The sequence below is a fragment of the Argopecten irradians genome, chromosome 1 (genome assembly GCF_041381155.1).
Source record: "Argopecten irradians isolate NY chromosome 1, Ai_NY, whole genome shotgun sequence".
Lineage (NCBI taxonomy): Eukaryota > Metazoa > Mollusca > Bivalvia > Pectinida > Pectinidae > Argopecten > Argopecten irradians.
The window spans coordinates 827,129-949,024 of record NC_091134.1 but is presented as its reverse complement, the minus strand read 5'-3'; the positions used below and the strand labels follow the sequence as shown (position 1 = coordinate 949,024).

Genomic DNA, 121,896 nt, shown 5'->3' with positions numbered 1-121,896 from the left:
CCTAATCAGTTAGTTTATATCCCTTGTTTGAGATCGTTTGTAATGTTACGGATACCAATGTACCTATAAGTTAGTTCTTATATAACCTTGTTTGAGATTCGTTTGTTGATTGTTACGGATACCATGTACCCTATAAGTAGTTTATTATTACCTTTGTTTGAGATCGTTTGTAATGTTACGGATACATGTACCTATCAGTAGTTTATATCCTTGGTTTGAGTTCGTTTGTAATGTTACGGAAATACCATGTACCTATCAGTAGTTTATATCCCTTGTTTGAGATCGTTGTAAATGTTACGGATAACATATGTACCTATCAGTAGTTTATATCCCTTGTTTTGAGATCGTTGGTTGATGTTACGGTATAGCCATGTACACCTATCAGTAGTTTATATACCTTGTTTGAGATCGTTTTGATGTTACGGATACCATGTACCTATAAGTAGTTTATAATCCCTTGTTTGAGTTAGTTTGTAATGTTGACGGATATACCATGTGCCTGTAAGTTAGTTTTATATCCCTTGTTTGAGTTCGTTTGTGATGTTACCGGATACCATGTAACCTATCAGTAGTTTATATCCCTTGTTTGAGTTCGTTTGTGAACTTGTCACTGATGAAGGGACGATATTTTGACATGATATTTATGGATACAAAAAACAAATACAACTGCTCCGTCCTTCTCGGGAGTACGACTTTGTCAACGATGTAGGGCGATACGGCCACCTTTTTACAGATAGTTCCCTCCCTCAAACACTGGGTGGCACCGTCCTTGTCTTTACTCGGGACTATAGGTAATTTCCCCCTTAACTGTATTACTTAAAAATTCATGTTATAGTCTGAAATGACCAAGCTTGGTCCCATTTAGAAGTTTTGCATGGAAATAAGCACATTTACCTCGATTTATTTTTCTCGTACCCATCAAAAATGTGCACATCATCTAATCTGAAAATGTATAAACTAACGTTTATTTACAAATCGAAGTTATCACTTCTGCAATATATATAATGTACATAATAAGTTGTAACGAGTATTTTACAGTATAATGGCATATAATGATAAAATAAAAACCATTTTTTCTGATTCTTGTATTTTATTTCCGTACTAGTTACAAATAACAACACAAATCAAAACAATGTAACAAACTTCATGAACATGTCCTGGGTGATAAAAGCAAATGGGTATAAATAAACAGTTCAATGGTACATAACGCATCCTCAAGTAATAGTAGCAAATGTCCAGCTCACAATCAGGAAGCAAAAATATCATGTTGGGGTTAAAATACAATATAAAGCGTGGATCTTTGAGTCAATGTCACAACAAAGTCTTCGATAATATGGGGGAGATGAACACAAATGTCCACGTCAATACTATTCCCATCTTAGCTGCTCTGACCGTCTTTGTTGCAGGCGTGTATGCGGGACTGGTCCATAGTCCTATAAGGGTGACAGCATGACACACGTGTAGGGGACGCACCTACTCAAGTCAGTGGACGGGTAACGTATATTCCCAGGCCAGTATAGTTTGCTATCATCCCCAGTAACAATATCACTGAAAAGGTTGAATGAACCATCTGTATCGTATTGAAAGACTCTTTATGTCTCAGATGGGTTTAGTGCTATCCATATCTGTCTATTGCCGTCTAAATACATTGGACATTACATCAGGCAATATTTCTTCACGTTTTTTTTGCAAAATTCATATGAAGAAATATTACACTGTTTGTACGAGTTAATAACCATTGTTCATTTTTGCCTAAAACCCACAAATTACAATAAGAGATCCCAGACGGATCTTAGCGCCCACCAATATCAGAATTATTTACCATGTATATCTAACATGGAAAGATAGATCTTTTCTGCTTGCTCTTCAAATTATATTACTACATACTTAGCACCTTTCATTACTCTATCTGAGATATATAGCAGTAACAAACGATTATCAAAAATCCGAGATGTGTGGCCGATTAGTTCCAAAAATGCAATATACCACAACCATCGGGACCTAGGCGAAACTGCACATGCAATTTGAGACCGATCCTTCAGTACTTTCGGAGAAATAGCGGCAACTAACTTCAATAACCAAATCCAAGATGGCGTCCATGTCGGCCATCTTGTTCACGGATTGGCCCAAAAATGCAATATACTCACTTAAGAACCTTAGGCAACCTGCATGTACAATTTGAGACAGATACCTATTCAGTACTTTCCGAGGAATAGCGATAACAAACTTTAACTACCAAAATCCAAAAATGGATGCTGGCGGCCATCTCTTTGATCGATTGATCCAAATATGCAGCATGCATTAACAAAGGCCAACCAACCTGAACATACATATGAAATTTGAGAAAGATCTCTTAAGCACTTTCTGAGAAATAGCGTTAACAAAAATTGTTAACGGACGGAAGGACGGACGACGGACCATGGACAAAAAGCGATTTGAATAGCCAATCATCTGATGATGGTGGGACTAAAAATTGTAGACTAGATTTTGATATTAATTTAAAATTTACTATCGATTAGAGTAGGACATGTGCATTTTAAAAATCATTTTTGTTGGACATATAAATTTTCATGGAGCGATGTTTACTTCTCAAAAATATTTAGAAAATCATGTTACTTACCGTACCTACTGTTGGCAGAGAGGTGCTCCATTAGTAAATAGTGTCAAGTGTTACTGGACATACCACACATAGAACTGGTAATGCAAAGATCGACTAAAACACATTCCAATCAAATTGCACGTCGAACACATTGGCGAGTACTATCTGTGATACAGAGTTAAGGAGATGAGGGTCATAAGACTCGTTGAAATATTCAAATGAAATATGTCTTTCTCAAAAGGACACATTTCAATTTGTAATTGTTTTGTGTGAACACACGACCAAGTAAACTAAAATAACAATTTAAGTTTTATAAGGGATTTTGAATATATACCATAACTGATATAAAAAATATAAAACTTAAAGATTGCTACACCGCTGACAAATGGTATTTTTTCACTATCAAGAAAAACTATCAAACCTATACAAGCAGACGATTTAATTGTTTTTCTTCATTTACCAATAAGGTTACTTGACTCTGTACACCATTAACCTCCATTGACCAAAGTGGGCGGCTCTATCGAACTTGTTATTTTACGATTAAAACTCATGATGAAAAATAATTTAATCTGCCATGCCCGAAAAAAAAAAAAAAAATTCCGTTTGTTGGCACTAGTCATCCTATTATGGAATTGATAAGTTACTGATTGGAGCGCATGACACCCTAAGGCAACCAGCAGAAGAAGATCAAGCCAAAGATCAAGATAATTTATTTTATAATTAATATGTTTGTTTGTCAAATTAGGATCTTATTTATATATATAATAGGTTTACCACGATTAATTAACATCCAATTATTGTTCTTATGCGAGAATTGAATGAATGTCATGTATTGCTCTGTCGGCCGAGGGTGGAGGCTTGGATCTTTAATACCACCTTCCTCTTGTACTTTTACGCAGCATTTCATGATGGGCTCTTCAGGAATGTTTTTTTTCAAAGAAAATATATATATATATATATATATATATATCATTTTAAGTTAGAATAATATATCAATAAAAATTGAACTCTTAATGTATCTAATAAACGATGTGAACTATTATTTTGTGACTTATGTTAGTAGCACTTGAGATAAATGCAGCAACTGTGAGAATGGATGAGTTGATGTTTTTTTCTCTTCTATCTCTCTTTGCTTCAATAATCTCTGCTCTTCTTACAGAAATTCACATGTGTGGTGGGTTTGTTTTAATGCATACACATTTTGTACAATTTATTTGACTTTCTTTGTAATTTTTTGAATTTTTGTAACAGATATGGAGTAACCGAGTAACAGATGTGGAGAATAAAAGCAAAGAAATGGGAAACACCATCCAGTATATTGTTGCATAGATTAAATGCTCTGTTTTTTATAAACTTACTTAATATAAAATATTATAGAACTTTATTTATTTGATTATCTTTCAATAAAGTCACAGTGACCTACATGTATATATACATTACACTTTCTAATCATCAGAGCCTGCAAGTATTGGAACAGTTACATTATAAAATATAAATTTTATTAACTTACATCGATTGTGAAACAAGCTATGTCATTATTACAAATTACTTTCAATGAGCCAGATGAAAGCGAACGAGGGGTCTTAGAGTGGGAGGAAACCGGAGTGCCCAGACGAAAACCCACTTGATTAGGTAGGTGACCCCCGACCTTTTCACGTCCGTGCTAAGGATCGAACCCGGCCGGCTAGGTGAAAGGTGTGAAAATTTTGGGACTTCTGTAGGTATCATTTTTGTGCTTTACTTTCGCAAATTTCGCAAATCCACTTTTGTGAATTTTTATCTCTGATAATTGATAAATGCATAATTTCTATTGAAAAAAAAATCCATTAAGTCTTTAAACCCAAAAATATTAATCTTCACGAACTTGTTTTTAAACAGAAGTCGTGAAATTCAGAATCCTCAACAGTTTAAATGATATATCAAAATACATTGTGTGACATCAGATTCTCAAAGGATATGAGTTGGTGATAAAGCTGATTCTGATGGCTTCATCCACAACTGGAACTGGGTCTCCGGAAATAATCTGTAACACATAACAAATCTAATGATAATAACTTATGACAATGGTACAATTCTGGATCTACATCAACAAACAATTGTATGGTTGCTCTCAATTATATTACATGATGCTCCTCGACCATTGCAAAAACACACTTCATTCGCTTGCTTCATAATTTTGAATCTTATAAACAATTAACTGAGAATTATTATTGCATATATGTATATGTAAACACATTGGATGGAACCGCTTAATTTAATAACTATATATAGTTTTTTAAAATTCAAAAGTACACTAACAATATTTAATATAAGAAAAAAATGTATGGGGGATGTGGATGTGGCGCAGTGGTAGAAGGTGCAAGTATGTTTGGCTAGGCGATTGGGTGCCGTAGATAGTGAGTTCGAGGCCCGGATAAGGCACGAGTCAATAAATTGTCATGCTTTGTTAAATTGGGTTTTTTTTATACAAAATATTGTATTACTAACTCAAGTAAATTTATTATGATAACAAGTACTTCAACTCTAAGTTTTATAATAGTTGTTTCACGGAGGGCATTGTTATAATTTGATACCTACATTAAAGCAGTAGAAAATCAGATCAAATCTGTTATAGATTTACATTTTTAATTTGTCACTAAAGTCTTGTAAATAGTTATTAAAATGTGTTAGGTCAGTAAATTGTTTTTACCTTTTCCATTTGAACCAGAAGAAAAGTAAGAGAACCACGACATGTGTTACCAGAAGTAGAAGATGGAAATAACGACTGAGGAAAATCTCCTCAGATAAAAATCTCCAGTTGACTGTCCATATAAAGAAGAACTGTCGTCCTAAATTGAATGATCTCACTAAGTAACCTACAGGGTTTACAACAAGAAATGGCAGTCCCATCAGCACCTGTAATAGAGAAAGATATACAAAGATAGTACAAGGACATGGGAGGTAAGGAACAAAACTATCAGGAACATCTAGAAATGAGAAAAAAGATACTGTATATCTAGTTCCTCTATCTTCATGGGAGATTTCCTTTTCACGGAATACTAAAATAATATGTGATCCTTAAATTTTCCTTTCCATGAAATACTTTATGTGTAAATAATAAATGTGATCGACAAGATATCCTTTACACAGAACACTTTTTGTATAAATATGTGATACACAATTAAGTCCCTACACTGGAGCACCAATGTAATATCCGGTATAACAACATACTGAAACTGTGATCTTAAGATTACTAGTTTTAATTTAATACATAAAAAAATGGAGCTCAAACAGATTCTCCTAACTTCTAGAAATATTATACATTTGTAGTTTTATACATTGCCAATACCTGAGAAGCTGCACAAATTGTTAGATGTTTGATAGAACCAACTGTTCCATGTCTGACGATCAGCAGCATCAATAAAGCTGGGGCAAACAACAGGACATTCATCTTTACTCCAACACCGAAACTGTGGGAATACAAACATCAACTAATAAACAACAGGACATTCATCTTCACTCCAACACCGAAACTGTGGGAATACAGACATCAACCTAATAAACAACAGGACATTCATCTTCACTCCAACACCGAAACTGTGGGAATACAAACATCAACCTAATAAACAACAGGACATTCATCTTTACTCCAACACCGAAACTGTGGGAATACAGACATCAACCTAATAAACAACAGGACATTCATCTTCACTCCAACACCGAAACTGTGGGAATACAGACATCAACCTAATAAACAACAGGACATTCATCTTCACTCCAACACCGAAACTGTGGGAATACAGACATCAACCTAATAAACAACAGGACATTCATCTTCACTCCAACACCGAAACTGTGGGAATACAGACATCAACCTAATAAACAACAGGACATTCATCTTCACTCCAACACCGAAACTGTGGAATACAGACATCAACCTAATAAAACAGGACATTCATCTTCACTCCAACACCGAAACTGTGGGAATACAGACATCAACCTAATAAACAACAGGACATTCATCTTCACTCCAACACCGAAACTGTGGGAATACAGACATCAACCTAATAAACAACAGGACATTCATCTTCACTCCAACACCGAAACTGTGGAATACAGACATCAACCTAATAAACAACAGGACATTCATCTTCACTCCAACACCGAAACTGTGGGAATACAGACATCAACCTAATAAACAACAGGACATTCATCTTTACTCCAACACCGAAACTGTGGGAATACAGACATCAACCTAATAAACAACAGGACATTCATCTTCACTCCAACACCGAAACTGTGGGAATACAGACATCAACCTAATAAACAACAGGACATTCATCTTCACTCCAACACCGAAACTGTGGGAATACAGACATCAACCTAATAAACAACAGGACATTCATCTTCACTCCAACACCGAAACTGTGGGAATACAGACATCAACCTAATAAACAACAGGACATTCATCTTCACTCCAACACCGAAACTGTGGGAATACAGACATCAACCTAATAAACAACAGGACATTCATCTTCACTCCAACACCGAAACTGTGGGAATACAGACATCAACCTAATAAACAACAGGACATTCATCTTCACTCCAACACCGAAACTGTGGGAATACAGACATCAACCTAATAAACAACAGGACATTCATCTTCACTCCAACACCGAAACTGTGGGAATACAGACATCAACCTAATAAACAACAGGACATTCATCTTCACTCCAACACCGAAACTGTGGGAATACAGACATCAACCTAATAAACAACAGGACATTCATCTTTACTCCAACACCGAAACTGTGGGAATACAGACATCAATCTAATAAACAACAGGACATCCATCTTCACTCCAACACCGAAACTGTGGGAATACAAACACCAACCTAATAAACAACAGGACATCCATCTTTACTCCAACACCGAAACTGTGGGAATACAAACATCAACCTAATAAACAACAGGACATTCATCTTCACTCCAACACCGAAACTGTGGGAATACAGACATCAACCTAATAAACAACAGGACATTCATCTTTACTCCAACACCGAAACTGTGGGAATACAGACATCAACCTAATAAACAACAGGACATTCATCTTCACTCCAACACCGAAACTGTGGGAATACAGACATCAACCTAATAAACAACAGGACATTCATCTTCACTCCAACACCGAAACTGTGGGAATACAGACATCAACCTAATAAACAACAGGACATTCATCTTCACTCCAACACCGAAACTGTGGGAATACAAACATCAACCTAATAAACAACAGGACATTCATCTTCACTCCAACACCGAAACTGTGGGAATACAGACATCAACCTAATAAACAACAGGACATTCATCTTCACTCCAACACCGAAACTGTGGGAATACAGACATCAACCTAATAAACAACAGGACATTCATCTTCACTCCAACACCGAAACTGTGGGAATACAGACATCAACCTAATAAACAACAGGACATTCATCTTCACTCCAACACCGAAACTGTGGGAATACAGACATCAACCTAATAAACAACAGGACATTCATCTTCACTCCAACACCGAAACTGTGGGAATACAGACATCAACCTAATAAACAACAGGACATTCATCTTCACTCCAACACCGAAACTGTGGGAATACAGACATCAACCTAATAAACAACAGGACATTCATCTTCACTCCAACACCGAAACTGTGGGAATACAGACATCAACCTAATAAACAACAGGACATTCATCTTCACTCCAACACCGAAACTGTGGGAATACAGACATCAACCTAATAAACAACAGGACATTCATCTTCACTCCAACACCGAAACTGTGGGAATACAGACATCAACCTAATAAACAACAGGACATTCATCTTCACTCCAACACCGAAACTGTGGGAATACAGACATCAACCTAATAAACAACAGGACATTCATCTTCACTCCAACACCGAAACTGTGGGAATACAGACATCAACCTAATAAACAACAGGACATTCATCTTCACTCCAACACCGAAACTGTGGGAATACAGACATCAACCTAATAAACAACAGGACATTCATCTTCACTCCAACACCGAAACTGTGGGAATACAAACATCAACCTAATAAACAACAGGACATTCATCTTCACTCCAACACCGAAACTGTGGGAATACAGACATCAACCTAATAAACAACAGGACATTCATCTTCACTCCAACACCGAAACTGTGGGAATACAGACATCAACCTAATAAACAACAGGACATTCATCTTCACTCCAACACCGAAACTGTGGGAATACAGACATCAACCTAATAAACAACAGGACATTCATTTCATCTTCACTCCAACACCGAAACTGTGGGAATACAGACATCAACCTAATAAACAACAGGACATTCATCTTCACTCCAACACCGAAACTGTGGGAATACAGACATCAACCTAATAAACAACAGGACATTCATCTTCACTCCAACACCGAAACTGTGGGAATACAGACATCAACCTAATAAACCACAGGACATTCATCTTCACTCCAACACCGAAACTGTGGGAATACAGACATCAACCTAATAAACAACAGGACATTCATCTTCACTCCAACACCGAAACTGTGGGAATACAGACATCAACCTAATAAACAACAGGACATTCATCTTCACTCCAACACCGAAACTGTGGGAATACAGACATCAACCTAATAAACAACAGGACATTCATCTTCACTCCAACACCGAAACTGTGGGAATACAGACATCAACCTAATAAACAACAGGACATTCATCTTCACTCCAACACCGAAACTGTGGGAATACAGACATCAACCTAATAAACAACAGGACATTCATCTTTACTCCAACACCGAAACTGTGGGAATACAGACATCAACCTAATAAACAACAGGACATTCATCTTCACTCCAACACCGAAACTGTGGGAATACAGACATCAACCTAATAAACAACAGGACATTCATCTTCACTCCAACACCGAAACTGTGGGAATACAGACATCAACCTAATAAACAACAGGACATTCATCTTTACTCCAACACCGAAACTGTGGGAATACAGACATCAACCTAATAAACAACAGGACATTCATCTTCACTCCAACACCGAAACTGTGGGAATACAGACATCAACCTAATAAACAACAGGACATTCATCTTCACTCCAACACCGAAACTGTGGGAATACAGACATCAACCTAATAAACAACAGGACATTCATCTTCACTCCAACACCGAAACTGTGGGAATACAGACATCAACCTAATAAACAACAGGACATTCATCTTCACTCCAACACCGAAACTGTGGGAATACAGACATCAACCTAATAAACAACAGGACATTCATCTTTACTCCAACACCGAAACTGTGGGAATACAGACATCAACCTAATAAACAACAGGACATTCATCTTCACTCCAACACCGAAACTGTGGGAATACAGACATCAACCTAATAAACAACAGGGCATTCATCTTTACTCCAACACCGAAACTGTGGGAATACAGACATCAACCTAATAAACAACAGGACATTCATCTTCACTCCAACACCGAAACTGTGGGAATACAGACATCAACCTAATAAACAACAGGACATTCATCTTCACTCCAACACCGAAACTGTGGGAATACAACATCAACCTAATAAACAACAGGACATTCATCTTCACTCCAACACCGAAACTGTGGGAATACAGACATCAACCTAATAAACAACAGGACATTCATCTTACTCCAACACCGAAACTGTGGGAATACAGACATCAACCTAATAAACAACAGGACATTCATCTTCACTCCAACACCGAAACTGTGGGAATACAGACATCAACCTAATAAACAACAGGACATTCATCTTCACTCCAACACCGAAACTGTGGGAATACAGACATCAACCTAATAAACAACAGGACATTCATCTTCACTCCAACACCGAAACTGTGGGAATACAGACATCAACCTAATAAACAACAGGACATTCATCTTCACTCCAACACCGAAACTGTGGGAATACAGACATCAACCTAATAAACAACAGGACATTCATCTTCACTCCAACACCGAAACTGTGGGAATACAGACATCAACCTAATAAACAACAGGACATTCATCTTCACTCCAACACCGAAACTGTGGGAATACAAACATCAACCTAATAAACAACAGGACATTCATCTTCACTCCAACACCGAAACTGTGGGAATACAGACATCAACCTAATAAACAACAGGACATTCATCTTCACTCCAACACCGAAACTGTGGGAATACAGACATCAACCTAATAAACAACAGGACATTCATCTTCACTCCAACACCGAAACTGTGGGAATACAGACATCAACCTAATAAACAACAGGACATTCATCTTTACTCCAACACCGAAACTGTGGGAATACAGACATCAACCTAATAAACAACAGGACATTCATCTTCACTCCAACACCGAAACTGTGGGAATACAGACATCAACCTAATAAACAACAGGACATTCATCTTCACTCCAACACCGAAACTGTGGGAATACAAACATCAACCTAATAAACAACAGGACATTCATCTTCACTCCAACACCGAAACTGGTGGGAATACAGACATCAACCTAATAAACAACAGGACATTCATCTTACTCCAACACCGAAACTGTGGGAATACAGACATCAACCTAATAAACAACAGGACATTCATCTTCACTCCAACACCGAAACTGTGGGAATACAGACATCAACCTAATAAACAACAGGACATTCATCTTTCACTCCAACACCGAAACTGTGGGAATACAGACATCAACCTAATAAACAACAGGACATTCATCTTCACTCCAACACCGAAACTGTGGGAATACAGACATCAACCTAATAAACAACAGGACATTCATCTTCACTCCAACACCGAAACTGTGGGAATACAGACATCAACCTAATAAACAACAGGACATTCATCTTTACTCCAACACCGAAACTGTGGGAATACAGACATCAACCTAATAAACAACAGGACATTCATCTTCACTCCAACACCGAAACTGTGGGAATACAAACATCAACCTAATAAACAACAGGACATTCATCTTCACTCCAACACCGAAACTGTGGGAATACAAACATCAACCTAATAAACAACAGGACATTCATCTTCACTCCAACACCGAAACTGTGGGAATACAGACATCACAACCTAGTAAACAACAGGACATCATCTTCACTCCAACACCGAAACTGTGGGAATGCAAACATTTAACCTAGTAAACAACACTAACAATCACCACACTTTTAATAGTAAAACATAACAAACAATAGTTACACCTGTAGAACTACAAAGATTATTTAATAAACAACAAAGTTCAAAATAAATACACAGTTACCCAAAACTCTAAATCTTAAAGTATACTTACTAACTTATAAACAACAATAAAGGACGATCAGAACAATAAAGAACAACACAAATTTTTGTCAAAAATTAAGAAACTGCAGGAATACCAACATTTCATGATTAACAAGAAAGTCTGCAAGACAAGCTATCACAATAGATCATGAAGAAAGGGGAACAACTCTCTGTTACTAGACATCTAATTTCCAAGTATAAGAGATGAATAAAACAGGTGCGGAAATGCAATTAATGCTAAAATCATTTTGTTTTTCAAAAACATATTTCACTGATTTCTGGAATAAATTCAGGAATTAGTTTACATCAACATTCAATATAACCCAAATTGATAAAGGTTTTGACAGTTTACTTTCTCATAATATATAAAAGAGTAAAAGTTTTATGTTTCTGTTTTACCTGAATAAAAGACATCCCCAGCTCCACCTGTCCCTGAGAAATAAATCCACTGCTATATACAGAAATAGCATGGCCACCGGATCGTTGAACAGTCGCAGGATATAAATAGAATGGATACGGTAGGAAGCACAGCACATAAAGAAAAGTACATAGGGAGGCACCTGTAATATAAATGTCACCAATAGACAATACACTTCAAACTTATTACTTGTAGTTTGTTTTTAATAAATGTTATCAGATTTTTTTTACAATTTGCACTTAAATTAATATCTAGTATATAATAGCAAGCAATTTCAAATCATTTCGGAAAAAAATAGCAAAAAGCAAGACAAAAATCAAGAAAAATTCATATTTACTTTATCTATTTTACTGATTAAATCATTCATTAGGTAAATACTAATTTAATCATATACAAACTTGTTTGAGGTTAATTGTATGTCTTACCAAATTGCATTGTATATTACCACACTGACATAAAACTATGTACATAGATGTATTAAGTCAAAAGGGCCCCCTGTAGGCCAGTTGCCAAGAAACAGTCATCATAGAAAATTTCAGGTGATTAAATACTTATATATGTAGTCATACATATGATCATTAATTGATTTCTAGCTCTTTGCCCAGGATAGACATTGCATCTAGCTGACTTAAAAATTGTTCATTACGCGTAAAATTTAGAAATATATCGACAATGACTATGATATGTACACCCCGTTTGAATTTTAATAATTAGAGTATTGCTAGTATTGATCACATTGAATGTACATGTACATTACAGTATCAATTCAATTTTTCAACGATACCTGTTTCACCTGTCTGTATATGTCAAATATAACAACAAGTGAGATCACATAAAGGGCAGCAAAGATGTATTGGGCCAGTACAATGTTGATCCCCTTCTCTGTCATGTAGTATAGCGCCGTAAATATATAGACAAAACCTGCAGGGTACCTGTAAATAGAGTTATGGAGGCAAATCATGTACAGTAAATATTGATGTTCTGGGTCTGATGTTTTAGGCCAACATTTAAGCATCAGTCGTGCATCATAATTCATGGTATTATGTTGTTAGCAAACAAAAACTGAATTTATTTCATTTATGCAATTTTTATTTAAAAAATCACTTTTTCATAATTTTTCAATTTTTTAATTTTACATACATGTATATGTCCCAAACCAAATATATGATTCCATGATTCTCAAGACAATAACCAGCTTTGATTTCCACTACAGAATTATATTAAAGATGTCCCACCACTGAGGAATGGTATTTTTTCTCTATCAAAAACAGGAGCAGACAAATTTTTTTCCAGTTACATGTTACTTACTTTACCATAGGTACACTACCATCACTGAAAAGTTCGAACTTCTTATTTTACTTCAAGATAAAAATATTGAAAATAATTAATATTGTCTCGAAAAAAATCCACAGCACTAAGCACTATATGGCATGAAGTACTGATGGTGCAACAACCAAAATTAATCATTTCATTTGCATTTTTGTGTTGATAAGATAGGATTGAATATGAGTTTCTGTTCAAACGATAGGTATTGTTTATGTTCTATCAGTGGTGGATCATCTTTTTTACACGAAGGGTCCTGTGTCACCTTTAAGGGTAAACTTACACTAAGGGTCCTGTGTCACCTTTAAGGGTCAACTTACACTAAGGGTCCTGTGTCACCTTTAAGGTTCAACTTACACTAAGGGTCCTGTGTCACCTTTAAGGGTCAACTTACACTAAGGGTCCTGTGTCACCTTTAAGGGTCAACTTACACTAAGGGTCCTGTGTCACCTTTAAGGGTCAACTTACACTAAGGGTCCTGTGTCACCTTTAAGGTTCAACTTACACTAAGGGTCCTGTGTCACCTTTAAGGGTCAACTTACACTAAGGGTCCTGTGTCACCTTTAAGGTTCAACTTACACTAAGGGTCATGTGTCACCTTTAAGGGTCAACTTACACTAAGGGTCTTGTATCACCTTTAAGGGTCAACTTACACTAAGGGTCTTGTGTCGTCTAAAAGGATCAACTTTCACTAAGGGTCCTGTGTCACCTTTAAGGATCAACTTACACTAGGGTCCTGTGTCACCTTTAAGGGTCAACTTACACTAAGGGTCCTGTGTCCACCTTAAGACACTTAACTAGGTCCTGTGTCACCTTTAAGGGTCAACTTACACTAAGGGTCACCTGTGTCACCTTTAAGGTGTCAACTAACACTAGTGTCACCTTTAAGGGTCACTACTTTGTGTCAAAGGGTCAACTTACACTAAGGGTCCTGTGTCACCTTTAAGGGTCAACTTACACTAAGGGTCACCTTTAAGGATCAACTTACACTAAGGGTCCTGTGTCACCTTTAAGGGTCAACTTAGGGTCACTAAGGGTCCTGTGTCACCTTTAAGGGTCAACTTACTCTAAGGGTCCTGTGTCACCTTTAAGGGTCAACTTACACTAAGGGTCCTTGTGTCACCTTAAGGATCAACTTACACTAAGGGTCCTGTGGTCACCTTTAAGGGTCAACTTACTCTAAGGGTCCTGTGTCACCTTTAAGGGTCAACTTACACTAAGGGTCTTGTGTCACCTGTAAGGTCAACTTACACTAAGGGTCACTACTAAGGGTCCCTGTGTCACCTTTAAGGGTCAACTTACACTAAGGGTCCTGTGTCACCTTTAAGGGTCAACTTACACTAAGGGTCCTGTGTCACCTTTAGGGTCAACTTACACTAAGGGTCCTGTGTCACCTTTAAGGGTCAACTTACACTAAGGGTCTTGTGTCACCTTTAAGGGTCAACTTACACTAAGGGTCCTGTGTCACCTTTAAGGATCAACTTACACTAAGGGTCCTGTGTCACCTTTAAGGGTCAACTTACACTAAGGGTCCTGTGTCACCTTAAAGGGTGTCAACTACTCAAGGTACTCCTGTGTCACCTTTAAGGGTCAACTTGCACTTTAAGGGTCCTGTCACCTTTAACTACTAAGGGTCAACTTACACTAAGGGTCCTGTGTCACCTTTAAGGGTCAACTTACACTAAGGGTCCTGTGTCATCCTTTAAGGGTCAACTTACACTAAGGGTCTTGTGTCACCTTTAAGGATCAACTTACACTAAGGGTCTTGTGTCACCTTTAAGGGTCAACTTACACTAAGGGTCCTGTGTCATCTAAAAGGATCAACTTTCACTAAGGGTCTTGTGTCACCTTTAAGGGTCAACTTACACTGAGGGTCCTGTGTCATCTAAAAAGGATCAACTTACACTGAGGGTCCTGTGTCACCTTTAAGGGTCAACTTACAAAGGGTCTTTACACTAGGGTCCTGTGTCACCTTTAAGGATCAACTTACAAGGGTCCTGTGTCACCTTTATAACTTACACTAAAGGGTGTCACCATTAAGGGTCAACTTACACTAAGGGTCTTGTGTCACCTTTAAGACTCAACTTACACTAAAGGTCATGTGTCACATTTAAGGATCAACTTACACTAAAGGTCCTGTATCTCCTTTGAGGGTCATGTAGTCATATGATCCATTTACCACTCCACCCACTTCCTGCATGTAAGCAACCCAGTCAATTTCTGTATCTACATCAAACAAAAACAAACACAAAACAGTTATTGCAAGCATACATTAGATGGCCTTTTTATCATAACTTGAACTGTCAAATATTTTCACATCAAATTGTACTCCAGCAATCTTATATAATGTACCTCAATTTCGATATATTTGAGGCAATGATGGGAATTCATAGCATCATATAATTTTAGTTAAATTATACATACTGCATGTACACGAAACGAACAAGCCCACATGTACTTCAAGAAGCATTTCAAGATGAAGTGCAAGAAATTAAGATAAAAAATTTATTAAAAAAATGACATGTACATGATGCAGTTACTTGTATTTCTCAGGTCTAATAGTACTGTCAGCTACCAGGTATATACATGTTTATAGCTAGATTTCGTTATTTATAGCTAAATATGACAACACGTTTAGTGGACAAATTTATAGCTAAATATGACAACACGTTTAGTGGACAAATTTATAGCTAAATATGACAACACGTTTAGTGGACAAATTCAAACAAAAGTGCCAGCTTCTTGATTATCAAGGATGCATGGTCACAAAAAATCAGCCTAATTAGTAAAACGACAGGTTTTTGTCATCAAAGACATTTATTTATATATGTTATCATAATTTTGATTTTCTGGTACTTGCATCCTTTAATACTCTCATCCTCATGTTTGATAACAAAAACAGATATTTCCACTTTCTATAAACTGTAACCAGAGCTCACCTGTTTGTTTACTTTTTTCCACTATGCAAGTACATGTTGTCAGTTTTATCTATATATAATGTAGCCAGATTCAGCAGTGCTACCGAAACTGTCTATCCATCAAAAGTATTGTTTACATGTACAATGTACATATTATATACATGAGAGGTCACATTACTTGTACATTTACCATTTTTATCGGCCATTATTTTTCGCTGACAATTAGACACCACGTGATGTGTTAAAAGTGTATGTCGTCGTGATATTTATGTGGCCATTCATATGAATAGCCAGCAGCTGGTCATGCTCGGTAAAAGGGGGTACATGTATATGGTAACATTGTATTGATTACTTACATTTAATGCGTTGTATCACAAATAAATTGATCACCACTTCAGCAGCAAGTAAGCATATCATTGCAAGAAGTGAGTGACCTGGATCAAAAATGAATTTTGACCAATATTGCACGGAAAGCATATCCTTGTATCTTTTCCACGTCGATCGTCTGGGAGCTGCCATTTTGAGTGATCATGTGACCGGTACTTCCGGGTCCATCGGAACATCTTTAGACTTGTCATCCTTCTTAACTTAAAACCCAGACACGACCGCATGATATTGTTGCTGCTGCTGAGAAAACAGAAAAAGAAACATGGATGCAGCAAGATACTGGTGTTTAGTCTGTATTCTCGCCACAAGCTTATTTGTGGTTGTAGAAAATACAGTGGAATACCAGATAATCGAGCAGAGGGTGCCCTGTCCCTATTATGGACTTGGTAAGTTTACCTATAATGCCTTTTATATTCAGGTATTTTTTAGAACCAGAAGTATTGATTTTCCTGGATCCTTATATTAAATTCGATGTGTTTAAGAAAATGTAATACTGCATGCGTATATTTCTGAATTTACTTAAAATGTGTATTGCATGTATTTACCATCACCTTGCAGTAAACTATAAACAGTAACACCTAGTACAATGTTTAGTTTGTAATATGTTAAATATCCTCCATCCAAAAGGAACAGGTTGTAACACATCATGCCATTACTGTTGGGAAACGGAATGAGTTAGTAAAATCACACTTAATATTCATCGGTTAATTTGTGGATGTTTTGTCTGCATTCGGATCCCATAGTGTTGAATTTTCAAAAGTTTAATTATTATTATCATTATTATCTTAAAAGATATCATAAATGTTTAATGATCGACTCATGTTTATACATTTGCATTAGTTCAATTAAAATTATATACTTTCCGTTACTGTGGAGAGAATGCAGAACAGAGCAATTAACGCATAAACTGGAACAGCTATAGGTTAAACCAGAAGTAAGAAAAAAATGTGCTTATATACATATGTTATTATAATTATAGCGGAACAGATCTAGAATTTTGATTTGCTTCATTCGTCGAAAGAGCTTCATGCGTCTAAAAGAGCTTTGATGGCTCCTTTAATAAATCAATTTGTAATGTCAAAAAAATGAATTTACATGTTTTGAAAATTATAGCTGCAGGAAGGTGTTAGTTTATTGTTTATTTTATTGTAGGATATATATGTTAAAATGGACGTCTGCATTCACACTTTTAAAATGGTTTAAACATATTTCGTATAGATTCGGGACATATAGTGTATACATTGATCTCCCTTTCTTAATCAATTGCTAATACTAACATTTCATAATCAATATACAGTAGTCATTGAAATTAAATTACTTGTTATCAATATTGATTTCAAATATCATATAAAATTTAAAATTGGCTAAAATCTAACTCACATATATATATTTATTTGATATAATACAAGTATTTCTACATGTATTAAGTACAATGTACATCAAAATAAAAACTAGAAAGACAATATATATATGTGTACTGTATCTTAAATTACTATATTGAAATTCTTACTCATATAATGTAGGAATGAAAGGCCTCTTGTAATATTATAATTAGTTGCAGCTAATTCTCAGCAAATATTTAGAATTGGTATTCAAATGATTTTTAAAATATAATGCAAACATTTGCGTTAAATTTGCAGAAAACATTTGCCGTAACTAAAATGAACACCAAACATTTCTTGCTTTACACTAGTAATGTTTATAGATTTCCTATGCTAGGATTAGATACCAGAGATTTATGATATTTATATAAACAAAGAAGCAACAAAAAAAAAAAAAAAAAAATCAGAATAAGAGCTCATATTGATAAAAAAATAAGCCTTCAACATGTTTGATCGATAATTCAGTAAGCCTTAAAGAGAAATATCTAGTACATGTTTTTCACCTTTGTTTAAAAAAAATGTATTGCTTTTCTTTTTAAAAGTCATTATGGAAATATCACCCTAGCCGTTCCAACAAACGCACAGACAATCATTACCATTAATTAGTGTTGGGAATTGATTGCAATTTCATGATCGATCACCATTTTTGTGTAACCAATCGATGATCGATTAAAATCGATTATATTTGTCCTTTGTCGCGCACTGAAGACCGTGTACGTTTTCCAGAAAAATCATACAAACTTTCTTCTACACATATTGCCATGTTCTCAGGTGGTTTAATTATGTTTTCACAAATATAAGCATAATTTTCTGAACGTTTACATTACTACGTATGCGTATGTGCTCTTCAATTTGTTTAGATCTCGACGCTTATTGATATTTGAAATGAGCAACAACACAGACAAGCGATTGATTACGACAAGTGTTCTATGACATGTCTTGTGTGGTTTACTGATTGGCTAATTACACACTTTCGTTTATCATGATGTTGGACAATCCCGATGAAACTCGATTACACATTTCTTACATGATTAATTGGTCAAACAGCCCAAACCAAAAATACTCGATGATTTCGATCAATCGGAACACCACTACCATTATAATCAATTGTCATCATTTAATTTAGTTTATAATCCTGTTATTACCACTTCGTCCTATGTATATGAATGTATAACTTTATAACTTTACCAGCGACTAAATGAAAGCGTTATTTTATCAGCCAGTAAAATGATTTATCTATGTATTATTATTACATAAATATAATTATAAATGGACTGGAGATATACATTGTATATATATTTAGAGTTTTAACAATCTTGATATTGTACGCAAAGTCATGTTTTCAAAAAATGATATTATTTAAAAGTTAATTGCATATATTTATAGAAAGCAATCGCTTCACGACCAGGAATGATGGCCTTGTCAACTGTTCGTGGTATGCACAGAAGACCTGCTGTAAGCGAACTGAAGTCACATCAGTATTCTCCAACATGTTTTCCCTGTACGGAGCCACCAAACACTGCAAAAACCATATGAACTATCTCATGTGTTATTTCTGTGATCCCGAGCAGTATCGCTGGTATAAAAGGTAATTAGTCCAGTATAATTATATACGTGCCCCATTACGTACAGGTGTACGTGATTCACGCATCGAAAGTAATATGCACGTACACAAATTGGAAGCAGAGGGTACACTGCACGTACGATAAAATGGGAGTAAAAGCTAATAAAATGGGTGTAAAAACTGAAAACAGTTGTTATATATAATTTATATATTAAAACTGTCGGAAGAAATGAAGAGACAATATCGTCCTGGCCCCGATTTCTCGAAACAAACTTAAGTAAAAATCTGACTTAAGTCAAAAATAATCATATAAGTTATATAAGGTGAAAAAACTTAAGTTTTGACTTAAGTCTGAACTTTTGTTTCGAGAAATTGGAGCCTGATCTTTCTGTAAGCTGGTTGCTACTGGCGATTTCCCTGCATTTTGATTGGCTGATCATGACGACCCATCGAGCTAGGTTATTTCATAACCTGAATAATGTTTCGCTATTTGATTATGGGCGCTATCACACACTAAAGATCGTAAGGCGTAACACCAGTGGTGTTTACTTGTCCGATGTTGTAAACATGGAGCCGTCTAAAAAAGCGTACGATTATTGATTTCTTCTATCACCAAAAGAAAATCCCTGAATGAAACAACGTCTGAAAACGTAGATCAATGTAAGAAACGAGTAAAAAAGTTCCAACCCCAGTGTTCATGATGATTTGATTGGAAACAGTTAACACTATTTAAGTTCTTTAAAATCTACAGAACACTATTTAAGTTCTTTAAAATCTACAGCTTTGAGCCTTTCAGTGTCATTTTTTGCAGCACGATATCCGATGAATTGGAATTAGAAATGAAAGTAAAATTGCCCTTATGTCACCCAAGGAGTCGATAATTGAATATACTTAAATGTGTCATTGTCTTATGATCAAAGCTTGATGAAATGCTTAAATATTTGTTAAAATTTTGCTTGTACCCCAAGATTTATGCTTGTACCCCTCAAATTTTCTGAGGAGGGGTACACTTAACCCCTGATGAGAGAAAGTCAGGGGGCACGCTGCCAGTATAACTATACTATTTGTGTATATATATAACATAATCTATATCAAAGATTAACTGTAGATCTGTGATCTGTGAATGTGATCCCGAGCAGTAACGCTGGTATAAAAGGTTAGTAGGCCAGTATAACTATATATATATATATACTATTTGTGTTATCCATACCAAAGATTAACTGTAGATCTGTGATCCCGAGCAGTAACGCTGGTATAAAAGGTTAGTAGGCCAGTATAACTATATATATATATATACTATTTGTGTTATCTATACCAAAGATTAACTGTAGATCTGTGATCCTGAGCAGTATCCCTGGTATAAAAGTATAACTATACTATTTGTGTTATAAGGTCACCTGAACCAAAATCTCAAGTGACCTATTCTAATCACCTTTTGTCAGTCGTCATGCATGGTGTGTTCGTAAACAATTAAGATTTTTGACTTCTTCTCCAAAAGTGTTGAAACAAATTCAATGAATTTTGCATAAACCTTCTTAGGCATATATATGACCAATTAAAATTGTGAAATATATGCCCCCTTTCCCACAGGAGGCTGTGTGAGAGGGGCCAAAAAGGGTGAAATTGAATAAAATTTCAAAAATATTCTTCTCCGCTCGCAGATGTGGTAGAATCAAATACTCTTGATTTTCTTGCATGTATGTATTATAAGTATAAAATATGTAAAATATGCAAGTTGTAGCAGTTTTTTTTTTTTTTTTTTTTTGAAATCAGTTTTACTTCAATTAACTTCAAACTGTGACATAATGAAATAGCTCCCAGAGTTGTCTCCCTTTCGCAAGTCTCTTCATTTAATCTGCAACTCTCCTTCAGGTGTCGCCCCACTAGTAAACTTAACTTGTATGATTCACAACTGGATACATGTCCTATATAGTCACAAACAACTTGATCTTTAGAACTGTTATTTTCACTTGTATAACTATACATATGTATAATATATAATGTCTAACTTGACTTGTATACCTTGGCCTGCATGTAAAACTGATGCTTAAATTGATGAAATACAACCTGATATGTAATTTAAAACATAACTGAATTACTGTGGCCTTAATTGCCATGTACATCTCATATGTATACATAACTGGAGTATCGATGTCTCCATTTAATAGCAGAAATTCAAACTAATAGAATTACCCTTCAAATGACAGAGGATAAACATTTTATACAACTCACTAATTTCCTAAGTTTTATTTCAACAGAAAAGCCCATGTGTGTGCTGACTTCTGCAGAGCTGTGTTTGATCACTGCAAAGATGCAAAATATGACGGCAAAGCCATTGGTAGGTTTCTTAGAATCTTTCTCAATTTTCCCTATGGAATTGGTTATTCTATTGAATGCATTTGTTTGTTCTATAAAGGTATGATCTGTAGTGGTAATAATGTTCCCATTATGGAAGGTTACTGAGGTCTGTCCTAGCCAAATTATGGAAGGTTACCGAGGTCTGTCCTAGCCAAATTATGGAAGGTAATTACCGAGGTCTGTCCTAACCAAATTATGGAAGGTTACAGAAGTCTGTCCTAGCCAAATTATGGAAGGTTACTGAGGTCTGTCCTAGCCAAATTATGGAAGGTTACTGAGGTCTGTCCTAGCCAAATTATGGAAGGTTACCGAGGTCTGTCCTAGCCAAATTATGGAAGGTTACCGAGGTCTGTCCTAGCCAAATTATGGAAGGTTACTGAGGTCTGTCCTAGCCAAATTATGGAAGGTTACCGAGGTCTGTCCTAGCCAAATTATGGAAGGTTACCGAGGTCTGTCCTAGCCAAATTATGGAAGGTTACTGAGGTCTGTCCTAGCCAAATTATGGAAGGTTACCGAGGTCTGTCCTAGCCAAATTATGGAAGGTTACCGAGGTCTGTCCTAACCAAATTATGGAAGGTTACAGAGGTCTGTCCTAACCAAATTATGGAAGGTTACAGAGGTCTGTCCTAGCCAAATTATGGAAGGTTACTGAGGTCTGTCCTAGCCAAATTATGGAAGGTTACTGAGGTCTGTCCTAGCCAAATTATGGAAGGTTACCGAGGTCTGTCCTAGCCAAATTATGGAAGGTTACAGAGGTCTGTCCTAACCAAATTATGGAAGGTTACAGAGGTCTGTCCTAGCCAAATTATGGAAGGTTACTGAGGTCTGTCCTCTGTCCTAGCCAAATTATGGAAGGTTACCGAGGTCTGTCCTAGCCAAATTATGGAAGGTTACCGAGGTCTGTCCTAGCCAAATTATGGAAGGTTACAGAGGTCTGTCCTAGCCAAATTATGGAAGGTTACAGAGGTCTGTCCTAGCCAAATTATGGAAGGTTAACTGAGGTCTGTCCTAGTCCAAATTATGGAAGGTTACAGAGGTCTGTCCTAGCCAAATTATGGAAGGTTACCGAGGTCTGTCCTAGCCAAATTATGGAAGGTTACCGAGGTCTGTCCTAGCCAAATTATGGAAGGTTACCGAGGTCTGTCCTAGCCAAATTATGGAAGGTTACCGAGGTCTGTCCTAGCCAAATTATGGAAGGTTACTGAGGTCTGTCCTAGCCAAATTATGGAAGGTTACCGAGGTCTGTCCTAGCCAAATTATGGAAGGTTACTGAGGTCTGTCCTAGCCAAATTATGGAAGGTTACCGAGGTCTGTCCTAGCCAAATTATGGAAGGTTACAGAGGTCTGTCCTAGCCAAATTATGGAAGGTTACCGAGGTCTGTCCTAGCCAAATTATGGAAGGTTACCGAGGTCTGTCCTAGCCAAATTATGGAAGGTTACCGAGGTCTGTCCTAGCCAAATTATGGAAGGTTACTGAGGTCTGTCCTAGCCAAATTATGGAAGGTTACTGAGGTCTGTCCTAGCCAAATTATGGAAGGTTACCGAGGTCTGTCCTAGTCAAATTATGGAAGGTTACTGAGGTCTGTCCTAGCCAAATTATGGAAGGTTACCGAGGTCTGTCCTAGCCACTAACATTTATAGGCCTAGGTTAGGTCGCATGTATTGATGACGTCACTATCAGCATATTGTTTAATGTGTTTGACAATAGCCACAGATATTCTTTCCCTTACAACCATTCGATAAACTTGTGAAATAATTTGTTTTTGAAAACCTTGGTAATTTCTATTATATCATTTCAGGAGCAAACTATCGTAATGGGACTGATTTTTGTGAAGCCCAGAACTTCCATGTGGTAGAGGGAGATAACTGTTTCGACTTTGATCCTACCGTATTTGGACGTGCACAGATAACACAGAAGGACAGTGTGTTGTTACTAATGGTCATCCTGGTAGTGGCATTATTTATAGGTCAGAATGGTAATTAGCTTATAATGTGTCAGTATTTCTTGTTTACTCATATTTACATATTAAATCAAAATGATCACCAGCAGTCTTACAATGTTTCAGTCATGATCAGTCAATCAGTATTGGTTAATAGGATTAGATTATTTATATATTTCATGCAGTACCTGGTGGATTCTTACCAAATCTGATCTGATACATCCTTTGAGGAAATGGGGATAGATTTATATGCACAATAAATTTGACCCCATGAGGTGAGAGGGATGAGCCGAAAAGGTAATTTGAGGTACTTCATTTAATTTGCATCCAGTCATAAAGCACTGTGAGAATTTTAACCAAATTTGGTCACATATATCTTAAGGGAAGGCATTCTATTTTTCTTAAACTTAAAGTGTTTTTAATGAAATTATTATAGTGGAAGAATTTAAATAGAACCCAGAGTTGATTATCAATATTGTTTAATTTCGATGTAGTTCTTCTGGCCAAGTTAGTAATAATTGGTTGTGAAGTCAGCTACATAGCTTACAATGTTCTTTTTGGATATATACATTATATTCCCAGAACTAAATGAAGTACATTTATACGTATCTTATTAATGTCCATCATATATTTTCACCACTCATGCATGCTTTTCCCATTGAACATTGATTATAATACTTCATTACATATTGGACTCAAATAGGTGAAAAAGTATGACTGTTTTAGACTATTTTTTATATGTCAATATTAGTATACTCTTATCCAGGACTCTCGTTTATTGTGTCGCCTGCAAAGGAAGGGCGATACTTAGGTATTACTTTGTCGGCATCAGCGGCGTCCGGGAAAAGGTTTCCATGCGATAACTTAAGTAATTATAGTCTGATTTCAACCAACTTTGTTATATTGCTTGTAATCAATGAGGTCTCGTATGGCTTCGATAATGGCAATATCCGTCAATATATGCAAGAGTCATGGGACTTCAAAATCGTCAAAATACATAAATCCATGGTTTCTGCTCAATAGCTTTAGTATTTATTGTCCGATTTCAACAAAATTTGTTATTGCTTTAAATAAATGAGATTTACGATGGTTTGATCAAAATCCTTCAACATTTGCAAGAGTTACGGGACTTTAAAATTGTCAAAACAGAAAATGTCTTAGTTTCCGCTAATAACTTTTGTATTTATTAAAAATCTGATTTCAACCTTGATATATTGCTTTATATCAATGAGATCACAGATAGATACGTCAATATTTGCAGGAGTTATGGGACTTGATAACTTCAACTTCAACTTTAAATAACTTTTTTTGTGATGCTTTCAACTACTGTGCAGATGACACATCCACTTCCGTTGAATTCTTGTAGATTTAATGAAATTTTAGTATTTGTGATTTGCCATGCTAGTGTAATGATATACCTAAACATAGGCAAGTGAGGGTTATGTAATACCATAGAAAAAATTATGGAGAGGTTAGATAAAACTAAAACAGGTCGTTGTAGGCAGGTGGTTGTTATAGACCTTATAAGGCGCAGGAGCAGGTTCTACTGTATAGGTAAATAGTGGTAGATTCATTTGAGATGATATTCGTGACAAACATTGTTGGTTTATGATGTCTCGGGCATTATACGAAAGAAGCTTATGCAATTATTTCTGTCACATTTTCTCTTGATTTCTATTCGATTAAATTAAAAATTATATATCATATGTGAAATCACTGATTGCGTATGACTTTTAATATATCTACAAGATATACTAAACTATACTAAAATACAATGTAGGGCAATGTAGAGAGAGTACACCATTATAAGAGGCAGCACAAAATGTCAACGAGTTTATCAGAGTATTCAAAGTATTAAAACACATATCCAAATTTGACGTCTATTGCTATTGAAAAGCATTTGGTCGTTAAAAGATACTTGTTCACATTTCCATCAACCTACACCTGTTTCTATGTGTTCGCTTCAAGTGTTAACAAAATTAAAACTGTATACATATCTATGGCTTTTATGACAGTCCAACATTTTAACATAATTACAATGATATCCAATAGTAGAGAGCAACACGTGGACTATGCTATGATAAATATACTGGATGGTATAACCAAAATTTACGGAAAACATTTTGTAGAATCGGTAGATATAAGATTTTTAAAATTGGGTCAGAGTGACCTTGATGTGTTGTTACTGGGCTATTATTCAGTTTGCCGATACAAAGAGTTGAATTAGCTAGAAAGTCGAGAAACAGTTATAATTACTTGTATCTGTTGTTATTATTATATATAGAAAGAGTTACTCGCACGTGTGTAGTGAAATGTAAAGTGGGAAATACATTTATCTTCAATTTGTGTTTTTCCCCGTTAACTGTTATTACATGATGGAATAGAAATTATATGTATTGTTATCATGTAATAAAACTAGCACTTTTGCACCTGTACATATTGTAAATGTACATGTATATTTACATAGTCATTCATGTTTTTACACATCGATAGCTTTTATATGTAAACAATTCAACGATATACGATAGTAGTTATTTATGATATAAATGTATTGAAATTGATAGTTATAACTCAGGATTTTGACTCTATAGATATATTGACACTTCTTTATGTGTAATACACACCACATGTAGAGATGTATGTATATCTAGAGTCAAAACCCTGTGGCTATACCGGCATGTGGTGTGATTCCTGATTGCATTTGTTTTATTTTACTCTGTCAAGTAATTATATAAATTTGCTGTTTTACTCAATATCTCATTACTTTTAAAAGTTGCTTTATATTGGTTTTACTTAAAGTGACATTTTTACTCAATATTTCCTCAATACTCTGCGTCAAGTTTTTTTTGTATGTTCCATTTTGTTGGTATTATTTTTTTACATCAACATGTTTTGATATATGATGTGATATTGTTTTATAAACTGTTATTCTATTATTTAATTTTTCAATACGTATTTTATTATCATATTTTAAAGAAAGCTTTATTGATTGATTAATTATAAGAATGAATGGTTGATTAATTTTAACATTCCGTTAACCATTTTATGTGTAATACCGATCGAATTCCATGTACATTGACAATAGATGAATAAAATCCTTAAAAACTTACGGTATCTGTTCTTCAATTCATCAGGAGGTTACGAATTGTTCACGGATTTCTTGACTACTAAAGAAACGTACAATAATGATTATTAAAATAATTTTCCAAAACACCAGTCTGAGAAAAGTATTTATTATTTACATTTTATTTCGGTAGTGTTGCACAGTCTTCAGCCGATTTCTAAAATAGATAATGTTTACTTCTCCGAGTTATGGAAAATTCGAAATATTAATCTTGCAAGGTTCCAGAGAAAGTACATCTGTAGTAATTGTTTTAATATAACGAAGTCAACCGCAATAACTGTTATATCGAAAATACAGAAAAGCAACAGTTTCTAACGAAAATGTTGCTAAGGTAAGACAACGGTTAAAATAGGGCTGTTTGTTTTAGCAATGAGGCATACCAAAGATACAATGTACAATTTTGGCTTGTTTAACCTTTACAGTTATAATTTTGCAAAGGTATAAAAAATCAACAACCTACCTTAAATGATTAAAAGAATGGGTTCATTTAATATAAACATACAGAAAATATAAGCAACTAATTTGGTTCATACAACGCCGAGTATTTCTAGCTACGAAATACATGAACTTTGAACCCCAAAGCTCCTAACCATGAAAGTTGTTCCGTATTTGCATATTACAGAGTTATCTGCCCTTGCCGGGTAGGTATTGATTGTGGCGTCATGTGTTTTCTAGCGTAACCTCGCACTTTTTGGAGAAAATGACGTGAATTGCGCTCACAAAATAATGACGTAACAATTGATACCTACCCGCAAGGAAGTTAACTCTGTAATATGCAAAGACGGAATAAGTTTCATATTATACAGAACCAACAATTGTAAAGCGGAGGATTTGAAGATCCTAAAACCAAATGGTTGAACAAATTCATCATATCTGCAAGTACTTGTTTGCTGTCCTAAATAATAAATCATCAGAAATGTGGGGCTAAAATTTAATATGGAACTTCATCGATTATTTGCCGGGATTAAAGCATACTCTAAAACGGATATGACATATTGCGAGTTGGGTATGCAATGACTTCATAAGGAAGATAAACATTCATTACTTGGCGACTGAAGTGGCACTAAATAAGTGGGAGCCGAAATCAATGGGAATAGAGATGTAATGTAGGTCAAATACCTACATATATTGTCGTTATAGATACTACCAACGTTGAATCCCAAACCACAGAAGAATGTGAACAACAGATCTAAACGCAAATTTAATTTGGAACCCAATATATTATGATCATCAGCTTAATCAGTTTTTTTACTTGGATACTAATATGGCGAAAAGTCTAATGTAAACCTCATATATTGATCCACTGTAAAATTAATACCCAAAGCCAAAAAAAAAATAACATATATATATATATATATCTTTGGTAGACCTCTTTCGTATATACCCAGTTTGATAACGCCAGCAAGAGGCCACGATTGCATTTCTGGACGACCAGCATTCAACAACGAAGAATTAGAAGTTTCTTTGGACCTCAAAGGTATTGTTTGTTTTAGGTTTACGGCCATTCTATCATCTTTAAAATGTATATCGGTTTCATATTTAAGTTTGTTTCCATTCATATCCTATCTGTATCTATATCCTATCTATAATGTGTCCATTCGGTAGTTGTGTTTGATAGATAAACACATGTTCTACTAATAAGAACATATTACCATTCGTATGAAACTGATTCATCTGGAAATAGTTTAAATGGTCAAAGTTAGAAAGAGTAAAAAATAACCAATGAAAATGTACATTTAGGTATGTATGTGTCCAATAGACAATGAAAACGGATTTGTAGAAATGGTGCGTGTATCGAGGCCTATCACAGCAAAGTGGATAAAGATAATTGTTAGGATATAAATGGAAAGATGCAAACTAAAATAAATATTAATGCGTGGATGCTCTAACAGGCATCATAAATTGTCTGTGATCTATTAAGACATTCACGTTTTGCATTTTAATACATGTATAAGTTATTTTAAGTCAAATTAACCTGCAGTATCAACAATTTTTAATTACTACACTGTTATATAATTCCTTTTACAGCTATGGTGGCCTATCACCTTATTTTGCTTATACAAGCTGTGCTGGTTAAGAGCGCCGTAGGTAAGTTATCTATATAATTAAAATTCCAATTAATTAAATATAGATATTAAAGAAGAAATCAAAACATGTGTTCGAAATGAACTTATTTTGTGTTGGATGAGATCTTAATTAGAGATAATTTCTATCAGTTAAAGATGCTCCACCGCTGACAAATGGTATTTTTTTCTCTATAAAAAACAGGAGCAAACGTATTTAGTATTTTTCTTCAGTTGCAAAAGTTACTTTCTATGCACCATTACCACATTTGAAAAATTTGAGCTTCTAAGTTTATTTCGAGATATAAATATTAAAAATAATTAATTGTATCCGGAAAAATTTTCGTGTCACTATATCCTATATGGAATGAAGTACTGATTGCGCATGCACTAAAGGCAAAATAAATTATTTCATATTATGTTTTGTGTTAATTTGACATATATATATACACGATTAAACAGAAATTATTGCTCAAATGATGAACATCGTTTATGCTCTGTCGGCGGTGGAACATCTTTAAGCGATGAACCACTTAATATAACTTGCTACTTGGAGGAAGTCGTATTTGAGAGGCGGCCTTATTTCAGAAGGAGACTTGTTTCACAGGTCGTCTTGATGTAGATGTGGTCTTGCTAATGACAATTGTTGTTATTTGCATAAGAATTTTACTTTAGAGGTGTCCCTAGTTCTGTTATAATGGTAGTTCCATTTTAGAAGGCTTCATATAAATATGCCCTATTAAGATAATATCTTTTTTTCTAAGACAATATTTTAGCATCGAACTGAAATCATTTGACGCTAATCAGAACTAAAGCATACTATTTTTACACAGGCAAAATTTCCTTACCTGACATTGACCAAAGTTTCTAAGGAATTTCAGGTGAATTTCAGGTCGAGATTTCTTGACCTGAAATTCACGTTAGGAAATTTTGCCCGTATACTGCAAGCAGTGGACACAAACAACACCAGCTACATTGTTAGTATAGTACCACATAATCATTCTGACATGATCTCGGAAATGTTTGAGGAATTAAAGGGACAGATGATTTCTGATGGTCATCATTCACATTTATGACGTACACTTGATTTTGTGTTAAAGTAGTGCTCAATGTGTCCTTACAGATAAGTATGTCGGGATCTGTGGCAGGGACAGTGTACACAAGGACTGCTTTGTAAGATTTGCATTGTCAAAAATGATCTGCGTCGTTGACAGGAACAATTCCATCCCACTGTGCCCAAGTGGAATTGAAATTGCTGAATCATTTGAGTATAGTAATGGCTTCAACTTATATCCATTTAGTTTCGACTACCGAAAGGCCAACCTATCGATTTTCTTTCCCCAAGACAGCAATGCCTTAACCTATGACCTTCAACCGTTCCACAAAAACTCCGGTACCACGTTCATACTTCTAACAGAATGCTTTCTGAAGTCGTGCACCTGTGTTGTTATCAACATTAAGCCGACCACAGTAGAAATAACCAATAAAGGTGGTACCGGGTTATCATTGATTGAAACAGTGCCACGAAACATGCAAGCAGACCACACCATTTACACCATGACAAACGCATTAGAAATGATTGTTCTGACGGGGACGAGAGAGCAGTTATCTGACACTTACTTATCTAGTAACGATTCCATCGCGGTGTTCTGTGTGGGGAACAGTATATCAGGAACACGCGGTCTACTACAGTTGAGTCCTTTACCCTCGACCACGCCCCAGACTGCCCCATCGCCATACCGTACCCTGCCGACCAGAAGTGTTTCTAGCCAATCCTCAGATCGGTACCTGGCTATGGTCGGGGTGACTGCCATGGACGAGTTACCACCAGACTGGAGACAGTATATACTGGACTTTAACCAGACGCTAAACTACAACCTGATGGTAGTGCAGTGGAGTAATGTGTCAGGCTTAGTGCTTACCTCTCAGACAATATATGAAAACTACACTTTTCACAAGGCAGAATTTACCTACCGCAGGCTTGGAATGGTGAGTCGTTAGGCATCAAATACATAAAGTAGATATTTCAAGGGAATTGAAGTTTGAATCAAACAAACTAGCATGATATCTTTTTTACCACAATGCATATACCGATACATGTACGTATCCTGCCTATTTGTATTATTATAGAAATAATAGCATAGAGAACAATGTAACTGCATTGTGCATTGTATGAAACGGAGTAAGACTAGGTTTTCGTTGACATATAACCAGCTCAATTCCATTCTGATAAAATTCCTAAACATATTTGACAAGTATGATCAAGCTTGTTAACAAGTCCCCAACTATACGCAAAACCAATGCAAACGGATACAGTTTGTTGAACACAACCGTAGGTCTATTGTTTGGCCTGGTCAAGATCTGAACATTTTTTTTATTTTATTTTTTTTTTATAAAAAAATATCCAAATAACAAAACATGTCCTGTAAATTATAAAATAAATGATGTTATAATGATAACTTTATTAATGTTTTAAAACAGATTTAAACTTAAACTCATCATTCATTCATTAATACAGTTGGACACCACTATTGGAATTTCGCGATTCACATCAGCAGCTCCTCCAAAGTCCTCCAATGGTCCTGACAACTCACAGTTTTCCTCCGTACATAGTAAGTATAAACATGTGTGAATGATACCCGTAACAGATGTACTAGTGTTAGTATGTATAATTATGTGTGAATGATATCCGTAACCAATATACAAAGTGTAAATCACCTAAGAACAAAACATTATTCAGCTTAATTCTTGAGTCATTTGGATTGCAGAAAGAAATTGGGTTCAAGACAGCAAACTTTCTTTCTTTTTGTTACCCGGTTGCAACTGTGGAATGGTGTTCCCGAAGATATTTTCTACTTGGAAACTTGAGTTCCATTAGATTTTACATTTTCATACAGGTTATCCTTACTTAAAGTTCTTGCTTTAGTTCACTGTCCAGACAGTTTAGACTACACATCCACTTTCGCATCCTCGGTACTCCAGTGGTTTCTATCCACCGAGTCATATTCATCCCTGGACTATCTCATAGTAAAACTGGAGGCAGTTCAGGGGAAAAACTGACCAATCACAGGTCTGCAAAGACTTCGTTCGAACATTACAGAGAAAGAACGACACCCAACTTTAAAACAACACAGTCAACCACAGTGCACCGTTATACAATTCCTTTGATACACATCAAAGGACCATATCACCAGTGTCTCCTGAACTGCAATTCAGGTTTGCCGTGGAATAGCCCAGGGATGGATATAACTTCAGCAATAGTAACCTCTAAAATATCGAGGATGTCACATTTGGGAATTTTTCTTAATCCCATTTAATAGGCGTCTTGTTGCCTCTTTCCAAATTTAAGGCGATAAAACACTGTTATAATCGCATTGAGGAATCTCTAATTGTAACATTAAAAACTTCATTCCTACATAGCATAAACCCTAGTCACTGTTCATTTTCCGTTCGTACATTATATATATTATAAAATTATTGTATGTAGTTAAAACTGTCTTTCTGTAGAAAGATTTGTGATAATTTTAGAAACCGACACCTTATACGGAGGACGTAGATGAGACCCATTTACATCCTTGATTGTAGGTATGTAAACTATGTACTTATATTCCATAACCGTACGTGTGTGTAGTAAATGTGTGTACGTGTATCTATCATTTGGTATTTCAGAACCGTACACGTATGTAGTAGGCATGTGTACTTACATGTGTGACTCTGAGGTGCTACCCGTCAATACTAGCGACCCCGTCCAGAGACAGATGTTGGAGAGACAGCTACACGAACTGAGGACACAGCTTACTGTCAATAAAACACAGCTATCGTCCACCAGGAGACGGAAGGAGAGCGCCTTTGATCACCGTGTTTCGGCTAAGGCGTTCGGTTTTGTTGGTACTGCTATACTCTGCATCTGTTTTGGCATTGTTATCTTGGCAGATCTTTCCAAATTGTCGAAAGCTCTTCTTGACTTTAGGGCACAAGTGTGTGAACCGGACGTGGTCCAAGTGAAACCAGCAAAGATACGTAGACCTAGCAGAGTCCGAAAACAGAGCCACGATAAACTTGTGCCATTTATTAGTCGACGCAATAGAGTCTCGAGTGAAACCTCAATTTGACTGGACCATTACTCTCTTTTGTTAACGATTTTTTATAGTTGAGACATATTTCCATACTATAGTTATTTATTCGGTTATGATTCATAATATATGCATTTGGCATCTGCCCATTTATCTACTTTTCTTTTCAAGATATCTTTGGTCTAACCACGCTCCTCGTCTTGACAACATGGTCATGTATTTTTTTGTAGTTTCTCGTGTTTTCTTGCACCAGACCCTAGCCAAGACTATCTTGATTCAGTTACACAAGATGTACAAAACAATGTGAACATTCAGAAGGTCGTAAACCATTTGGTGCCATCCAGGACAACCATTATTAACACTTCCTGACAAGTCTCGTGAACAGGGAGTGTCAGTTTCATCCTGTAAAGTGTTGGGGGTAACATCACCACTGGTGGTCAAAATCTTTAGACCACTGTTTAAATGTATACAGTCCAATTCCTGATCAGTGACTGGTTTTCAATTACTGCATCATCAAAAGTCATTATCTGCAATTTCCGTTTTTCCATTCTCACTTTACATAATGAATCTAAGCGGACTAGTCTGCTGAAGATGATCACATGAAGAGGCAGATATTGGAAGGAAATATCCTTGAGTCAAGTTGGGAGGTTCCATTTCATGTGTATACATGTATATTGCATGTTTTAGTAACAGTAGCAAACTATCGCTTTACAAGGGACTTTAAAGCTATAGTTTGGAATGCTATCAGTTTTCACTTTTTACGATCTGGTTTTCATGGCATGCGTGATTCAATCATTTCTTAATGATTTGCGGATACAGTTTTCGCGATCAAAACAAAAATAAAATGCTAAAAGTTTTCACTTTTTACGATATGGTTTTCAAGGCATGCATGATTCAATCATTTCTTAATAATTAGCGGATACATTTTTTGCAACAATGCCCCGCGAAATCCCAACAATATACGGTATAATGTTATAGCCACGTCTGTCCTATCCAGTCACGCCGCGGCTCGTCTTGCTTTGATATGAACGCGGGGCTTTCATGTCCAGTGGCGTAGCGCCCGTGCATGCTTGCATGCTCAAGCATGCAAAAATTAATCTGACTTACATTTTTGAACAGTCAGAAAAAACACAACATTTGAATACACGTGACGCTGCAGAATATAAATTATGTATAAATACATATGATATGCCCAACTGAATGCCTAACATAACTTTGTGCACATTTGAAGACTTGAAGATTGCCATTCTGGAAATTTATTAGAATAGTCTATATATTTCCGGTTAACAAGTTGTTAAATATGTTTGAATTTTGTCGAAGACAATATTAGACTTAAACTAAAGAAGAAGACTTCTTCACCAAAATCCTTCAAGCAATTGTGGATTTTGAATCGGGAAACACTTACGAATACCAAAATAAACAACATCGCATGAAAAGAAATATTCTAAAAACATATAGTTATCTTAAAAATGATAGCAAAACAACTTAATTAAAGCAATTGCAACATGTTCTTGACCTTAGTAACGAAAAAGTGAATTGATCAAATTTGGTTCACTTCCCGCCCCGTTAAAACGCGTGTTAATCCGTGATTTCTGGTGTCACGAAATAGTTGACTTTTATTTTGTCGAATATGAACAGATATTTGATTTAGAAAAGAATTTTTGTTGTTGTAATTGTTAGAAATAGAACAGAATAAGTAGAAAAATAGGTCAATAATACATTTTTTTTTATTGAGTTGGTCGAGGATTGGTCTCTTCTTACGCAATTTCCACCATTTTGACAGTGGTCTTTGACTCGATGTCATAAACAAACCAACACGTAAACTTAATTATAATTTTGTTTAAAATAGTCTCCACAAGTTTTTCACCAGTTAAAATAACTCAAAATTCTTCCATTACTTACTAATTTAATATTTACACCCAAATCCGTGTTTTTCGTTCGAGCACTTGTCACGTCTAGTATGTATACAATGTATATAGTTTTGCATGGTTATCACCTAAATATTGTGACTTCCATTTAACCATTGGTATATACGTTAAAAGTTACCAAAGAAGTAAAATGGTTACTACATTGAAACAAAACAATTTCCCGTCAGCTTCTGGGGGGCTTCGCCCCCCATACCCCCTACCGGGGCTTCGCCCCTGGACCCTGAGCAGGGGCGAAAGCCCCCTGCACCCCAAGGCATGCAGGCCTATACAGACCTAGCTACGCCGCTGATGTCCTCCATTCATTTCTAGATCTGGAAAATGTACTGTATAAAAGTTTATGAACCAACTTGTCTTCTTTCTGTTCCATTTTACGTATATGACGTTGCCATATGTGGTATAATATATAGTGTACTATTGTTATCTGAGCTAGGTCACGGACCTCTCTCTCTCTGACTCAATCACACTCCTCACCATGGTAAGTACTCCTGTTTTATACAACACCGCTTAGTTTGACAGGTGACAATGTTCTGTATGACTAACTACTATATATAGAGACATAGATCGCAGACCTTATCTATGAGAGTCTATAAGAGTCAATAACACGTCTTCAGTCTTCACCATGGGAACTAGTTGTCTGTTTTATGTAATCCATCCTACAGCAAAGGTTAGGATATACTAATAGGATTTAGCAATAACGTACCTGCTCAGGTCACAAACCTTATCTGTATGTCAATCACAAGTCTTTCATTGAGTTCACCATGGTAAGTACCGAAATCTTTATGATCCGAGCTAATTTATATACTTTAGGTATAGAATACATCTTCAATACTGCCTTAATCTTACGCTAAAGTAAAATAATATTACTATTGCTTCACAAGTTAAAACAATTAAAAAAAATCAATAAAATCAATTTTATGTTACTTCCTATTATGTTTGATCATATCTGAAACTTTTATATTATGTTAAATTTAATTTTTTGTTTCCAACTTTTATCGTCTTAATTCAATTAATTTCTTCGTCCATTCTCAAATCGGTATATTTCTTAAAAAGAAAGAATCTTATAAACATGAAAGATAGATAATTTTTCAGTGTAATAATATTTTACTTAAAATTTGTTCAAATATAATATACATGTATACAATATCAAAGATATTGTGACTGATCAAAATGCGGGATTCTCTCTTGCGGTATGATAGACTAAAAGCAATCATTTCATTTAAATTTTATCTACAATTTGACAATATATATGTTAAAATACCAGTAGATGTTTGCATGAAATATGAGAAAAGGATGACCATAAAATAGGATTCAATTGATATCACCTAAAATCATCGTCCTTATTTTTGTTTTTTGCCGTGCTGCAAATTGCCGTTGGTATGGCGTGAAGTTAAACACAAATGTAGCATTTGAAATTACATTGACAAAAAATACCCATTTAGTGTGTTTTCAGTAATAAAAAGGTTTATTTCTTTACACTTTTTTATATTGTATGCAACCGACCTTCTAAATCGAATCTGTAAATTAAATACATATTGTTTTTTGCTGTGCTGCAAGTTGCCGTTAGTATGGCGTGAAGTTAAACACAATGTAGCATTTGAAATTGCATTGAAAAAAATACCCATTTTGTGTGTTTCCAGTAATCAAAAGGTCTATTTCTTTACACCGTTTTTCTTTGTATGTAACCGACCTTCTAAATCGAATCTTTGAATTAAATACATATTGTAAGTTGATTTTTTTAGAATATATACCTGTGTAAGTAGTCCAAATAATCCCGCCATTCTCTCGGTTTGTATATTGTAATCTTGAACTCATGAGCTAAAATATAAATAATAAACAATTATAATGACAATTTCATTCGGACTAAGATGCCTAGTACCGAGTGGTCAACGAAAGTGGTCTACAATTCACCGAACTAAAGAAACACAATATTTGATACATGACTGTATATTAAAATAATCATATCAAATAACCATACTGTGCTGTGTTTGTAAAGTTACCCGTCAACAATAACTTCAAACCGATGCATAGTTCTGCAATGTAATAAATAATGTGTTCTTGTCATATTCGCACATTTATCAGAAGGAAATTCATCAACAGAAACACAGTTGTAAGCAAATTCACGTTTGAGGTTTTTCTCCGCTTTTGGTTAGTTATACATATACGTTGACAGAATAGATGATTTTGTTACCATGGACACTTTAAGTTAAGGCTATGATAGCCATACTAGGATAAGAGAATACTACATAGAACACTCTTTATCAACTATGCTTCAGTAAATCACTATAGCAGATGATGCCGTATCATTAGCCATGATTTAACTTTATAAAACATCAATAATGACTCCACTTTATCTTAAAATACTAATGGCAACTGTTTATTACATAACGTACTCAATGATATTGTTACAATCAAGAATAACAGAAATGAGAAACCAGCAGCTAAATTCAAAACACAGTTTAATTATATATACAATATTATACAGAGATAGTTTACAATATCTAAAGTAATTGGTGGTGACACAAGAGTAATACGATGATTTAAAGTGTTACTTATCTGTGTGCAAATGTCTTGGTATAATCCTTGGTCCTTCCAGGTTTCAAATTAACAATAATCACAACTCCACGAGGAAAATGAATGTCTACAGATAATTTGTAAAGTTCTAGGCAATATGAATAAATCCACAAAAAGCGTTGTAACTAAAAACAGTAAACAATAAACACACAGAACTTTCTGGAAATAGATCATTCTAGATATCTACTTATAATCAACATTTTTACAAACATATTTGTTTATACATGATAATATTCTAGAAAGTTCTATGACCTAAATTAATGATATGACCTTTATAGGATGTATTGATAATAAAGCTATAGGAGTTATCTCCCTTATCGAATAACTACATGTATTTAGTGTCATACATAACAATATGTTTTATCTTATTTGAGATCGTGATTTTCTGCCTGCTCCTTCTGCACGTGCGGACCGTGTGTACTGCCAGTCTGGACAGGACAAATACCGCACTGGTACATTACGAGAGAGGATCAAACCAATGCATGTTATGTCCACATGCCTTCCGCTTCAGTACCCCGGGCACACATCAGCACCACCATGGCGACCAGTGGAATATGTGTGTCCACATATCCTGGGATCGTGATCCCTGTAATTATAATGTTCCTAAGTGTATTCCCTACCTAGATGAGGTGTATCCCATCTTCGGTAAAACGTACCTCCGGGTGGAATACAAAAACTCACGGGTAAGTCTTTAAAACTATATAAAGCTGACAATGCATGCAGTTAAATATGCATTTAAGACTAAAATATAAAAAATGTTATATTTCAAAAGGCATATAATCTGTGACACCTCTCTTATCCGTAAATGCGGGTGGGCAGTTTTGCTAACCTGCTTGGTTTCTAATTCTAAATATTTTCAATCAACGTCAAGTAATAAAACATTGTAGTTCACTACGATGTTGATGGTTTTAGTCACCTTGACTACTTCCAGATTTGCATTTTTTCCCAAAAATTTTATCAATATCATTCCAAACATGGAAAGGGTAAACTATATATGTAGTTGCACAATCGTACACATTTTATACACGCTTTATCAATTTATATTTACGTAGTGACACACCAAACTACTTCTTTTACACTGCGATGCATTTAGGACGTTTGAAATGTACTCATTGTCCTATTATATATGTATTAAATTGCATGATAATGAAAGGCGACTAAATTTGAGATCTTATCGCTCCATTTCTCTCTGATCCATCTTTTACCAAGTATCTGCATTATTTTTGACCACTGGGTTAAGAGTTCGCCCTTCCGTGGAAGGCTGTGGCTTCTGTCCCCCGTCATAGTGTTACAGGACGGTGTATCCTGTCCGGTGTGTGCCTGTAGCTTCTGTCCCCCGTTATAGTGTTACAGGGCGGTGTATCCTGTCCGGTGTGTGTCTGTAGCTTCTGTTCCCCGTTATAGTGTTACAGGACGGTGTATCCTATCCGGTGCGTGCCTGTAGCTTCTGTTCCCCGTTATAGTGTTACAGGACGGTGTATCCTATCCGGTGCGTGCCTGTAGCTTCTGTCCCCCGTTATAGTGTTACAGGACGGTGTATCCTGTCCGGTGTGTGCCTGTAGCTTCTGTCCCCCGTTATAGTGTTACAGGACGGTGTATCCTATCCGATGTGTGCGTCCTGTAGCAGCTGTCCCCCGTTATAGTGTTTACTGGGGAAAACATACACATACCTATATATTGGGATCTTATGTACTCCACTGCCCCCATGTTACATCCCATTTATGAAATTAAACAACTCTGCACAATGAAATACTTCCGAGACCCTTCTATTTCACACATTTTTGTAATGGCCGCCGTATACACATTTAGTAGAGCAAACGGCAGCCAATCATTTTCGCTTCCGGTTTTATTTTTAAAAAATCACGTGTAGTTGAAAGATAAACAAAATTCAACTGTGTATATGCTACATGTATATGCAACGTGAATATCGCGAAAGTGATGCGGTACCAGCAATAGTCGTGTTCAATTTGAATATTTGACAACATGTCGTGTATGTCGACCATAATTTCACTATGAAAACTCTAACTGGCTAGCATTTTGTTTATCTTTCAACTACACGTGGTTTTTTAAAAATAAAACCGGAAGCGAAGTTGATTGGCTACCGTCCATGCAATGATACCAATAAAGCATGCTCTCAAAATATTAAAGTGAAATGCAAAATATAAAACACAGTTTCATCAATTGTGTATTGTGATATTACATATTAACACAAAAATGAGTTTTTTATAAAGTGTTATTACAGTATGTTCAAATGGAATAATGTCTTCTATATATGTACATACAGGAAATGTGGGCTTTGCTTGACAGTGTAATATGCGAAAACAACTGTTGTCCAGGTGAGTACATAACTGCTATAACAAACAGTCAGATTCCTGTAGTATATTCGTATCAACCCGTCAATGAAATGTATTGAATCAGCATGATTATGCCAAGCATTTATTTAAAGATGCTCCACCGCCGACAGAGCATAAACGATATTCATCATTTGAACAATAATGGGTGTTTAATCGTGTATACGTATGTCAAAGTAGCACAAAAAATAACATGTAATAATTTATTTTGCCTTCGGTTCATGTGCAATCAGTACTTCATTCCAAATAGGATATAGTGCCACAGAATTTTTTCGGGATGCAATTAATTATTTTTTTTATATTTTTAACTTTAAGTTAAATTAGAAACCCAAACTTTTCAATGGTGCTAATGATGTAAAATAAGTAACTATTGTAACTGAAAATGAATACTAAATCGTCTGCTCCTGTTTTTAATAGTGAAAACATACCATTTGTCAGAGGTGGAGCATCATGTATCAGCTGTTGTTATTAAGGAATGATATTGTTTCTCGAGGTTCATATTTACTTGAATATTCGCCGCAAGACTAAGTTCACGAGTTTCGTGAAAAACATTCTAGATAAAAATACAAATGAATATGTAATGTCTCTGTGTTGTAACACAATCGCATTCCTTTAGTATATGCATGCGGTTCCGAAATAAAGGTTTCATGACGTCACAATCAATACCTACCCCCAAGAGCAGATAACTCTGTAATATGCAAATACAGATTGCTTGAATTTAACACTTTTAAAACTTTCTTTTGCAGAAATTTCACATTTATTCCCAGCAGTCTCAATACCACCACAGACTACGGCTGTGTTGACTTCTACAGCAGCCCCAGGTTAGACAATCGTTTTATATGGATACCGGGTATTGCGCTCTCCGGAGACGGGTGATAATTTCTCGGTATATTTCGAAATGTGTGTTCGTTTCTGTTCACGCCAAATTCACAGCCATTGTTATTTTAGAAGGTACCATACAATCAAAGTGCGCCTGGAATAGAAATATAAAGCACCGATCTACAGTCAGTGCCTGACAACAGCCCACTAAGGATTCGAACTCGAAACACAGTTGTGGGGGCTAGTAGTAATCTATCGAGCATAAATGTATTAAGCCATCAGGCCATTGTGAGCCTATTTGTGGACAACGAAGATAACCTAAAAATGCAGTCATGCGTGATAACAAGTCTATGTCGGAATATCATCAACACTACAATAACGTCTATCGTGTTCGGTTCATTATAATATCAAGCGAAGTGTTTCAATAATTTAAAAATGGTTGACTGAGCATTATATATTGTTTATCTCATTTAGTGAAGGATACACTGAGAGACGAACATCTACATGTAACGCAATTGAAATTGATTTTAATTCATTTTTAAAAAGAAAACGTTCAACTTTCGGCATAACATACGGATGTACGAATATCAAATTGCAGGTGTTTGATTTTAACACAATAATCTTTCAACAAAAGATTAACATGATATCGAGATCAATCATTTTAAAGGCATTATCAGTTTCTTATTCAAAATCCATGTTCTGTATATATCATCCAATCCTCGAATATGAAATGTCGATTATATTAGGATATGAGAGTATCGTCAGAAATAATTGCACTTCTTAAAAGATCGTGGTTATAGTCTGCATTTAGGACATGATTTATACTAAATAAAACTGTTCTGTGCTTGTTATGCAGAAAATCTGAAAGTGCGGCTGATGGACGGCCCGAGTGCCTTAGAGGGCCGTGTAGAGGTGTTCCACGACGGTAGATGGGGTACAGTTTGTGACGATGACTGGGACGATGATGACGCGAGAGTTGTTTGTCGTATGCTAGGATACTCAGGGTGAGACTGCTTAAATCTAAACCAAAGAGAAACGTTAGAAGTAATTTCTTTGTGAAGTTTTTTTAATCGAAGACAATATTAGAGTTTAAGCCTAGACTCACGAGTCCCTATGGAACGTTTTCTCCTATATTTATTAGATTGCACAATATGGATTATCTACTTATCTTTTCCATTATTAAGACGATGAGGACCTAGTTTTTTAGAATTGATGATTTCTAACCTCTTACAACGAGATAGCGTTGGTTGTTTTTCATCATACTTAGGTTGTAATAAGGTAAATATAACAGATAGGATCGAAGCTAAACTGTGCATACATCAGCAGGTACGGAATGATATCGTTATTGTAATGTTATTCCCATCGGCAATTCAGTAAATATTGCTACTATATTGTATGCAGCCTCCTTCTCCTTTCAGTATCCAGGCTACTCATACGTCAAAGGCGAGGTATGGCAGCGGTCAAGGCCCTATCTGGCTGGACGAGACACAGTGTAGTGGACAGGAAACTAACCTTGGTCAGTGTAGCTTTGTCCCGTTTGGTCATGGGGACTGTGACCACACCGAGGACGCAGGGGTCATATGTCAAGGTGAAATCTCAACTATATGTCATAACTAACAAATATACATATGTCAAGGTGAAATCTCAACTATATGTCATAACTAACAAATATACATATGTCAAGGTGAAATCTCAACTATATGTCATAACTAACAAATATACATATGTCAAGGTGAAATCTCAACTATATGTCATAACTAACAAGTATACATATGTCAAGGTGAGATATCAACTATATGTCATAAGTAATAAGTATACATATGTCAAGGTGAGATATCAACTATATGTCATAAGTAATAAGTATAAATATGTCAAGGTGAGATATCAACTATATGTCATAAGTAATAAGTATACATATGTCAAGGTGAAATCTCAATTTTTATGTCATAACTAACAAGTATATATTTGTCAAGGTAAGATATCAACTAAATGTCATAACTAACAAGTATACATTTGTACAGGTGAGATATCAACTATATGTCATAACTAACAAATATATATATGTCAAGGTGAGATATCAACTATATGCCACAACTGACAAATATACATATGTCAAGGTGAAATCTCAACAAAATGTCAAAACTAACACGTATACATATGCGAAAGTGAATAAACAATATTTGTAATCAAAAGCAAACCCTCTATGGTTTTATGTCCATAAACAATATTTGTAATCAAAAGCAAACCCTCTATGGTTTTAGCTGCAGCGTAACCCAACATCCCCTTAATATATATTATTTATATAATATTTAATCTCTTTTATTTTGCATTCGCAATTGAAGTCTTCATTACAGCAATTAACCAAAAAACGAAAATAAGAGCTTAAATATTAAATGAACAATGATCATGATATGAAGATTAATTAATGTTTTATCTTTTTAATACTTTTACAACTTTTTGGTATAGCACTGTCGTCTTCTGCCGCGATAACGACAACAGCTGTACCTCGAGGTGGGTTTTATGTAGTTACTTTTTGTAAGTGGTATATGTACTCCATGAAAAGGTATCCGAAGAACATCTGTAAGTCAATCTAATTAAAATACATATCATTATGACCATTCCGATCAATAGAAGATCTGACAACATTCTGTACGGGACCATGTTCGGAGGACCTTTATACCACCTGTACTTCAGATCAAATGCATCTTCTATACCTTGCTACATCAATTGAACCGTTTAGTACAGTACCATAGACAATAACTTTGTTGTGCTTTTGAGGAGATAACTACACAAAAGAAAAACATTCTGACATTTTCAAATTATTTCGTTTCCTGAAATTCACTTTCAAGATTCTGAAGGCAACGATATGATTGGTAATTTATTTCAAAAGGTCACTATGACGTGACTACCTAATAGGATGTTGCCAGATCCTCTTATCAAACGTGTTGATAATAACGGTATACATTTTGATCAGATTTATCTGATCTGAAGTGCAACATTCGTATTATAATATACCAGTCATATTCACCTGCTTAAGAATAGAAGTCTATATATATACTTAATGAAACCGTATTTTGTAAAAACAATATTTATCTCATGTTGGTGTCGTTATGTATTCTGTTTAATTGTCATTTTGATGAGTGTCATCTCCTGACTTTTCTCCATTTATTGCCACACTGGTAAATACCGTCAAACATGAGCATATTGTGTACCTGCAATATTACCCTGTTACAAGTATAAATGAGTAAGAAGATAATGATCCATGAAGACCGGATATCAGTTTTAAATTTGTATAAAAACGTTGCTTAGATATATCAGAGTTACATATTGTATTGCCCTCACGCATGTGTTCATTATCGATATCATAACCTCTTTTTTTATGTTTACGATGAAAACCTTTTTGGTTGATACCTTTCGTTTTTAATTTCTTGATATACGAAAACTGCCTGTTTTATATATAAATATAATTCTCTTTCGAGATAGAAGGTCAAGGTTATCGGTTAGTAGTCATATAGATGACTTAAGTATAAGTGATGTTGTCTAAAAATAATCTGATGATGTTAAGATCAAATAGTAATGATGTTACCTAGACTTACCTTGTTATATCTGATGTATATATGCTCTAAACATTTTGAATATGTTATTTTGTAATTTTTGCTAATGCATCCGCAATGTTCATATAAGATTTTAGAATATTTTGATAATAACTTTCAAAATTTATTCTTAAAGAAGGTTGCATAAAATTCTACTAAAAACACCAAGTGTTAGTCACAATAACACTCGCATGCCTTCCATTGATTCAGTTGGAACATAACCCTAGGCACATTGCTCGTTGACTCGTTGTTGGTTTGTTATCTTAGAAATGTTGAAAATTCGTCTTGTGAACGGACCTAGTGCACATAAAGGGCGCGTGGAGGTATTCCACAATGGCGTTTGGGGAACTGTTTGCGATGACAACTGGGATGATGATGATGCAAGAGTAGTTTGCAGAATGCTCGGCTATAACACGTGAGTTTCTGATAAGATATCACCCTTTTAATGAACGTGTTTCTGTGTATGTTCAATCGACCTAAAGAATTGTTAACAAAAATCACAAGAATTTGTAATTTTTGCTGATAATATACTTATCCGACATCCATATTGATTTTAGTGTTCAGGCTACTCATACGTCAAAGGCGAGGTATGGCAGCGGTCAAGGCCCTATCTGGCTGGACGAGACACAGTGTAGTGGACAGGAAACTAACCTTGGTCAGTGTAGCTTTGTCCCGTTTGGTCATGGGGACTGTGACCACACCGAGGACGCAGGGGTCATATGTCAAGGTGAAATCTCAACTATATGTCATAGCTAACAAATATACATATGTCAAGGTGAAATCTCAAAATATATGCCATAATTTACAAATATACATATTTCAAGGTGAAATCTCAACTATATGTCATAACTAACAAATATACATATGTCAAGGTGAAATCTCAACTATATGCCATAACTAACAAATATACATATGTCAAGGTGAAATCTCAACTATATGTCATAACTAACAAGTATACATATGTCAAGGTGAAATCTCAACTATATGTCATAACTAACAAGTACAAGTACAAGTACACATGTGTCAAGGTGAAATCTCAACTATATGTCATAAAACTAAAAGTATACAATGTCAAGGTGAAATCTAACTATATGTCATAACTACATATGTCAAGGTGAAATCTCAACTATATGTCATAACTAAAAAATATACATATGTCAAGGTGAAATCTCAACTAAATATCATAACTAACAAATATACATATGTCAAGGTGAAATCTCAACTTAACAATATACATATGTCAAGGTAAATAACAAGTATACATATGTCAAGGTGAAATCTCATCTATATGTCATAACTAACAAGTATACACATGTCAAGGTAAAATATATACTAATATTATAACTAACAAGTATACATATGTCAAGGTGAAATATCAACTAATATTATAACTAACAAGTATACATATGTCAAGGTGAAATCTCAACTATATGCCATAACTAACAAGTACAAATGTGTCAAGGTGAAATCTCAAATGTCATAGCTAACAAGTATAAATATAAATGGATATATTATAAAAAATCATTTGCGCCTATACATTAATTCCCGTTGGTTGGTGTTCCGTGTTTTACAATATGTTGTCTTTCATACTAATAACTTGAAAACTTGCCAAATAAGTAAGTTTAATCTCCATTTCCAAACATTCGGTGTGTGTAAGAAACGATTACACTATAGCAAACCGAGAGTAATACGTTTCACTACTTTAGTCCGTAATATTATTTTCACCTTTTCTCTGTAAACTTTCTCGTTTATATAATTTCTTAAATCGAAAAAAAAAAAAAAAAAAAAAAAAAAAAACACAGCATCTTCAACAGCGGTATCAATACCAACAACTACAACCTCAACAGCAATCCCAACGCCCTCTACGACAACAACAGCAATCCCAACGCCCTCTACGACAACAACGTCTACGACAACAACGGCCTCTACGACATCAACGCCCTCTACGACATCAACGGCCTTTACGACATCAACGCCCTCTACGACAACAACGCCCTCTACGACATCAACGGCCTCTACGAGCACAACGCCCTCTACGACAACAACGCCCTCTACGACAACAACGCTCTCTACGACAACGAAAACCTCAGTGGCAGGATCATTAGGAACATCAAAGAAACCAACAACGTGTAAGTGTACAATAGGATTAACTTGTGATACAATAAGGCGAAGCTTTTTATATACGTGGTACGACACAAATAGAATTAGTTAAATTGATATAGAAGAAGTGGATATAAAATACACCACCCACTGTTTTATCATTATTTATGTGCTTTAAATTGATACATACAAATGTATATTACTATATTTTATCGGTATACATTTTATAGCTGGACAATGGTTCGTTTTTGGCGGAGGAAGTAGTAAGTACATATATCTATATTTATTACAAGTTTAGCTAAATCATAAAATGTTTTTTTTCCTGTCAAATAATAGCTAAGATTTATGGTTACCATGAAAATTGTAATCATTCTATTAAGTGGCTTAATTTTTTTGAGCTAAAGGAATTTATGTAATACAAAAAGTTTACAACAAAAACATTTATGTAGTAACCATTAGTGATAAAAATAATATGACTGGATTTTGTGAATAACTTCAAAGGGAGCATATACTGTATATACTGTATATGATGTATTTTGTATTGTTTACAGTCATAGGCTAATAAACTGACCGATACAGGAATGAAGATCACACCATCCAAATCGCATTACGAGGAAAGGTGGTTGATTAAATTTGCGTAATTTAAAGTAAATTAATTGGACATAAGGTTTACATTTGACAAAATACTACCTCAAGCAGTAAGGAACAAATTCGTCAACATGGTTGTAACACTTGTTGCTAACTAGCAAGCGGAATTTCAATATCGTATTAAAGGTTTAAGTTAGTGAAAATTTTGTGTTATCTTTATGTCTATGAAGTACACATGAAATGGTGAAATACCGACTAATGAAACATCGAATGATGAAATGTGAAATACAGAATAATGAAATACGAAGTGGTGGAATATGAAATGATGAGAAACGGAATGATGAGGTACGAAATGATGAAATACGAAATAGTGAAATACGGCATTGTGAAATATGTAATGGTAAAATATGGAATAATTAATCATGGAATCCATCAGAATGTGAAGAATCATCACAAGCTAAAAGTAATAGTATGGTCTATATAATTATATAGTTTACCGATTTCAATTGTACAGTCAAACTTGAAAGAAAATTGTCTTAACACAAAGGGAACTGGTAAGCTACAATTGACGGATCGCCAGCTGTCAATCAAGACGCACATGACTTTGCATTTTGTATTGTTTGTGCTAGGATGTTTGCTCCGACATGGAATAGAAACACGTGCGATTGCGAGCACGAGGCGTGGCTATATTACACCTGGCGATCGGTCAATTCAGTACTAGTGTTGTCCTCGACAGGTGGTTATTCGACATGAGATCATAACAGTAAAAGAAGAACCCTATATTACTAAGTAGTTACAGCTGTGGTCTAATGAGTCCAGCTCATTATCATTATCTTATCAGTACATCATTGTTATTAGACTTTGATAACTACTTACGGTCAGGTAGCAAATCTAGATAAAATGTTATACATATGGTGCTGAGTTTTCTCATGTGTTTTAACCAAACTATTTTATCCCATGCAAATCAAATTTATTCTATACCCATTTGTAATGATATTTATTTATTATTTTAAATAAAATCCGGGATAATAGTATTTCATGGGTTGAATGTAGCAAGGAGAATTTTCTAATTAAAATCAATATTTGACGTAGATGACTGTAATTGATCATAGACATCATAATAAAACAACATTTTGTGATAGAATTTTGTAAATTAACATGTATACTACAAAATCAGTGAATTATTATTCTTGCATTTACGATAACAGTACAAAAAAGCCTTACAAGTATATATGCTTTTTGATGAAACACATACATTGTATTTTCTTTTTTGATATCGGGAATCAAAATATTATGTGAAAGAAACTAAATAAATAAATAAAAATATTTTCGTGAGCAACTCAAAATAAAAAGATACAAATTAAGATTTCTAATCCCTCTTCTCTAGACAAAAACTATTTTAAATTTAATTAAACGATTATTAAAGAGAAAAACAGAGTTACAATTGACTTCCAAATAAAATATGTTTAATCTAAAGATAATATCGGCACCACAAAGGCTACAATCTTAATTTTTACCAGTCAGTATGCATTTATTTCGTTAAAATGACAACAGTTTATTTAGAACTCATACTATCTCATTCGGCATACCCTATAACCGACATGTACCAATTTTCACTTATATCTAATAATATCTAAATTTCAACCAATCAGAGGCCTCCATTTTGTTTCCATGGCAACTAATCTTTTTGAAAGTGATGACATGTTATTTAGCATACCACATAACCTCTATATACCATTCTTCACCTGTTTCTGACATCATTAAAATTTCAGCCAATCAGAGACCTGTATTTTATTATCATGGCAACCAATTTTTTCAAAGGTGTTACCATATATTATATTTATCATCTAAAATTACTACTGTACACTAATTTTTACTTACATCATACTCTGAAATCATCAACTGGAAATGTATAGCTGGGCATACTAACAAAGAAGTAGTTCATTGCTACCTACAATCTCTATTTTCAAGTCACTCAAAAACTGTTTCCCCGGATTTTAATTTCGAAACCAATTTACACATAGAAAATGTCATGGGAATATTTTGAATTTGGGGCAGGGGGTTAAAATTGTAGACAAAACCGTTAACAGGGTAATGTGAGATGCAAAAGAGCAATGTTTCGTTTTCGTTTTTTCCCAAAAGTATTATTTTTTTCGAAAACATTCCGTTCAAAATCTAAAAGAAATGACTTAATGCAGATTGATGACAAAATAAATCAAAATTATATATTGTAATTTACACTTCAGATAACACGTATGATAAACGATTGGTCTTTTCGTCTTTAATAAGTGTTATGGAAAGCCTCGGTCATTTTCTAAAACATGTAGTATATAAGCTAGCCTAGATAGTTGGGTGTCTTAGTAACCATATGCTTCAGTAAACAGACGGAACCCTATCGACATAGTTATGTCAGTATTATATAAATGTAACCGTTACATATATACGACTTGTGGTCTGTAGGCAGTTAGTGGGAAAACCTTCTTACATCCCACAAACAGGATGGACGACAAAAAGGAAATAGACGGTAAGAGAAAGATAAAACGTCTTATGTTTGATAACATCCACAAAAGATGGCGGGCAACAAAAAGGAAACAGACGGTAAGAGATAGATAAAACGTCTTATGTTTGAAAACATCCCACAAAGATGGCGGACAACAAAAAGGAAACAGACGGTAAGAGAAAGATAAAACGTCTTATGTTTGATAACATCCCACAAAGATGCGGGCAACAAAAAGGAAACAGACGGTAAGAGAAAGATAAAACGTTTGATTCATGTTTATGCGCCCACAAAGATGGCGGGCAACAAAAAGGAAACAGACGGTAAGAGAAAGATAAAACGTCTTATGTTTGATAACATCCCACAAAGATGGCGGGCAACAAAAAGGAAACAGACGGTAAGAGAAAGATAAAACGTCTTATGTTTGATAACATCCCACAAAGATGGCGGACAACAAAAAGGAAACAGACGGTAAGAGAAAGATAAAACGTCTTATGTTTGATAACATCCCACAAAGATGGCGGGCAACAAAAAGGAAACAGACGGTAAGAGAAAGATAAAACGTCTTATGTTTGATAACATCCCACAAAGATGGCGGGCAACAAAAAGGAAACAGACGGTAAAAGAAAGATAAAACGTCTTTTTTGATAACATCCCACAAAGATGGCGGGCAACAAAAAGGAAACAGACGGTAAGAGAAAGATAAAACGTCTTATGTTTGATAACATCCCACAAAGATGGCGGGCAACAAAAAGGAAACAGACGGTAAGAGAAAGATAAAACGTCTTATGTTTGATAACATCCCACAAAGATGGCGGGCAACAAAAAGGAAACAGACGGTAAGAGAAAGATAAAACGTCTTATGTTTGATAACATCCCACAAAGATGGCGGGCAACAAAAAGGAAACAGACGGTAAGAGATAGATAAAACGTCTTATGTTTGATAACATCCCACAAAGATGGCGGGCAACAAAAAGGAAACAGACGGTAAGAGATAGATAAAACGTCTTATGTTTGATAACATCCCACAAAGATGGCGGGCAACAAAAAGGAAACAGACGGTAAGAGAAAGATAAAACGTCTTATGCTTGATAACATCCCACAAAGATGGGGGCGACAAAAAGAAAACAGACGGTAAGAGATAGATAAAACGTCTTATTTTGGATTACATCCCAATAACATGTCGGACGAAAAAAATAAACGGTTAGAAAAAGATAAAAATATGTTTAAACGTATGGTTAGGTGTTCTAATGAAGTGCACATATGTTTAATATTAGTGGAGTTTTGTGAAATAGCTTATAGTTCATAAATCATTTTTCTCCTGACCTTAAGTTGTCAATTTTGACTTTCAATACTGTACAATATATGCATCGCCTTATGTGTCTTTGATAGGTGGTGTTTTATTATCTAAGTTAATGTAGGGACTGACGAAACATTGAATTACACATCATTAAGTAATATTATAAACTTTATTTATTTAACATCGATTGAGAAACAAGTTACACAACTTATATAAATCACTCTCGATGGCCCGGATGTAAGCGCGCGAGGGGTCTTAGTGTGGGAGGAAACCGGAGTGCCCGGAGAAAACCCACGTGATCGGCAGGTGACCCCTGACCTTTTCACGTCCATGCCGGGGATCGAACCCCGGCAGGCTAGGTGAAAGGCGAGCGGCTTAATCACTACACCACCCGATCATCCAGTTTCTTTTCTCCAGTTGATAAAGGTATATGGTTACAATAGTTACCATGGTGATATTACTTTAAGTTACTAAAGCTATCACTTACATTTTCCCCCGCCATTCACTGATTTTATACCGGCCGTGGAAGATTTCTCTCAATACCTAGGGTATGACTGATTGCGCGCGCTTACCTTTTGAACCTGAAGACAATAAAGTGACGTCATAAATTGCAATGTCGATGACGTCATTAAAATTAACGTGCAGACGACGGAACCATGTTCATGTCACACCGTGTAGATAGGGAAAAGTTATATAAGTCTGTCGTACACTTATGTATTTCTCTAGTCATTATGTCCTTATACATAAGAAAGATGGATCCAATATAGAGAAAACAACACGCCCAATATCAACCAACTGGATGTCCTCTCACCTTGCTTGTGGCTAACTTCTACCGAGTGCATCTTATCGTTTTATTACGTATTTGAAATGACATTAGCAGGGGGTCGAACGTGTCTTTGTATGCGAAGGTGTAATTTGGTAGGCGAACCAAATATGGCGTCGACAGCTCCACTTCGAAAATCAACTGTCATTTGAAAATCACTCTTGTCTCGTCTATGCTTCATACAACACTCTTATATATATTGCTTTTCGGTGACCAAATGATTACAGTTTCAAAAAATGCATGAGATAAGTACAATCCTCATTTACTTAAAAATCTATTGCAGAAAAACCAAGCGATTTTCACGCAAAAAACAGCACCTGGTTAACTAAACCAAAAATTAATCTGAACTATAGGTATCTACTCTCATTTTGTAACGAGAACAGGATAACACCTCGTCATAGATATTGTTTTGGTTGCCAAATCAATGACTTAACTATGAATCAGGCAGATAAATTATGACTGAATCACAATATGCATCGCTACAAAAGGAATTTCGTATCTGAAGTCTTTTCGTCAATTGATGTCGAAGAATGACAGGACTAAAAGCTGTTTTGACTAAATCTAGACAGCCTGAGAGAGAGCGACAGAGAGAGAGAGAGAGAGTACACATAGGGGACACAAACAAGTTGTTTAGGCTGTTGACCACTTGACTTTAAAATTCAATTATTATTTATTGTATATATGTATCTAGTCTATAGTGGAATGAAGTTCAATTTCGAAAGTAAAAGCATTTAAGAGAAATTTTAATGACATCACCAAAACAATGATATACTGTTTTCTATCCAGGTGATTTCGATCACAAACATTTACATTACGGTGGTAAATTTCATTACTTCAAAGACGAACCTGCGGGTACGCTGTGACTTTAGTATCTACTGTCATTTTACCTACATCTGATCTCCACATATAGTGGGTACGCTGTCATTTTACCTACATCTGATCTCCACATATAGTGGGTACGCTGTGACTTTAGTAACTACTGTCATTTTACCTACATCTGATCTCCACATATAGTGGGTACGCTGTGACTTTAGTAACTACTGTCATTTTACCTACATCTGATCTCCACATATAGTGGGTACGCTGTGACTTTAGTAACTTTAGTAACTACTGTCATTTTACCTACATCAGATCTCCACATATAGTGGGTACGCTGTGACTTTAGTAACTACTGTCATTTTACCTACATCAGATCTCCACATATAGTGGGTACGCTGTGACTTTAGTAACTACTGTCATTTTACCTACATCTGATCTCCACATATAGTGGGTACGCTGTGACTTTAGTAACTATTGTCATTTTACCTACATCGATTTCCACATATAGTACACGCTCTTAGATACTGTCCCTACATCTGATCTCCACATAGTAGGGTACGCTGTGACTTTAGTAACTTGTAACTACATTGTCTCCACATTTTACCTACTACTGTCATCTGATCTCCACATATAGTGGGTACGCTGTGACTTAGTAACTACTGTCATTTTACCTACATCTGATCTCCACATATAGTGGGTACGCTGTGACTTTAGTAACTACTGTCATTTTACCTACATCTGATCTCCACATATAGTGGTACGCTGTGACTTAGTAACTACTGTCATTTTACCTACATCTGATCTCCACATATAGTGGGTACGCTGTGACTTTAGTAACTACTGTCATTTTACCTACATCTGATCTCCACATATAGTAGGTACGCTGTGACTTTAGTAACTACTGTCATTTTACCTACATCTGATCTCCACATATAGTGGGTACGCTGTGACTGTAGTAACTACTGTCACCTACATCGATCTCCACATATGTAACGCTGTGAACTTTAGTAACTACTGTCATTTTACCTACATCTGATCTCCACATATAGTAGGTACGCTGTGACGTTTAGTAACTACTGTCATTTTACCTACATCTGATCTCCACATATAGTGGGTACGCTGTGACTTTAGTAACTATTGTCATTTTACCTACATCTGATCTCCACATATAGTGGGTACGCTGTGACTTTAGTAACTATTGTCATTTTACCTACATCTGATCTCCACATATAGTAGGTACGCTGTGACGTTAGTAACTACTGTCATTTTACCTACATCAGATCTCCACATATAGTGGGTACGTGACTAGTGACTTTAGTAACTACTTGTCATTTTACCTACATCTGATCTCCACATATAGTGGGTACGCTGTGACGTTAGTAACTACTGTCATTTTACCTACATCTGATCTCCACATATGTCGAGTACGCTGTGACTTTAGTAACTACTGTCATTTTACCTACATCTGATCTCCACATATAGTTGGGTACGCTGTGACGTTAGTAACTACTGTCATTTTACCTACATCAGATCTCCATCATATAGTGGGTACGCTGTGACGTTAGTAACTACAGTCATTTTACCTACATCTGATCTCCTCATATAGTGGGTACGCTGTGACTTTAGTAACTATTGTCATTTTACCTACATCAGATCTCCACATATAGTGGGTACGCTGTGACTTTAGTAACTACAGTCATTTTACCTACATCTGATCTCCACATATAGTGGGTACGCTGTGACGTTAGTAACTATTGTCATTTTACCTACATCTGATCTCCACATATAGTGGGTACGCTGTGACGTTAGTAACTACAGTCATTTTACCTACATCTGATCTCCACATATGTCGAGTACGCTGTGACTTTAGTAACTACTGTCATTTTACCTACCTACATCAGATCTCCACATATAGTGGTACGCTGTGACTTAGTAACTACTGTCATTTTACCTACATCTGATCTCCTCATATAGTGGGTACGCTGTGACTTTAGTAACTATTGTCATTTTACCTACATCTGATCTCCACATATAGTGGGTACGCTGTGACGTTAGTAACTACAGTCATTTTACCTACATCTGATCTACCACATATAGTGGGTACGCTGTGACGTTAGTAACTACAGTCATTTTACCTACATCTGATCTCCACATATAGTGGGTACGCTGTGACGTTAGTAACTTATTGTCATTTTACCTACATACATCAGATCTCCATCATATAGTGGGTACGCTGTGACGTTAGTAACTACTGTCATTTTACCTACATCTGATCTCCTCATATAGTGGGTACGCTGTGACTTTAGTAACTACTGTCATTTTACCTACATCTGATCTCCTCATATAGTGGGTACGGTGACGTAATACTGATTTTACTACATCGATCTCCTTACCTAATCAGATTCCCCATATGTGGGTACGTGACGTTAGTAACTACTGTCATTTTACCTACATCTGATCTCCACATATAGTGGGTACGCTGTGACTTTAGTAACTACTGTCATTTTACCTACATCTGATCTCCACATATAGTGGGTACGCTGTGACTTTAGTAACTACTGTCATTTTACCTACATCTGATCTCCACATATAGTGGGTACGCTGTGACTTTAGTAACTACTGTCATTTTACCTACATCTGATCTCCACATATAGTGGGTACGCTGTGACTTTAGTAACTACTGTCATTTTACCTACATCTGATCTCCACATATAGTGGGTACGCTGTGACTTTAGTATCTACTGTCATTTTACCTACATCTGATCTCCACATCTATTGGGTACGCTGTGACTTTAGTATCTACTGTCATTTTACCTACATCTGATCTCCACATATGTCGAGTACGCTGTGAATTAAGTAACTACTGTCATTTTACCTACATCTGATCTCCACATATAGTGGGTACGCTGTGACTTTAGTAACTATTGTCATTTTACCTACATCTGATCTCCACATATAGTGGGTACGCTGTGACTTTAGTAACTACTGTCATTTTACCTACATCTGATCTCCACATATAGTGGGTACGCTGTGACGTTAGTAACTACAGTCATTTTACCTACATCTGATCTCCACATATAGTGGGTACGCTGTGACTTTAGTAACTACTGTCATTTTACCTACATCAGATCTCCACATATGTCGAGTACGCTGTGAATTAAGTAACTACTGTCATTTTATCTACATCAGATCTCCACATATGTTGAGTACGCTGTGAATTAAGTAACTACTGTCATTTAATCTAAATGAACCTAGATGAGCGGGCTGCCAACAACAATTATATTTTGTACGCACTGTTCTGATGTACATGTATTATAGATTATTTCTCATAAATGAAAAAAAAAATACAAAAAACAAGGATGTCAAATTAAAATTTTCATAACACCATCCTTATAAAACATTATTCTGTTCATCTACAACCTCCAACTTGCACTTCTATGTCAAATCATGGTTTATTCATAAACTTAAAGGATAATCGTCAACTGATCAAAATTAATTATAAATATCTAACGCTGTTGTATGTCCCTATGATAATTGAATAACTAGTGTCAATATATAGAATCAAATATGCAAATGTATATATACTTATGAAAATGTTGCCTTCCCTAACAGTAAATGTATGCGCACACACTGCTGAGAGTATGTAACAAAACTCTATAAAGGGACATGCTCCACAATGGGTTACAGCATAACCTCCTCATTACAATCGTGAATACACATATCCGGATGAATTTAAACTCGAATCATTATACCGTAAAATACCATAAAGGTTAAGATCGACAAAGAAATGGACGATATTGAAGAGCGTGAATGTTTCCTTTTACCAACAGAGCGAAATGAAAGTCGATCAAAACACACAACTGAAGGTAGGCTGTACATATGCTAAAAACTACCATTATAACTATTTTACCCTTGTTAGCTTTTCTACAGTTTAAATATCAAAAATAATTCTCCATTTAGTCCAAGAAATTTAAGTGAAAACTCTAGTGTCATTCAGTAGTTTCTTGAGCAACGGCAGGTAGATAATACTTTACAATCTTAAAACAAGTGATATCAAGTGTAGTCCTAATGATAACCAGAAACCTATGTAGATCATACTGACAGATATCCATCGGATAGTCATAGAGATAGTTATTATAAATATCCCTAACGACAGTGAATTGCAAACCGTCTTACATCTATGAACTAGAGGTGTTATGTTATTTTTCAGGAAAGCGGAAATATTTTGTTGGGTATCGAGACGATTATAATAGAATAAATTATCTGTCTTAGAAGAACTATGAGTTTCTTTAAAAGCATAGCAGAATGAAAGCATATATCACGAAAGAAAACAATTTGCTATAAAATAAAAGAAACATTTTGATTCAGCTGACATATAAAAGTATTGGTAACAAAAACTTAAATCAATGATGTAAATATATGGAAACAAAGATTTATATCTTCTATCATATTGTTATATATTTTTATTTAAAATCGACAAAAATTACAATCAAACTCTGAACATACGATCAAACGTTTGTAACATTGTAATGGGGAGTTTAAATTTGGTCCGTTGTTGATGTATTAACCAGAATGAGTACTTTTATAGTAACAATTGCTTACATTACTCCTATACTACTGTGTGTCAACATAGTGATTTATTGTCATTGCATGAACCTACAATGAGCGTAAAAGTCATCACTAAGTCATTTGTTGCTAAGTGCTGTGAGTTCCTTGTATCCATCAGCACGCTCTTGTTTTCTGCTGATATTGAATCCAACTTTGTCATATGGAGAATTATTCCAGAAACAAAATGAAAATATACACCCTTTACTTTTAACATTTTAACTTTTTATCAGAATCGAAGATCTGATATTTTGCCATCATGCAATGCCTACCATAAGCATTTGTCTCTCTCGTTCTTTTAGGGGGCTTCCCGTGGGTGTGTTCCTTTGGATGGTTTTCCACCAACATCGTGTCGATTGAAGAACTTATGATCCATGATTTATCGATGTCTAACATAAAATAACTTTGATTTTTTTTACAGAGAATGTACCTTGTTTCTGCTCCCAGCGATGGCTTCTCTCCTATACCTCATTCCTGGGCTTCTGTTGTGTGTATGCGGTCCGTGTCAACTTTAGCGTTGCTATTGTTTGCATGGTGAAACCGTCAGGCGCTCTCTATAATGGATCCAGCCAATCAAATCTGTCCGACATTGGCACGTGCGTTGCTGAGGCAGAAAACACCAGGAGCTATGATGTAAGAAACGACAGTATTAGTCATGCTTGTTTGACTAGAGACCTGTGTTTCATTCCAACCCTATAACAGACGTTGCTGAATTAAGTCATAAACTATATGGTGCCAAAACAAAGTATCAACTCCTTGCTTAAAACTTCACTTAATTATCGTATAACCGATTTTTTCAAATGGAATCACATTTTTTTAATCACGAAGTCTTGATGTGTGATTAAAAAAAATGTGATTCCATTTGAAAAAGTCGGTTATACGATAATTAAGTGAAGTTTTAAGATTTTTTTTTAAGTTTGTTTTTGTTTCACAAAATAATTTTTAGCGACCATGTTTATGTTACGCATTACCTCCTTACTCATGTTTCATAATAATTTTACTCATCATACAGCACGCAGAGTTTGAATGGGATAAAAATACACGTTCGACAATGCTGGCCTCGTTTTTCTACGGGTACATTTGTACTCAGATCATCGGTGGATGGCTTTCCGACCGGTTTGGCGGGAGGCGCGTGTTGGGGTACACCACATTGCTCGCCTCTATTTGTACCCTTGTCACCCCAGTGTGTGCCCGAGCCTCCATTGTTATGGTCTACGTTCTGAGAGTGATTCTTGGTCTATCAACAGTAGGTGCATCATTCTGTATATACCTTTAACTCCAAATGATACTAGTCTTCCTCCGGAAGCAGCAATACCGCATCATATATTTGTATGTGCTTTAAAGTTTTTTAATGGATCTTAAAGTAATCGAGATACGTGTAAAGAACGTATACATAAACGCATTCAAGATGATGTACGCTTAAGAAAACAATAGTTGACTTTGAATATATGGATTATACCCGGTAGTTGGTTTGCTGTGGAGAAATAAGCACATTCAAAATATGAATATCCAACGAGGGAAACTTATTGGCTTTCATCACAAGTACAAAAACATGACAGTGTTTATTATCATAATAAATTGGCAGTCATAAATAATGTATGTATTTCAACGTAATATTGTATTTAATATAATTATAGACTTAAAACTATAGTGATGTAAAATTCTAATTTAGGGAGTTTCCTTTCCCGCCATGCAGTCGATCTGGGGTCGTTGGGCGCCGCCATTAGAGCGCACTAAATTGGTCTCGGTGTCGTATCTTGGTAAGAGGCAACATATCAAATGTGTTCAGACATTTAGCATGGTTCGTTGACAATGGAGTTCGTTTAGACATGTCATTTTTATTGCTTTTTAATAATATGTAATTGATAAAAACAAAACCTTTCACTACAATACTTACTCTTTAAAATACAATACTGCTGAAATATATACAATAGTTTTACAATTTTATCGTTATTATTATTCAATTTGTATCAGATCTATGATAAACTAACGTGAATCTTTATTTGATGTGTAATTAAAGAATATCATGATTTGATTTTGGACTTTATTTACGAGAATTCATTTGAGGCTAATTCAAATACCAGATATTTAATATATCAAACGTAATTGAATAAAAGATGTGTGAAAAAATGCTTTCTATTTGACAGGAACTATGTTCGGCAATGTCGCTACGTTCGCTACCTCTGGTCTGCTTTGTGATTACGGATTCGACAATGGCTGGGGGTCAATATTCTACATCACCGGTAGGTACGACCGACAATATTCTACATCACCGACAGGTACACAACAACAACATTCTACATCACCGATAGGTACACAACAAAAACATTCTACATCACCGGTAGGTACACAACAAAAACATTCTACATCACCGGTAGGTACACAACAACAACATTCTACATCACCGACAGGTACACAACAACAACATTCTACATCACCGGTAGGTACACAACAAAAACATTCTACATCACCGGTAGGTACACAACAACAACATTCTACATCACCAGTGGGTACACAACAACAACATTCTACATCACCGGTAGGTACACAACAACAATATTCTACATCACCGGTAGGTACACAACAACAACATTCTACATCACCGGTAGGTACACAACAAAAACATTCTACATCACCAGAAGGTACACAATAACAATATTCTACATCACCGATAGGTACACAACGACAACATTCTACATCACCGACAGGTACACAACAACAACATTCTACATCACCGGTAGGTACACAACAACAACATTCTACATCACCGGTAGGTACACAACAACAACATTCTACATCACCGGTAGGTACACAACAACAACATTCTACATCACTGGTAGGTACACAATAACAGCATTCTACATTACCGGTAGGTACACAATAACATTATTCTACATTACCGGTAGGTACACAACAACAACGTTCTATATTACCGGTAGGTACACAACAACAATATTCTACATCAACAGTAGGTACACAACAACAACAGCATTCTACATCACTGGTTGGTACACAACAACAGCATTCTACATTATTGGTCATTCTACATCACCGGTAAGTACACAATAACATTATTCTACAATACCGGTAGGTACACAACAACAACAATATTCTACATCACCGGTAGGTACACAACAACAGCATTCTACATCACCGGTAGGTACACAACAACAACATTCTACATCACTGGTTGGTACACAACAACAGCATTCTACATCACCGGTAGGTACACAACAACAACATTCTACATCACCGGTAGGTACACAACAACAGCATTCTACATCACCGGTAGGTACACAACAACAGCATTCTACATCACCGGTTAGTACACAACAACAGCATTCTACATCACCGGTAGGTACACAACAACAGCATTCTACATCACCGGTAGGTACACAACAACAGCATTCTACATCACTGGTTGGTACACAACAACAGCATTCTACATCACCGGTAGGTACACAACAACAGCATTCTACATCACTGGTTAGTACACAACAATAGCATTCTACATCACCGGTAGGTACACAACAACAGCATTCTACATTACCGGTAGGTACACAACAACAACATTCTACATCACCGGTAGGTACACAATAACATTATTCTACATTACCGGTAGGTACACAACAACAACATTCTACATCACCGGTAGGTACACAACAACAGCATTCTACATCACCGGTTGGTAGACGACAACAACATTCTACATCACCGGTTGTTACACAATAACATTATTCTACATCACCAGTAGGTACACAATAACATTATTCTACATTACCGGTAGGTACAAAACAACAACATTCTACATTACCGGTAGGTACACAATAACATTATTCTACATCACCAGTAGGTACACAATAACATTATTCTACATTACCGGTAGGTACACAACAACAACATTCTACATCACCGGTAGGTACACAATAACATTATTCTACATCACCAGTATGTACACAATAACATTATACTACATTACCGGTAGGTACACAACAACAACATTCTACTTCACTGGTAGGTACACAACAACAACATTTACTTCACCGGTAGGTACACAACAACAACATTCTACATCACCGGTAGGTACACAACAACAACGTTCTACATTACCGGTAGGTACACAACAATATTCTACATCACCAGAAGGTACACAACAACAACATTCTACATTACCGGTAGGTACACAACAACATTCTACATCACCGGTAGGTACACAACAACAACGTTCTACATTACCGGTTGGTAGACGACACCAACATTCTACATCACCAGAAGGTACACAACAACAACATTCTACATCACCGGTAGGTACACAACGACAATATTCTACATCACCAGTAGGTACACAACAAAAACATTCTACATCACCAGAAGGTACACAACGACAATATTCTACATCACCGGTAGGTACACAACAAAAACATTCTACATCACCGGTAGGTACACAACAACAACATTCTACATCACCGATAGGTACACAACAACAACTTTCTACATCACCGGTAGGTACACAACAACAACATTCTACATCACCGGTAGGTACACAACAACAACATTCTACATCACCGTTAGGTACACAACAAAAACATTCTACATCACCAGAAGGTACACAACGACAATATTCTACATCACCGGTAGGTACACAACAAAAACATTCTACATCACCGGTAGGTACACAACAACAACATTCTACATCACCGATAGGTACACAACAACAACGTTCTACATCACCGGTAGGTACACAACAACAACATTCCCGGTAGGTACACAACAGCAACATTCTACATCACCAGTAGGTACACAACAACAACATTCTACATTACCGGTAGGTACACAACAGCAACATTTTACATCACCAGTAGGTACACAACAACAACATTCTACATCACCAGTAGGTACACAACAGCAACATTCTACATCACCGGTAGGTACACAACAACAACATTCTACATCACCGGTACGTATGAACTATACTATATCACCAGTATTTACGCAATTTCAACATTCTACATTACCGGTAGGTACACAACAACAACATTCTACATCACCAGTAGGTACACAACAACAACATTCTACATCACCGGTAGGTACACAACAACAACATTCTACATCACCGGTAGGTATGAACTATATTATATGACCAGTATGTGCGCAATTTCAACATTCTACATTACCGGTAGGTACATAACAACAACATTCTACATCACCGGTAGGTACACAACAACAACATTCTAAATCACCGGTAGGTACACAACAACAACATTCTAAATCACCGGTAGGTACACAACAACAATATTCTAAATTACCGGTAGGTACACAACAACAACATTCTAAATCACCGGTAGGTACACAACAACAACATTCTACATCACCGGTAGGTACACAACAACAACATTCTAAATCACCGGTAGGTACACAACAGCAACATTCTAAATTACCGGTAGGTACACAACAACAACATTCTAAATCACCGGTAGGTACACAACAACAACATTCTACATCACCGGTAGGTACACAACAACAACATTCTAAATCACCGGTAGGTACACAACAGCAACATTCTAAATTACCGGTAGGTACACAACAACAACATTCTAAATCACCGGTAGGTACACAACAGCAATATTCTACATCACCGGTAGGTACACAACAGCAACATTCCCGGTAGGTACACAACAGCAATATTCTACATCACCGGTAGGTACACAACAGCAACATTCCCGGTAGGTACACAACAGCAACATTCTACATCACCGGTAGGTACACAACAGCAACATTCTACATTACCGGTAGGTACACAACAGCAACATTCTACATCACCGGTATGTACACAACAACAACATTCTAAATCACCGGTAGGTACACAACAGCAACATTCTAAATTACCGGTAGGTACACAACAACAACATTCTAAATCACCGGTAGGTACACAACAGCAATATTCTAAATCACCGGTAGGTACACAACAGCAATATTCTACATCACCGGTAGGTACACAACAGCAACATTCCCGGTAGGTACACAACAGCAACATTCTACATCACCGGTAGGTACACAACAGCAACATTCTACATTACCGGTAGGTACACAACAGCAACATTCTACATTACCGGTAGGTACACAACAGCAACATTCTACATCACCGGTAGGTACACAACAACATTCTACATCATCGGTACGTATGAACTATACTATATCACCAGTATGTACGCAATTTCAATATTCTACATCACCTTTAGGTCTACAACATATCTCCATTGCTTTAATCTAGATGATCTGTCATTCGGTTGTTGTTTTACAGGTGGTCTGACGTTCCTCTGGGTCTTGATGTGGTTTTATGTTGCGTCCGACTCGCCAGAGGACCATAAACGAATTACTGATGTGGAACGGGAGTACATCACTTCTAACATAGAGTACAACACAACGTCACGGGTATCTCGACATTTGTGTGTTTTATGTTGTATTCCATTTGCAATACAAAAGACTAAAGGATACGGCAATAGTTAAAAAACAACATATAAAACCCATTTCATCAAAGTATTACAAATACATAGTGAACAGGTTTTTTTAAACTGTAGCATAAAACGTTTCAAAGCAATTCAAGAGTAAAGTAACACAGGGCTATGAACTACGCAATCTCAAACTGCCCTGAGTGGACCTGTCCACGCAAATGTCCTAAAATGTTACTTATACAAAGTCATAATATTCATACATTCCAACAGAAACCTTGATAATTTCGATATTATGATTGCATTGGTATTATATCATTCAAATTGGTATAGCAGCGTAAAAAATGACTTCATAATGTTTATAAAGGGAATCTTATTTTTGACTTACTGTATTAATTGTTTTCAAAGACGGCTCGAGTGCCTTGGAAGGAGCTAGTCAAGTCACGTGCATTATGGGCGGTCCTTACAGCTCACGTGTGTAACAACTGGACCAACTATACCCTACTCACAAGTCTGCCCGCGTTCATGAAGGCGGTCTTACATTTTGACATCAAACAAGTAGGTCTTTAAGTAAACGTATTCACAAAATACAGATTGGATTATTGGCCAAGGTTGCAATACTAATATGATAGCACCATGTCATCCTCAAGGCACAACATTACAACAAAACTAGGAAGCATGTTATCTGCCGTGTATGTTGTATCTATTTACAACATTCCTTCATCGTCACAAAATTGATAATGGTAATTGTTGATGCTCCACCGCCGACAGAGCATAAACGATACTCGTCATATAAACAAGAACTGATATTTAATTGTGTAAATATGCAAAACCATAGTGATGAAGGTGTAAAGAAAGTCATTTTTGCAACTGAAGAAAAATACTTCTGCTCCTGTTTTTGATAGAGAAAAAATACAACTCAACAGCGGTGTTGCATCTTTAAAAGGGTGAAAAAGGTTAACTATAACTAAAAACAAATCTTTCTCTTTTGAATTATTACAAATAGCGCCTAGCGTGAACTACGGATAATCATGCATATTTTGATGTATATTTACCAACAGAATGGCGTTTTGTCAGCAGTTCCTTACTTGTGTCAGGCTCTGTCCGGTTTCCTTGCCGGACAGTCCGCCGATTTTCTCAGATCTAGGAAAATCTTATCAACGACAGCCACAAGGAGAGTGTATCAGGTGCTAGGTAAAAAGATTTAATAACATGTACCCCAAACCGATCACTATATTTTCCCTGTACCCGGTGTGTAGCAATAGTGTGTTCTGTAAAAATAGCTAGATTTCCGTCAAACACTCAATTTTATTCTTAAAATTCAAATTTGTTTCACATAATGTAACATTTTGTAGTGGTTATATGCCCAAAAGGCGATTTCTTTACTGAGAGGTTTTATGCAAACTGCAGTTGCCATCTTCATTTTAATCAAAGTCATTTCCATTAGCTCATCAATTTTTTCTGACCAATTATACATATAGCTAGCCATCTCGATGATTTAAACTGATATGGACCTAAAGTTGCATAGTCTATCACTTTCCCTGTTTTTGTCGTAAGTTAATAAGTGTTATACATATTTTTCTCCGTCTTTCTGAGTTTTAAACTTTCTGATTTTGCCAATTTTTATAAGGTTGCAGCACTGGAAGTATTTTTTAATTATAAAAGTAAAAAACATTTTAACGTGTACACGTGAAGATAGGCTCGAAAGATGCCGAATCATTCCGAACTTTTCCGAAAACCGTTGCGACAATCTCGAAGTAACGCGAGAGTTGTGAAACCGAAAAAAAATGTCGACAATTCACAAAAGATGTGGTCGACCTCAGCAGACTGGATCTATAAATAAAACAATGCTCGCATATTGCAATATTTGACACACAATTTTTTACGGCAATATATGAATTGGTTGTTTCAAATACTCCTTCTGTGGACATCTACCAGCATGATTTGCTAATATTAGCCAGAAGGAAAACGTAAACAAACACATGTGTGCCTACGCTCGTTACCTGGCTCACCACGTGCAGATCGTGTCAAACGTCAGTCACGTGATACGATTCGGAATCCGACAAAACCTGAAGTCACTGAACATGGCGGTGATTGAATGCGCTTTATTCAAAACTAGGTATATATGATCCCTAGAATTTGGATCTCTTATAGACCTACGTATGCTTTTGTGGAGCTAAATCATTGAGTTACATGTCAATGTTCAAATATCAAACGTCTAAGTGACAAATCGTTACAGTATAATTTGCATGCAATATAACTTTAAAGAAATCGTCAGATACTATAGTATATGACAGTTGATGTTCTCTAATAATCCCCATGTTATATTACAGCGTTTGTTGGAGCCGGCGTGTTTTCTGTTATAACTGGTTTCTCCACATGTGAGAAACGGGACCTGGCTGTCGTTTACCTCTCCCTCGCCGTCATGTTTACTGGCATCTCAAGGGCAGCATATGTCGTCAACCATGTCGACTTCGCTCCTAAGTAAGCTTCTGAACATTTCTTTATAAATTTCTAATATTTATTTTCATTAGTTATTGTAATAGCATGGTAACATGATTATTTAAATGTTTCATAATCTAACGTGTTTGCCGTTTATGCATTATGAGCTTAGGACACTCAAGGAAATCCCATTAACATCACTCAGATTGATAATACTTAACATAGAGACACATCTCGTTTCCAGGTATGCCGGTGTTCTATACGGAATAACAAACACAGCGGCCACTGTTCCGGGGATGGTAGCACCGATAGTAGCCGGGGCACTCACACCAAATGTAAGCATGACCTTAGTATCTTCTAAATGTTTCAACAACGTCTTTCTTTTCCAAAGAAACTTGTTGTTACCCCTGCCGCTTGTTTATTTTCTCCCTGAAGATTTTTCTTTGATTTTTTATGTTGTTTTTTTGCTTAATCGGTAAAATGATAAGATTATGACATTAGCTTTGCTTTTTCCCTTTAAGGAACCTACAAGAGAAATTGCTATACCCCTATAAATTAGTTTCTGTATAAACTCTATTGACAAAAATGCAAATAAATGAACTGTTCCGTCGAGCGGTCCAAAGAACTGTTAAAATCGACTGTTAAAGTAACGCCACACCTACAATTCGTGTTGTCAGTTCATTTGTCATCATAAAAAACAATAGTATACAGTTGTTGACTGGGTTTCTGGCATCAGAGGATTTGTTGGACCCTCAACGCCAGTCTCCGGGTCCAACAAATCCTCTGTTGCCCTCAACCCCAGTCAACAACTGTATACTATTGTTTTTTATGATGACGAATGCATTGACAACACGAATTTTTTATGATGACGGGTTGAAGGTTATAACAGAAAATATCGTATCGGGTATGGTAATTTAAGAGGAGTTGCCAAGGTACTTTTATGTGTTACAGGACACGCCAGAGGAATGGCGGAATGTGTTCTATGTGTGTGCAGCGTTTGACCTGTTCGGGGCGCTGGTGTTTGGAATGTTTGGGTCTGGGGAACTAGAACCTTGGGCGCGGGATGAGGACTACGATAAACAGGTGGATGTTGTTGTCAACTTAAATATCGAAGTTGGCAAGACCGATGACATGACCAACAAAGTCGAAGATGGTAATATTAAAGTTGGGAAGACTGATGGCTTGGTCAACAAAATGCAGAATGATAATATTGAAGTTGAGAATTCTGATGGCTTGGCTAACAAAGATGCGGCTGGTCATAGTGAAGAGGACCTTGGACGACGTGGTGAGGTTTTAGATGATAAACATATCTACTCTGTGGTTGACAGACGAGGTGAGGAAGTGTCTACCAGTGTTATGACATACGGACCAGGTGTACATCAAGATGTCGGCACAGAAGTCGACCCTAAGCATGGTGACACTTCTCTAAGCGATGTCTTACAAACAGAGACAATAACCACTGGCAACCAGACATTACCTGATATAATACTTTGTGGCGTGAAAGTGTCATTAGATATTCTTATTACTGAACACAAACGAACAGTATAATGAAATCACAGGATACATTTTCTGATAACCTTTTTATTGTTCTAATTATTTGGTAAGTAGGTTTTAATTTGCGACAAATAAACAGGGAAAACAATATTATGCTTTTTTTCGATTTGCGGTCAAAAATTTCAAAGATTGATATCTTAAACTGTTCAGACAAACTTGAATAACCTTGATACTGGGTTTATTGGCACAAATGATCGGACGACGTTACAGATGAGGTTGTCGTGATAATTAAGTCGTTAACAAGAGATGTCAAGATACAGAAAGTCGTCAAAATGACATTTAACACAACCAGTAGAGGCCCATAAACGTTTCCGTATATAAAGCATACAACAGTTTGTCTTTAGATTTATCTATTGTTCTTGTCATTTTTTCATTATCCTACATTTAGTCGCCTTTTGTAATGTCAGCAGGTAAAAAGTTCATATACCCTACCTGCTGGCCCAATTTTCTGACGTAATTCATGACTAACTGTGGATTCCGGCCTTGAATGTACACTTAACCAATACATCATCCAATATATAATATAGCTCAATGTTTTCGGTACGTGAAAGTGTGAGTTCTTCGGCCCGTCGACAGTCAAGGTCATTTAGGGCCAAACTACAAGTCAAAGCATTGGATAAAAGATCTAAATAAAAGATAGGCAATTTCAATGTAAAAACTAAAACACAGATTGTGAATTTTTATTCTCATATTTTTTTTTTTTTTTTTTTTTTGGGGGGGGGGGGGGGTAAATAGTTTTGTCCAACACACAAGAGAAAAATCATGTACAATGTTGATAAAACGACAAAATGTTGCGTTGACATGTGAAAAGATGATAAGGGGAAAACGTTCATATTTTGTTTAAAAAATGTCGATTTCTATAAATGACTGAAAATACGATTATGTCTCACGACATGTAACAAAATGTATATGTCGGATAAAATATAATAATTATGTTCTTCTCTGTTGTATGGCTGGATGAAGCTTTGTTGGTCCCATGTCTCCTCAGGTACATGTAGTTGTTGTGTTGAAATGAAGAAGGACTCCAATATTGTGTCGACGTTTATTTTCTTAGTTTATATACAAAGTAACAATTGTGCATATTTACATATGCATATAATATACATTATATGACGTGCCTGACATTGTGATCCCAAAAGGGGCCACACACCAGTGTGTGTCCCAGAGTGTGTCTGACCCCCAGAATGGAGCGGTCAGACTGTTTATATACCCTATTAGAATTTGTGCCTACGTGTTAATGTCAGGTAATACATATTAAGGTGATTACATATTACATATGTATGTCAAAACTGACCAGACATAGACATGTAAGACTGAAAAATGTCATTTTTTTGTTCTGTTACATATATTATGGCCTTGGGAACATATACACGACTTAGTCATTTACGAGATAATCGAAATGTTCGGATTCAGAAATTTCGAACTTCAAAACAGTTTAAGTGGCTTACTTGTCTGTTATATTACATATCTAATTACTATCTTACTACTATAATTATCACTCAGTCTATTGCTGAATTATCTCCCTTGTACAATTATATTATATATAAAAATATAAATTTGAAATTCATTCCCAAACTTATATATATATAAGAGTATAAAATTTGGCATATTAAGAGTATTAATAATATTCTTTTGTCACATACCAAATTTGTTTAATTAAGATGTTGTTTAATCAAATTAATACATGTGTAAAATTTAATTTGATTGTAATTTCTGGCTAGGAAAGGGCTTATATAGGCCTAGCCTGTTGCCCAGTTCTTTTGATTGATTCAATAAAATTGGATGAAATGAAATATGTGAGATAAGAATATTGTACGTTTATGGTAAAAAGTCGGATATCCTGCTGATATGTTATGTTTGCGGAGTAAAATTGCCATTTGTGGTTCATTACGAAACTAGTGGCACCAGAAACCAATCTATCCAGCGGTCCTATTCGCCTGATCCAGACACCAATCTATCCAGCGGTCCTATTCGCCTGATCCAGACACCAATCTATCCAGCGGTCCTATTCGCCTGATCCAGACACCAAATTATCCAGCGGTCCTATTCGCCTGATCCAGACATTAAACAAAACAGCGGCCTATCTGCCTGCTGACAACAAGGAGGGAATACCGACCTTCATTTACCTGTAGCCTTATTTCTGTTTCGTCTCCTTTTCGGCACTGCGATGTGTCGGCAGTCAGCTAGGAAATTGTCAGAAAGAAAATGAAATTTCACTTTACGTTTCTGTGCAGAGAGGTTTTCTTTCTTGTTTTTCATTTTTTTATTCAATAGGCATATAGAAAACAAAGTATTCCTTTTACAGAAGGACTCTCGCACCAATTTCCATATTTTAATTGATTAACCACAACCTTTCGTCACTTTCACATTCATTTCAGATATATTCATCATTTACTCGTTATTACTTCTCATCCCTTCATATCTTTCAAAATAAATTTATATGCAATTACTTTAAATAATGTATAAGGAGGTTTTTCTTATTGATATCAAGGTGCATGTTGTAGAATTTTTGCCCAGTGATTGCACATAAAACTTTTAACTTCAAAAACGAAATATTTCAAAAACATAAATTAGAAAAAGCAAGGTACCATGACAAGTTATTTCTTAAGATTGCTGTCCTTGTTCCTTTCAAATAGAGCGTTAGAATTGTTCCTGATATCTTATCCTTTCTCTTCTTCCTAAACTGAATTTATTCTTCCTAATGTTTCCCTTGGTACCGTCTCAGGTTTGACCCTATGAGACAGACTTTGGGTTCTGTCCCCTGGCCAAGTCACACCATAGTCTACATAAGTGGTAGTTGATGCTGCTCCTGCTTCGCGTTCAGTGTAACGGGTTGGGCGAACAAACACTCTCTTGTCCTGACTGAAACTTATATATACCAACAAAATACGAATATATACGCGAATAAAATAAGAATGAACCTTGGATATCATTTGAAATTATTAGCTACAACACAGAATTTATGCTCTGTATAATTCTAGTTTTTATAAAGATAACATTTCTTAGCGTTTGAATTCCTTTTAAGAAGATAAGAATCATTATTTGATTTAAAAAATTCATTGAAATATTCATTATTCATAAAATGACTAATATAATACAAAAAAGACGGCTATTGCTTAGAAGTCATCCCCATCGGATTCAATATCACCTGGTCATCATGAATTTTTATGGATTCTTTGTATCATTAACTGGTCACGCCTTGTTACCACCATACTTCATAACTGGGCTATGAACGACTCAAACAAAGGTTAAAGACAAAACGTCCGCGATACGGACCATTGGTTCCTTTTATGATGATAAGTTGCCAGGTATTTGTAGGACAATGGTTGATTAACATTGTGTTAGAAAAGTTGTGTTAATTAGTGTACATCGCTAATTATACACGCAACACACTCTAAAATGACACACGGATTCATGCATAACCACTTGCACTAGACTATTCATAACGCTTGGAACAAGCAAAACGGTGTTTGATAAACTGATGAATATAATGCAGTGTGATAATATATGAACAATAAGAAATCAACATATTTTTATTCCCTATATATCGGTTCTGTAGTTTTGTGGAATATAGACTTTTAAATATTTTATCTAACAGTTCGATCCCCGTAAGCCTACTTTTAATCTTTGAATAGGAGACGTAATTGTTTTCGCTGCTAATGACATCTTGGTAATGACCTTGACGTGTTAGGTAGTGAATACCGACAGCCTCCACCGACATTCACGTTACCACAGTTCTACAACCTGATTAATTGACATCTAGATTAGTCTGGGAGGTATACATGGAACACGTGCTTAGTTGCGTGCATAAATTAAGAGTACACATGTGTCAAATCCTGAAATAAAAGATTTTTTCAAGCTGAGACTAAAATGACGAAAGCAGAAATGTGTCCTTACTTCGTATTATTTTAGAATCAATAAAACTAAATATAAGATAAAACCATGATCGAAAACTTTGTATCGGTAACCTATGTCTATTATTAATTAAATTTCGGTTGTAATGTGAATATTCATTGGCTTGAAAATGATGTTATCTCATAGTGTCACATGGTGACGTCAGAGTTTGTAACGTTACCCCTGAGTGGCTGATACAGAAGGAGAAATGATTTCATTGAAAAAACTAAATTTTGAATTTAACAGGCTACATGGGATTTAAAGGTATAAATATTTTATATCTCTATAATATAAACGCCCAGGGACCATAACGGTCACCTAATACACTGGTATATTATCAGAAGTGTTTTGTGTACAAGTTACTGATAAATCATTTCCATTTTCAAACTTTTCCAACATGTTATAGATGTTAGGAAGCATACAGACTCATTGAGCATCATTGACAATGTCAAACAAATTCATCATTACAAAAGTTAATGACTCTGTAGGTTACAGTAAGACAATTCCCATATTAAAACTATTCAAAGATGTTAGACTGTCAATAAAATCTCAATTCATTAAGTTCGGTGGATATTTACTCAAGTTACAGTTTTCATAATGTCCAATAGCGTTATTTCAAAGGACAATAACTCCGAAAATTATTTAAACTCTTCGTCATATCACAAACACAAGACTGTATACAAAGTTTACAAAAATTAACTTGAGTTATTGTGTTCACAATGTATATTTATTATTATTACAAGTACCTTTTGTCGATTTCTAAATATACAACTACTTAAGAGTAAATTGCCAGTATACTTTGTCAATTTATAAATGTGCAACTTAATCAATCAGGTAGTTGTGATTTGACAGACTAAAACAGGCCATCGTACATTAGAAATCTTTCCGATATTAGTTTAGATACAAATTTCATTAAGCTCGGTGCATATATTTCAAGTGAACAAGGAACGACGACGGACAAAAGACAAAGGTCACATTCAACTTTTAAATGAAATTATATTGTCTTTTAATTTGGAAGTGAATATCGACATTGAAGCGTGTTTAAAAGTAACGGATGTCAGGTTATACATTAAAGTAACCCTAAAATAAACAGTATTTATAACAGGGTCAAAATAAGTTGTCAACATATAAATATATACAGCGTATATATAATGAGCGGCTGTAGTTCATCGACTGTATGAATGCGAAGTGTGCTTGGTAAGATTACATTGTAGGACTGTAGTAAAAATGTAAATAGTTCGTTTAGCATTAAAAGTAATAATAATAATGACTACGTGATTCATCATTGGGAACCTCTCAAGGCAATGCCAAACAATCCGTGTACGAGGTGTACGCTGAAACATAGTGAATGTGGTTTAACTACCCGTTTCGGGAAATTACGTAATTGATGTCAACAAAGAAACTAGTGAGTTATCGATCAAATCATTAGAAATACATCGGTATATCAACATACAACTATACATAACCCCTTTTTCCATATCACATAAATGATTGCCCATGTTGAACTTCTATAAAACAGGAAGCTCCTCCTTTAGTTTGAACTTTTAGATAATGATCTAACGCAATTGTGAAACTGACTATTGGTAGACAAAAAGAGCGAAAAACTTAATAATTCTAATCTGTTTCTTTTATTTACAGATTTCACTATGACGATTTTGGCGACCGTATTGTTATTCCTACAAAAGGCTCATGCCATCATGTACTTGTGACGTTGCTCACGTAAGTACTTCCGTAATTTGAGTGACAGATACATATTGATGAAAAATATTTGAAGCTTTGAATCGCTTTCCGTTGGTAGTTTTGAGATGAAGCATGTCAAAATTAACAAAGGCAAATTGAAGTGAGCTTGTACTTAAATATCTATATTTACATTTGATAACGATTATTTGAATGAATACAAAGAAATTTTGCTTCTAATATGTATAAACATGTCGTCATCGTAAAAAACGGAACAGCAATTTCTTATACGTTTGCTAGGGAGAAATAACTATGTTGATACCGGGGTAGCTCCCACGGTCCAGGCAATGGCATGACGTTATCATTTACAAGAATATCATAACACGATTATACTGCAGACTCAACAAATACAATTACATTACAAGCAAGAAATGTCCTTTTTAAATGGCATTAATTTATAACAATAGGTCGTTACGTACAAACAACCAAACAGCATAAGAACGCCAATAAATGGCAAAATCATAAAAAAACATTGACGCATTCATTGAAACGTGGGGTATGAACATTTGTTTTCGTTGATTGATTGACACGAAAGGTTTACGTTAAATAGAGCTAAATAATTATTCTAGTCAATTGATTTTAGAATATATATATGATGATACTAAATTTTTAAAATCATGATTAAATGTTCGAGTGCATACGAAATATGTTTATATATGAAATACCGAAATATACACTGTCCTCCAGAAGTTGTGTTACGTGTGCAATTTTACAAATGTGCATAAATTACAGAAATATGTAAATCTTGTTAATACAGGCATCAGTATATATTATTTATCAACTTATTTATCTTCTCTAGCTCAATAATTGTTTTTCCGAGAGTGTTCCGAGAGATAAAATGCCAGCAAACTTTTACATATGTAACATAACTTTCTGGGGGCAGTGTTTTACTCGCAATGTTTGGCTATGGTGGAACAATTAACATTAACGTATATTCACCGTCAGCATCACCAAAAGTACGCATAATAATTAAGGTTACGTCAAGTTACACTAAACATCATCCCCGTAGTAAATAATCTATGGATACGGTCAGAGGTATAATGGACACCGACTCCCTGATATCTGTGAATGTGAACAAATTCAGAACGGTATGTTGGCCCATTGCCTGAGTCATGACCTTGATGAGGAGAATCGGCTGGAGACAATAGGATCAGTCTCCTTAATTAAAAGCACTTCAGAATATTGGTCTACTATCACAAAGAAACAACAGAATAGGTGAGATCATAACCGTGACAGTTGCCTAACTGTATCGTTACTACGCTGGTGTTATTGTTATACGTTGTTGGAGTGTATCGTGAATAATACACGATGATGAATGTAAAAACTAGAATCAGCATGATTTCCCTTGATAGGATAATTACCATTAACAGAAAGAAGACACGACACTGCCATTCCTAGTAGATAAACAACGTTGTTTAAACGAGAAAGTGATAATTTGTTATGCTTTTCAATGTAAGTTTATCTAAACACACACGAAGCATATATATTGTACTTGTCATAATGATTATGTGTTTAGAACGCACAAACGTAAATACAGATTTCATGAATTCGGCAGAACAAAAATCAATTCATCAAAACTTTTAAAAGAATTCAAAATCAAATTCGGTCATATTTGTAGTTCTAGTCAATATCGCACTGATGTTGTAAGTACGTTATAATTGATGGTAAAGTATTGATGGATGTTTCTCAACTCTAAATATAGCATCCTCATAGAAGATCTTTTAATTAAAGATTTCCGGGATATGGCTGTTTCCATCCCAAGGTACACAACGATATAAAACAAAACACATGGTAGATGGCCATGATATCAAGATCTGCAATACCATTCTATACTATAATAAGTGATAGTATATATATAGTTTCGAACCTTAATTACCACATGCATATATGTATATAAACTGTGATCACTGTTCACCGTATATATTGGGTTTTTTTTGTCTGAAAGAATAGAAGGTGATAAAAATAGTGTTCAATACATAATAATATGGGTCAGTGAACAAAGTAAATATCCCTATGTATCATACATTATGGTACTTAATATATTAGTTGATATTAAAATATTGTTAAATGGTACTGCGGGCTGGAGGCCTTTTGTGCTAATAAACCATTGTTATTGTTACTAAAAAAAAGCTTTGTTCAATGTTGTTTGTTATTACAATGGACAGTTGAAATATGGAGTAAGGGAAGGCTATTCCATTACGTCGTTTGTCCTGCAGGTAAGACGTGGAGCAAGGGAAGGCTATTCCATTACGTCGTTTGTCCTGCAGGTAGGGCGTGGAGCAAGGGAAGACTATTCCATTACGTCGTTTGTCCTGCAGGTAGGGCGTGGAGCAAGGGAAGGCTATTACATTACGTCGTTTGTCCTGCAGGTAGGGCGTGGAGCAAGGGAAGGCTATTACATTACGTCGTTTGTCCTGCAGGTAGGGCGTGGAGCAAGGGAAGGGTATTCCATTACGTCGTTTGTCCTGCAGGTAGGGCGTGTAGCAAGGGAAATGTATTCCATTACGTCGTTTGTCCTGCAGGTAGGACGTGGAGCAAGGGAAGACTATTCCATTACGTCGTTTGTCCTGCAGGTAGGGCGTAGAGCAAGGGAAGGCTATTCCATAACGTCGTTTGTCCTGCAGGTAGGGCGTGGAGCAAGGGAAGACTATTCCATTACGTCGTTTGTCCTGCAGGTAGGGCGTAGAGCAAGGGAAGGCTATTACATTACGTCGTTTGTCCTGCAGGTAGGGCGTGGAGCAAGGGAAGGCTATTCCATTACGTCGTTTGTCCTGCAGGTAGGGCGTGGAGCAAGAGAATGCTATTACATTACGTCGTTTGTCCTGCAGGTAGGGCGTGGAGCAAGGGAAGGCTATTCCATTACGTCGTTTGTCCTGCAGGTAGGGGTGGCAAGGGAAGGTATTCCATTACGTCGTTTGTCCTGCAGGTAGGGAAGCAAGGAAGGTATTCCATTACGTCGTTTGTCCTGCAGGTAGGACGTGAAGCAAGAAAAGGCTATTCCATTACATCGTTTTTCCTGCAAGTAGGGCGTGGAGCTAGGGAAGGCTATTCCATTACGTTGTTTGTCCTGCAGGTAGGGCGTGGAGAAAGGGAAGGCTATTCCATTACGTCGTTTGTCCTGCAAGTAGGGCGTGGAGCAATGGAAGGGTATTCCATTACGTCGTTTGCCCAGCAGGTAGGGCGTGCAGCAAGGGAAGGCTTTAGAATTGTCGGCGGTGGAGCATCTTTAACAATTTCTCAACATAAAATTATCATGTTGTTAGTATTCAACCACTATAAAGCATTCTACTCCGGAAAATAAATCATCTCGATATAGAAAGAAATAAAAGTTTAAAAATATATTGAACTGTTACAATTTCGTATGATTACTTTTATTTTTAAGACTTTTTATTTCTTAAATTTTTATTTTATGAAACGTTTGAAACCAAGAAAATGTACGATTAAATATGAAAAGTATTAATAAGTGAAAACTAAAAGCTAGAGGTATGCTGAAAGCTGAGAGAGATCGCCTAGGTCTATGTCAAGTTGAGCAGCAACACTGCCTACTCTGACTGCCAATGGTGACTGTCTTGTGTATGAAAGCCCACTCTGTATGGTAAATCAATATAGGGAATAAAACCTATTGATATACACTGTCAACTGGTAGAGTGCATTGTGGCAACATGGAGGCGGCCAATTCCAGGTAAGTTTTTTTTAACATTAGAGTTAATACATAAATAAGCAAATCACTTTCTTTTTTTCAATGAAATTGTCAACACATTTTTTCCGTAGTGCTTTTTCGTAAGTTTTAATACAAATTTGCGATTTGCATTATGGTATAGGGGCATGTAAAGTAACCGGGATGGTTTAACACTGTTGTTATCAGAACCATGCAGGGCTGATACTGTAGAACTTGTCTTTGTGGTTGAGAGTTATTTCGTGGGTACTTGTCTTTGTGGTTGGAAGCTATTTCGTGGGTACTTGCTATCGTTGTTGGGAGTTATTTCGTGGGTACTTGTCTTCGTGGTTTGGGAGTTATTTCGTGGGTACTTGTCTTCGTGGTTTGAGAGTTTTTTCGTAGGTACTTGTCTTCGCGTTTGGAAGTTATTTCGTGGGTACTTGTCCTCGTGGTTTGGGAATTATTTCGTAGGTACTTGTCTTCGTGGTTTGGAGAAATTCTGTGGTAAAATATTTGTGGTTCGCCGATAGAACAATGTTAACAATATGAAAGTTACATGCCGTAACTTAGCAAACTTTTGGTTCTTCAGTAATCTATTGACAATCTTAACGGTTGATGTATTTATCTATGGAAAAGCATTAAAAGCCACATAATAAAAAATGATGCCTTTTAAACAGTGTTTCAACATATTAGTTCTTGTTTTTTTTATACTTTACGTTGGTGTAGATAAAAATATATCTGCAGAAGTCACTTTAAAATTGCCAATAGCACTGTTAAAATGTGAATTGAAATTGTAGACTACAACTTCATTTTCAGACCATATGCACTTGATTTTAAAAATGTTGGTTATCTTTGATAGTGAATTACATATGAAAAGATTTTCTTGAATTGGCAGTATGAAAGTTGAGGCACATATAACTTTACATAAACTATAATTCGATGTTTTTATCTTTTTTCTTCCATAGCAACCACAGAAATAATGAAAATGTCATTTTATACACTATGCTACAGCACCCATAAAAATATATTGTCAAATTAGTTTTTAGGAATCAAATACACATGTATGTCACTTTCTGATAACAACAATGATATATAAGCAATTGAGTTAAGATTTATATATTGACGGTCGTCATTGCGATCGGCATACATCACATGGCCAGAATATAACAAAATTATACGGGTGGTTCCCGGCTGAAGTACTGTGAAATCATTTATTTTCGTTGGGCTCAACCTTCGTGGATTATAAAATTTTACAATTTCGTTGACACTTAATTTCGTGGAGAAGGCCTTACACATTACTGTTAAAAATACACAGTTGACACTGTCACCTGTAAATTATCTTTTACCATCAGATAGAATTGAAGTTAACATCATTGAATGAAATACACTTCAAACTCGTCTTTATGCCATCTTTAAGAGAAATGCTAATATATCTTATAGAGAAGAAAACAGATTGGTTTGCTTGTCGATGATATTATTAAATATGATTACATGTGAATATGACATTTTCTTTGTAAACGTTTTTGTCGGAGAGGAAATACCTAGCTACTGCACAAATATATTTGAATAACGGAAAGGACATTAATTCATATAGGTTTTAAACTTGTTCCCAAATCACATTTCTTTTTATCTATACTTGACACTACTTTTGTAAATCATTGTATACAAAAATAAATGAAATGAAATTCTGTTAGTTTAAACAGTATCTTATTCTTATAAAACAGTACATAATCACATTTCAGAATCGGAAAACAAGCTTAAAGCTTATATAAATTCCTTTCCCTGAAATATGAAGCCAGAGGAAAGTTCGGCACTGGAAACACCTTTTAATTTTTTTTAATTCTATTGTTTTCTTAATAGTTTTTTATCCTTTAATTGTTTTTCCAATTATTTTGGAATGGATGGTTATTTGATTAGTCTTATGGATACACAAATGGTAAAAAGCTAAAGCAATTAATAACTTATAATTACTAGGTTTTTTATTTACCTATCTACGAGCTTTCAGCGCTTAAAACCATTAAATGATGAACGGTAGATTTCTAAATTTGCTATCTCATTGTTTCACCTGTATTTCCTGTTCATACAGGTTAGTACATACAATTAGCACTGAGAACTATCTCGGGGGTTTACGTGGCGATAAAATATGTAAACGATGGGTTTATTAATAGGTGTTAGTGACTAGAAAATTAACACACCATTTTATTGCGCACTTTTATTTGAGACTGCATTTGCTATAATATTAATGATATTGTTTCCAATTAGCACAAAACATCACATAAAACCTTACTAAAACTTTAGATGTAGGCTTAGGAAAAAACCCACTTTATCTCTATATACATTATGATTTATATGGATTGCGTTATTTTTTGAGCGCAATCTTTCTCATTTATTCGTTATTCATTCCTGTCCTTTTCAATTTCTATAATGTCCGATACTTTACTTACATGACTATTGGCGTAACATTGATTATGACCTAGCAATGAGGAAACAACGACGTTAGATATTTACTGTACCTGTAATGGACGAACAATAGTAATGAACAGCTTACCAAGCCAAAGAATACCATCTTCAGCTATCAAATATCAGTCAAGATGAAATAAATATTTATTCTATTTTCGCATTATTGACAGCCTTACTTGTGTGTTTGTTAGGAATACGATATATCTGTCTCTTACACAATAAGGTCCACCTTTATACCTGGTTATTAGAGTTAATTTAGCCCTTGTAAAGGTTTTGATCAGTCGATAACAGGCCTGTCTTGTGCTTCTTTTTTTTTTTCAGTTCATGTATCTTTAATGATGTAAGGGAATAACGTATGATCATTAATTCATTTGTCATTACCACGACGCCATTCATGGATAACGTCAACAACTTGATACATAACAACGATGACAGTGCAGTGAAATCGCTGTGTTTACGTTTTAGAGAAAAATATTCATTATTAATCCCGGTAGACATAATCGTTGAATCGGAGCTACATCTATTTGTTATTATCGATGCAACTCTTCTTGCATTACCATGCTTACTGATGCATGCTGATTAATGTTCTGTATCCCCTCTTAGATCTAAAACACCGTATTTATTACTTGTGTGCACCTATCGTACTTTGCCATCCCAAAACAAGACTAGGAACATAGTGCCCTCAAAAGAAGGTAATAAGGTTTTTAGTACATAACGGATTGAAGAAAAAAAATTAAATGATTTGGCAAACAATTATGTATGATCAACAATAACAATTTCTTTAAATGAGAGCGGCCAGCCACGTCTATGGTCTTCGTCGAAGGCATCTATACATTTTAGCAGGAAACATTTTTGAAAATATTCGATGCATATCTCGTTGATTGCTGTTTCTTTTTTCCCGGTGTAAATTCGCCGGCATTTAAATTTCAAAACCGTAACCTTTACGTCGCCCGCATACAGCTTGTTTGCCCATGAACAGCGCAAATAGCGACAGTAACGTCATTTCTGTCAATGTGACGCAAAACGCACGCTAAGCCATAGTCCCGTGGGTATGGCTTAATAGTGCCTGGAGACTGAAAAAATAACAACGCGAGAAAAAGTCATGTTATGTACTAATAAGTAAATGTAGTTGATTTCCTTTATGGAAGTTTGTTTATGTTGCAATTACAAATTCACGTAGTTCCGGGACAAGTTCTAAGGCTAATAATAGTTTGGCGATAATATTTAAATCAAGACAAAATGATTTCTTCTATAACTATAGAATAGATAGAGGATAAGCATTGTTTCTTGATAAATGCCTGTTATATCTAATCGAATGAGGTGGACACTTTGACATTTTCACGCTTCCATTTACAGAAGACCATCACTAATAGTTCCGCCAAAGGTTATTCCGCCATTGTATTGTACAGAGTTATTTAACCTTTCGATTATTACGTCGTATTTTTGTGAGCATAAAGTCATATTTCTACACAAAAATAAGACGTCATTTTTGTGCACAATCTAATGACGTAACAAACAAAATGATATTTTACTATTAATGCTGAATTCCAATAGGTCACAAGCGAAGGAAAATATCAAAATTGATATTTTCACTGGAGTGAAGTATATCGCTTTTATGTTCACTGTTAAACTTTATATTTATTATATTGTGAAAAATGTAATAAAGTATTATACCTGAGGCTATCATAAACTTATACAGTATTTTCTGTCATACCTACACGTGTAATACTGACTGGTCTTTGGCAATACACTCATATCGCCTGAAGCTGTATTACATGGCTACCCATACAATAAAGTCTCGTGACGTCACAGCGTGAACAATTTATTATTTCCTCGGTACAATTTTAACATTTTTTAAGAAACTAAGCAAGATGTACTTTAAAAGATACACACAACGGGATGTGCGTTGAAAACATCACGCAAGTTTCATGTATGGAGATTTTATTTGCAGTCGGGTTTTTTTCGAATTTTTTTTTTCAAAATGTCTGATATTAAAAATACTAAAATTGCAATAAAACGTCGATGTATAAGAGACAAATACTCTTACAGGAAAATTCTACCCTCGAGATCATAAATTGTTTACAACATTTTGTGACCCTCGGGTAGAAGATCCCTATCCTTCATATCCACATACGAAAGAGTCTTATATATATTGTAACACATAAAAACTTTCACTAATCATGTGATTAAGCCACTTAAATTTTTAACAACTGCCTCTATTCTTTCAATTTAGGCCTTTAATGATATTTTCGACCGTTGAAGCGTACGCTATGGTCTCATTTTATTTCATTTGAAAAATGGGCCGATAAAGGTATTCACTCTCATGCAAAATAATGATATAATTTACAAATTGTATATATCATCATATTTTCTATAATGCCTTAATCCCTCAAAGTTGTATGCTTGTCATAGAAAAAAATATTTAAAGTGTTCTACATATTTTTCTTTGCCTCTCAATAAGATTTAAACTTTTCATTTGTCGGCTTTCGTAAAGTAACAAAATAATTGAATTTAGTATATATAACACATCTATGTACTTTTTCTCATGTAAACCTTTAAAATAGCTTGGACGTCTTCGAGATGTTCTGATATATTCCTTACTTTCCCCCTTTTCTATACGGATATCACTAATGTCGATCACGTAATGCAACATGGCTTTCCGATATTTCTCGACATTTTGAAACATGGCGTTGATCTGTGGCTGCTTTTCAAATGCATGCGATTTCTTCTCTCTATCTGAATGATATTACTTGGTTGTTTTTTTTTTTTATTAAATCTATTCACAGCCAGGGTCATGAAAAGACGGCCTCCCATGTATGTGGTGTGTTGCGTGTATGAAGTGCAGGTGTGTGTTTTGGGAGACTGCGGTATATTCGTGTTGTGTCTTGTATAAAGGAAATACTGCCCTTTTTAAAGTGCTGTATCACTGCAGCATGCCGCCGAAGACACCAAGCACCCGGCCACATTATACTGACAACGGGCAAACCAGTCATCATTTTGTTGACTGCTAAGCAGGAGTAGAAACTACGACTTTTAAAGACTATGGTGTGTCCCGACCAGGGGACAGAACCCAGAGCCTTACTTAAAGGGGTGTCAAGGGAGGCGTTAGGCAGAAGAAAGTAATGTAGAAAGAAAGAAGATATTATCCTAAATTTAGTCGCCTTTAGCGGTCATGCAATAGGGGCAGCAGGTTGGTGCTTTTATGAATTTCAAGTATCATATACAGGTATAAATGCATCCATATTCACACATTGTATGTTTTACACTAGTTTGTAGGAGTGGAAATTACATCAGCCTTATAATGCACCTGGTCATGTCATACAATACCGATTTTAATGTTACATGAAAAGCTGCTTATATCCCGCGTGAAAAGCGTCCGTCATAAAACCCTTTGAATGATGACAACAGTTTTCTACATTTCTTTTAGTAACTTTCAGCAAATTAATAGTTAACACTGAGTTATGTTTTTAGAGATCTTAACAATCACAAATTAAGCAACCGTGGGTTGGTAATCAAGGAATAATATATTACCATCACATCAAACGTTGTTTTCAAAGAGCCTTTAGTATTTCCAGTTACAGAAAATAAAGTGTATTAAGTTCGTCCTTTCATACTCAAATATTAATTAGTTGTGTAAACTATATAACGAAGGTATTCTCGTACCTAGTTTGCCTAGTTTGGAAATATGACTGTCTAAATACCTGTTTCTAAACTGCAAATAAAGGTCTCTAAAAGTCAATGAACCTTTGAAATACAAGGTACAAAAGCACATGTATATGATATATTAACATTGGTGATTAGGTATAGTTCATTATTTTATGGAACGCCATAGTTGTGTTAGTAACAGTATGGTTCAAATGTACTGTATGGATTTGTGTTTTTATTTTTTATATATAGGATCTTTCAAGAGTGTTCATTTCATATGAGATTTTATGAAACAAGTCTAAGAATTTTTTTATTTTTGCGAGCCTTGGACTTACATTTTTCCGACATCATTTTATTGTTTCTGTCTGACGTCACAATGAAAGTTTAGCCAATGGAAATCGCTCCAGGACATATTAAACTAGTGACATACGCAAAAATATTACAGATTAAGGTAAATCCAATATAATGTAAGATAATAAAATATCAATTCATGTAGTACTGTATATTTATCAAATGAACCATACGTGAGATTTATGACATTGTATAACATTTCGCTGCAATGTTAGGAATGTACAGAATAGGAGTTGTACTTAACGACTGTCGATTTGTACCTTTTATTTGATTTTTTGAAATAAAATTTAGGGAGGGGAACGGGAATCTAAATTTATGCTATTGATAACGTAAATACAATTCACTCATATTTCTATGACAACTGTACACCTTTTTTGCATTTGTGTATATGTATGCTGTTCGATAAAGATGACAGTGTACACTTCGTCAACGAAGCGTCATACAAGAAACATTCACCGATTGTATAACAGATATTGCATAAAATACACTTTTAGTAGTTTGCACATGAATAAAAATAAAGTCAGTAAAATGAGAATTGCTGTTTCAAGCACGCAGGTAATTAATATAATACAATGGGTTTTATTATTATGAAGTTGCATAGAAAATATTAATCGTAAGAATAAGGCTTTTATTGTGATTGTCTATACTTTACATGTAATTCTATTGTATGAGTACTGGAAGAATCGACGACTGACAACAGTTCAAGGTAATGATCGTGTTGATTACATCACCGGATACATGTCCTTATTAGCTGGTATAAAAGGTCAATGGAGAAAACAAAATACGGAAAAACCTTAATTACATTCTCTGAATGTTGCCAAACAACACTAGTAAATACATCTTTTATGTACATTTTTGATAGGAGGCTGAAACAGATTGACAAACACACATTAAACTGTTTATACTATCAAGCTATGTGGTTATACATATTACTTGTTACAATGCATTTAATTTAGTGCATTAGTTCTACTAAAGTTATCATACGGTTCACCGCCATTACGAAACTTATTTCGCCAACTGTTTCTTATAACTTGATGCTGAATGTTATATGATTATAATTCAGTTATACTCATAGCACTCATAGCATGAATTACCTGGCTGTTTATAGGACGTTATCAAATATAATCAAACAAACAAACATACGACAAACGTACTTATTTGCATGGCGTTGTCTCTCTATTAAGTGGCGACCTATTACTACGCGGGCTGACACAGTGTTCGAATTCCCATAAGTTCGACCCTTTAATTGATTATCCTTAAAAGTTGCGCTAAATAGAACAGCTGCAATACCTCTGTTGTAATTATTAGCAAAACGGGATTCCATCGTGGCATTCAAGAGGGATACATATTTGTTTAATGAAGCATACAAGGTTAGCTTTTCACAGAATGATTTTGTTAATAATAATGTTCAAAGTATATTTTATGTTTATTTTGATGCCAAATATAAAATGTTTTGTTCGTCCGGTGTCAGTATGATATAACGGCGTGGGGTGTGTTGCTCGGTGTCTTCGGTGGCATGCTCAGTCATAAAGAACTATATAGCCTTCTGTTCAGGACTCGCCCATGCGAGGTAGACTTTGGGCTCTTTCCCTTGGAGGAGACACCACAAAGGTTTTAAACTGGTAGGTTTCTGCTCCTACTTAGCTGCCGCGAAACTCCTACTTAGCGCCAAACATGCAGTGAGTAGGACACGACTAGTTCAGTATAATGTGACCAGGTGGAGTGTGTTACTTGGTGTCTTCGGCGGCATGCTTCAGTGATATAGCACTATAAAAAGGGAAACAGTAACACTATACAAGAAGACATAACATGAATATACCACAGTGTCTCAAAACCCGTACACTACATTCGCGCTACACACTGCATGCATGGGAGACAGTTATCTCTTTCATGACCCTGGCTGTTAATAAGACGTTAATTAATTTAACTAGCAAACAAAATCTTCTCGGAGACATTACGAGTCTTTAACATTTGTCGACAACACGTGTTGCTGTCCGAGTTCTCGTTTTCATGTTCCGCAGCCTAATCCAAAAGAGAAAGCAACGTTTCGTTTGACGGAACACCGTCCTCTTCATTTGTCCTATGACGTTATACACTGGTCGCATCAGTGAACTGGGAGAAGGAACTTTAGTCTTTCCTCAGCAAATCACATTCCTCTCCAGTGTCGTCCTTATTGTTTTTAAATGGTTGTGTTTTTTCGATATATAAATAACATGTTGGCACAACGCTTAAAGGCTTAAGGAATGCCATGAAACTGAAATTAAATCCATGAAATATCAACAGTCGTTACTAGGCCCTACCGGTAACTGAAATATTTGAGTACACGTCATGTGATAAAACTGGAAGTTTCGACATATCAATCGTTCTAACAGTAAATGTATGCACTGTCATAACAAAACCAATGCAAGATATCAAAATACAAAGTATGCACATTTGCAAAGCAGATATATGTTATAAACGTGTTGTAATGTAGATATTATAATTCGGCAGCCAGAGTTGATGATTGTCAGCCGAGTTTGCTTTTGAAGGCAGCATCCAACAGCCAATGACATTTCAGTCAATCAATAGGCAGTATTGTTTTCTGCGAGTTGTTATTCGAACCTTTAACTGAATCACTACTCGTACATATAGGATACGGTCTTCAGATGAACCCATCTTACTATATTTCCATTCCCGTTTTGTCTTTACTATACAACTTTACGAACTGGGAATACATGCACCGGAACACTGTCTCCGCAAGTAATGTTCATGCGCATCAGATTTAACCTGTATTGTTTCTGTATTTCTAATTCCATCATTAAAAAAATATGAATGTATGGAATATCTTAAATTATAATTCGAAAAATAAAATAGTTGAGAAATATTGCATCAATGGATTGAAAAAGATAGAATTATTGTGGAACTATATGTTTAGTACTTTCTGAACTTGATAACATTTACCGCCAAATTGGAGACAGTGTTCCGGAATTCCATCAATTAACCGGCTGTTACACCGATCGTATGAAGTTTTATTTTATCGGAACATTAAATTTAAAAGAAATAGTCGGTTGAAACTTAGATATAAGGAATTATTTTTATTTTTTTCTGATGTGTAAACTGCAATTGTTGGACAGATGTTTCTACATGACGCGCGTCATTTAAAGCATTGCTGTCCAACAAATGCAGTTTACACACCAGTAAACAACAAAACATAAAAATAATTCCTTAAATATACATACACTCTAAAGTTGTAGGAATATTGATTATGCTACATCCACCAAGCCTCCGAGCAAATCTTACTATGTAAATTGAATGTGCGTGACGTATTTCTGCTCCAACACATGACCTAAACGTCAAACCGAAAATAAAATAAACTAAAATTTCATGCTGAACGACTGATACTTTATTAATTATATTTATTGTTTTACAGGCTCCTATGTCTTTTTTGGTGGTGGCTGGGTTTAGAAATTTGTAAGTACATAATGTTTATTGTGTTGTCAAGACCAAGGCCAAAATCAATCTCAGAGGACATCTCAATGATGTATATTCTATATCAAGTATATACACGAGACATTGTCAAACGATAATGCAGAAAAATACACGATATATCATTGTTCATTAATATCTAATTCTATGCTGGAATATAACACTTTATTCAATAAGTGTTCGTGCAAGTAATAAATGACGTCGAATAATTCATTAATGACCTCGGTCTCGTTAAAGCCATTTCGTCATCACATTGTAACCGATTACCTCTCGACCTTGTAATCAACATATCTAACTTAAATAACGTTGATTACCATACCCAGTAGAATAATGCTTCTTCCGTTTGTGTTTTTTTTCAATGAATTAGCAAAATATATCATTTTCAGCTCAGTATTGATATGTAGAAATTAGCTTTGGTACCAACTGTATAACGCTGAAACAAACACCTGATGACTGACACATTTCCTTTTAAACGTTCCGATTATTTCTTACCAGGTTTTGCCATATCTGCTAAAACAAGATTTACGTTACTGAAAACTCCGATGTCGTGGAATGCCGCCAAGTTGACTTGCGAGGGCCTTGGTATGCATCTCGCTAAGTTGGACACCTCATTGAAACAGACATATGTACAGAAGTACATCAATGATGATTGGAGCGCCGACGTGTGAGTGGACCTTTCTATTCTTGATTCGTTTGTGCAACTAAACTAGCGCATACAGTTTAACGTTGTAAGAGGCATATTGGTCAAAGTTTGATAAAACACGTATCGCATCTATAACTATAATTTACTCTTGATGATAAAACCAGTTCCTACTTGTTTTTGTTTTTTTTCCTTTGAAATTGGAAATCTAACGTCGATTCTGACATATTACGAAACTATAACAAACACCATTGTAATCTCATTATAAAAAGACTGACATTCTATTCAGGGGATATTCTGAAATGTATGCAAATGTCCATAAAAGCAAAGTCATATCCAGTTCACTTAAATGATATATTACTAAGAAAAAGTTAAGGTTGTTCACGTGTGATCAGGCTTATAATAGTTTTCGAAAGCAACCTTTCTTAACTTAGCAGAAAAATTATACCTCTCTTCTATAACACTGGTGAGATTTTACCAAATATGTGTTCAATAATCCTATACATGTTTTTAATGGTATTCTTACATTGACGGCGTATGAGAAAATATAGAATGGGGTCAAAAGGTCAACTACAAAGGTCACTGTTACTAGTAACTAAGTAATAAATTGTTTCACAAGTTTCTGTACGATAACCTCAGAAAAAATCAACGGAATTTGTTCAAACTTCACACAATGATAGCATAACTACCAACAATAACTGACCAAAGATTAGAAAATGTTACTGACGGAAGGCGACATGTGTTGCTTGCACCACTTACTGTAAGTTTTTTTAATGTACACTGCTGTTTACAGGACCGGGGAACTCTGGATCGGCCTCCATAAGTTTAATATAGCGACACCAGAATTAACAAGGTGGTATGATTGTACCATTGTTGGAGGACCGGATAGTTTTGATAATGGAGAACCCAGCACAAACACTGACGATTTGTGTTTCACGTTATCGGGAGGGACGAGCTGGAGATCGTCTCTGTGTAATGACACGCTACAGGCGGTCTGTGAATCCTCCCCAGGTACTTAGCGATTAACTGCACTGAAAATTTAAAAAAGGGGACATTGACATGGCTCTTCATTTCAACGCCAATGCTAGGTGATGGAGAAGGATTCAGGTTTGGGCGTACAGTTACACACTTAACTTTTAATTTATGTATTGGCTTGTATTAAATCCAAGCGCAATGTTGTAGGGACGTTGTAATTGTGAAAGCACATCCTTTTTAGAACAAAATGAAGGTACTATGGAAAATCATTGATGACTTTCGCTTCTAAAAAGAAAAAAAACATAAATCTGTCCCTCAAATTCTGTATTTCGGTCTTTATTTGTGATTATCATCCCACCAGGTGACTGTACGTTTGATACTTACCCTCAAAACGGATGCAGTCATAATCTGAAGGCGAGCGCAGAGTTACCATGGGCGGAATGTATCGCTGACTGTCTGACTGATACCTTGGCAACAGGAGAGCAATGTTGGGGTGTGGGACACCTGGATGGATTCTCGGGGGATGACTGCTGGAAGTTTTTTGCAGCTGACGACCCCGATATCTGCATCGCTGGCATGTACCCATCCGCATCCATTGATGTAGGAATAAAGATCTGCTTTGAATGTAAGCAATGTGATCAACAACGGTGATATTATACAAAGTTCATAACCGTCTTTTTTTCTTTCTCCAATAATTAGTAATACTAGTAATAATATCCATCGCGGTGGTTGTTGGGCATTTCCAAACATAAACATATTAAACATATTACATATTAACACTCATCGTAATATAGTGGTTTGAACTTTCAAAACATTTGATTTCATACAAGTAAATCAGCAGTTATTGGATAAAGATATTGAAGTAATTTTCTTAACAAAAATGAATTTACTTATTCACCTGACACATTACATACGCTTGTAAAGTATAAATTATAAATATTGATAAGCTGACCATGTAGCCTCAGACACGAACTTTAAGGAATTTGTGTTGTTTGTCTTTATTTTAAAGCTTCTGTGGAAATCCCTGTTGTTCCTGATGTGTCTAGCGTCAATCCAGATACGCCATGCTTTGTGATATACACAACACCAGACACTGAAACAACACTTGGTCTTACCACAACAATAGCGGAAACAACAACAACTACAGAACCGACCACAGCGGTACAAACAACACAAACAATAAATGTAACGTCACCAACGATAGACGCCGCAACAGAACCCACGGCCTTGACATTTACCACGGAACAGATCACCACAACTACCGCTGTAACAACACCAACAAATGGTAAGAATCAGTCGGATTCTTAATCCTGTCATGAAGAATTGTGAAATTAAGTAACACTTTTCATGTTTACGGCAGTTTGGGAAATTGTATTTTGCCTTTTTATATTTGATTGTGGTGATATAAAATGTAAGTATACGGTGCTATCCTGGATGATAATTTCTATGATATCTAAACCTTAGTGTAAAATTCCCCGTAAGATCTCTTTATCTCGTGTACATTTGGCGGTCTATTTCAAAGTTACCCAACGCGTGCCGCTTTGGAACTCTGATATTACTATAATTCGGGATAGTTAAAATACATTTACTTTCTAACCCCGATATATTTAGGTGTCAGACACTCACTCAGGTATTAATATTGTTTTGTTACAGTTACGTCACTTCCGAATCTAGGCGTATGTCGCTGCACGTGCACCATATTCAACACATCTTTACTCAATTTACAGGAGGAAATAGAAAAACTCAGAGTTCTATTGACTGTAAAGAAATCTTCCACTTCGTTATACAAACGTAAGTTTATCAGCGTTCAGGACGAGAGGATATCCGCCACGTCCATTGGTTATGTGGGCGCCACACTGCTCATGTTGACTTTCGGTACCATTGTCTTCCTCGACTTCCCGGCCCTTATACAGCACGTAAAACGGCTATGTCTGGGTAACACAAAACATCGTGTTACATCTGTATAGACAGTGGACCACCAATATTGCCGTTACACCTAGTTCATTGGAAGGTCATGGGGCAGTTGTGATTGGTGTTCGAATATAAACTGGTGTCAGAGTTAGATACCAATTATCAGTCCGACAAAGTTTTCAAATTGCGACTTCAAGACTGACCTGGTCATTGATTGCCGCTCGGGTATAGCCCAGGGAAAGCAAAACAAGGCATTTTGTATGATTTTGTTAAAGGAATTCCGGACACCACATATTGGCAGATATCCATCATTATAAACTTGGAAGTGCAAATAAAGTGTGCACAAATAATGATGTGTCAGACTATTATGGTGTAGCACTTTCATTTGAAAAATGATACAGGTGTATGTTTAGCGTGGGTTTTTTGTGCTTGGGGTCTTTGGCAGCATGTTTCAGTGATGAATATACCACAGTCTCTCAAAACTCACACTGTGCACTACATACGCGCTACACACCGCATTCATGGGAGGCCGTCCTTACATGACCCTGACTGTTCATAGGGCGTCTTATGATGTAACATCGTATAGCCCGCAGACAATACGCAGATGAACGTGTATAATTGACCATATATGTCAATTTAGCTGCAATATTGTTGCTCAAAAGACTTCTAGATAGATGAAGGTGTCGTCTTTAGAGCTACAATTGGTGCCTACTAATGCTAATGGAGTAAATTTATGATTATTGAAAACTATCATTATGACGTTTTTATGCATTTCATCGCACTTGTGTTATGTCTGCTACCTACTAGCCAATTAAACTGAACCGTAAGCGGTACGGTAGATATTAAAAATGGTCGTTATGTTTATTTTGGACAAAAATAATATATAAATACAAAATACAAAAATACGCATGAAATTATTGGAAAACTACAAAAAAAGTACACAAAATTGTGCCCGAGTGATTCTGTGTGGTAGTGCTCCACTGGTATAGTAGACCGTGTACGTATATTCGTTATAATGTCAATGAAATCTATCCTGTATTCCGTATAACACATATGTATCAGTTATAACAGTTAATGTTTCCTTGGATCGCCCTTGTGAAGAAGGCTCAGGGTTCTGCCCCGGCCGTGACACGTCATAGTCTATTAAAGTGGTCGTTTTTGCCATTGCTTTGCCCGTTGTAAGTAAATTGTGAACGAGTGTGTTTGTTTGTTTTTTGTCTTCGGCAGCACGCTTCAATCGGATATAGCTTTACAAATAACAACACGAATATACCACAGCCTTCCAAAACAAACACCACACACTATACAAATAACAACAGTTCCTCAATTACAAAAACACGAATATACCACAGCCTCCCAAAACAAACACCACACACTATACAAATAACAACAGTTTCTCAACTACAAGAACACGAATATACCGCAGCTTCCCAAAACAAACACCACACACTAAAAATGACAACAGTTCCTCAATTACAAGAACACGAATATACCACAGCCTCACAAAACAAACACCACACACTATACAAATGACAACAGTTCCTCAAATACAAGAACACGAATATACCACAGCCTCACAAAACAAACACCACACACTATAAAAATGACAACATTTCCTCAATTACAAGAATACGAATATACCACAGCCTCCCAAACCAAACACCACACACTATACAAATGACAACAGTTCCTCAATAACAAGAACACGAATATACCACAGCCTCCCAAAACAAACACCACACACTATACAAATGACAACAGTTCCTCAATAACAAGAACACGAATATACCACAGCCTCACAAAACAAACACCACACACTTCACAAATAATAACATTTCCTCAACTACAAGAACACGAATATACCACAGCCTCACAAAACAAACACCACACACTATAAAAATGACAACATTTCCTCAATTACAAGAATACGAATATACCACAGCCTCCCAAACCAAACACCACACACTTTACAAATAACAACAGTTCCTCAATTACAAAAACACGAATCTACCACAGCCTCTCAAAACAAACACCTCACACTTTACAAATAACAACAGTTCCTCAATTACAAGAACACGAATATACCACAGCCTCACAAAACAAACACCACACACTATAAAAATGACAACAGTTCCTCAATAACAAGGATACGAATATACCACAGCCTCACAAAACAAACACCACACACTATACAAATAACAACAGTTCCTCAATTACAAAAACACGAATATACCACAGCCTCCCAAAACAAACACCACACACTATACAAATAACAACAGTTTCTCAACTACAAGAACACGAATATACCGCAGCTTCCCAAAACAAACACCACACACTATAAAATGACAACAGTTCCTCAATTACAAGAACACGAATATACCACAGCCTCACAAAACAAACACCACACACTATACAAATGACAACAGTTCCTCAATTACAAGAATACGAATATACCACAGCCTCCCAAACCAAACACCACACACTATACAAATGACAACAGTTCCTCAATTACAAGAACACGAATATACCACAGCCTCACAAAACAAACACCACACACTATACAAATGACAACAGTTCCTCAATTACAAGAACACGAATATACCACAGCCTCACAAAACAAACACCACACACTATAAAAATGACAACATTTCCTCAATTACAAGAATACGAATATACCACAGCCTCCCAAACCAAACACCACACACTTTACAAATAACAACAGTTCCTCAATTACAAAAACACGAATCTACCACAGCCTCTCAAAACAAACACCTCACACTTTACAAATGACAACAGTTCCTCAATTACAAGAACACGAATATACCACAGCCTCACAAAACAAACACCACACACTATACAAATGACAACAGTTCCTCAATAACAAGGATACGAATATACCACAGCCTCACAAAACAAACACCACAAACTATACAAATAACAACAGTTCCTCAATTACAAGAACACGAATATACCACAGCCTCACAAAACAAATATCACAAACTATAAAAAGACAACATTTCCTCAATTACAAGAATACGAATATACCACAGCCTCCCAAACCAAACACCACACACTTTACAAATAACAACAGTCCATCAATTACAAAAACACGAATCTACCACAGCCTCTCAAAACAAACACCTCACACTTTACAAATGACAACAGTTCCTCAATTACAAGAACACGAATATACCACAGCCTCACAAAACAAACACCACACACTATACAAATGACATCAGTTCCTCAATAACAAGGATACGAATATACCACAGCCTCACAAAACAAACACCACAAACTATACAAATAACAACAGTTCCTCAATTACAAGAACACGAATATACCACAGCCTCACAAAACAAATATCACAAACTATACAAATAACAACAGTTCCTCAATTACAAGAACACGAATATACCACAGCCTCACAAAACAAACACCACACACCACACACTTTAAAAATGACAACAGTCCCTCAATTACAAGAACACAATTTTACCACAGCCTCACAACACAAACACCACACACTATACGAATAACAACAGTTCCTCAATTACAAGAATATGAATATACCACATACTTCCAAAACAAACACCACACACTATACAAATGGCAACAGTTCCTCAATTACAAGAACACGAATATACCACAGCCTCACAAAACAAACACCACACACTATACAAATAACAACAGTTCCTCAATTACAAGAATACGAATATACCACAAACTTCCAAAACAAACACCACACACTATACAAATGGCAACAGTTCCTCAATTACAAGAACACGAATATACCACAGCCTCACAAAACAAACACCACACACTATACAAATAACAACAGTTCCTCAATTACAAAATACGAATATACCACAGACTTCCAAAACAAACACCACACACCATACAAATGGCAACAGTTCCTCAGTTACAAGTAACACGAATATACCACAGCCTCTGAAAACAAACACCTCACATTTTCTGTTCTGATTCCAAATGAACAGAAGACGTGTTTTATTAGAATTTTTTTATTTACATGTGTACTTCAGAGTTTGGTGATATGGCATATGTTTTTATCGACCTAGCAATTGTTCAATGACATAAGTATTTCGACCTCTATGTTATATTAGGTGTATTTGGTGCGACTCGATCGCTGCAACACCGCACCAATGACCGCCATTGATCGGTTGTAAAGAGAAACACAGGTCTGTAATACAGTTCCGTTTTATCTCACAAGATGTTTTCTTCTTACTCTGAAAAAAACATCTAATCATTTGACAAATTAATGAAATTTACATTTTACAGAACTGCTGTTTTTGTTTTTTTGTTTTTTGTTTTCGAAAGACCCTAGGGCTATTTCTATAAGTAAAAAAAAGATTAAATCAAATCTAATAAAATATAATGGTATGCAACACTGATTCTTGTGAACAATATCTGATTCAAAATAATAGCCATACCTCACATAGAACAAGGCAATAGGACCTTTCTATTTAATTGATAAATCCTACACAACGCCGTCTTGGCTTTGGCTTTATGTATTGTAGGTCGTGGAGAAAGGCTAATGACCGTTAAGAAAAAAACAACTGTATTGAATGTGAGAAAAAGTGCACTGTATATATGTCGGAGGGCAGAACACATCAAATAGTAGACGAGTCTATGTATGTTTTGTAATCAACATATACACAAAATTAAACAATGCAACGTAAGTAAGTAAATAAACAAGGTATATTTGAATATGGTTTTAATTAAAAACACAAAAAACCCATGAATTTTGGTCGTTCCTTTGGTCACGATATCCATAGAAAGCGTGTGGATATAAATCTATAGTCACGGACTATACATCTTGGATATGTCATGCATTCTTAATCTATCACCATGGAATATTACTTAAAGGTCACCATGATCTGATGCTATTACCGAATAATCTTTTGACTTTTATTAAGAAAATGTTTTCCTAAAATCCGCTATGCATCTAAGCAATATGGGAATATCATAAAAGTCACTGATTAAGTATTCGAGGCCATAGGTTATTAATTTAAAGACATTGTTTATCAATCTAGGTAGCAGTAATCTTTGGACATGGATTAAAACAAAAATGACAAACCATCATGTTCTCCATGCATTCCAGCAATATGACAATATACACAAAAAGTAATGAAACACAGAATTATTAGTATATATGAATAGAAGTTTTTGGTAAAATATCTCGGATGATTATGTACTATTTGTTTGTAACGTAGAATATGACAGATTGTATAGAGACTGAGATTGATAGGTCACATATAGCTGAGATTTCTGGCCTGTACCATTGGGTGGAAATTGATAAATAACATGCATTCAACGTTTATGCAGAAGCAGTTGTCAATTACATTTACCTTGAACATAACACATGCTAAAGGCATTTACTAACATGAATTTTACATGTACATTATGAATCTTTAAATTAATGAGTCTTTGCTGTCTCCATGTATCCATCTGCCAGTTTATTTATTGCATGTTACCATCAATATTTTGACTATTTCATTATGTGTAAATAAATAGGTCCTTGTATTCATTGCTTTGTTATACAACATTTTGTATAGACAAGGTCTGGGTCTTCAATGATGTTTTACTAGGCCGATGTTATGTTATGGTGATATAAGTAACATAAGCCTTCAGTTCACCTTTATTCATTATTCTGTATTAATAATTTTTAGCGGAAGTATGTGGCACCGTTGTTATAGTTTAAGGAAACAACAACGGTATCAAGGTCTACATCTTACTTCTTTGAATAACATATTAAACTATTTTTACTGCGTATAATCGTTTAATGATGTTTCAACGAGTTCGTTAAGTGTAACTAATTCTTCAATATGGACATAAGATAAAAGGGCTGATACAAATTAATTTTAGTTTTCATAGTAATTTTCCGTTACTATTTATGTACATTTCTATACAAAAACATAATTGAGTAAGTAAAGCAATCGATTAAAATAGAGCCTTGTCAAACGTCCTTGAATGAGTTTTTACAAAGGAACAGCCAACTTCTGAAAACATTTTCTAATAGAGTGCGTTAGCCTGGTTAAAGATGGCGGATAATTGTCTGACTACTCGTATAGATTTTGCAGAGGTTCTTTATTACAGATTCTGGGTGGTGAAAACAGACCTCCGGAGAGGTTATAGCACTGATATCAAACATAAGCAATGACACAGTTAATATATCTGAATTAGAAAAACTGGAATCAAAAGTCTCCATAGTTCAATTGAATATTATAGATGCTACACCACTGACGAATGGTATTTTTTCTCTATAAAAATCAGGAGCAGATGAATTAGCATTTTTATTCAGTTACAAAAATTACTTACTTTGCATGAGCTTCTTATTTTACTTTAAGATAAAAATATTAAAAACAATTAATTGCCTCAACAAAAAAACTATTTTGTGATAATTACATATATACGAACGATTAAAAACAGGTATTGTTAATTAAACAATACATTAACATTGTTTAAGTTAGACAAGGAAATTCAGTTATCAACGACGATTTAATCCACAAGATGGAACAGCCCTTTTAATGGTGATCAGTTGACGTTACCATGCCAACATTAGTGACGTCATATTGGTCACGTTTTGGGAGTCAGTTATACCCCATACAATGTGCCTTGGTTAATTTATATAGTAGAAGTGGCATTTGAATGTAGGTATTGTTCAAATGTTGGGTATCATTTATATTCTATCGGCGATACTTTAAGAAATCATTTCAAGCACATAGTTAGATTGGTAAAGATATGTTTTCATAATTCGAATCTCCCAACTACGTTCATATCAGATCACTTCCATGGTAAATGTCAACCTCAATGTGTCACTACAGAAAAAGGTGTGCCAATCCAGGTCAAAATGTTGTAAATGAACGTCTATTCTAGTGCAAAGACTTTCAGAATAATATTTTCATTTCATTATATAACGTCCCTTCTACACTATTAGGATAGAATTTTACATAACAATATGTATTATAGTATATATATAATACAATATCTATTCTATTTTACGGAATTGGACAATTCGGAACTTATGTCAAGGTCACCTGAACAATATGAGACACGTTCGTAGTAACCTCGCAAAATATTTTCCGCTTGAAAGTGATGCACGTAGTGACTAGTGTCACTCCTTGGAATATCACTATCACCCTCACCCTCGGGTGACAGTGATATCCTCGGGCTGACACTAAGCACTTTCAGCACCTAATGCAGGTAGTATTTACATATTATCATAAGATCGTATTGTCCTATGTAGATATCAATTTGTCATCACCTTGAACGTGAATGAACTGTCTGGCTACAGTGTGAAGGGTGATATTGATTAGGACCTGCTGACATTGTAACCAGCTCTTTGATGCACCGAGGAAGCCACAATACTCTATTATTATAAACATTGTATAAGTGTGGTGATACCGTTACTAATAAAATGTACAATATATAATTAATTAAATCTTATAAATTTTCAAACATGAAAACATAATTTATAGTCAATAAACCTTGGTCATAACACGCCATTTAAGCATGGACGTGCTGTCTATGTGCAAACACGTAGACAACACTTTGGGAGAGACACGAACCGGCCAATTCAATTTCATATATGTTTAATAAGAAACAGATTGACTGAAACACAAAGAAACAATTTATAAAACTTATGAACTATATACGGATTGTAACATGTATAAAGCCTATATGCAAAGTTACAAATATAAAATCGAAAGGACAACTCGCCCCTATATGAGACAAACTCTGTTACGAAACCGAGACTTTTCGACCCAAAATTATATTTACTGCAAGTACTAGATCAGACGACTTACTATATGAAGCATAAATGTAAAACAACTGCTCGAAAGTATTTACGACAGCTTTAGAGACTATCCTCATTGATGTATTAGTACATGAACTAACATACAAGTAAGATATATGATCACGAGGAACTTGTCGTCTGTACACGCTTCGGTGTCATAGACCTAATTTGACCAAACTATCCATATTATATATTAAATGACACAATAACATAAATTCCTAAAGTACATAGATCACATATAATACATTTTCCATTGATAGTTCATTAAATTACCGTATCGTTTCGTCTAAACGACCACTAAATATCTTCTTGGGCATTTCCGGCGTTCGCCGCTACTATGTATCCCATAATGCGAGCATATAGTAAAGTTACGAACCGAAATCTGGACAATAACTTCCGGAATTCCGGAACTAAATCTAAAATAGAAATCAATTACAAATAAACAACAAACTAATATTTATGCCGTTGCATACCGGCCTCTTAATCACGGTGTAAACCGATATTATTACTTGAACGAAGAACGGCCTAAGGCATATTACATATCACTATACACTTCATACATAGTTAGTTGTCATCGAGAAAGTAAATCTGAATATTAAATCTAAATTGAATTTCCTAAGATCACATTAATTAATGTCTGACTCGAGCAAAAGCACGAGTTTGCTCACTGGACGTGTCGACACGTTTGACAAGGTCTTAACCTTAATAGATCTCACAATGCCATGTTTGTCCTGGACTACTTCTTTAATCCTACCGGAAATCCATGCATTCCTTGGTGTACTATCCGCGATAAGTACCAGGTCTCCGACTTGTATATTGCGTTGCTTGCTTGACCATTTCTGTCGGCCTTGAATCTTTGACCCATCCCTTCCATGTCCGCAAGGCACTGAATCTGTCTCCACCGTCTTCTGACATAGTTATCCGTTGTGACGAATGTTCCAGGGGGAAATACTCTCCAAGATCAAGCGGTAGCAAATAATTCGGAGTTAAAACGCGAGGGTCTGTCACATTGTCCGAGGCTTCAGTTAATGGGTGACCATTTCAGATGGCCTCTACCTTACAGAATAATGTCTGAAGACCTTCATTGTCCATTGCCACAGTCTGTTCATGCATAAGAGAGTACAACACTTGACCTTATAAGTCTTTCCCAAACTCCACCAAAGTGAGAACCGGAAGGAGGGTTGGAATGGAAGATGTTGATTATTGATATATACCCAACATCTTCCTTGAAACGCCTCGCATATTTCTCTAATTAATCGATTACAATAATCAGACGGTATCTTAGATATGTTTAGTCTTACGATAAAAGAGTTCTCTCATCTAATCTGACTGAATTGATTCAAAACATTTGAAATAAAAGAATTCTTTGTTTATCTAGATGAATCAAACAGATCGCGTGTCCTGTACGTTTTCTGTTGTTAATGTCAGCACAGTATTAAAACTGATATAATCTATATTGTTTGTCAAACAGTGACAAGGTTTCTTTTACAGTGAAATTATATTGGAAGGTATGGCTCACAACAAACCAATCGTGTGCTTCGAAAATCGACACATGAAAATATGAGCTCAAGTACAACATGAAAGAGTTGTCTGACAAGGGGAAAGAACATGGGATGGCTGTCCTTTTAACGAAGCACAAAGATAATGATTTTATACACCATAAGTTGACTTGGTGTACTTGGTGTGTCTGCTTTCACGTGATGATTCCTTTTGTGAGAAAAGGAAGAATTACTAGATATGAATTATTCGAAAGTCAAAATCCTTTATCTAATGGGAATTGATTTTGTTCAGTCCATGCAACCATGGTTTTCATTTTGTTTTCAATTTAGTATTTGATATCTTTTCTTGGGTTGCTTACCTGCAGTTTCCGCTCTCTAAATCTCTCTCACCAATACAATAAACATCATAAAAGCATGATCTGAAATCAATGTTTCCTTATATTTACAGTTTTTCACACAAATTCATATTATTTATCCTCGCGACAGTTGCAGATATTTTAATAATATACCCATATTTTTTTTCTCCGCCGCACCTATCTTAATAAAAAAATTGTATCAAATGGTCACTCTCATTAAAAATGCAAATGATGCTAATTATATACTCATTGAATTCATGATACATTAATTAATAAAAACTTTAAATCTCAAGTGATATTCCTTATCTGTTGTCAATGTCATGTATCCTTTTAATTTCCACCCGATTATTCCTTACCTGTTGTCAATGTCATGTCTCCTTTTAATTTCCACCCGATTATTCCTTACCTGTTGTCAATGTCATGTCTCCTTTTAATTTCCACCCGATTGTTCCTTACCTGTTGTCAATGTCATGTCTCCTTTTAATTTCCACCCGATTGTTCCTTACCTGTTGTCAATGTCATGTCTCCTTTTAATTTCCACCCGATTGTTCCTTACCTGATTGTTCCTTACCTGTTGTCAATGTCAAGTCTCCTTTTAATTTCCACCCGATTGTTCCTTACCTGTTGTCAATGTCATGTCTCCTTTTAATTTCCACCGATTGTTCTTACCTGTTGTCAATGTCATTCCAATTTCCACCCGATTGTTCCTTACCTGTTGTCAATGTCATGTCACCTTTTAATTTCCCGTTGTTACTGTTGTCAGTCAGTCTCCTTTTAATTTCCACCCGATTGTTCCTTACCTGTTGTCAATGTCAAGTCTCCTTTTAATTTCCATCCGATTGTTCCTTACCTGTTGTCAATGTCATGTCTCCTTTTAATTTCCACCCGATTGTTCCTTACCTGTTGTCAATGTCAAGTCTCCTTTTAATTTCCACCCGATTGTTCCTTACCTGTTGTCAATGTCATGTCTCCTTTTAATTTCCACCCGATTGTTCCTTACCTGTTGTCAATGTCATGTCTCCTTTTAATTTCCACCCGATTATTCCTTACCTGTTGTAATGTCAAGTCTTCTTTCAATTTCCATCCGATTACTCCCTACCTGTTGTCAATTTCACGTCTCCTTTTAATTTCCACCCGATTGTTCCTTACCTATTGTCAATATCATATCTCCTTTTAATTTCCATCCGATTGTTCCTTACCTGTTGTCAATGTCATGTCTCCTTTTAATTTCCACCCGATTATTCCTTACCTGTTGTCAATGTCATGTCTCCTTTTAATTTCCACCCGATTATTCCTTACCTGTTGTCAATGTCATGTCTCCTTTTAATTTCCACCCGATTGTTCCTTACCTGTTGTCAATGTCATATCTCCTTTTAATTTCCACCCGATTGTTCCTTACCTGTTGTCAATGTCATGTCTCCTTTTCATTTCCATCGAATTCTCGCAGTCAATTTTGATATTTTGGCTCATTATTCTTTAGTCTCGACGTATAAAGCTAAGTTAAAAGCTTGTGTCGGACTTTAATCTGCCGAAAGATGAAACTCTGTCGATAATTAGTATTTATTTAATTATTCACTTGCATGGCAATTGTTTTCTTTCAATGTGTATTCTTTTGTTTAATTGTAGGCTGGATTGATAAAATGACCTTTGAACAAGTAATTGTTTGGCCCAAATCCAAAATTATAAATAAAAATATTGGTTTTTACACATTATTAAAGAAAGTGATAGCATAGCGTCGTTTCATGCGATAAAACAGGCGGAGGAAGTGCCAATTACTCAAAGTAACATAGCATTTAGTTTAACAACATAACATATTAAAATTATTTAATAATGGTGTTTTCATCAGAACAGAATATCACAACTGATTTTTTTACCGAATTTCCGAATTATGTGTCATAACTGTGTATTTATACTTATTAGGAACACGTGTTATTTACTTTTGCATATGTAATATCATTTTCTAATTGCATTTATCTAAATAAGCAATCTACGGTATATGTATCTCTCCAGCATAATTGATAATATTGTAGAAAACGATGACGGTTTACATTAATGATAAAAAAATCGACATGTTTGACAGACATGTTCTAATGGTATTCATATATCTTGTGATATGTTTTTATTGACAGTTACAATGAAACATTTAAAATAAATTGTTTTCATTTGCCCATCAATTATATTCATGTAGAAATAAACCCACAATCAGTTTATAAAAAGGAAAATAATTAAATGTCTTATTTACATGTATGATTTCATCATTTTAATGTCCTTGCTATGTTAGTTGTTAATTGGTTATAGCGACACGATTGGTTTGTCTTATCATCAATTGTACTGTAAACTAAGTATTCTTTATTGTGATTGACTTTGGGAAATTCCAACTGGCGTGCAGATAAAAAAGTTACTAAAGAGAGTACTGACCTCTGATTGCCTAACCTTAAGCTGGTTTTTGTCATCCATCCATACAAATAACAAACTATTCGACCTTTGATTATATGATTTTATTTGGTGTTTACTTCATACATAAGTGTTGTCTGTATAATAATTGGGCTATAGAAGAGCGAACGGTTGTATAGTATAGGGCTAAAGGTGGAAAATATGTCTTTTGTAAAATCGTTTTTAGTTTAGAAGTTAATTCAGATATAGATTTGTTTCAAATTAATTTGCATATGCAAGAACAAAATATCGGACTCAAACAAATTGTTTACCCACAAAGAAAAACCCAGAAATGAAGTTCGTAATTCATGATATGACGCCGATTGTCAGGGAAGAAATAACCGTCTCCAGACAACACAAAATATATAGGAAATATAAATGGATTTGGTACAAATGTTGATTGCAATGTATTACTGGAGTAGTCTCCCTTGGATCGTACATTGTATATCTACTGGTAACCAGCTGTGACGGATCCTGAAATGTTCTGTTATCAGATATGTTTATTTTGTTCTATATCGACTCTCGATAAGTGATTTAAGTACTTATTCTCAATTGGCGATACATTTATTTGTTTTCATTTCCACCAGGTTGTTTTATGTGTTGCCAGTACACACACACACACACTCACACACACATTTATTTATAAACATATGAACTATTGAATTAAATACAGGAGACGGATAGTCTATTGTAACACTGTTTACAGTTTGTTGACAAACACATATCGGTTCTTTCTTAAAGGTACCAAACAAACATTTTAAGACAATAGGTTTCACAACAGTTCAAATAGCACTCATTACTCCAATGAGTAGAGGAATCACAAGCTGGGATACCGTCGCCAGTATAGCTGTCAAAGGAGTCACATCCAGCCAGACTAGCGTCCACATGCTTTAATAATACACTCTAGATGACACAGTAGTTTCAAGTAACTATAATGGCTATTTGCTAATGTTATTGTTTCAATACTGATACATTACAAAAATATTTTATAAATTAATTAAAAGAAAACAACTCATAAAAATTACTCTGTTACATGTTTTGGTAAGCGTGCCCTATGGTGATTTAAAAATATCCTTTGTTTTACAAATCAAAATACAAACGTCATGAACCTGTGTTCCGAACGTCTCTCAACACGCAAATGAGGGACCCATCGCTAACAGTTGAAAATGGTAGGTGTTACTACGATAAGATTTGGTGTATATTTACAGTGTAACATTAGTGAATTTCGTTTCCCATTTTGATTATTAATTGTATATTACTAGTATGATTTCTTTTTAACAGCAAATCCATATAACAATACTATAAATGGTGTTTACATTATTCATTGTATTATACATATATATTGTAAAATATCTGTTTCGGTTTTCTAAAAATAACGGTAAAAGTACATTGTAAAGTTTAAGGAGCATGATAGACATTTTCTTTGGTTTAGATATGGTTAAACTGTGTCTTACGTGTACATTCATTTGTAATATCTAATCACAAATGATGTACTTATCTGTATTTAACTTATATCTTTCAGGTTGAACATTTAACTGAAGAGCAGATAAATGGTAAGATGTGAACATTTCCGAATTGTTTAACACACGAGATAACATTATGCAAACTTGCTTCCAAGTATGTCTTTTTTAAATCGATCTAAAAATAGTTTTATGATGTAATGTTGATGATGTTGATATATTTATATACTTTATGTCAAATATTTATTTGGTAAAGTGTAAAATATTCGATTACAGCCAATTATATGATGTTGATTTGATCACATACTTTAGGAGGGGCATTTACGGTATTCGATGACACGCCAGGTTAACTATGTTAACTTGATGACAGAGTTTAAGGAAGCCTTTACGGTATTCGATGACAGATTAATTATGTTAATTGATGACAGAGTTTAAGGAAGCCCTTACGGTATTTGTTAACTATGTTAATTTGATGACAGAGTTTAAGGAAGCCTTTACGGTATTTGACGCTGGTGAAGGTGCCATACCAGCCAAAGACTGTGGGACAGTGATGAGATCCCTAGGAATGAACCCAACCCTTACACAACTCACGGAGTGGGTAAAAGCAGCAGACCGAGACGGTAGGTCAATACGCATAATTCCAATCTGTATTTTAATTCATATTATAAAAATTCACATAGACCGTAAATAATTTAGTTTTTATCGGTGATTATACATCTAATGGTCCTAAATTAGAATTGATTATAGTGTTCACTAGGTATGTTTCCTCCCGAAAACAAGTTTACATAAATCTCTACACACTGCCACGTGCTCCACCATATAGCTGCCTTTCTCACTCTCCGTACTCTAAATAAAGGTAACAAACGATATAATTTAAACAGTATGTTTAAAACGGTGTTAAACACCATATAAATAAAATAAATATATATTTATCTATTTAGGAACTGGGATGGTTGATTTTCCAAGCTTTCTTGTGATGATGAGTAAGAAGCTAGAGGACCCAGAGGAGGACGAAGAGGATCTAAAGGAAGATTTCCGTATTTTTGATAAAGAAGGGACTGGATTTATTAATGCTGTAGAGTTCCGCCACATCATGACCACGATAGGGGACAAACTGACGGATGAGGAGGTGGACGAAATGATACGAGAAGCTGATCTTGACGGCAACGGTCTCATCAACTACGATGGTAACTTACGATCTTGTCTATTCTACAAAGATTTATAATACAAAACTTTGGTTAATATGCATCAATTTAACGGAAAGAGTGTCCCTCAATGTGGTATATATGCTTACAATGTATTTTTGTAAGGACTGGTTAAATAACGTGCCAGTTGTACTATTTGGTTCTAAAGTTAGATTCATTTCTGTACATACAAACGTATAAACTATAGAGGTTTATCATATTTTCATAATAGATAGTTTTTGAGTCAACGCTGAGAAGATTATTATAATGTATGTATAATATTTTTTTATACAACGACATACATTGAAAATATTTTATTGTTTATACATGTACAGAGTGTATGTGATATTCATGTATGCCTTGGTTTTTTGTTTGCAGCTTTTGTTACGATGATGTCGATGAAATAGAATACTAAAGAAGGAAGGTAAGATATTAATAAAATCTCTTAGATTCCACCAGCAATCTGAGGCAAATTATCCATTCATTTTTTCAATATATGGAAACCAAATGCCATTTGTAGAAAACACATACGTAATAATGACCCTTGATTCACAAGACTGAGTTCACTTGTCTGATGTTTTTGCAATAAATGCCCATATGCATCATTTCAATAACTGAATTGAAAAAAAAAATTCACCATCTCTCTCTCTCTCTCTCTCTCTCTCTCTCTCTCTCTCTCTCACTCTCTCTCTCTCTCTCTGTTACAAATATATATTAACTGGAATTATGTGGCTCGTTCCATTGTCAGTTACCATATGACGTTTACAACCTCTTTTTTCAGACCAAATGTGAGGTATATGAGAGCAGCATTACAATGGAATTTGGATCATCAAGGAAGAGGACAACATTTAGTTTATCAATCAAAAACGTTTTCCTGTCCAGAGAGATCACTTATAAAATTGTTTACATTGTAATGTGCTTTGTTTCAAAAAGGAAATTTCTATACCAGGTTCAATATTGTAATTTAAAACTGAAGATAAAAGCGACGAAACAGGAGAAGCAACACTAATTGGTCGCTTTACCGAATAAAAATGTATAAATTACATGTATGTATCCATCATTTGTTCAATACAAATAATATGTTTCTTTACCTTAAATTATCAAAATTTATAACAAATGTATCCTTTGTTCATAAAATAATAAAGTAAACAAGCAAATGTGTAGTTATGATTTATGTTTGAAACAAAACACTATTTCAACACAGTATATAATTAAATTTATGTGTTTGGAGAGGTTGCTGTACATTCATGTTGTCTCTTTGTAATATAGAAACTAAACATGACACCCTACGCGGTCACATTATACTTACAACGAGCTATCAGTCGTCCCAGTTCCTTAATTCAATCAATTTAAAAACAGAAACAATAGATATCATAATTTTATGTTTGAACTCCAAAGGAACCATATTAGAATGTCCGTCACTGAGCCACATGTTACCAAGCCTCAGTATCCTGATTTATTAGGTTTAATTTCCAATTAACAGCCAGGACTATTTAAGGATGCTCCCTATGCCTACAGCATGTTGCGGTAGTTGAATATCTGTATGTTTTGGGAGGCTGCGGTGTAAATTTGCTGTCTACTTGTAATGGTGGAGCTCTTTTTTAATGTGCTATCCCAATGCTGCCGACACCGAACACATCCGGTCATATTGCCCCACTCCTTTTCTGCTAATCGCAAATCAGGAACAGAAACTACCAAGTTTTATAGACTATAGTGTGTCTCTGCCAGTGGACAGAACCAAAAGACTTCCTCAATTGTTGGCCAAACGATAAGCGGTGTCTAGAGAGAAGTAAAGAAGTAGAAAATCAATTAGAAGAATAGGAAGTTTCGTCCCTTTACACGATTAAACTGGTATAAATAATTATAATGCCCCACTTGCTAGTATCTTATCCAGTTTCATCTTGATATCAATTGCAGTGTTGATGTCATTATGAGCATCCTTCAGGAAAATCAACCAGGAATATGTAGAGCTAGTGTGTGTAGGTGCAATCGCTCGATAAAAATAATGGAGGGTGTGGTTAAAAGATATCTGTTATGTACGTATATGGCATGGCTGTGATTCGTTGAGTATCGTACAACGGCTAATAGATACATATGTGTGCCCACATTGAAACACACGTGTCTAGTCAGCCATTTACCCGCAACGCAGGTAAAGAACAATAGATTTGTCAAGTCAAAACTGTCTTATAATGATATCTCGTGATCTGGGGTTGACTGTACGCGAACTATTCTATCAAATGATTCAATATATACTCAAATCTACTCTTAATTTATAAATTCTGCCTAATGATGAAAACAAATTTCAACAACAAACATTAAACATATGGAGGTAAAATTAATAGATATGAAGTAGTTTGATGCCAATTCCATTTCAAATGTTTAGATTTATATATTCCTTTAAAACTGATATATTGTTATATAGTAATACTGAGTTGAGAAAGTAGTTGTGATCATAATGAGAAGTTTCGTAGAAATTGTACGTTTGCTTACAGATAAATGTCCCTTTTACTTCGTTTACCAACACGACAGCCGCTTTTACTGAACCAAACATTTCGTACCAAATTACCCTCTATGGACCCCCAATGACGGTCCATGTTATCGTAACAAAGTTAGACGTTACCATCAAAACAGAGTGTTCAAGACGGAAGGCGACCATATTGTCAGGTAAAAAAACAATGATTACTTATTTCTACATTTTTACATATTGTTTTAAATGAATATAATTTCACTACATTGATAAACAATGTATCAGTATTGTTGTCAATTTATATACAGCAATGTTTGTCAGTTATGATATGATTATGTTTTGAAGTGTTTGTATTTTTCCTGTCATTTGAAGATATTGACCGAAAGACAGAGCCAAAGAAAATCTTGTTAAAATGAACAAAACCTTCAAAACTGTGTGGTTAGTAACAAAAAACTATTATTAACAATATTAGAGAATGGCAGCTGGATTTTTTTTTAAACCCAGTTGTTTTTTACGAAGTGACCATTCTTCTCATTTTCGTAGTACAACAGCAAACATGTATCATTTACCTAATCTAAAATAGAATTTAAAGAAGTTTGTTTTATGCATCTCTTATCTGTTTTATTTGTTGTAAGCTGTAAGTTATACCATGAATTGACTGTACCATTGTATAGCTTTATCGGAATTCAAGGGAGATAACTCCGTTATATATTGACAGATGGAGCCGAATGACGAGCAGCTGACAGGTAAGGCTGGATTCTTTCCTTACAACTCTTAATCTGTCACGGCGAATGATTCAGTGAATCGGACATATTATATATATTTCTATTTATATACATACATTATTTCTGATGTGTGAATGACTAGAGCATATATAATATTAGATATTAATACAAATATTAGATACCTTTAGATGTAAAAAATACACAAATTATCACATAAAAACACACAACATTACCTTTTTCAACACAAATGTTCCGATCAGTTACAGTTACCTTTGCTTAAGTCAATTAGTATGATCTTCGTAGTATTACTATATTAATAAGTTGTGTCCGTTATGCTATGTATAAAAAGATATGAATAGTGCATAGAAAGTAAAAACTCTTAAAGCCAGTAACGAAACTGATTAGCGATATTTTGTTTTTGTATTTGTTTTACCAATATATTCAAATAAGAGAAAGTGATTGTTTCATCAGCAAGAATGGAATTAAGAATATTCAAAGTCTCTGGTTTGAGGTGATGATCCAGGCATGTAAACACACAGATAAGTAAATATCAGTAAATGAAATATTTTTTCATTGCAGAGTTAAAAGAAGCCTTTACATTATTTGACAAAGATGGCCGTGGATGTATTGATGCCAAAGAACTAGGAACCGTGTTACGGGCTGTTGGCCGTAATCCATCTGAGGCTGAGTTAATGGCTATAACCAATGAGGTGGATCCGGACGGTAAGACTAGTTACCTGTTATTTGTTATTCTCCAGGTATAAAAAAATTATCAAACATGGAATTACTGTTAAATATAATATAATATTTAAAGATGAATCTAATGGCGATTATCACAATGATGATTTTTTAATTCTAAATTCAATGCAAACTTTGTTTCGCCAAATAAATGAGATAAAAAACTAGTATTGATAATCTATCAACAACATTTATAATTAATCTATAAATACTTAATTTAGCCATGTTTACTTATTTTTATCGGTGGCATTTGATTGTAATATAATTTCCCATATTCCATAATATATTTGACTTGGAGGTTTTCTTTTTTTTTACTTTTTAAAAACTCAACATATTGTAAAACAAATGTATTCGAAAATAAAGACAATTACATTGCTATTACATTGTGAAAATCTTGTTTTATGTGTTATTTTTTACATTAGGTCGTGGTATAGAATTCAGCGATTTTAAGTCAGTAATGATGAATAGATCAGGAGAGGACGATACGAATGAAGAGTTAGACGAGGCGTTCCGAGTGTTCGACCGAGAGGGCAATGGTTATATCTCAGCGTCAGAATTACGGCACGTGATGACGAATTTAGGAGAGAAGCTATCCGAGGCGGAGATTGACGAGATGTTGAAAGAGGCTGACGTTAATGGTGATGGTCAGATCAATTATGAAGGTAACAATCCTATTTACATAAAATGGACGGAATTGTAGAGAGCTTAGTGATGGCGATTGTCAGATTTCGTTATGAAGGTAATAGTTTCGTTTGATAATGATAAAATTTAATAAACACAATGGTTGGGTTGTCTGATGTCCATGGTAATGGTCAGATGGACTACGGATGTATCAATTTACCTAGATAAAGTTAATCACTTTGGTGTTATGTATTATGTCAGTGTGTCACTGATATTGATTTTAAATACATTATACAAGGTCTGGTTAATCCTGTTTTACCAGAATCTGCTGTAGAACAAAAGGCAGTTCATCATCTGAAACTGACAGATGGCATTGAGGAAAAATCTTTGAAAGTGACATGTAGATTTATAAAACTGAATTGCATCTCAAATATGATCATTTTTCTTGTCGAGTGGATTAACATATAAGTGATCATGTGGTATAAACTTACTGACCATGACCTACAACTGATAAAAACCAAGTATTCATGACATAGTGTAATCGCATGCTTATAGGAGAATGGTAGGGGATGCTTATATTGAAAGTGCTGACAAAATCAGTTTAGACGTTAAAGATTACAAATTATCGAGTTATATATGGAAATTTCAATTTTATCGAAAGGATCATAATTCTTTATATTTGATTATAATTAATTTTCTCTTTGTTGCTGGCTTTCTGATTTGCCTATTCATTTTTTCATTCCACGATGAAAAAAATCGAAAATGGCGCGGAAATCCCGACGTTATCGTGACGTCACTATAGTAACATTGACGTTGCGTATTGATTTGGGAAAAATAATCCCTTGGAAAAAAAATAATGGAATCGTACGTGTAAACGTATTTCATTTGATAAAGTAGCATGGAAAATTAATTATAAGCATTGAAGTCACTATTTTTCAATTTCATCGGGATATGAAATAAATTTTGTTTGCAAACTTTTGTGAGCGATTCACACAGTTTGCAAACAAAATTTCTTTCATACCCCTATGAAATTAAAAAAAATAGTGACTTCAATGCTTAAATGATTGGCCCAATATCGCAAATGTCACTTAAAACGTATAACTACTTGTACTATTTACATTGAATATCATAGTAACATGATCATTGTCAGAGAATCTTGATATGTAGGGCAGCACATTACATTTAGAAAAATGCTGATTGATATCAAATAACGATAACTTTTAACTTCCTTTCAGAATTTGCAAGGATCATTGCAAGATAAACGAAGCATGAAAAGGTAAATATTGATGTACAGATTGGTAATCGAGTCACAATTTTATTATATATATCAACTTAATATTAATATATTTTATATTTGACAAGGAATTGCACTACATAATGTATACCTTCCTCTATTCTGACAAAAACAAAATCAATGTCTTTTTTCGCCCATGACATGACTGATTTTCAATATTTATATAAATTTATTTGTTTTTTTTTCAGGTTATCGTGAATAAACGTCATCTCGACGTTTCGTCAACTCGTGTAACTGGAGAAATCTTATAACACATTCATAGTTTAGGATCATTTAATTTAAGTAATCAGTATCGAGTAAACATTCTCTGTTCATTATAACATGTCGTTGGCAATAAAACATTCAACATAGGTTTATCATTGTCTGTTGTTTTGTTAAATACTTCCTAAAATGAGCGAGGATTTTAAATAAATTATTTTGTATGATGTTTTTTTTATTTTTTAGACTTCCAGAGAAAGATATTTTTTGAATTTACACTTGATTGGAAAGTCCTTTGATCTTTCTTGAGGAAATGAATATTCAGAATATGCACATTGAAACAATGCACATTGAAAATAGCACTCAAAGGATTGTTTGTTTACAGTAGGGAGTTATACCATACATGATATGAAATCAGAAAAACATTACAATGAGGTAAATTACTTGAGCATCCGATTTTCTCTGAACTTATGTAATGCTTTCCTTTAGAGGATTATAAGTTATGGAATTTTTCTAAAGTTAAAGAATGATGAAACGGCTTCTTCAAACATCTGCACTAATATGAGGCAGCGTTTTAAGTGTCCGTCCATGTTGCAGATGAGGTTGTTGAATAGTTGAAAATGTCATACGAATAATGGTATCTTCAGCTTACACATAACGGAATGATAAGAAACAGGTTACTAGGACTGATTTGAAGGAATACTATAGACTAAATCCATCTAATAAGACTGATGACACAATCGTGCTTCGCCCATAAAAAGCAATAAGAAATCGACAAGAGTTATAATGATTTACGCTGTTTATTAGTGACCTAAGAAGGCAAATATTGGGTCTAAAACAAACTAAAACAAACTTTATTTTATACCCAATATTATCCATATTAGGAAACTGTCAAACTGTGTAACTACTAATGTTTTGCTCAGAATAGCAGCATATATTTCCTTTGCCCTCTTAATTGTGAAGGTTCATTTTAAACAAATCGCCATTATTGCTTAACATAACGCTTCATATAAAGTTTCTGGTCAATAACATTTTTAGATATCATGTATCGTAAAAGAAAAGAAAAACAGCAGATGATTTAGGTTCAATGTGATTTTTGACCCATTTCCATATTTGTAATTTTTCACTTTTACATATAAGAAATTCAGAATTGTTGAAATACACTAAAATGTAAACATCAAATGGCAACGAGTTATAATTCCACGCTTAAATGTTCTCATTACAGTAAACCTGAAAGAGATGAACAGCAGAAATGAATTTGATTTAGCTTAAGATGTCATGGCACTATTAATTTATCTGGAGTACAAAAAGTCGCAATTTCAATTGTACACAAACCGTAAGAAGATAAGTTTTCGCAAAATGACCGCCGAGTACGTATCTCATAAGCAAATAGAGATAATTTCATCATGAAAATCACATGAAAATCACCATATCAACCTTTGAACAAGTTCAAACTATGTATACTGTTACGTCAAAACTACAGCATGATATAACTAATACAAAATGTTTTTTTTTTGTTGCTTTATTATTTTAACGTCCCATTAACAGCCAAGGTCATGCAAGGACGGCCTCCCATGTCATGTATGCAGTGTGTAGTGTGCATGAGGTGCGAGGTGCATGTTCCGGGAGACTGTGGTATGTTCGTGTTGTGTTTCTTGTATAGTGGAACTGTTGCCTTTTTTAAAGTGCTATATCACTGAAGCATGCCACCGAAAACACCAAGCAACACACCCAACCTGGTTACATTATACTGACAACGGGCGAACCAGTCGTCCCACTCCCTGTATGCTGAGCGCTAAGCAAGAGTAGGAACTACCACTTTTATAGACTTTGATGTGTCTCGGCCAGGAGACAGAACCCAGAGTCTTCCTCAAGCGTATACCTTTAGTGTTTAGTGTTTAACAGCATGAGTTATGTAAGGACGTCCCCCATATATGCGGCGTGTAGCGTGTATGAAGTCTGCGTTGTGTGTTTGGGAGACTGTGGTATATTCGTGATGTGTCTTCTTGTATTGTTGAACTCTTGCTTTTTTAGTGCTATATCACAGAAGCAAGCATCGAAGAAACAAAATATTTCAATAACGCCCTAATTGAATTCATAACATTAATTTAAACCTTAAAACAATATTATCTTTTATTTCATAATTTGACATACCCTGCCATGAAAGACACATCCAAAGTTTAGAGACAATATTGTTTTTATTGTGACTTGTGGAATAGGTAAATCCTAATGGCTGATATCATTGACCGGAAACAAAGGACTCCTCGACCTTACCTAGATAGCTGACCCCGGGCAGGGTAGGTTTTAAAACAATGGAACAAGTCAAGGGATTGTTGGATTGATCAGAATCAAACCAGGTCGGTTAATGAAGCCTGGTCCACTATTATATATCACAAATGAGTATAAACTTATACACTGACACACACCTAATCACAGGGATCGTCATTTGAACGTCGTATGAATACCTTTATGCATTATGATTAATAATGCTTATTCAGAAGTGTGACAAAATTGTTTCACGCAGTACAAATTGTCAAACCTCGTGTCCGTTATTTGATCGTTTTCTCCCTTACTAAATGTTTACATAAACTTAGTCCCCCAAGTTAACAATTAATGCCAAAATACAGAATTTAGATATTTGGTCATTGGTTTATTACCGATAATTAAACCAAAACTTAATGCTTTATTTTAATTTTGCAAAAATTAAATCGGTTTCATAATGATGATTCAAAACAATAATAAAAAAAAATCACATTTTGATTGCTCATTTGATTGACTTTCAATATTGATGCTTACACATTCGCGGCTAATATCCATTAGCATATATACCATTATACACTTTTATTTTATTTTTAAGATAAAACCATTCCCTTATCGTTGTTTTTCGGGAGCTGAAGTTTATTATTATATGGTATTTGTTTAACGTTGTACTTGTATATGAATGTCAACATTTCTTTTAATTTTCACAGCAATGTATGGTTTAAACTGTTCAGTTTGTTTACATGTTTATAAGATAGCCCATGTGTCGCACCAATGCATTTATCAAACTTCCAGATCTTATTTCGGGTATTGTATATACTTTGGTCGTGTCAATTACACCCCGTGGGTTTAAACCAAATAGTTAATATTGGTAGTTTGTGATATCCGCTTCTGGTTTACAGGGTGTTTTCGGACACATAAACCTAGCGAAATGGTAAGTTAATTAGTATTAATATAGTTTTAATGTCTAGATTCATATTGTACTTTATACAGCTGATTGACAGAAATGAAATGTAATGGCCTTGGTATTTGAAACCAAATAAACCATTTTAGGTTCAAAGTTCATCCATGTTATTGTATTCAGCGTTGTTGATATACAAAAACAACTTTGTGCAATAGACACGATGTTACTTCATAATGAAATTTTGATACTGAAATTTATTTAATTTTAAAATTCAGCAAAAATACGAATACTACATATGCCTTTATAAACAATCTATGTATTAAATGTATTTACATGCTTTCCCTGTTGTCGTTTTGAGAATGAGTATTATTATTTATTAGTGTGACGTTTTATTTAGCTATCACATATAATAACAAATTATGTTTCATCCTCAGGTAGAACATCTCACTACCGCACAGATAGCAGGTTAGTTTCTATAACTTTACACTGCTGTATACCGTATGGACCTGTATAACATAAAGTTAATATATATATATATATATATATCTTAAACATTACACTGTAAATCGTATGGACCTGTAACTTAATGTTAATTTTATATCTTAAACATTACATTTAAACCGTATGGACCTGTAACATAATGTTTATATATATATTATATTTAAAATACACTGTAAATCGTATGGACCTGTAACTTAATGTTAATGTATTTAAACATTACATTAAACTATGGACCTGTAAACATAATGTTATATAACATTATATAAACATTACACTGTAAATCGGGTTTTACTACATTTTGTGACCCTCGGGTAGAATATCCCTATCCTCCATATCCACTTATGAAAGAGTCTTATAATCTACATCCTCATTACAATTCCTTGGTATATTACACATTTCTTAATGTGCATACATCATCACACCTTTCGTAGTGATTCGTAGTTCTTTACATATTGAATTACACGTGGAGAATAGTTTACTCTATTTATTAACACCGTTCTACAACGAACAGCAGCTGATACTCATTTTGTTATTTTAATTATCTAATTATAGAGTATAAAGAGGCATTTTCCCTCTTTGACAAAAATAGTGATGGCAGAATAGAGGCTAAGGAACTTGGGATAGTGATGCGAGGCCTGGGCCAGAATCCCACGGAATCCGACCTAAAGGACATAATTAATGAGTCAGACTTAGACGGTAGGTACACTGTCTTATGTATGTATGATATCTCATTATATATTAAATAAGTTGTTATCGAAATAATTCATTGATTATTAGAAATATTGATTCGCCACAGTTTGTAACAATTCCACGAGTTAATTAGTTTTAAATCAAGTTAAATGCAAGCAATGTAAAGATTTTAAGAGTTCATGTAATAGGATATCGTTCTTTATGAAGTACTGTTCACAACATGATTGCAAAGGCAACTACATTTTGTACCTATTTTTTTCTATTCGTGCCAATTTCCCTTTCATAACTTCTCCTTTGACATCGCACCAAGTTTGTCATTGAAACCCATTAGCCACCGCTTATTCGTACTATCGGTACCATGATCTCTCTTTTCAGTCTGTGATGAAAGGCATAATAGTTTAATGATATCTGGTATATAAGTTTGTTTGATATGTTGTTTCCTATCTGTTATCCATACCACAGGAAATGGCACCATAGAATTTGCGGAGTTTCTGTCCATGATGGTGAAGAAGAATAAGCAGTGCACTGAAGATCAGACACAAGAGTTGCAGGAAGCGTTTAGAATATTTGACGTGGACGGAGATGGTATGATCACGGCAGACGAATTACGTCATGTGATGTTAAACCTCGGCGAGAAACTAACCAACGATCAAGTGGACGATATGATTAAAGAGGCTGATATTGATGGTGACGGCAAAATAAATTACGAAGGTAAAATATACATTTTTGTATCCGTTGTTATATATTTCTACACAGAGAAAAATATTTTACGTATCAAGATTATACCTAAATCATTTTAAAAAATTAACAAGAGTTCCACTATACAAGAGGACGCAACATGAATATACCAGTCTCACAAAACACGCATCACACACTTCATACACGCTGCACACCGTATACATGGGATATGCCGGTCTTACATGACCCTGACTGTTAATAGGACGTTAATTAACAAACACGTAAATAAACCAACCAAAACTAGTTTGCTCTGTTACATGATTATCGTACAAGAGTATTCGTAGTCACTGTATCTACTAATCATTCACGATTTAAAATAATGCCGATTTTTATTGACGCTATTAGATCCAGCGGTTGTTAACTAGATATTGCTGTCAAATCTTGTTCTTACTTTACAGAATTTGTGAAGATGATGATACAGAACATTTAAAGTAAGTAATGCGAATGTCATCAGAAAATTAACAGTCTTTTATTAAATCTGAATTAAAATGTTCCAACACAACCTTGATATATAACCCCTCATTAGTAACTTTTTAGCATTAGTGAAATATTTATAGACATACATAGGTGAAAGTGAATTGGCGTTTTCTTTTGACACTTTTTGTTTACTTTTGAATTTTTTTCCTTATGCTATACTTTTTACTTCATTCTTCTTTTCAGGGTTCAATATGAAAAAAACCTACATTTGACATTTATGCCATACGTTCATATAAAAATGGCCAGGACATCAGCAAGAAATCGACATATAAAGAGCGAGCGTTTCTACATGGAGCGGTAAATTTACTTGTGGAGGCAATACAGACGACTTCAAGGACATTTCAGTTTATTTCATATCTTATGTTTTGTTTGGAGACATACGACAGTGTAAATAATAATCATGTGTATGTATCACTTATATATTTTTCACAAAATCAGATGTTTTTGAAGCTCATGAAATAATGATAGTGTTGTGAAGAAGATGCCTTCCTGATCATGAAGTCAACAAACATTTAATATTGATGTTTATTTGGTAACATCAATTATAAACATGATGTGTGATAAAGCTACAGTATTGTGGGGTTATCAGGTATTGTGTCGATAAAATATGTGTAGTGTGCATTGTGATAATTCATTAATCATTTTATCATATCTCGTAATGTTGTTACCATGTGAAAGCTGGGACAAGTGCTCCCTCCAAGGAAAGCAGTTGTTGTTTCTGTTGTAAACCTAAACATATGAATCAAAGGATGTCTACATCATTTTCACTAAATATGTATTGTACATTGTTGGCTTTGTACGTACGAGTATTTACTCATTTGAATACTATTACAAAGATTTCCATGGAATATAAAAAGTATCGTGTTGGGATGAAATAAAACATTTACAAGTATGAAATGAAGTATATCATTCTTTTACTTATTGGTCAAATATTAACGTTTTAGGTAACTATATAGAGATTAAATCAGGATTGATACACCAACGCTAAGTGTTCAAGTATAAGTAGGAGACACGAACACAATGCATTAGCGTGCCCACTAATATTGTAGAAAGATGATAAACTCCATCAAATGTGGATATAAAGGATAGATATATTCTATCCGAAGCTTGCTAAAATTTTATAATATTTTGTAATTCCACAAATAATAATTTTGGGTAGCCATGTAATACAGTCTCTGTCGAAATATGTGTGTTGCACGAGACCACACAGTAGTATACCCGAGAGAAAGATACACATTTCTACCACTTAATCAAAAAAGGACTGCACTAAACACTACGAAAGGACTTAACATTTACAGACACAAATAAGCTTTTGCCCCTGTGTGGTAGGCTGTTCCCTGGCCGAGACGCACTCAAGTCTATAAAAAGTGGTAGTTTCTGCTTCTGCGCGATGTATATTTCAAATCTATGTCGCATCAATTAGCATGGTAAAGGCTGCCGCTTTAACAAGTAAAACATCAAGTTATTGTTAATAAAGTCTTCAGACCCTGCTTCACCAGTCAGGTAAATTAAGTTCAAAATCTGGTATTGAGAGAGTAAGAGTAGTAGGGCAACCGATCATTTGCTGGACCTCCAAACAACCCTAGTGTTCAGAAACTCCTATATGGTTAAGCCTGGTCATTTGCTGGACTCGAACAGTCCTAGTGATCAGAAACTCCTATATTTCTGAGCTTGGTCATTTGCTGGACTCGAAACAGTCCTAGTATAATTAAGTTACATGTATATTTGTTTGTCCTTTCACAGAAAAAAAAACAATCAGCTGTTGGTAACGTATGGGAATTATACCGTTATAACTATGTGCATTACAGTGCTAACAATGGACAATACAAAACAATGAGCAAAACAAGCGATAATTAGATCATTGGAAATTCATATTCAAAAGATGGCATTGTAGATTTCTTATGATTCTTTGGTTTGTGTGACAAAATAAAAACTATTTGTATAATAGTCACTGATGTCATAAACACTAAAAAATGTATGAGAGATGAATAGAGAACATGTATTTTGTGATAAAGGATTCAATAAGAATACGAAATAGACTAGGATTTTCTGATCACGAAGGCGACTCGTGATCAACGTCGAAATGCGGACATATACGTTGATTTCCGTAACATGTGGCCATGCCTCTATTACTACTACTACCCCCTAAATCTCAACATTCATGTGTTCTTATCAATAGTCTTGTCATTGTCTCATGAACCGAGACTACATACCATGGAGATGGTATTTAATGATAAAGCTGAAGGATCGCCCAATAGGTCATTGAGGTGGGATAGATACGTATCATAGTTAGTAGGAGACCATAATTAACTCATATTACCCTGAAGACATATTTAGACTCTCCTAAATCAAAGATAAGAACAATCCATTATGAAATTGCAGGGGTCTACACGATATCAGTTATGGTTAGGCGAATTTAGTTCAATATATGTGTACATCACATGTCTGGACATATCGGTTTATATAATGCAATGTACATTTCGGTTATAAGACATGATTGTTTAATAATGTGGTAATTTTTTTAGCTTTAACGAAGTAGTCGCAATCATTTGTTTCTCGTTGAATTACGGTCAAACATGTAAAATTTTTATATTCTTTTACCAACACTAATAAAGCCTATCCATGTAAATCGTGAATGGATTCATAGCAATATTTGTGGATAACCATTGTTTGAGAGACTTTAAAGAAGGACGACTAATCAAAGTTTAGCTAAACAAATGTTGTTACAAATCTGTAGATCCAGTTCCGTGGTTAATGACTCGCTATATATGATTGTCCGTCTCCAGTCAGACAATTAAATTGAATAATGGTCCGCACAGTGATAAACAAATTAATTTGTGTCAAAAGGGAGGGTATTGGCGAAAAAGAAACAATAAAATGATTTTTTCATACTTTTGTTTAAGATTTCATAAAGTCAATATGACATGTAAAACTAATGCATTACGCCCATGATCTTGTATATTGTGACTTCAATAGAGATATCGTAACGGTAACGTTACACTTATCCTATTGTTCATTTAATGCATTGTGATCGAGTTAAATGTGCGTACTGAAAAATTCAAACTACAATATATATATATACGGCGTTATCATGCGCAAACTTGTCGAAACACTCAACCCGTTTGCGCATTGAGCGGAAGAGGATATATATGAATCAACATGGTGAGAATTTTATTTGTTTATATATTAATAAACTAATTACATGATAGGCAACACACTGCCGTGGATACGATAATATAGATTTGTTGTGTAATTGTAATACGATCAGTAAGAGTTTGGAGGTGTTGTAACCTTTAGCTTAGGACTACCTCATCAGGTTATGATTTCTCTGACCAGTTTATATGTTGCATCATGATAATATTCATTTTGGAATAAAATGATAGCAGGTCTCTACGGAAGCTTGTTTCATCACAGCTTCTCGCGTATAATCGAGAATTTTCCTTTAGCATGACTAATTGACAGTTCCACCAATACTTGCGTTTCCTTTACAGCCAAAATATAGAAAAAAAAATAAGATCTAATATCTTATTATTCTGATTCTATGATACTGATGATATGTGCTTAAACCCTTGAACTCCATTGTTGTTTGATTACTCCGTAGGCAGACCAAATGACAGAAGAACACATTGCAGGTAAGCTATTGTCAAAACTAAAGTAAATCACCATTCGTTATAACAACTATCTCACCTTTACACATTGCAGGTAAGCTATAGTCAAATCTAACTCATCAAGTAATCACCATTCTTTATAACAACTATCTCACCTTTTGTGTTTCTCATTTACAATATATAACATGCATCGTAAAATCATTTACAAACGAGCAGTTTCTGAACTGTTGGTGTATTCTGCTGTACGATCATAATTCAGAATATGTAAATCCGACATTTTATCACAATTCTATATGTAAATATCATTTTATTTACAGAAAATATTATTTAGAATTTCATGAATGAACGGTTTGTTGCAAATATCATTTCGTATTTGTTTAACTTCGTCGATCTGCGCAACGTTTCAGTTGTCGTCTCGAAGGGTTAAATAACGGAATAGCCATGCTTCATGTAAAGTTATGGTTGGAAAGTGCTTCATGATGTAGCGGTGTTTATATTAATCAGAACTTTATACAGAACATAACACACTAGGTCAGTCCTCACCTTATATTTACTCGAATGCATTGTGATGTTCTTTATACTAGAATTCCGCGAAGCCTTCAGTCTGTTTGATAAAGATGGAGATGGTTTTGTGTCGTCTAAAGAACTGGGAACAGTGATGAGGTCTCTCGGTCAGAATCCAACTGAGGCTGAACTACAGGATATGATCAATGAAGTTGATACCGACGGTATGTTTTACACTACACAGACTTCTCATTATGTACTTATATGATGGATACGGTATTATTGTTACAGAATACCAAAATACCATGTGACGTGTAAAACAAACAAATTTAATAAATAATATAGCGAATTTTAAATTAATGCCTGTCACTCTTTATAACACTGGTGATGTAGTTGTGGCAAAAACTTTGTTAATTTCAATTGAAAGTACTTATGCTTAGTAGGCGCATATTGCAAATGAGGATGTGTTTCCATTGAGATAAGCTAAATCTTATATCTTACTCCTGAATTAAAAAAAATCCTCTTCCCCAAACGATAGTTGGATAGTGCCAGCTAATTTTACATTGTTTATATTTATATATATCAACCGTTGGATGAAACATAATGTTAAGTTTACAATACATTTTAAAACAGGCTTAATTGTGATGATTCTTTTCTTAAACTGAAGGTAATGGTACGATAGATTTTCCGGAATTTCTAACTATGATGTCCCGAAAAATTTTCGATGA

At 35.2% G+C, this 121,896-nt stretch overlaps 9 protein-coding genes and 1 long non-coding RNA gene across 17 annotated transcripts in view; 8 read left to right on the top strand and 2 right to left on the bottom strand.

Annotated features, from left to right (window-relative positions):
* Positions 1–3,622: 3,622 nt before the first annotated feature.
* Positions 3,623–17,176, bottom strand: LOC138314544 (dol-P-Man:Man(5)GlcNAc(2)-PP-Dol alpha-1,3-mannosyltransferase-like). The gene is made up of 7 exons (XM_069254930.1): positions 16,990–17,176; positions 15,842–15,941; positions 13,177–13,324; positions 12,374–12,534; positions 5,928–6,048; positions 5,289–5,494; positions 3,623–4,622 (listed from the first exon to the last, which is right to left on the bottom strand). Exons 1-7 carry the CDS (start codon positions 17,150–17,152, stop codon positions 4,547–4,549), a joined length of 975 nt encoding a protein of 324 aa, XP_069111031.1. The 5' UTR covers positions 17,153–17,176; the 3' UTR covers positions 3,623–4,546.
* Positions 17,177–17,192: 16 nt separating this feature from the next.
* Positions 17,193–27,363, top strand: LOC138314551 (uncharacterized). The gene is made up of 4 exons (XM_069254940.1): positions 17,193–17,406; positions 19,789–19,990; positions 22,225–22,304; positions 24,124–27,363. The coding sequence occupies exons 1-4, from the start codon at positions 17,283–17,285 to the stop codon at positions 24,306–24,308; spliced, it is 591 nt and encodes a 196-aa protein (XP_069111041.1). The 5' UTR covers positions 17,193–17,282; the 3' UTR covers positions 24,309–27,363.
* An 8,575-nt stretch (positions 27,364–35,938) lies between these two features.
* LOC138314516 (scavenger receptor cysteine-rich domain-containing protein DMBT1-like) lies at positions 35,939–47,677 on the top strand. 4 transcript variants are annotated; one of them, XM_069254888.1, is made up of 12 exons: positions 35,939–36,213; positions 38,398–38,706; positions 40,308–40,359; positions 41,121–41,195; positions 42,050–42,197; positions 42,612–42,781; positions 43,660–43,704; positions 45,054–45,201; positions 45,344–45,513; positions 46,601–46,915; positions 47,117–47,149; positions 47,438–47,677. In XM_069254888.1, the coding sequence occupies exons 1-12, from the start codon at positions 36,211–36,213 to the stop codon at positions 47,446–47,448; spliced, it is 1,479 nt and encodes a 492-aa protein (XP_069110989.1). In that variant the 5' UTR covers positions 35,939–36,210; the 3' UTR covers positions 47,449–47,677. The 4 variants fall into 4 exon arrangements, with proteins under 4 accessions (XP_069110989.1, XP_069111006.1, XP_069110998.1 ...); XM_069254897.1 differs by having other exon boundaries at positions 35,940–36,213; positions 46,634–46,915; XM_069254914.1 differs by having other exon boundaries at positions 35,941–36,213; positions 46,664–46,915.
* LOC138314536 (uncharacterized) lies at positions 46,559–46,795 on the bottom strand. Its single transcript, XR_011207386.1, has 2 exons — positions 46,656–46,795; positions 46,559–46,625 (listed from the first exon to the last, which is right to left on the bottom strand). It is a non-coding gene; the product is annotated as an uncharacterized lncRNA (long non-coding RNA).
* A 2,245-nt stretch (positions 47,678–49,922) lies between the features above and the next one.
* Positions 49,923–68,051, top strand: LOC138314496 (sialin-like). 3 transcript variants are annotated; one of them, XM_069254874.1, is made up of 11 exons: positions 49,923–49,998; positions 57,940–58,151; positions 58,531–58,764; positions 59,191–59,278; positions 59,666–59,761; positions 63,820–63,950; positions 64,376–64,525; positions 65,029–65,161; positions 66,301–66,451; positions 66,654–66,744; positions 67,361–68,051. In XM_069254874.1, exons 1-11 carry the CDS (start codon positions 49,974–49,976, stop codon positions 67,955–67,957), a joined length of 1,908 nt encoding a protein of 635 aa, XP_069110975.1. In that variant the 5' UTR covers positions 49,923–49,973; the 3' UTR covers positions 67,958–68,051. The 3 variants fall into 3 exon arrangements, with proteins under 3 accessions (XP_069110975.1, XP_069110968.1, XP_069110961.1); XM_069254867.1 differs by lacking the exon at positions 49,923–49,998 and adding an exon at positions 50,918–51,032; XM_069254860.1 differs by lacking the exon at positions 49,923–49,998 and adding an exon at positions 56,627–56,779.
* A 19,021-nt stretch (positions 68,052–87,072) lies between these two features.
* Positions 87,073–91,891, top strand: LOC138309265 (uncharacterized). The gene is made up of 6 exons (XM_069250429.1): positions 87,073–87,158; positions 87,669–87,837; positions 88,607–88,824; positions 89,150–89,413; positions 89,798–90,073; positions 90,442–91,891. Exons 2-6 carry the CDS (start codon positions 87,716–87,718, stop codon positions 90,753–90,755), a joined length of 1,194 nt encoding a protein of 397 aa, XP_069106530.1. The 5' UTR covers positions 87,073–87,158; positions 87,669–87,715; the 3' UTR covers positions 90,756–91,891.
* Positions 91,892–103,882: 11,991 nt separating this feature from the next.
* Positions 103,883–106,601, top strand: LOC138314487 (calmodulin-like). The gene is made up of 6 exons (XM_069254849.1): positions 103,883–103,969; positions 104,323–104,353; positions 104,740–104,880; positions 105,202–105,447; positions 105,823–105,868; positions 106,226–106,601. Exons 1-5 carry the CDS (start codon positions 103,967–103,969, stop codon positions 105,849–105,851), a joined length of 450 nt encoding a protein of 149 aa, XP_069110950.1. The 5' UTR covers positions 103,883–103,966; the 3' UTR covers positions 105,852–105,868; positions 106,226–106,601.
* Positions 106,602–107,931: 1,330 nt separating this feature from the next.
* LOC138309245 (uncharacterized) lies at positions 107,932–111,643 on the top strand. 3 transcript variants are annotated; one of them, XM_069250410.1, is made up of 7 exons: positions 107,935–108,108; positions 108,284–108,349; positions 108,630–108,657; positions 109,216–109,359; positions 109,797–110,036; positions 111,231–111,271; positions 111,478–111,643. In XM_069250410.1, exons 3-6 carry the CDS (start codon positions 108,630–108,632, stop codon positions 111,254–111,256), a joined length of 438 nt encoding a protein of 145 aa, XP_069106511.1. In that variant the 5' UTR covers positions 107,935–108,108; positions 108,284–108,349; the 3' UTR covers positions 111,257–111,271; positions 111,478–111,643. The 3 variants fall into 3 exon arrangements, with proteins under 3 accessions (XP_069106518.1, XP_069106511.1, XP_069106503.1); XM_069250417.1 differs by lacking the exon at positions 108,284–108,349 and having other exon boundaries at positions 107,932–108,108; positions 108,586–108,657; XM_069250402.1 differs by lacking the exon at positions 108,284–108,349 and having other exon boundaries at positions 107,940–108,108.
* A 2,903-nt stretch (positions 111,644–114,546) lies between these two features.
* LOC138314467 (calmodulin-like) lies at positions 114,547–117,946 on the top strand. Its single transcript, XM_069254826.1, has 6 exons — positions 114,547–114,680; positions 115,085–115,115; positions 115,704–115,847; positions 116,304–116,552; positions 116,978–117,010; positions 117,240–117,946. The coding sequence occupies exons 1-5, from the start codon at positions 114,678–114,680 to the stop codon at positions 117,007–117,009; spliced, it is 459 nt and encodes a 152-aa protein (XP_069110927.1). The 5' UTR covers positions 114,547–114,677; the 3' UTR covers position 117,010; positions 117,240–117,946.
* A 2,142-nt stretch (positions 117,947–120,088) lies between these two features.
* Positions 120,089–121,896, top strand: part of LOC138314477 (calmodulin-like) — a 3,312-nt gene continuing 1,504 nt past the window's right edge. Inside the window, exons 1-4 of the mRNA XM_069254837.1 lie at positions 120,089–120,218; positions 120,658–120,688; positions 121,249–121,392; positions 121,836–121,896. The exon at positions 121,836–121,896 is cut by the window's right edge and continues 182 nt beyond it. Coding sequence (XP_069110938.1) covers positions 120,216–120,218; positions 120,658–120,688; positions 121,249–121,392; positions 121,836–121,896 — 239 coding nt within the window. The 5' untranslated portion in view covers positions 120,089–120,215. The remainder of the gene's footprint in view (positions 120,219–120,657; positions 120,689–121,248; positions 121,393–121,835) is intronic.

Excerpts from the sequence above, each read along its gene's own strand:
- LOC138314544 (XM_069254930.1), bottom strand. The coding sequence starts at position 17,152 with ATGGCAGCTCCCAGACGATCGACGTGGAAAAGATACAAGGATATGCTT. Across the intron at positions 12,535-13,176 it reads TATACAGACAGGTGAAACAG|GTGCCTCCCTATGTACTTTT; the intron begins GTATCGTTGAAA and ends TTTATATTACAG. Across the intron at positions 4,623-5,288 it reads TTCTGGTTCAAATGGAAAAG|ATTATTTCCGGAGACCCAGT; the intron begins GTAAAAACAATT and ends TATGTGTTACAG.
- LOC138314551 (XM_069254940.1), top strand. The coding sequence starts at position 17,283 with ATGGATGCAGCAAGATACTGGTGTTTAGTCTGTATTCTCGCCACAAGC. Across the intron at positions 17,407-19,788 it reads CTGTCCCTATTATGGACTTG|AAAGCAATCGCTTCACGACC; the intron begins GTAAGTTTACCT and ends ATATATTTATAG. Across the intron at positions 19,991-22,224 it reads CAGTATCGCTGGTATAAAAG|AAAAGCCCATGTGTGTGCTG; the intron begins GTAATTAGTCCA and ends TTATTTCAACAG.
- LOC138314516 (XM_069254888.1), top strand. Across the intron at positions 38,707-40,307 it reads TGGAATACAAAAACTCACGG|GAAATGTGGGCTTTGCTTGA; the intron begins GTAAGTCTTTAA and ends ATGTACATACAG. Across the intron at positions 40,360-41,120 it reads CGAAAACAACTGTTGTCCAG|AAATTTCACATTTATTCCCA; the intron begins GTGAGTACATAA and ends TTTCTTTTGCAG.
- LOC138314496 (XM_069254860.1), top strand. The coding sequence starts at position 56,701 with ATGGACGATATTGAAGAGCGTGAATGTTTCCTTTTACCAACAGAGCGA. Across the intron at positions 64,526-65,028 it reads TACATTTTGACATCAAACAA|AATGGCGTTTTGTCAGCAGT; the intron begins GTAGGTCTTTAA and ends ATTTACCAACAG. Across the intron at positions 65,162-66,300 it reads GAGAGTGTATCAGGTGCTAG|CGTTTGTTGGAGCCGGCGTG; the intron begins GTAAAAAGATTT and ends GTTATATTACAG.
- LOC138309265 (XM_069250429.1), top strand. The coding sequence starts at position 87,716 with ATGTCGTGGAATGCCGCCAAGTTGACTTGCGAGGGCCTTGGTATGCAT. Across the intron at positions 88,825-89,149 it reads GGTCTGTGAATCCTCCCCAG|GTGACTGTACGTTTGATACT; the intron begins GTACTTAGCGAT and ends TCATCCCACCAG. Across the intron at positions 89,414-89,797 it reads AATAAAGATCTGCTTTGAAT|CTTCTGTGGAAATCCCTGTT; the intron begins GTAAGCAATGTG and ends TTTATTTTAAAG.
- LOC138314487 (XM_069254849.1), top strand. Across the intron at positions 104,354-104,739 it reads AACTGAAGAGCAGATAAATG|AGTTTAAGGAAGCCTTTACG; the intron begins GTAAGATGTGAA and ends ATTTGATGACAG. Across the intron at positions 104,881-105,201 it reads AAAAGCAGCAGACCGAGACG|GAACTGGGATGGTTGATTTT; the intron begins GTAGGTCAATAC and ends TTATCTATTTAG.
- LOC138309245 (XM_069250417.1), top strand. The coding sequence starts at position 108,630 with ATGGAGCCGAATGACGAGCAGCTGACAG. Across the intron at positions 108,658-109,215 it reads GAATGACGAGCAGCTGACAG|AGTTAAAAGAAGCCTTTACA; the intron begins GTAAGGCTGGAT and ends TTTTCATTGCAG. Across the intron at positions 109,360-109,796 it reads CAATGAGGTGGATCCGGACG|GTCGTGGTATAGAATTCAGC; the intron begins GTAAGACTAGTT and ends TTTTTACATTAG.
- LOC138314467 (XM_069254826.1), top strand. Across the intron at positions 115,116-115,703 it reads CACTACCGCACAGATAGCAG|AGTATAAAGAGGCATTTTCC; the intron begins GTTAGTTTCTAT and ends ATCTAATTATAG. Across the intron at positions 115,848-116,303 it reads TAATGAGTCAGACTTAGACG|GAAATGGCACCATAGAATTT; the intron begins GTAGGTACACTG and ends TCCATACCACAG.